The sequence below is a fragment of the Spermophilus citellus genome (assembly GCF_964194105.1).
Source record: "Spermophilus citellus genome assembly, chromosome: 16".
In the NCBI taxonomy this organism is placed as follows: Eukaryota; Metazoa; Chordata; class Mammalia; order Rodentia; family Sciuridae; genus Spermophilus; species Spermophilus citellus.
In genome coordinates, this window is record NC_138196.1 from 41,743,166 (window position 1) to 41,887,344 (window position 144,179).

General features: G+C 40.7%; 2 protein-coding genes across 2 annotated transcripts; one reads left to right on the top strand and one right to left on the bottom strand.

The window, feature by feature from the left end:
* Positions 1-31,542: 31,542 nt before the first annotated feature.
* LOC308635307 (prolow-density lipoprotein receptor-related protein 1-like) lies at positions 31,543-77,740 on the top strand (the record flags this gene model as incomplete). Its single annotated transcript, XM_081269659.1, has 33 exons — positions 31,543-31,572; positions 34,193-34,306; positions 36,980-37,096; positions 37,499-37,741; positions 38,561-38,674; positions 40,257-40,376; positions 42,497-42,622; positions 43,147-43,350; positions 44,596-44,764; positions 45,230-45,398; positions 46,746-46,971; positions 47,671-47,796; positions 49,278-49,502; positions 54,975-55,286; positions 56,252-56,464; positions 58,993-59,184; positions 59,682-59,897; positions 61,809-62,047; positions 63,286-63,415; positions 63,644-63,828; positions 64,619-64,805; positions 65,336-65,554; positions 65,937-66,120; positions 67,065-67,266; positions 67,357-67,521; positions 68,261-68,461; positions 69,443-69,992; positions 70,380-70,505; positions 71,988-72,102; positions 73,118-73,350; positions 74,885-75,362; positions 76,915-77,017; positions 77,711-77,740. Exons 1-33 carry the CDS (start codon positions 31,557-31,559, stop codon positions 77,738-77,740), a joined length of 6,249 nt encoding a protein of 2,082 aa, XP_081125785.1. The 5' UTR covers positions 31,543-31,556.
* A 6,172-nt stretch (positions 77,741-83,912) lies between these two features.
* Positions 83,913-86,202, bottom strand: CLDN23 (claudin 23). Its single transcript, XM_081269283.1, has one exon. The coding sequence runs from the start codon at positions 85,581-85,583 to the stop codon at positions 84,699-84,701; it is 885 nt and encodes a 294-aa protein (XP_081125409.1). The 5' UTR covers positions 85,584-86,202; the 3' UTR covers positions 83,913-84,698.
* Between the last annotated feature and the right edge of the window lie 57,977 nt (positions 86,203-144,179).

The window sequence follows — 144,179 nt, forward strand, 5'->3', positions numbered from 1 at the left end:
GGGGATATGGGTGAGTGGTTAAGCACCTTGGGGTTCTATCTCCAGTACAAAACAAACAAATGAACAAACAAAACAAAATAACAAGAGAACCAAAACAAAACAAAAAACCAAAAGCAAAGAAACCAACACATGGGTTGTGTTTACATCACTCTTTTTTGCTGCTTTGACCAAAAGATCTGAGAAGAACAGTTTTAAGGAGGAAGAGTTTATTTGGGGTTTATTATTTTAGAGGTCTCAGTTCATAGACAGCTGACTCCATTGTTCTGGGCCAAAGGTGAAACCGAGGCACCATGACATCAGGACAGAAGTGTGTGGGGGAGGGAGGCAGCTCAGGACATTGAACCAGGAAGCAGAGAGAGAGAGCTCCCCTCACCACAGACACAGAGAACACCCCAAAAGCCTGCCCCCAGGGACCCACCTCCTCCAGCCACATCCTCCCTGCTTGTAGCTACCACCAAGTTCATCCCTATCAGGGGATTAGTGCACTGATTAGATTAAACTTCTCATAGCTCAATCGTTTTACCTCTAAACATCTGTGCGTGGTCTCAGGCATGAGCTGTTGGAGAACACCTAGTACCTAAGCCATAGCCGGTTGCTTGATACATGATCAGTTTCCTAGGTTTCTCTCCCTAAAGATTCTAGTTCAGTTGGTCTAAGGCAGAACCTGGAAGGCCTCATAACAAGCACAGTAAGTAAACATGTGGGTAATAGTGGAAGCTCTGGAAGCCGGTGATCCAAGAAACCCATTTAGAGACCAAGGAAGGTGGATGGTTTCCAAGTTCTTTTGGCCTCTTGCCCCCAAAACAGTGCTTCCTCTAGCAGGCTGTGCTCCAAGCAGGAACCTGTTGTCCTGAAGTTCCAGATGAGTGGTTTCAGGCTGGGGTGTGCATCCTGGTGCAGGTGTCACTGAGCTGCGCAGAAGAAGGGGCTGGGTGCAGGTCAAAATGTTGACTTTCACTCACTCCCTATAATTTTTAATCTGACATCTCACTCGATCTGGTGGGGGATCCTAATATTCATCTCTAAAGAAACTAGGGGTGGTTCTTAATGTTTCTGAAGTCCTTAGAAGTCTCAGTTCATAGACAGCTGATTCCATTGATTGAAATATCAATCTCAGCTTGTTTGTATTGTTATCCCTTTTTTCTCCCATAATTCTGCTACTGTGAAAGTGGTCCCTTCACCTCCTGAATGTAGCCCTCATTGCCCTAAGGCTTATGTATTTATTTAATTTTTTTTAGATTTAATGAACCTTTATTTTATTCACTTATTTATATGCAAGGCCTCACACATGCTAGGCAGGTGCTCTATCACTGAGCCACCACCCCAGCCCTCTAAGGCTTATTTAAAAAAACAAACAAACAAAAATTTGTTTTCCTCTCTTCTCCCCTTTCCCCCTCTCCTAATAAGATTAGGGAGACAGTGTTATTTTTTCCCCCTAGTTAATTGCCCTTGAATATACACACTAGGGGAAGGAGATGCCTGCTGAGGATCTGGGGAGTGGATACCTCTCAAATTAACAAGTGAATCCTAAAGTGCCCTCAGGGTGCCCTGGTGCTCTCTACCAGAGCACACCTGGAATGTAACCCTTGAAGTTCTTTTAAAAGCCCCCTGTCCCTCCTGATCCAGAGAGTCACAGTCTTTGGGACAGGAGTCCCCTGTGTTTCTCCTTTGCTAGCAATACAATAAAACTTCTTTTCCCTTTGTTTTTTTTTTTCTCAAAACCATGTCCCCATTATTAAATCGGCATTGATCGGCATTGGGGACAAGGACCGAGCTTTCGGTTACACTACTTTTAGTTCATGTATGCATCAGAGATAGAACTCGATTCTCTGGTGGGGCACCAGGGAGGTAAACATGGGCTTACACAATAGGAGGCTGCCTAGTCCCACAATGGCTATTTGCAGGATGGAGAGCTCGGGAAACCAGTAGCTGCTCAGTCCAAGAAGCCGGAGTCTCAGAATGAGAGGGAACAGTGGTGCAGCCCCAGCCTGAGGCTGAAGGCCTGGAAGTTCCCAGGAGGGTTGCTGCGTCATGCCACAGCGCAGTTGTACCAGGGCAGCGTGACAGGTTGCCAAGGGACCAAAGAAAATGCCTGGATATGGAGAAATGCCTGGAGGGAGGGTCTAGTGGTGACAGGCCAAAGAGGTAGCACCTCTGTCCAGTGGTGGCCAGTTGAGTGGCATGTATCCCTTTCACAGTGCCCTCAGTTTTGCACCAGTTCCCATTCAGAGAGGAGCCTATATCTTAGGCTGCAGAAATAGTGACATCATGAGCATTAGCTTGCTTACATGGCCAGCATTCCCAGGTGCAAGTCTCCATGCAAAAGAGCAGTTTTCTACAGGTAACAGTAACTTGTCCTAATCTCCCATATGCATAAGAGAAAGCCAGTGTCCTTCAAGTTAATATGTATCTGGACTTTCTGGCCCAGGCCCGCTTTCAATTTTTCCTTAACTTCTAAGCCTTTAAGAATAGAAAGGGGGTATTCAAGGACCTGGTGTTTTACTGTCTCCTTGTTCTTTTTTTTTGGTACCAAGGATTGATCTCAGGGCACTCACTGAGCCACATCCCCAGCCCTATTTTGGATTTTATTCAAAATGCATTGCTTGCTTAGCGCCTTACTTTTGCTGAGGCTGGCTTTGAACTCTCAGTCCTCCTGCCTCAGCCTCCTGAGCCCTTGCCCCTGTTCTTTAAGGCTAATAGATGCAGGTGTGAGTCCACGTGAAGAGCTGAGAAAGCTGGAGTCTGATATTCACAAGCAAAAGCAGCAGCAAAAATGGTCCCTGCTCAAGAAGAAAGGCTTGCAGTGCTGCGATTCCTCCTTCCCCTGCTTTTGTTCCATCTGGGCCCCGAGCCTATTGGGTGCTGCTGCCGAAATTCAGGGAGGGCCTTACTCTCCTGCCAATCTTCTCTGGAGCACCCTTGCAGACACATCCGGGAATGTGCTTACCCACTACCTCCACATCTCTCAGTCTAGCCAAGATGCCAACCAAGATTAACCATCACACTGCTCCATTAATATTTATCCTCAGAGATACGTAAAATTCAGTCATGATATATAAGAAAAAAAAATCAATAAAATGAATATATTACAACTGCTTAAACACTTGTCAACAGCAATTATTTATAACCAATGAAACGGAAAGTCTCGTGTCAGAAGAAAGACAAATTGTTTAGAAATCATTTGCAGTGACACAATGTCAAGCATTGGCAAATAAAAGTGACTTGGCATCTTCTGATTATTGAAATTAGAATTGGAAGTGATTCAATCACTTGTGGTCTCGTGTGTGTGTGTGTGTGTGTGTGTGTGTGTGTGTCTGTGTGTGTTTCGTGGGGATTGAACATAGGGGCACTCTACCACTGAGCTACCTCCCCAGCCCTTTTTATTTTTTATTTTGAGAAAGGATTTCACTAAGTTGCCCAGGCTGGCCTTGAACTTACAATCCTCCTGCATCAGCGCCCTGTGGATTACAGGTGTGTACCAGCATACCTGGCTCTTCAATAACTCTTAAAATGATAGGTTAGGAGAGCTACAATGGGACGTTAGAATCTGTGTGATTTCCTTTCCTCTCGTTTGCAGAGAAGTAAGGTTCAGAGTGGTAAAAGTAAGTTGATTTTTCCTCACAGTTAAATCTTACATTCTTTTGACAACACAGGTGTTTTTAAGGGCATCTCTGCCGTAATCATACCCTGTCTTCTGTGTTTCTAGCCCTGGAGTGCATGGTGTGATATTAGGAAGGCAACAGCTAGCCTTGGGTACTTGCCAAAGCTTGCAATTCATTTGACAGAAGACAAGGCTCTGCCTTCCACAGTGGGGGATCAGGCTTCAAGAGCAAATTCCTGAGCTGCTATCATCACCTTCACTCCCTGTCACTCTTCTGACAAAAGCCCTTCCACGGGCTCCCACCGCCTGCTCCATGGAGCCTGGCCTCAATAATCTTCTGCAATTCGATCCCTACCTTGGGCGAACAGATCAGAGCCAATGTCCACACCTCTCAGCTCAGCCACCTGTAAGACCTTTTGTCCCCCTTTGGACTTCTCCACTAAAGCTGACTGGGTCCTTTTGGTCCCACAGGGACTGCCAGGTCGAGGACTCTTATAGAACCTGGTCCTCTGTGAAGATGATACCCATATGGGATTAGATGTGCAAGAGATTGATGGGGTCAGGGAGGATCCCTGTGAAGGATGAAGGAGATGGTCAGGAAATGCAGGCTGGCTGCTCTGGGGGAGAGCAGGAAGGAGTAAGGGCAGGGCAGAATTTGAACAGCAGTGCAGCAGGGGCATCCTGGCTGGGCTGGAGAGGCGTTCCTGAGCCAAGGGGCCCACAGAAGAATCCCAGACTGCAGGAATGGGTTGGCATCACTCTATAGGAAAGAGCTGCTGGGACCATCAGCCACCTAGTTCTCTGCAGCAGAGGCCAGGTCTGTGCATCGCTACGGCTGTCAGGCTTTGCAACCATTCACCACTTGTGACACCCTTACCTCACTGAATTGTATGTATTTAAGCTTGTTGGTTATTGATGATAATCATCAATGTTTATGGAAAATTTGCTATATATCAGGTGCTGTGCTAGGTTCCATGTGTAACAGATATCAATTTCTTAGGTCTCAAACACGAACTTTAGAGATTATTTTTTATACCTGAATTTATATTTTGGGCCCATGTTTTCCAGATAGTGGAAATGTAATCTTAGCCAATTCAGGTTTTCTCCAGTTAATAGGAGTTCTTATCTCTTTGGCATTGCAAAAAGGACAGAGTTAGTGTCAAAGCATGGAACACAGTATCTGGACTCAGTTCTTGCACCTCCTGCTGAGTCCTGGTTCCCAATGGCCCATCTGCATCTATGCCCATGAGTGCCTGGAAGATTCCCAAAGTTGATCTGCCTGCCCCTATTTGCACCTCGAGGCCTCTGGAACTGATGGCTTCTCAGCACCTCTGTGCCTGTCTTGATGCCCACCTGTGCCACTGGGTCTGGAGAACCTCGAGAGCTGTCCCAGGTACCCTCTTAGTGACTCTATGCTGCCATTTCTGCCTCACCCCTGTGGCATCTCCCTCCCCTAAACTGGGTCCTGCTGCTTTCCCAGGGGACCACCCAGGAGGTAAGGCATAGGCTACTCCTGTTTGTAGAAGCCTTGGTTTGTCTGAGTGTTCTATTCTACCAATATATTCAAACAGAATGGGCTGTGGGCTCGGAGTCCCAGGCTCTGGCTCACTCAGTCACATATAATGGTTGATTGTCTTTTGCCTTTTCTCTGTCCAGCCAAGATAATCATCTCTTCTGGAGTACAAAACTGGATCCACAGTATGTTCCTAAAATCTGTTATTTATGCCATATTTTGTTTTTTGCCAAGTGCTTTGCATGTATTATCTCAATTCTTACATTAAGAAGTTTATAATATAGATGGAGGTTCAGAGAGGTAACCAGCTTGCCCATCAATGCACAGCCTGCAGGCACAGTGCTGGGATTTGGATGCCCTTGATCAGAATTCAGTTTGCTCCTGGAATCTTCATAACCTTTACAGATTTTAGGAATATAAGATCTAACCAACATTTGCCCTGTAGAATTTGTTTAAATAGAAGCTAGAGACAGTTTTTAGATTTGAGAAAACATCTTTGGCTGGGTGTGGTGGCTCATGCCTGTAATCACAGCAGCTGGGGAGGCTGAGGCAGGAGAATTGCAAGTTCAAAGCCAGCCTCAGCCACTTAAAGAGACCCTAAGCAACTTAGCAAGAACCTGTCTCAAAATAAAAAGAGCTGGGGATATGGCTTAGTAGTAGAGCATCTCTGGGTTCAATCTCTGGTACAGAAAGGAAAAATGAACCAACACATGCACACACCACCACCACCACCACCACCACACATCTTTTATGCTACCCTTGAAGAGTGTAGTCTGACTTGGAGGCTTTGTCAGTTTCTTGCCATGAGGCAGAGGTTGAATCAAGTGAGCTCTGGGTCCTTCCAGCTAAGTCTGTGGATGCTAAGTGGCCAAGAGATAACAATCAAATGACAGTCTTGAAAACTGCATAGGTACACACAGAAAGAGGGTTTTCTTGTGGCTTTCCTCCCCAAATGTGTATATAGTTTATATGCTACAAGTCATTGCATAAGCAACATATAACACAAAATAAAATACTTGAAACATGTATCAAGAAGAAAACGGCACTGAAAATTCCCAGTTATGCATGCAATGATTAGATTAATGCAGTAAAGTAATATAATTTAAATGGAAAACAAGAAAACAAACTTTGACAATAAAAGCTTAGAAAGAGAAATAACAACTAAAAAAAGAAATAAAGAAAGAAAGAAAAGAAAACAAACTTTGAAACAAACACAAATAGCAATAAAAAGGTTTGTATCAACATGGGTATGTACTTTGTCATTTTGGTGAAAAGGGGTTTTGATGAAGAAGAAGAAGAAAAAAAACCAACTTCAGATTAGCAATGTAGGTGACAACATACATTGCTTGCTAGGTGCACTTCATACTCCACTGATGCAGCCACCACATTGCACTGTGGTTTGGTTTACGTGGTTAGTAGTTCCAAGAGCATGTTGGGAATAATGGATGAATGAACGAACAAATGGATGGATGGAAGTCCCCCAGAAAAAGGCTCACTGAAGCTAGTATGACTATCCTACTAAATTTTCTTCCCAAGAATTTAGCGGTTTCATATGGCCAGTGGCTCTAGAGTTTTTGAGATCGGACATTGACACCATCAGGAAAAACAATACCTGTAAGTATTGCCATGAAGTAACACATTTTATTCTTCTAGTGGGGAGGCTGTCAAAGTTGTTTTGCTGTCGAGTTGATTTTCCCATGTGCTAGTCAGTTGTTCATTTCCATGACCAAAATATTTGACAAGAACAACTAAGAGGGGCAGAAGTTTATTTTGGCTCACAGTTCCTGAAATTTAGTCCATGATCAATGGAATCCATTTCTCTGGGCCCAAGGCAGAACATCATGGTGGAAGGGCATGATGGAAGAAGGCTGCTCTACTCAAGGTAGCCAGGAAGTGGCTTGGGGACTGGGGGAAGGGGAGGAGCCACAAGGAAGATGCAACCTTCCAGGGCACACAACCCAGTGACCCACCTTCTCTAGCCATACCCCACCTGCCTACAGTTAGCATCCAGTTTATTCCAGCTAGAATGGACTGATGAGGTTACAGCTGTCACAACCCAGGAACACTCCTGAATTAACACAGGAGCTTCTGGGGGACACCTCATATCCAAACCATAACACATGGACTTAAAGTCAAGCATGCCATACTGCAAAGCACGGTCAACTTTGAACAGATTTAGGTGTAAGCCTAGAACCTACTACTGATTAGTTGCATTCTTTTTTGGAGAAGCTATTTGATTTCTCCGAACCTTAGTTTGTTTATTTGTAAGAAAGGGGATGAGAATCACTATCCCAGAATATTGTTGTGAAGAGTAAATGAGATAATGCATGGGTAAAAGATTCCTGGCCCATAGGAAGTGTGAAGTAGACACTGCATTTATTGTGATTATCACTATTATGTTTTCACATGGAAATAACATCTTATTCTCCAGTGTGAGCTGTAAGGGTGCATTTTTGGACCTTGAGAATTCAGGAGGGAGGAGCAGAGTTGACTGAGTTTATGTGCTGCACTTCCAGACTCGGAAGATTGTGTGATCCTGAGATTCAGGGCCTGGCCAGAGGTGCTCCTGGAGTGAATTAATCATTTCACTGCTCTCACATGTGTTGATGTGTGTCTACAGTTACTGTATGGAGATGCCTTCTGCCTTTTATGGACCCACATGCAGTCTCATTGCCTGGAGACTGGACCCTCACTTTGCTGCATGTGCAACACGCATTGCATACAATATTGAAGGGACCCTTTAGTATATGAGAGAAGTGCTGTGTCAAGAGTCAGCCTGTAGGTGGCAGCAAAAACTCAGTCATGGGAAAAGCAGCTAACAGGCTGGACAGGTGTTCTCTATCACTCCCCTTGGTGTCTCAACAGGAAAGACCTGGAAGTTTTAAGCAGCTGTGAATTAATTGGATTCAACACACCACTTAAGGCAATCCAATCCTTTCTTTGGTGTGATTGAAGATATCCTAAGTCATTAGTACTAACTTCAAATACCATGTATTCATTTTTTAATATATTAAAAAAACAACAACAACAACCAGGATTTGGCAATCAGTTATTATTAGGCTCAGTTAATGAGGGATAGCCTCCAGATGGCTTATGACAGCCATCATCAGTATTATTTATGCTGGAACAAATGCATCCTTTTTGACTGGGTTGGTAAGGAAGCAATCATATCCTTGGGTTTGGGGAAAAAAGACGGGGGTATCACATAGTATCTCACCACTTATAAACCCACCCTGGCTCACAACTGTTAAACAATGTCACGTTATTGCTTTTGAGTTTCAGTTTATTTAATATTACTTGATTTGCATATTTTTGATTTATCTTTCCCTATCCCTTAAATTCCAAATTTTCTATGAAAATAAGCCTGTTTTCTGTAGAAAGCATAGTCTGACATTTCCCTTAACCCAATCTGAGAGTCCTTGTTATTGGATACTGGTGTTCCGCCCATTCCTACTTCTCACAGTATCCGATAGATTTGATTTCATATCTTTCTCCTTTTTATTTTGCTACTTATTGTATCTGTTGTTGTCTGTGGTTTTCTTGTTTTCAAATTTGTTTTGGCTTAAACAGGGCATTCATTTTAAAGTTCCCTTGCCCTGTGTCCTATCAAACAATACAAATTTCAGGCTATATCTCAGGGATGTGTGTGTGTGTGTGTGGGTGTGTGTGTGTGTGCGCTCGCGTCACCAGGGATAAAACTCAAAGGTGCTTAACCACTGAGCCATATCCCTAGACCTTTTCATTTTTTATTTTGAGACAGGATCTTGCTAAGTTGTGTAAGCCCTTGTTGAGTGCTGAGGCTGGCTTTGAACTCATGATCCTCTTGCCTCAGCCTCCTGAGTTACTGGAATTACAGGCATAAGCAACCACAACTGTTCCTTCCATATTTTAAGTTGCACTTAAAGCTAGAATCCTCTATGTATATACTAAAATCTAACTGTCACTGTGATTCCCTAAGTCCTTAATAACATCACCCCTACCACCTTCACCAGCCGAGTCACTTAGAATGCTTTGGTCTTCCTATCTGTTTTCCCATTCCTAACCTCTAGATTGTGTTAATAAAATTAATAATTCATCATCATGGATAGTTTTTATAACTTTTTGAAAACAATTTTATAATTAGGGAAAATAAAATAGTTTAAAGAATATGCATAGTACTCTTAGATTTACCAATGATTAACATTTTCTTCCATTTGATATAGTCATTGCTTTCTTTCTTACACACACACACACACACATACACACAGTTGTATAATTGTTTTTGGAGCCATTTGGGAGTAAACTATATGTATGTGGCCCTTATCCCTAAATGTTTCAGTGTGTACTTCTAAAGAAGAATGATCTTATCTTACATATCCACAGCACAGTGATCTAGTTCATAAATTTATACTGATATAACTTATGATGGTCCCCATGTTTGGTCAAATGGCCTAATAATGTCTATCACAGCATTGGCCACCTCTCTCCAGTGCAGGATTGAGTGCTGGGGTAAGCATCCTAGTTATCCTCATCAGTTGTCATGTCTCTTTAACTCCTTTAATCTGGAGAGGACAGTCCTCCCCGGTATTTTAAAAAACAGAATGAGTTTCTTCTGTGCTTTTCTGATTCCTCCATTGTGATTAGATTCAGGTTCTGCATCCCCAGCTCATTCTCACTGAGAAACTTGTATCTTCTTCAAGATACCCCGTCTGTGGGCATGCAATATCTGCCATCCTTCATTGGAGATGTGACATTTGAGCACCTACGTAAGTTGTTATCTGATTTCTCCACTCTACAATCATGGTTTTATTTTTCTCCTTTGCAAGGAGTTAGCAGTCTGGAGTGATTTGCCTCATACGATGCAACTATCCTGTGTACTACTTAGTTTCTAGATATGGGCACATACTGTTTTCAGATATCCACCTGTTATAAGATTTGTTAATTTAATTTCTGTGTGATCAGAGAGAAAAGTTGGTATGACTTGAATTCTTTTAAATTTGTTATGATTTGGTTTATTGCCCAGCATAGACATTAGGGGTTTATTTTAGTCAGTGTTCCAAAGTACACCTGATAGAATATATATCCTGCTGCTGTTGAGTGGCATATTCTACAAATGTCAACTTTATAAAGGTGGTTTATAATGTGCTCAAGTTTTCTACACATTAACTGGTTATCTGGCTACCGGTTATAAATTGTTGAGAGAGGGGTGTTTGAATCTCCAACTAATTGTGGATTTTTCTTTCTAGTTCTTGCAGGTTTTGGCTCATATATTTAGAAGCTTTGTTAAGTGCATATACATTCAGAACTGTTCATAGGTTAAAATTAAAAGGATTGAAAAAGGTAATCATGTGAGTACTAATTAAAGCACAAATGGCTTTATGTTTATTAGATAAGAAAGGTATCAGAACAATGAAAATTATCAGGGATAAACAGAAAGGTTAGCATCAATTCCATTGTATTTAAAGTGGATTTTTTTATGGAGAATATATAACTGGGTATTTTAAAAATCAGATTTCATCAATCTCTGTCTTTTCATTAGTGTGATTAGATCACATCTTAGAGATGCTATGACAAAATACCATGATCTGGCTGGCTTATAAATAACACATTTACCCCCACAGTTCTGGAGGTTGGAAAGGCCAAGATCAAGGTGCCAGTAAGATTCAGTATGTCTGGCTTATATGACTGAAGGGACAAGGCAGCTCCTACGGGATTCTTTTAAAAGGGCACTAATCCCATTCAGGAAGCTGCACTTTCATGACTGAATCAGTTTCTAATGGCCCCACCTCCTAGAACTATATCATTAGTGATAAGGGTACAACCAATGAATTAGGTGGAGATGCAAACATTCAACCCAAAGCAGATCACTGCAATTGAATTTTTATTATTTATATGGCTCCGTCTAGATCTACCATTTCATTATTTGTTTTCTCTGAAAAAAAAGAAAAAAAACTCGTAGGGGTATGAGTTGATAATTCCTCCACTATACATGCCCCCTGTAATTGAACAGTTATGTAAATGCACAGCAGATGGTAGAAGCCGGTTTTCTCACTGTTGGAGTGGGAGGTTACAGATAAGCAAGGGAAGATGCTAGAATGATGCATATGGTAATAGACTGAAGTTGGAGATGTAACATCAGTATGAACTAATTTTAATTTCATTTAGATACAGAACGTTATCGACAGAAATATTTATAGCTATTGGTGTGCACATAGCTGGTATACACACATATATTTTCTTGCTGTATCGGCTGAGAGAGCCCAGAAGCAATAACCCCCAGTGGCGATGAGCACACTTAGCGTCCAGATCTTGACCTCTAATACCATTCTCTGGTAGGAACTAGGGCTCCTTGAGAGAGGGCTCATCTGGAGCTGCAAGTAGACTAGATGAGCCTAGGGCATCTTGCAGTGCCAGGAAGTGAGGAGGCCCTCAAAAACCATGACCTCAACACTGATGTGAATACGTCAAGAGATCACAGAAGACAGACATAAGAGCCCCCAAGGTCAGGGTGGAACAATTCGAGCAACATAAACTTCAAAAAGTAGTACTGGGTTATAACAAAAGCATCAAGTAAATAGCTATGAGTTTGCATTGATGTAAGTAAATGCTTCAATAAAACAAATAAACAGATTAGAATGGCTTGGTAGATACTCTGCCCTCAACAAGGTGAAGCATAAATCTAGTTTTGGATGTTTGCGGACCCACTTTAAACTCCCCTCTGACTCTTCCTCCTGTCCCACATCTAGGCAAGTTTAGAATAAAATCACTTTCTCTGGTGGCTGCAGGATGATTGAACCCTCAACCTGGCCCCTAGTCATCATAAATAATTTGCTTTTCAAAGTTCCCAGGTAATGGCTTTGTCATGTCTGGGGGTTTTTAGTTGTAATGTGTGGAAATGATAGGGTATTGTGGGTGTCCTTCATCTCATCAGGAACTGGAAACTTCCTTCCTGCTCTTACTGATTTTACGCTTGAACATGTCAACATGCTTTCAAAAGAAATACCTACAGAAAACAGTACACTTAGAAGCTGGGCATGCAGACCTATGATCCCAGTGATTCAGGAGGCTGAGGCTGGAGGATCTCATGTTCAAGGCCAGCCTGGGTAGTTTAGAGACTCTGTCTCAAAATAAAAATAAATAAGGGCTAGGGATGTGGCTCAGTGGTAGAGTGGCCCTAGGTTTAACTCCCAGTCAGTCTCTCTCTCTCTCTCTCTCTCTCTCTCTCTCTCTCTCTCACACACACACACACACACACACACACACACACACACACACTCACACACAATACCCTTAGAATAGTGCTATCTCCTCCCTGGTCCCTTCCCATTTCCCACTCCATCCACCCCTTGTAAAATATATGCTCTTTTTTTTAATAGTATTGGGATTGAACCAAGGTCCTTAAACTTGAACATGCTAGGCAAGTGCTGTACTACTGAGCTACATTCACATATGTACTCCCCCCCCTCAGTTATCACCTATTTCAGCTCATCTTAAGGTTTCTCTTGCAGTTTTTTTCCTCCTGATTCAAAAGCACTTATTAACACTTAGAATTTATAATTCTATTAGTTAGGACCCCAATAGGGTACAGATGGAAACTTCAAATTTGGTTAACCTGTCAGGTTTGGTGGCCCACACCTCTAATCCCAGGCATTTGGGAGGCTGAGGCAGGAAGATCTCAAGTTCAAGGCCAGCCTCAGCAACTTAGCAAGATCCTAAGCAACTGAATGAGAGCCTGTCTCAAAATAAAAAATAAAAAAGGGCCGGGATGTAATTCAGTGATTAAGCACCCCTGGGTTCAATCTGTTATCCAAAAAAGAAAAAAAAAATCAGATCATCCAAGCAGGGTTTCTTTTCAGAGACTATCAACAATAGGGTGGGAGGCAGGAGAGTTACAAAGAAGAGTGCAGAAGTTCAGGTGAGTTACACAGAGCACCCCTCACCCCCACCAGATGGATGGAAGGAGGCTGTCTTGCTGTGGGAGGGAGAATAGTGTGGAATAGTCTGCTTTGAAATAAGTCCCTTCCTTAGAGGGACAGCCAGCCCAGAGGACTGTGTCACATGTGGGATAAACACTCTGACCTCACTCTCTTCCCTTCCCCAAGTCTCCTGCCAGTTGAACCCAAATGGTAGTCAAAGGACAAAGGAGCCCATAAAAGAGACTATGTTTGATCAGTCTTCCAGAGCAGAGAGGACAGAAGGAGGCCTTTGCACTAATTTGCAGCATCTACTTAAATTAGACATTTTATAAGAATATATATTTCCAACATGATTTTTGGTTTGTATTCTTAACGTGTTTTTCACCTGTCATTAGGTCTTAGCTTTGAATTAATTTTTTACTTTTTTTCTTTAGGATATTCTATAATTTCCTTAGTAATGGTACAAACAATGGTGATGAGCTTCTCAGTTCTTGAGTTTCCAAAATTATCCTTCTTTTCCCTCACATTGGAATATTAGGCGCTCATATAGGATTCCCAGCTCAAAATTCTATCAAAAGTCTGCAAATGAGAAGTTTGGCACTAGCTTGGATTCTGTTCAAGTATTTTTTTTCCTCCATCCAAAGTGTTGTATCTTCTCCACCCATGGTATTCGGAAATTTTCATGAGGCCTGACCTGGTGTGTGTCTGTTCTCATTAATTTTGCCTGGGAAAAACAGATAATGTCTTTCTTCATCCCAGGCATGTTTTCTTTATATTTGTGTTAACATTAATTTTCCTTCAACAGATGCTTTTTCTCCCTCTAAAACCTCTGACTACTCACAAAATTCTGGGCTCAGGTCTCCTTTCCTGTCTTCTCACTCATGTTTTCTATTTTCTTGCATTAGTTGGTGTCGTCAGCTATTTCTTCCATTTCTTTTCAAATTCCAGTTTGCTTCTCAGCAGTGACTCCTGTATTGCTCGCATCCTCTATCGAATTTCTAAATGCAGAAGTCATGTTTGGAATCCCTGAATGTCCTTTTGCTCCATGGCATCTCCTAAAAGTTCTTCTGATGTTTTTGATGACAGTTCTCTCCTGTCCCATCAGGGGGTTCTGCTTGGGTAGAAACCCCTTTCCCTTGTCCTTTGGGCCAGGCTGCCCGTCCTTCCTCAGTGATTGCCTGTTCATGACAGTGAGGTCCCTCAGCCCCAGAAGTCGGGCACCAAATAACACAGCAAGGGACAAACTGTCAGGGAGTGGTGCATGAAGGGGCAAACCAGGTTTACGGTGGATGAGGGGAGGTTTTAATATTTTGAGGAAGGGAAGAGGAAAAAGTGGGGGGGGGTGCTCAAGAGGGAGGAGAAAAAGCTCTTATGATGATGAAGCTCAGGAGCAGTTCACTCCTCATGCAGTTCAGATGAGGTCCTTTAGTTTCCCAAAAGACCACAAATGCAGAGCACAAAATGAGATCCAACGGAGTTTGTTGATTGGGCTTCTTCTGACAGTCTCAGCATCTGCTGTCTGTACCCTGCAGCCTCCATACTGGAGAGGCAGTGGATCCACCAGCCTGGCCCTCTGCTGTCTGCACGGCATGCCAGCAACTTTCTGCATCTGTCCCATCCTCTGGAGAATTCAGTCTTCAGATGGGCTCAAGTACTCCTGAGAAACTTGTGATGCTCACAAAGGGATCCACATACCAGTAACCTCAGCCTTATGTTGGAGTTTTGTTAGAAATACACTCCGAATCTATTGAAGAGGAATGTACACAAAAATAAGATACCTGATAATTTACATGCATATTAAAGCATAAAAAAGCAAGCCCTGGTCACTGCCCTCAGCCATGAACACTTGTGGACATATCTTTCTTTTCTTGGTTTTTAGGTGGTATTACAAGGAGGTGTGCCTTAGTCTATTTTATGTTGCTATAAAAAATGCTTGATACTAGATAATGTATAAAGAAAAGAGGTTATTTGACTCCGAAATTTCAATGGCTGCTAGGATCAAACAGTATGGCATTGGTGTCCTAACACACACCTCTGGCCACATCATAAATGCACAAAAGCATAAAGGTAACTAGTGTAATGCAAAGGGGTGAAAAATGTGGAGTGACCTTGCTTTTTCATGCCAATAGGCCCATGAGAGATAGCACTCCTTCTGGACCACGTAATCCAGTCATAAGTGGGGGGTGTCCCCACGACCTAGTCACCTTCCACTGGGCCCCACCTCTTAAAGATTTCCCCACCTCAACCCTGTATGCTGGGACCAAGCTTCAAGCACAAGACACTTTTGGGAAACACACCACGTCTAAACCATAGCAAGGTGGGAAGATCAAAGGTCCGGAAATGTAGGCCGAACCTGATTTTTTCTCAGATTCTCTTCCATAGGTTTTCAAGAGTGTTACTAGATGTTTGTAACCACATAGTTTTAGATTTAAAGAATGTTAAAGTTTAAACATATCTGAAAGAGGACCAACTCCCTCCATTTGTTTTTATATACGAAGGCCAATAGGCTAAGAACCTTAATAAAAGCCAGATAGCCAATCAGCAGCACAGCAAAGGACAGAATTCAGCTCTCTCCAATTCTAGGCCATTCATTTCTTTTCCTATTTCACTTCTTGGATCTTGTTGGGCAGCGATTTTTGTTGTTATTTCATAAACAAATGTGTACTGATCTTCAGATATCAGCAGGATGGACCTAAACCAGGTCTACCTTGAAATGGCAACAAAAGCAAGACTCAAAACAAAACAAAAAAAAACAAATAAAAGGAAATTTAAGAGAGAGAGAGAGAAAGAGAGAGACAGAGAGAGAGACTCTGATAAATGTATCGAGTCACACATTCAAAACAGGACAATTCTTTCTCTTAGTCATGATCTTGTAGTATTTGATAAAAAGAAGCAGAAAAAAGGAAATTGCTACATAGAGGAAGAGCTCTCTTTAATCTTCAAGAGAATGTGAAACAGCTATGGCCCTGTCAGAGAGCAGCCTACTGAAGAGAAATAAATATCTCAGAAATACTGACACTGAGCACAGAAACTGGGCAAAACAGCTGAGAAGGGCATTTGAGAGGCATGGAGGGTTGGACTGGGGTTGATTCCCTAAGGATTGGGCAGATGTGAAAGAGGGAATTGGTGGCAATATAGGACCCAGTGCACACCAGGCTGACCGAACAATGCCAGGGTCAGTGCAGGACAAAACTCACTAGACACTGGGTTTTGTTGTTAGAAATTTATTATGGAAGTAAAACCCACTGCCTGAACACTGTCCCCAAACATCTGGATGCAGCTCTAGAGTCATTATCTGTACCTTTTTTTTCCCCGTACTTATGATAACTCCATACTGCTATGGTCTAAATATTTATGACCCCCCCAACCCCCCAAATTTCACAATACCTAATTATGAAGTGATTATAAGGAGGGGTGTCTTGGAAGGGAGAGAGGTCATGAATAACCCTCATGAATGAGAATAGAGGCCCAGTTTAGAAAAATCTTGTCCCTTCTGTCATGTAAGGACACAGTGACAAGGTGCCATCTGTGAGCCAGGAAGTGAACCCTCACTAGACCCTGAACTTCCAAAGCCTTGATCTTGGACTTTCCAATCTCAGAACTATGAGAAATAAATTTCCGTTCTTCCTAAGTATCCCAGTTTATGATATTTTGTTGTAACAGCCCAAAGGGACCAAGATGTGTGATAAAATTTGCCACTATTGTTTTTTAAAATTTTTTATTTGTTCTTTTTAGTTATACATGACAGTAGAGTTTATTTTGACATATTATACATACAAGGAGTACAACTTCCCATTCTTGTGGTTGTACATGATATGGAATTACACTGGTTATGTATTCATACAGGAACAGGGGAAAGTTATGTCTGATTCATTCTACTGTCTTTCCCATTCCCATCTCCCTCCCTTCCCTTCATTCCTCTTTGTCTAATCCAATGATCTGCTATTGTTTCCCCACCCCTTATTGTGTTTTAGTATCCACGTACCACAGAGAACATCCAGCCTTTTTCTGGGGGGACTGGCTTATTTCACTTAGCAAGATAATCTCCAGTTCCATCCATTTACCAACAAATGCCATAATTTCATTCTTCTTTATGACTGAATAATATTACCTCATGTATATACATCACATTTTCTTTATCCATTCATCTGTAGAAGGGCACCGAGGTTGGTTCCATAGCTAAGCTATTGTGAATTGAGCTGCTATAAATATTGATGTGGCTGCATCACTTTAGTATGCCAATTTTAAGTCCTTTGGGTATATTCTGAGGACTAGAATAACCGGGTCAAATGGTGGTTCCATTCCAAAATTTCTGAGGAATCTCCAAACTGCTTTCCAGAGTGGTTGCACCAATTTTCAGTCCCACCGGCTAGCAATAAATTTTGGCCGCTACTGTTCTAAACTAAAAAATAATGTGCTATAAATGAAATGCCAAGGAGGTGCTATTTTTTCCTGTCCTATAACTTCAAGATCTTTAACTCAGAAACACATGTTAAAACCCAGCTCATGTTCTTTGGAGAAGTATAGGAAAAGGAGTAAACAGGGAAAACAAAAGAAAAAGAAAGCAAACGAAGTTAAAAAGAGTGAGCTCATATATATATATATTTTAACCAGTGGTAACATTTTAATAACTTGTTAGAAATGGATAGGGCAGCATTTTACATTGAAATAATAAATGACACAATTTTAAGAAGGAAGTGAAAATCAAATGGACGGTGGCATGCACATCCCAAGTAAATGTGGCCAAAATCACTAGCAAAGAAACACATTGTCACTAAAATGGGAGCAAACAGCAGTTTCCGACTGCTATTATGTTAGCTACCCATTAATTACATGACACAAATGGACACCACCAGCAAGGGAGGCTCGGGGAAGACGATTCTCGGGTATTTATACTCAAACAGATGGGTTCTTTCAAAGTGACTTAGTTTGCCACATTGCTAAATACATGGCTGAAAAAAATTCACACAGATTTGACTTCATAAATGATCTTCTGTGGTATATTTTCTTTTTCCTTCCAATTGCTGCTAAAGTTTCATCTCTTTCATGAAATTTTTTTTCAGACTATTATTTCCTGGCACATCATCTTTCAACATTTATTCCCTTCAGTTGTGTGATGCACACACGGACACCCACACAGTCCTTAGTTTTGCAGCATGAAAGAAAAAAAATGTGTTTGTGAATCAAATTGTTGATAGAGATTTACTATGCTTATCATACACAAGTTACAAAATTTCAGTTAGAGGATGGAATTCATATAATGCCAAATAATTTTAGTAACTATCATTTGTGAAAAGTTTTGATAGCAATTTTCCCTATTTTATTCTTAGTTGTGACTTCGAAATTTCTGTCAGTACACTTTGAAGGGTCACATTGCATTTACAATGATCACAGATTCATTGTGATGTGTAGATATATGTACTATGCTAATGACATGCTCTCATTTTCATGAGTCAATATTGTTGTGTATTACTCCATGAACGACACTGAACTTCTTTAGTATAAATTTATGTTTATCATCTAGTGAGATGGATTCATTCCAGGAATGTAAGGTTGGTTTAATACCTGAAAGTAAATCAACATGACATAGCATATTAACAGAAAAGGGATACAAATTTCATGATTATCTTTATAGATGCAGAAAAAAATCATTTGACAAAATCTAATGTCCTTTTGTGATAAAAACACTGAACAAAGTAGAAATGGAAGGAACTTTCTCAATCTGGTAAATGGCATCTGTGAAAAAATAAATCATGCTAACATCTCACACGAGGGAAAATGCTTTCCCTCAAGACCAGAAATGTTACTGCTTCTGTTATTGCTAAACAGAAGTCCCAGGGGAGGCCCAAAAGCCAAACTTGAGTTACATGCCTGCTATTCACTATTTCTGAGAGGAGAAAGGCTCTAGCCATGCTCATTTGGCTGGAGGCAAGGACCAGTCACAACAGGGAGGATACAACCCTTCCAAAAGAAATTTGGGTGCTCTTAGATAGGGGCTAGGATCCCAAATGGCCAAAAAGTCAACCAAGAATTGCTTTACAGTAACATTTCAATCTTCTCTTTCCAAGTAGCTTGGCTTTTGCCATGTCAGAATATTTTAATTTATCTTTGATTGTTCAGATATATTTTTTTTAAGATCCTAATTCTTAGGGCTGGGGATGTGGCTCAAGCGGTAGCGTGCTCGCCTGGCATACTCAGGGTGCTGGGTTCGATCCTCAGCACTACATAAAAATAAAGATGTTGTGTCCACCGAAAAAACTAAAAAATAAATATTAAAAAAATTCTCTCTCTCTCTCTCTCTTTAAAAAAAAAAAAAGATCCTAATTCTGAACATGAATGTTATTAAAGACCTGTGGTTCATGGATTTGGATGTAAAGGTTGTAGCCTGTTCTTGCCCACAAACCATTCCTTTCCCAGCAGGTCTCATTTACGGTGGCTCTTCCCTTCTACTGCGGGAAGAGCCAGCTCTATGTGCCCATCTGATTTATCTTCATTTGGTAATCCGTGAACCCATTTAGTTAGAACTTCTAGAATAACTGTGCTCTACTTTCTACACCTTCTCACCATCTGGATCTTCTTTTTTCTTGTTAATGCTCAGGGTGGACATAGCTTGAATCTTTGTGTAAATTGGCTTCAGAAGGCCAGCTTGTCATCAACCAAGCTACCATCCTCACGATTCTCTCCTTCCTCCTCCTCCTTAGCCTTGATTAGCTTCTGTCCCCCAATATGCTATGGAGATAGATGGGCAAGAAATTATCTTCAAACTGTAGCTGGAAAATCTTGAGGAGGCATCAGAATAGTCATTTTGGAAGGCCATTAATTTATTTTAATGATGGTTCCATATCTTAAAACATTGGTGGAATTTTAAATTTTTCTGCAAAGCAAATTATGTCACAAAAGAAAAAAAAAGTCTTTATAATTATAACTTGAATATTGTCAAACCGATCCTTTGAAAATGTGAATTTAGCTGGATTTCTTTCCCACTAAAAATTTCTCAAAAATTTGCAGGACTTAGCTTAGCTCATCCAGTACTTCCTGCTCCAGGACCTCTATCTGTTCTGCCTCATATTCTACACCACCCCTGTGAAAATCTTTTGTTCCAGGGATTCTGCACTAACAGCAGGTTCTTAGGACACACCTGTGTTCCCTCATATTTTCTACTCTGTTTGTTGGAACGTTCTTCACAAGGGTGACTATCAAAAATCACCTCAGTGTCATGCCCTGGCTGAAGCTCTTCCCGATTGTGCCTCTCACAGATCCATTTCTGTCTTCTCATCTTTGCTTCCATGACATACCCTGAGAATTTTTTGACCAGGTCGATCACACTGTCCTGCAGAATCAGGACAATTATTGGTTTCCTTGGTTTCCACTGCCCTAAATTGTATGGTACTGTATTAGAGTTCTCCAGAGAAACAAAATGAAGATAAAGACACAGATATAGATATAGACTTAGATACAGATGAATAGAAGAGATTTATAATGAAGGATTGGCTTGTATGATTATGGAGGTTGAGGAGTCCCATGACCTGTTGTCTACATGTTGGAGGACCAAGGAATCTGGTGATGTGGTTCTAGATTAAACCCAAAGATCAAACCAAAAGGAAAACTGATGGTATAAGATCTGGGTCAAGTCTGAAGACCCCAAAACTGGGGCTGGTGGTGGTGGGGCTGGTAGTGTCAGTTCCAAACTGAGTCTAAAGATCTGAGAATCAGGAGCACCACGATATTTGAGAGCAGATGATGGATTTCTGAAGCAGAGTGACTTTGCTATTCTGCTATTTTTTCTTTTGTGACATAATTTGCCCTGCAGAAAAATTTAAAATTCCACAAATATTTTAAGATATGGAACCATCATTCAAATAAATTAATGGCCTTCCAAAATGACTATTCTGATGCCTCCTCAAGATTTTCCAGCTACATTTTGTTCTATGCAGATCCTCAATGGGTTGAATGATACCCACCAGCATGGATTTTCATTACTCATTCTACTGATTCAGGTGCTAAAGTTTTCCAGAAACATCCTCACAGACACACTTCCAAAACAACTGGGCATCCCATTACCCAGTCAAGTTCACACATCAGAGTAACTATCTCTAGTGCACTTCATAAAGTTACCTAAGTCCCTACTGCCTAGAGAGGAGAATAAATGTCTTAATATTGCTTTTTCTTTAAATCAACCAGAGCTGAAAGTGATTGCAGTTTTATTATTATTGAAGATGATGATAATAACAGTACTTTTTAAGATTTTTAAGATTAGCTTCAGATCAACCAAATCCATTAAGCATCTTTTAGATTTGACAATGAACCTTCTTCTCTAGAGCTTATCAAAGGCTGAGACATTAAATTAAAAAGAAGAAAAACAAACAGAAGAAGCTTTAAACGTAGTTCCACTTGATTTGCTATTTATTGTGTATTTCCTCTCTGCAAGACACTGGTTACCAACATACTGGGTGCCTTTCACAAAATATCAAATTTTTTTGAACATGGAAACATTTAGCAGGAAATTTTTTACTGTTCCATCTACCCCTGCATAAATGATTCTAATTGCAAGGGTATGGTTGTAAATGCCAAATATCCTAACTTTTAAGAAAGTATCACTCCTTCAATTTTGGTGTTAGCAATCTACGTTACTTTCCTAGGAACAACATAACAAAATACCTTAAATTGGGCGGTTTAGGGGCTTAGTGGTAGAGCACTTGCCTAGCATGTATGAGGCACTCAGTACTGCATATAAATAAATGAATAAAATAAATGTCATCAAAAAAGAGTCGGGGGGAACAGTTTAGAAGAACAGAAATTATTGTCTCACAATTCTGAAATCAAGGTGTCAGCAGGGCCAGGCTCCCTTTGAATCTCTAGGGAAGGATCCTCCTCTTCCAGCTCCTGGTAGCCTCAGACACTTGGTTCGTGACAGAATAATTCCTACCTTTGCCTCCATCTGTACCTGGCATTTTCCCTGTTCTCTTCACATTGTTCAGTCTCCCAACATATATGTCTTTGTTCAAACGTCCCGTTTTTGTAAGGGAATTGTATTGGCTTTGGGCCCACTCTAATGACCTCATCTGAACTTGTTTCAATCTGTAAATAATCTACTGCCAAATAAGGTCATATTCTGAGATGCCATAAATAGGGATTTCAATGTATTCTTTTGAGAAGACATAATCCAATCCATAATTATAACAAAGAAGAATAAGGATAATTCTCCAAAAAGGTAATACTTTTCTCATAGCCAACCATATATCTGTGCAAGGCCAGATTTTCTTCATATACTGAAACCAAAACAACATATCATAACAGATTGAAAGCAAAAGCACATATGAGAACTACAGCTGTCTTCTATTAATGTCATTAAAGAGATTTTGAAAATGTAAAACAGTGCTACTGTTCTCATAAAGTTTTTTTTAGAAAATATGATTGTTTTGTGAAAATATTATGCTTACACATAATAGGTTCATCATTGTTCTTTTAATGGAATTAATAAATATTCTTTAAAAATCTTTGTTTTAATTTGTGATATAGCAAATATTGATAGACAAAATCTTTTGAGGAGGAGGGATCCTTAGTAATTTTTAAGCCTTTACTTTAGGACTAGTCTTTTAGGCTATTAAATACTATGTATTGAATAACTGTTCAGAATTCTCTGCACTAAATTTGCACTAGTTTTTCTTTGTCTTCTTCCTGGAATCACACCCTATACATGTATAACTAAGAATTTAGCCAAGGTCTCAAATGAACTCCTACAGATTTGGACATTCCTTTTCCAAAAGAGCTCCCTGCTTTCCAGCACTCTGCCTCTCACATTGTAGCCCTCTCAGTCTCCCAGAACTCTGATCTCTGTCTCCAGTTCTGAGATCCTATTGTTCCCCATTTGCTGCTAGCCTTAGTAAAGGACCCAGGTGGAAAGTCCAGAGACTGCAAGACTCACTGTTTCCTTTATCTTAGGGATCAATTCCCTTTGCTGTCTTTTGCAGATTTCTGAAAACAAATGTTTCAAATAATTTGATCAATTTTCCAGTTGTATGCAGGTGTAGGGTTGATTTTCCACCAGTCATTGTGACTTATGCCTTTTATGAAGTTACAACTTACTTCATCTTTCCAACCTTCTGAATTTCTTAACTGGTCTCAGATTATACTTCTGATTAGAAGCAATTACTCTTAACAGCATCAAATAAAACTTACATTTCTTGTATCGATATGTCCAGTTCAATTTGCTTTTGAAACCAAATCACTTAACCACCTCTGTGCTATAAATAAGATGCCCCAAAGGCACCTCATTCTACAGCACGAAAGGAAGAACTGAGGACAGTTTCTTAGTATGTATTTCAGCGAAGCAGATAAATATTGTAGTGGAATAGTTTGATTTGGAATGAGATCCCAGACACTGGTAGGGAAGTAAAGAAATTGAACAGAGAAGAAAAAGAAGCCCCAATATAGTCTACCTACCACTGTGGCCAGCTAGAGAACTGAGACTCCAGGTAGAACATGCTCTTCAGAGTTATTCTACTATTGGATAAAGCAACTGTGGAATTGAGCTTCAGGTTTCTGTCAGTCACTGGTTGACAGTATTAACTCCCTGGTGTTTCTGATATTTTACCTGAGCAGGTCCGGTGAGTTACAGAGGCCACAAAACATGCTCAGGCAAAGGGAACCTGGCTTCTGGATTTAGCTGGTGTATATAGAAATGGTACTGGATGAGAATATATGAGTGAGGCAAAACCAGCTTCTACTACACACAACAGTTTAGTTGGAGAGTGGTGTGTGCAATTTGATGTAATGCACAACAGTAGATCCAAAGATGAAAGCAATCTCTGTTATGTTCTAAACGCTTAAGTTGAAAATACTTATGCCAAGTAGTGTGCTGTTACAACATTTTTGAAGTTTAAAACAATATTTATATTTTAATATCAAAATATTATTTTCCTAACTCACTATTGCTTATTTTGGATTTAGCCATAGTTTTTCTTTATTTTTGACATTTCAGATTAAATACGAAAACATGCTATTATTCCTTTTACCCTTGCCCCAAGCAGTCTGCCTTCAACACTGGAGCCAAAGAGTCCTGTTAAAATATAAAACCATGCTGTTCATCTCCTCTAAAACCTTCCAGTGATGACCAGTAGAACTTTCTGTGAGGATGGAAGTATTCTATGTCTGTACTATCCAATATGGTAGCCACTCACCACAGAGCTGCTGAGCACATGTGGCTGTGGGATGCATGTGGATACAGGCTAACTTATTAGGAGGGACAGTTCCAAAGGCTTCCCAGAGCAATCAGATTAAAAACAAATTCTGCAATGCAATGTCAGGCAAGGCCCCAGGCAATCTGTTGACCCCAACCCCTTCCACATCTCTGACCTCCTCTTCTCCACATTCCTCTGGCCCACTCTCCATTGCTGCCTGGTCTTCCTCCTGCACCATGAACATGAAGGTCTGCTCCTGAATAGGAGTCCTGTACTTGCTTCCTCTGTCGTTAATGTTCTTTCTTTAAATAGTATCATGGCTCAGTCCCTTAGTTCCTTTAATTTCAGTGCTCAGAACATTTACATTTCATGTGCTTATTTATTTAAATCTATGCATTTAAGCCTACCATCCTACTGTTTGTTTTATGTTTGTCCCATCTGTTCTTTGCTTCATTTTTTTTTCACTTTCTCTTTCTGTTTTGGAGTTTATTAAGTTTTTTTTTTTTTAATTTAATCTCTACTATTGGCTTATTGGTTTACTGGCTCATTGACCTTTTTTTTTTTTTTTTTTTTTGTATACCAGGGATTGAACTCAGTGGCATTCAAGCACTGAGCCACATCCCCAGCCCTATTTTGTACTTAATTTTTTTAAAAAAATTTAGAGACAGAGTTTCACTGAGTTGCTTAGTGCCTCACCTTTGCTGAGGCTGGCTTTGAACTTGTGATCCTTGTGATCCTTCTGCCTCAGTCTCCCAAGCTGCTAGGATTATAGGCATGCACCATTGCGCCCGGCTCATTGACCTCTTTGTTTTATATTTTTATTGGAGCTTTGGTATTTACAACATTCATCTTAAATTTATCACAGTCTAACCTCAAATCATATTATATCCCAATAGTAGTGTACATACAATCATTTACAACAGTATACTTCCATTTTTCCTTCCTGTCCTTTGAGTTACTATTGTCATATATTTTATGGCAATGAAATATATATTATGCATCCTAAAGTACATTCCAATTATTTTGTGCTTTCAACAGTCAACTATTTTAAAAAAGAAAATTAAAAATGATAATTAACATTTTTTATTTACCTTAATTTTTGACACTTCTAGTGAGAAAAGGAGCCTAAATATAGTCTATTTGCCACTTTGGCCAAATGGAAATCAACTAGAAAAATGGAGAATCCTTGTAGAATGTGCTCTTTGGAGTTATTCTATTACAGGGTGAAGGACCTGGGATATTTAGCTACTAGTCTCTGTTACTAACTAGTTGAAAGCTGCTTTGTTCTTTATGAAGATTCTAGGTTTCATCTGGTATCATTTTTTTTGTCCATCATAAAAATTTCTTTAACATTTCTCATAGTACAGGACTGCTGGTGTCAAATTCTCTCTTCAACTTTTGTTCATCTGATAAATTTTTCATTCTGCTTTCATTTTGCTTGTTCACTATTTCTACATTGACATTTGTTACTTTTTTTTTCTCTTAGCACTTTAAAAATGTTGTATTGGGACAAATGCTGGAGAGTGATATTGGCCAAATTTTATTGTTATATTACATGCATGTATAAATATGCAACAATAAATCCTGCCATGATGTACTATTATAATGCACCAACCAAAAATGTGGGAAGAAAACGAATGAAGCATAAACATCTCCCCTCCCACCAAAAGATGTTGTTTCACAGTCTCCTGGCTTGCATAGTTTCTCACAAAAGTCTGCCGTTATTCTTATCTTTGTTCTTTCCACTGCACATGCATCTCTTTGCTCAGCAGCTTTTTAGAATTTTTCTCTTCATCATTGGTTTTCTGTTATTTGTTTATGAAGAGGCATCATGCAGTATTTTTAATTTATTCTGATTGAGTTGTTGAACTTTTTGGATAATTAAGTTTATACTTTTTACCTAATTTAAAAATTTTTCAGCTATTATTTCTTCAAATATCCTGCACCCCCCTTTTCTGTGACTAATTGCAGATATGTTGCATAGCTTGATATTGTTCCACAGTCGCTGAGACTCTTCATTTCATTTTTCTTTTCCCTGGTGCTTCATTCTGAATACATTCTATTCTGTGTTCAGATTCAATAACTTTCACTTTTGTATGACCAATTATAAAGCCCATGCAATGAAGTCTGCCATATCTAGAAGTTCCATTTGGTTCTTTTCAACAATTTCTTTTTCTTTACTCATTAAACCAAAGTTTTCTTTTACATCTTTTAGCGTGTGGAACACATTCGTAATAACTACTCTAGAATTCTTCTGTTAATTTCATCTTCTGTGTCTTTCTCATTGATTGCTTATCTTATGCCTTTTTCTCCTGCTTTTTGATGTCTATCGATTTTTATCAACTATTAGATGATTTGAATTTTACATTGTTGAATTCTCAAATTATGTTTATTACTTTAAAAAGCACTGAACTTTTCTATGGCAGGCTGTCATTTACAGGTTCATTTCATTATTTTAAGAGTTATTTTAAGGAAGGTCTAGAGTATCATGTATTATAGGGCTATTTCTGCCCCATATGTAAGCCACTGACCTCTGGAGTTGCTACCGATTGATTTTACATTTACTGAAGTCTTTTTACTCTTGTTGGAGGGGACCTAAATGTTTACTAACCTTTTAAAAAATTTGTAGATTAGTTACAACTTCCTAATACCTTTTCTCCTTCCTGTCCTTGAATTTTCATGGAGTTTCACCTTATGCCCACACAAACAAGTTCAGCCTTCCTATGCAGATTTCTGAAGCTCTTTATATAGATTCCTTCACTTTGGAACCCTGACCTGAAAATTCTAGCCTCTTCAGCCTCCTTTAACTCTGATTTCTGCCTCCTTAACTTACTGAGACCCCCAGATCTGTCTGGAGTTCCTCTCCCTGGGATCTAGTCTGGATATTGCCTCCAGGTACTGATAGGGCTCCCCAGCTGCCATGCTGATCAGTTGGCCCACTGGTCCCTGCAGACAAGTGGCAGCAGAGCAGTGGTGGAGTGGTGGAGCAACAACTTGGGCGGGCTGGACAACAGGCAACAAGCTTGAGCCGAGGCTGCATGGACCCTGCCATGCCTGCTTGGGCATAAGAGGAACAGACCAACTACCAGCGAGCCGAGGCACGTTTACCTGCCATCCTAGCGCAGACACCAGCTCCACGTGGTCTTGCAGCTCCAGATCCAGCTCTTCCACCCAAGCATGCGCAATTCATGAACCTCAACCTTCAGCTTCCTGAGAAGTGTAGAGAAAACGGAAGCAAGGCAAATCCACTGGGATTCAAAGCTAACCAATAGCATTAGTACGTTTCCAAATGTTAATTAGCATGATTTTGGACCAATGGCATTAGTATTTTTCCAAAATCTAATTAGCATGATTTTGGACCAGTAGTGTCGGTACATTTTCAAGCCCTGATTAGCATAAGTTTGAACCAATAGCATTGGACCAAGTGCTATATAAACCCCTAGACTAACACACTGAAACTATAATCCCTTTAGGTTCACTTTCGTGCTGTTGGAGTTTGGTTTCTGGGCACATTTGAATTGCTCATCCTGGTCTTTCAGGACTTCATATTCTGAATTCAAGAGACAAGAACTCAGAAGAAATTGAGGTGCTGGGGTTTGTTGCAACATTGAAAGACCCAATCCATCATTGAGAGCTGCAGCGTGCTTTATGGCTACAGAGGCTTGCAACTTAGGCAGACCCATGTCATCTGCCTGCAGAAGAGGAGGATGAGTTTGCCTCAAAACTCCGTTTTCAGCAGGAAGCCTGGGCTGGGGTAAGACGTCTGTTTCTTTCAGTGATCACAGTTCTGAACTCCCTGTTGTTCAGTGTGTCTGAAAATAATTGTGTCTTATGTTTTATTTAATTTTCTAGAGGTTTGTGGTGGATGTGTATATCCAAAGTCTTTAGTTTCTCATGGTTGGAGTGAGAAGTTTATCTTGTTTACTTGTTCAAATGACACTTTCTCAGTGAGCGCTCTCATGGCAATGTTCTTTAGACTTCCAACATCCCTCCCTCCAATCAACACTCCATATTCCTTTTACCCAATTCATTTTCTCCATAAGAGTTTCTCACTCTATAACGAACTACAAAATATTTGAACTTACTGTTTTCCTCTCTCCTGCCAGCCACTTATATTAGAATGAAGGTAGATTTAAATATATATATATATATATATATATATATATATATATATATATATATATTGACTTTGCTCATTGGTGCATCCCCAGTATTCAGAATGATGTTTGGAATATACTAGGTGATTGGTAATGTTCAGTGAATTCAAAGATGTGAATTTCTATGCTTATCCACAGGGAACTTGCATTAAAACTTTTAAGGAAGAGAAATCAAGTAATGCAAACAAATTCAAATCAACAGTCACTGCAATCAAACAATTTCAGGAAAGAAATCAACAGATGAATTTCAAGATCCTCAAGGCCAAGTCTAGTTAAGTGCTGAGATGAATAACATATTGCCATTGATGAAGTCTCTGTTGGGGGGGGTGAGCTTGGAAGAGATAACAGGAGCCAGGTTGTTAAGCACTGTGAGGTTTAGTGGTCTGTGAAAAAGCAGGAGGATCATTCTGAACTGGCTCTTCTCTTCTTGCCTCTCCTAACCACCCACACTTGCTTAGGGAGTATCTTTTGGGTTAGAGGACAGAGACAATCGGGGCAATTAGTGGTGGATACAATGAAAGGACGGTAAAGTTAGGAAAAGAACAAGAACAAGGTCACTGGGGATCTGTATTAGTTTGTTGCTGCTATAACAGTCTTCTATAGACTTAGGGGCTTAATGCAACACAAATTTATTATCTTAATGTTATGGAAGTTAGAAGTCTGAATTGGGTATTAGAATCAAGGCTTCAGTCACCAGGGTGTTATGTGTCTTCTGAAGTCTTATAGAAGAGAATTCATTTCTTTGCCTTTTCTAGCTTCTAGAAATTTGCCACATTCTTTGCCTCATCACATCCAGCCAGCAATTACACCACTCCAATCTCTGCCTCCATTATCACCTTTCCTTCTCTGGCCCTCCTGTGTCCCCTTTCCCATATAAGAATTCTTCTGAATAGCTTGAGCTGTGGCCCCCTCCCCACAATAATCCAGTGTAATCTCCCCATTTTAAGATCCTTAATTTAAACATGTTTACAAAGTGTCATTCCCATGTAAAGCAACTTATTCACGGGTTCTGGGTATTAGAATGGACGGAAGTGGGGCAGGGGACATTCTGCTTACCACAGACAGACATCTGTTTAAAAGATGAAATGTGGAATGTGAAGAGAGACAAGAAGAGGAGAACACATGTGACTTAAATGAATGAGGTCCAAGAATATGGTAATTTAAAGACAAATATAAATATTATTTGTGTTACATCACTTGTCTGTCACGTTTTGAGCTGGTACAGCTATTAAGAGACAATGCTATTTATAATAATAACAAGGCTGCCATATAGATGGACATAGGTATAGACTGCATGTTCACCTCCTTCCCACACAATTCTGATGTTGAAACACTAACCCCTGATAGGATGGTATTAGGAAGTGGGGACTTTGTGATGTAATTATAACATAAGGGTGGAGACTTTACTATGGGACTAGTGCCCTTGGAGGCATGAGAGCAAGCTTGGTTACCTTCCTTCTGCTCCACTCCCATCACCTGCCATGTGAGAACATGGTAAGATGACAGCCATTTGAGAACCAAGAAGTAAACTCTCAGAACCTGAATCTACCTAAAACCTTAATCTTAGACTTTCCACTGTCCCAAACTGAGGAAGTAAACATTTGTTGGTTAAGTCATTTGTTATGGCAGCCCAAACTAACAAAGACAGTATATAATCTCATTTAGTTAAGATTTGATCCAGGTCTATGGGACTCAGCTAATTGCTTCACTAGTTTTATGCCTTCATATGAAGAGAACAGGTCTAACATTATTCTTGATGACTCTTATCATGTTACTGAATGCTGTTAGGCATCTACAATAATCTGGCTTCAAAGCATCAACATTTCAGTACAAATCATGCTAAAACCAGAAGGTCTTTTAAATTGGTGTATGCAATTAGAGCATACAATGAATTTAAAGGAAACTTCAGAGCATATGGCATTCTGAAGTCTTCAAGTGCAGTTTGATGGAGCCACAGTGCAAATGAAGAGGAGGTATGATTTTAAAGAAAGCTGTTGGGCTACAGTGTTGCAAATAAAATCTAAGGAGGCACTTTGCAATTCAGTTTTCTGTTTCTATTTTTTCCTAGTATTTTATTGCTGCCTCTCATTCCCCAAAAATATAAATGTTCCTTGCCAATTTAACATAATAAATTCTGATTCCATCAGGTTCTTTCCAAGAAACTGACATTCACCTCTCCTGGCATACTGGAAAGATGGAGTGTCACAGCTTAGCTTTGTGAGGGGGACAGGTTGGGCAGTGCCCATGAAAATTATCCCTCATCAGGTTCATAAATAGTAGTGTTTGAATAAGATGACCTCAGGGTCCTTCTAGCCCTACAGTCTATGTCCCTATGGGATTTTGCCTGACTCTGAGACTGATCAAATGTGATCTTCCAGTCCACCTTCAAGTGTGTGGAAGCATCCCAACTTCTCTCAGCCATACAGACTGAAAGCAGAATGGCGTTCTCCAGGGCTTTTGTGTTGTACTCTTGGTTGGCTGACCAATAACCAAACAGGGTTGCTGCCTCTGGCAGGTGTCATCACAAACACTGGGTCATGGAAGGTCTGATTCTCCCTAGATGCCCTGGGAAGGGGATTGGGGGAAGAGGGTATTATTTCCAAGAGAACAGCGCCAGAGACCTGCAACCACAGTGATGTCTCCGGTTTGGAGTGACTAAGCCCTTGCTTTTCCATGAAATGAGAGGACCAGCAACAAAGACAGCACTTGTGAGGGCGATGGGTTTAGAATCTAAAGTCCTGTTACAGATCTTGCGCACTTTAAGATTCCCAGGTAATTCATATGTACCTAAATATCGCTGACCCTCCCTTTCCTTGCCCCTAAGTCTGTCAGGAGCCAGGACCTGAATAGGCTTTCCTGTTGCAGGTGGGGGACACGGAGTTTCCAGCCGCTCCTCAGCGCTAAAGAGCTACAGAGACCAATGTGAGGGCGCAGCAGTTCTCCCGAGCAGCCCACGTCCTCCCCGGGCAGGTGTTCCCCGGCAGTGCCGCCGATTCCCAGCTCCATCCTTCCGCGGCTCCTCCCCAGTCGTTCCAATGAGCAGCGGGAGCGGGAACTGGAGCCCGCTCCAGGCGCAGCCGCGCGCCTCCCTCCACCTCCCTGCCCGTTCTTTTCACCCGTGAGCGCCGCTCCAGCCCGGAGGCGCCCCTCTCCTGCCCAGCCATGGGGAGCCCTACGCTTCTTTTTCTGCTTTCACTGGTGCTAATCGCGATGGACAGCGAGGCCGGTGAGTGAGGTTCTCGCGCGGGGCTGCCCTCAGAAGGGACCGTCCGCGCAGGGTACAGGTGTCCCGTGCTTTGGGGGATGGATGTTGAAGGAATTGGAAGCAGAGAACTTGGGGCACCTAGCGTAGGGTGCTGAGTGCCCCGTTGTGCGGTGGCGGCGAGTTATGGAGGAGGTCCTAGGTGGGCAAGGCTCAGCCTCAGGAGTTGTCTCCTGGATGAGTCGCAAGGCCCTTTACAAACCTGCAGGTGGGTGAGAGGGGAGGTGGGCTCAGCCAGCGAAGTCGGTGTCTTTTTCCAAAGGTGTCCCCTAGCAGGTGGGAAAAGGAGCTCTCTCCACCCTGGGGGTGCCGTGGGCACTTTTGCTTCTGGGTGGGATTCACTTTCTGGCCCTGATCTCCCGTTTACCTGCCGCCCTAGCGTGACAGGCAGCAAATACAGCTTTTTGGAGGTCAGGACCTCGTGAAGAGCTGCTTCACGCCAAAAAAAAAAAAAAAAAAAAAAAAAAAAACCCAGCCCAGGGAAAAGGGTGATGGGGCCTGAAGTGCCTTAGGAGTGCATTTCTTGCTGTACTTGTTGATGTCTCTTAGGTGTAGGCTGAGTGGAGGGTCCAGGGTGGCAGAGACATGTCGTTGTTCCCCAAGGGTCAAACTAGTGGCTGATGATGTGGTCAGCTGTAGGAGATGTTCAGCATTTATGAAACCATCTGCCCTATGGGATTGTTAATGCCATAGGACAGGTGTTCCTGATTGTCCACCATGAATGAAAGGCAGATTTAGTCATTTTAATTTACAGGGTCAAGGTACTGTTGACAGCTTGGAGGAGGTGTCACTTTACAACAGTTGTTTTTCTCCTAGGAAGGTTCAAACCCTCAGAATTTGTTGTTAAAATGGTCCAATATCTCTGCTGTGGCTTATCTGCTTGCACTCTTCTGAAACAGGATTTAAAGTTAATTTGTATTTAAAAAAAAAAAAACACACACAACAGTGATTTCCAACATAACCTACTATGAAGGCATCTTTATTATCTGTTTTAGAACAGCATGTAATCATAGTACTTAATATATTGACTGAGAAAGCTATGGCGAATTTAATGTATAAATAAATGTATTAAGTAAATTTCTTATGCAATCACAGCAAACCCCCATGTAGATAAAAGTAAGGTTTGAGACCAGTCTGCAGATAGTGGGTAGAATCCTTATGCACTTTTGTTTCCCAGATTGAGAATCACCAGGACAAAATACTGTTCAAGTTCTGACTCCTGTGATGGGTAGTCTTGGAGGGTTGATTGCAACCCTAATTGAGATCCTTCTGGAAAGATCTACTGGAAGAGGTAGCAAAACAATTAATGCTTTATGAGCACGCGGTATGTACTGGGTGCCAAGCAGCTTTGTGCTCATTTAATCCTTACATCTTCCTCTTAGGATTACTTATTTACTAGCCTTATTGTACTTATTGTATAGATATTAAAACTGAGGTCCAAAGAGAGGAATTAACTCTCCCACGGTCACATTAAATAGGTGATCTAACCAAAACTCTAACCCAGGTGACCTGGTGACTTAGCTGTGTCCCCTTGGCAGCAGTTGCTGACATCGACTGGTCTGAATTTCATAGTTTTGTTCTTGAGTTAAGCCAGATAGCTGGATGAAGTGTGAGTAGGTGGTGGAGAAGATGCTATCCACTGATAAGTGATATTTACTCAGCATTTTATTTTTAGTCTTTTTATACTCCAGACTTTAAAAATCAAATGTGGAATAACTATATGGAAATCACTACCTCAAAGGGACACCAGTCAGAACTGGGACGTTGTCCCTTCCCAAGAAGAGTAATCTCACAGGAGCCTTTTATGGTCCACTTCCATGGCATAGCTGTGTGCAGTTGTCACCAGAGTAGGACTGGCTGGGCCTTCTCCACATGGTGCAGACACTTCTAGTACAGGATTTGGATTATACTTTATAGGAATTGATTGATTTTCCTCTCTGAAACTTAGATCACTGTAGTAAATGAAGTACAGTTAGGTTTCCTATTGCTTCGCCTTGAGGACTCTCAGTATCTGGCTTATTTTTAACATTAATCATTTGAAAAGGTAAAAAAAAACCCACAGGTTCACGGCTTGAATAAAACAATATGAATCATTCTCTTGCAAATAACTGAAAACTATGAATATGTATATTCTGGCTATTAGAGGCATGCTAAAGATATTATGTAGGATCAAAAATTCTAATGTTATTTTAAGATGTGTCTGTATATCTCAAATACTTGGAGCCTAAACTAGTAAGTATTCTTTCTCCAAGGCTTTGGGATTCAACCAGAGCTGAAAGCACCATCCTCATGTCTCTGGGTGCACAAATGTGAGTCACCTCTTTCTAACAGGGAAATAAGGAGGCACACAGAAAGTCTCCAGCAACAACTCCATGACCCCCAAAAGAGCTGGTTTCCTGGAAGGTCACTGGTGAACCCACATGGGGCTTTGGGGTACTAAGTTCCCCTGGTGTTTTCCTGAAAATGAGTTGAAGGAAGACCTTCCCAAATGACCCCTTACTGCTTTTTATCATGACAAGGTGCACTTTTGTACCCAAGGGAGCCAGAAACTCTCGTGGCTCTTTTTCTTGATCATCTAATGCAGATGAAGCAGAGTGTAACAATACGCGGCAAGCTGCATGTGGTGGAAAGTGCATTCCTGTGGCCTGGCTCTGCAATGGTGAGCAAGAGTGCATGGATGGAACTGACGAACAGTGTGGTAAGTACTTCTTTCTCAAGACTCAATCGTGAACTTGACCCTGATTGCCAAGTGCAGGTTGTATATCCTTAATGTGAAAACCCCAAAATGCTCCAGAATCTAAAACTTCTTGAGCACAAACACAACACTGTAAGTGGAAAATTCTACACCTGACTTTGTATTGTGGCTCATAGTCAAAATGCAGAGGCCCTAAAAATAACTGTGTATAATAATCTTCAGATTATACGTATGAAGTGTATATGAAACATAAATGAATTTTGTGTTTAGATTTGGGTCCCACTTCCAAGATCTATTATTATGCATATTGTTATGCATATCTATTATTATGTAAATATTCTTAAGATTTTTTAAAAATCCAAAATCTGAAACACTTCTAGTTCAAAGCATTTCAGATAAAGGATACTCAATTTGTACTAGATTGACAAGTGTCCATTCTCATGGTTTCCAGCATCTCAAAGGGTAGGCAGACATGGTGAATTCTTTGGGTTGTTGTAGGCTCTCCAGGGAGAGCCTGGGGTGTGTCTTGAGATTGTCAGAACAAGGTTCACACCTTCAACTTAGACTTAACCATATATAAAAGTTAGAGTAATCCTGTGGTTTATCTTTAGGAAACCCTTGAAGACCCTGGGACATATAATTTATTTGGAATATAATCAATTAGTTCAACTTTCTAAGTTTAGAGACTTTGTTCAATGAAAAAGCCACTTTGCAAATTGACCATAAAGAAAACTACAAAACCAATAGTCACATCAGCCATTTTGCAAATATCATGCTGAAATGAAACTCAAGTATTCTGTGTTCAAAGTGCTCAAAGCTCCAGAAGGGTTACCTAAACAACAGTATATGTGGGAAACTTCTTAGTAGGTGACTTATATACATCCTTGTGTTGTGATTGTGGAAGGGAAAAAAGTCCTCAGGAAAAAAATAAAAACTCCAAGGTACTTGATGAGTACTACATCCCTTTTCTTTACCCTGCCTGCATATTCCTGGTCAGTTACTATAGCCAACTTAACATGCATATTTGATATTAGCAATCTAGCTCAGTAGTAGAGTGAGTTTAGCATGTGCAAAGCTCTGAGTTGTGCAAAGCTCTGAGTTCAATCCCTAATACCACATGCATAATAACACAACAACAAAAATATCTCTCCCAAAACAGAACAGCTAACAACCACATAATATTACCAATAGAAAGAAACTTTTTGGCTTACAGAAATGCCTTGTTCTATGCCCCACCATGCTTTTTAATTTTACCTTAACTCTCTAGGTTTACTTGCTGCCAGTAGGCATACTTAGATGGAAATATTTGAAGGAACCAACAGTTTCTAGATTTTCTTAGATCTTTAGCTGCGCTGGCCACTAGCCACCTATGGGGACTTAAATTTATTAAAATGTACAAAATTTAAATGAAACTCAATTGTATTATATTAGCCACTTTCTTTTCAGTATTGGGGAGGGAACCCAGGGCCTTGCACATTCTCTGCCACTAAGCCATACCCACAGCCCACTTGTGCATTTCAAGTGCCCAGTAGTCACATGTGACTAGTGACACAAAATGTTTCCATTGTCACAGAAAGATTTGCTGGGCAACTGTGTTCTAGCAGGATGGTGTGAAGGATAAACCTTATTAGTTTGCTGGGCAGTTGTTGGTAAGGGACAAGCATATCTTGGGGAAAAAAGGACAAGCAAATTCAGGGTTGACTCCAGTGGCAAATTGGTAATTATTCCTTCTCTAATTTAATAATGATATGAAACCCAAATTTGTTTATTTTTCTCAGTAGCAATGCATTTTTGTGGGGTGGTGCGGTACAGGCTATATGCAAAAAGTGAGTCCCTCACTGCGGGAGTGCTTCAGAGATAGAGGTATGGAGCCACAGCACAGAAAGAGGGGGAGGCAAGGGAGCTCCTGGGGAGAGGGAACCAGAGGGGGTTGAGTCTCTGGGTCTGAGAACCCAGAAGGGCAGAAGAGGGTTGGGGGTTTTGTTTGGTTGGTTTTTTGGGGACTGGGGATTGAACCCAGGGGCACTTTACCTCTGAGCTACATACCCAGCCCTTTTATTTTTTGAAACAGGGTCTTACTAAGTCCTTGCTAAGTTGCTGAGGCTGGCCTCGAACTTGAATCCTCTTGCCACAGCTTTCCAAGTCCACTGGGATTACAGGCATATACTACCACATCCCTTGAGGGTTGGGGATCCTTATATCACTGTAGGGGGGTTCTCAATGAATAGAGTCTTTGGTATACATGGCAGAAAAAGAATTTCAGCACACACCAGACAGACCGCAGACGGGTTTATTTAGGAAAGCAGAGGCACATTTAGGGGAGAATGCAGGCTATCTCAGAGTAAAGCAATGAGCACACCTTCAATGGAGAATGCTGGCTGTCCCCAGAGGGAAAGACAACAGCCCTGTGGTCTGGGTGTTAATATTTATAGAGGTATGGTAATGTGGGGCTGAACAAGAGGTGGAGTCAGGGTAGAATTATACAATTTCAGGCCAATCTTCCCTGTACTTCTATTTTGCTGATGTTATTTTTTTCTGGCAAGGACTCAAGCTAAGGATGTGGGCTAAGGACTTAGGCTGGGCTGCTCACCATGAAACCCCAATTTAAAAACTGCCAGTATCTTGACCAACTCATCTTCCTTTGCACCCCTTCTTGAACACCATCCCTGGTCGCAGAGGAAGCATGCCGTGGACATCCACAAGCCTGGCAGTGTGACGATGGGAGGTGCATTTCTGTCAGTTGGCTTTGTGATGGTGCTGGGGACTGCTTGGATGGCTCTGATGAGGTTGATTGTGGTAGGTAGAACACAGTTTTAATGTTCCCTCATCTTCTCTGTTCATTAGCAGTATTTATTGATATAGTATTAAATGAAATAAAGAAGTCGTTAAACATCTGTATGTCGTATGTGCTAAATATAGATATTGTCTCTGGTATTATAAGAGAATTTTTAACCTGAGTCTCTATTTTTTTTTTTTCAAAATGAAAGTGATTATGAGCTTCATTGATATTTTGAAAACTTCTTTGGGGTGAAACTTCAGTTGTACAAAATTGTGACTGTGTCTCCAATGGTTGGCGTCTCTTTTAGTTCTCAGAGTTCTATAGACCAAGTCCTATGAGCAGGCCATAGGTACTGATCGAGAAGCAGACCCATAGTACACTGGTTCGGCCTCACCAAGCCAACTCCTGCCTTTCAGACACGAAGGTGACAGCATGTCCAGACCATAAAGTCCAGTGTCCAGGAAAGTCTCAGTGCCTGGATGCTGGGGAACTCTGTGATCTCCATCAGGACTGTGCAGAAGGGCCCGACAGAGCACACTGCCCCCAGAGCCATTGTCTGGCTGGGCAGTGGCAGTGCCAGAACAAGGTGTGTGTGATGGACAGCTGGAGGTGCGATGGCATCGACCAGTGTGGCGACTCCTCAGATGAGCACGTCTGTGGTGAGCCTTGCTTCCCCACGTGTGTCTCAAGGACAGATGTACTATGTGGGTTGCTTTATGCAAATTGCATTTTAATCCCTACAACTGAGGCTGCATCCTATATCTAAAAACAGGATGCTTCTTCCTAGCAGTAACCAACATGTAGTTTTCTGCGGAAATGTAAAACAGCGCTTGAATAGAAACTTTTGTGAGGGATGCTCTGAGCATTGCCTAGAATATTCCCACTATTCAGTTATGGCCCAACCCATGGAAAGCTGACAGATGACTCTCAGCCTTGTGCAGCCAATGTAGAAGGGAAAAATTCCTCCTTAAGGGTGGTAAATCCCCAAAGACAAGTACTACATTTCTCTTTTGGACCTCACATACACATAGTAGTTTTTTCCTGACTTCTTGGTGAACCACAATCCCAGTTAATTTTTTTCTAGCATTGAACCTATAATATTTATATATCTAATATACTCTAGTATCTAATATATTCTAACATTTTTATGATAAAGTGTAAATCAATCTCATAAATAGAATACTTTTTTTAGGTCAAGTGTTGACCAACTCTAACACTACTTCATTTGTAACTATTTAAAACTAGGATAATCAGTTTAATGCTAATTCATCTACTGTCCAGGTGTCTTAACATCTTCATGATGAAATCTAAAGTTTTAATTCTATTTAAATAGAAAAAAATTCTATTTGCAAAGATAAAACTTTCTTATCTAGAATTGTCTTAGGTTATAGAAATGTTACCCCTTTACCCATGAAAGAATTGTCTGTTTCTACCATTCCCTATATCAATGAAAAAAATATGTTTCACTTCCTACACAGCTTCCTGTCCAGAAGGCCTGGTTGGATGTGATGAAGGGAGATGCATCCCAGAATCTCTGATGTGTGATGGGGAAGCAGACTGTGCAGATGGCACCGATGAACCCACCACATGTGGTAAGAAACCAGTTGCTTAGCTTAAGGTAGGAGGTGGGAAATAGGCTTAAACAGCGGACCTGCAATAGTTACCATGGAGGCCTACTCTTTGAGAGGCTGCTTGGACTAAATCTCACACATATCAAGGATGGATCCTTTTATCAGTCATAGCCCCTGGCTTTGGTCTTTCAAGTGTGAGCATATATTATCTAAGCTATCAAACTTTGAGGGCTAATTCTCATTTTGTAGCTTTAGCTAAACACTTCTAACTGTATTGCTTTTGAAATTCTGGTAGAAAGCCAAGATTATGTCTTTGAATGTCTGTAGCTTTGTTATGAGAACAAGGCCCACACATTCAATTTAGGCTTAAATATCTATAGCGGTGTTCTCAAACCAGACTGATGCAGAGTTTCTGCTACAAGGATCCCTCCCTGGAAGACCCCAGGGCACACAACTATTTGTATATAATCAACTAGTCCAGTTTTTTTATGCTTAGGGATTTTTTAAGACTCAAATCAACTTTGCAAATTGAGTACAAAGAAAATGACAAACCAGTAGAAGACAGGTTAACCATTTGACACATGTCATGCTGATTGAGAACCAGATCATTTTGTTTATGACAAAAACATAAAATTCTCTAAGGATTTAATGGAGACTGGACTCCTGTGGCTACTGAGAAGCAGCTTTGACTTGAGAACAAGTCCTGGTTCTCACCACAAGAATCACTGTGGTTCAGGTTCCCAGGGAAAGGAGAATGTGGGAGTCTCTCTCCAAGTCTTTTTGTCATCTGTCTCCTAGTTACTCCCCAAATATGGTCTTACATATATATGACAAAACCTCTTTAGTACTGTAAAATGCTGCCAAAGAAATTTTGTACTAAAGGAAAATGGTTTAGAGATGTTTCAGGCTGGGGAGAAGTTCAGTAGATTAGACAACGGATAACGGAGGGAAAGGAGGGAGAATAGGAACAGGAAAATGGAATGGATCTGACATGATTTTCCTATCACATATATGAAAACGTCACAGCGGATCCCACCAAAATGTACATCTACGAGAATGGGGTCCTAACTAGAATGAGATCTAATCCATGCTTGCATAATTGCATCAAAATGAGTTCTACTATCATGTATAACTAAAAAGAACCAATAAATTTTAAAAGGTGCTAAAAGCATAAACAATGGGACAAAGTATAGGCTTCTGGTTGTACATGGATGATAATTCAATAGGATCCATAAGCCAGTATATATCACTTCCTGAGGTAGGGGTCTCACGGACTCCTGAATTCCAAAAAAAAATCATAGGTAAGAGGTCTCTGGTTCCCTGAGCAAGAATAATAAATAACACCAGCACTTGAAATCATTCACACTGTTGGCCTGGAAAGAAATTCCTGCTCCCTGGCTCCTGGGATTCCTGTTTCGCTCTTCCACACTCCTCCCCGGAGGCTCCATGTTCCTAGGCCAGAGGGCAGGGTCAGAGGGCAGATCAAAGGTCAGTCACAACTGGTCATCACTGGCTCACCCAGGCCTACAAGGTATGTGCACAACACAGTTTATAAATATTGGCTCAGCATTCAACTGTTTGAACTACTTCCTGTCTCCACCAGGTAAAAACTGCTCTGTGGTGAATGGTGGCTGTGAAGGCCAGTGCAGTGACACACACTGGGGTGTCCGGTGTTCCTGCAGGGCAGGATGGAGGTTGCAGCCTGACGGGCAGAGCTGTGGAGGTCAGAACTGGTTTGACTCAACTTTTTAGAACATCTTTTAATGCAGTAAAATGCATTTAATGTAAATTTTGCCATTTTAACTATTCTTAAATGTACCATGTGATTTTCAAACATATGCCGTTGTATATGTGCACCATGTTGTGCAACCATTACCATCTCGGATTTCCGGAGCTACTTATCATCCCCAGTAGAAACCATCCCCGCTAAACAACAACTCCCCTCCCACTATTCCCTGGTAACTAACTTGTCCATTCTAGATACCTAATTTGTCCATTCTAGACACCTCTCGTAGGGAGAATCATAGTAATCGTGCTTTTGTGTTTGTCTTATCCCGTGGAGCATAATGACTTCAGGGTTCATTCATGTTATAACATATGTCAATAGCATGCATCAGGATATCTGTCCTTTTTAAGGCTGAATACACATATACTACATACGGTATCCATCTACTGGTGGATATTCACCAGTAGTTGTTTCTTCCTTTTGACTGTTGCAAAGAATAATGGTATGAATGTGATACACAAATATCTGTGTGATAATTCCATTTGCTGGGTATATACCAGAGAGTGGACTATAACTGGATCATGTATACTTGTTTGATTTTTTGAGGAGTCATCAAACTGTTTTTCCACAGTGGATGCACCACTTAACATTTGCACCAGTAGTGCACGGGGCTCCAGTTTCTCCACGGTCTTGCCAGTGCTTGTTAACATCCTCTTCTGTGGGAATTGCAGGGCAACTGTTGCCAAACAAGAAAGTGTTAAACTTAGTGTTCTTTCCCTGTGGAGCTTAGAGGATTTCTGTCACAGAATAAATATGCTTGTCATTTTACAGTCATGTTTAAGGTCCATATCATGAGTGGCAGGACAGAATCTGGAATTCGAGCCCATTGTATGTTTACCCTTGCTTGTTCCTGCTGGCTGACCTTCTCCAAGTCACTGGAGGAGACTCATTTCTCCTCTTTGTAAATGGGATTATGGTGTCACAATGGCTAAAATAAATTTCATATACCTTCATTATTCAGTAATAATTTAAAAGATTATGACTATTATCCTATAGCACTTGTCTACAAAAATAAAGATAACGCTTTAGGATAAAATGTGATTGGAATGGTAGAGGATCTATTGTTTTGGTGCTCTGGCCTGAGGGGTTAATCAACCCTTCCACCCTAAACCTGGTCAATGATCCCTACTCAATAGTGCCCTCTCTCCATGGCTGTACCTGCCTGTAGCTCTACCCACTTGGGAAGGCTACAAGAGAAAAGACTGGTTTATTAGTATCAAATAGTATTTTTTAGAGAGTACAAAGGCTTTTGTATTAGCGATTCATTCATGATTGTTATCAATCTATTAGATTTTCAATTTATTAATGTTAAAATTTAATCATTAAATTCAATTTACTAATTCAGGAGATAATTTAATGTATTGATTCATCATTAGAAATATGAAATCAGCATCTGGTCATGGCTCTTAGAAGTGTCTGGGTTTTGTGCCCCCATCCCCGACCCCTGGAGCACCCTTCTTGGGTTTCCAACCCACTATAGGACTTGGCTGGACCCCTGAGCCTGACTGTTGCTTATTCTTCTGGGCATGATGGGAAAGCATTATTCTACTTTGGGACCCTGTGGGTTTGGAGGAATAATGTTTTCCCATCAATTCTGCTAAGGAACCATTTTCCTTCTTGCTTACAAAATAAAGAAATGAATCTCTCCTGATTTTGTGACTTCAGCTCTAATGAGTCCCAGCCATTAGGTGTTGAGATACTATTGCACCATAACTAAATTTCGCCAGTTAGACCTGTGAGGCTTAAGCATTTCCCATGGTGCTAGCAGTGAACTCTAGGATGTAACACTTGTCATTCTCAAATGGTACCTCAGGAACATTGCTAGGATAACAGTATTCTGTAGTCAAACGTCTGCGGTCCCAATGTTGAAATTTCTCCTAAATTGTATTAATGTGAGTGGGAATTCATTGGTGGCCTGCTCGGACTATTCCAGAGCCTGGAACAATGATTTCCATAAAATGCCCATCCAGGTAGCATATGGAAACTGGCTCCAAAGGGCAAAAATACTGCAGAGCTTGTTCCTGGATTGCCTCTAACTTATGACCCTCTGTCATCAGATATAGATGAATGCTCTATGGTGTTCAGTCCTTGTGGCCAGCTATGTCACAATACACCAGGCTCTTACTCCTGTGACTGTATTCAAGGTTACCAACTCAACAATGGGACTGAATGTCGAGTTACAGGTGAGTTTCAATACCAGAAGCAAAGCCTAGCTCCTGTGCTATTCCTAGCAGTAATTGCAGAGGAAAGTGACATAGAGTCTAGTACTAGAGATGACTCCATTATTTCCATAAAGGAGCTACCATTATAACATTCATTCCCCAACCTGAGTGTCAATTGTATTAACTAACTTGGTTACTCCACAGTCTACTGTGGAGTATTCTACAGACCCAACACATAGTCTTGACTTGCCCAGTTCTTTAGAGATAAAACACTCAGTTACATTTGACTACTATATACCAGACTTGGACAGTTCTTCTAGGAGAAGAGAAGAGGAACTGAACCTGAAATCCAATAAGGCAGTGAAGTTCTCAAGGTTAGTTTCAATGTATTAGAGTTCAGAGGAGGGAGGGAGCACCCACTAGATCTCTAAATACTTAGTCCAGAGTTTAGGAATAGGTAGATTTGGGGCATGAGAGATGGGATAAATCTTTAAAGGGAAATGTGTGAGGCAAAAAGCTTCACCTCTATTGTCTTTTGTTCGCAGATGATGGTATTAAAATTCTTATAGCAAGAGATCAAGAGCTTGGTTTCCTGGATCGAAGAACAGGCAACTATGAGACTCTGATACCTGTAAAATCAAGGCCCATTTCTATTGCATATGACCTTGAGAGAAGCACATATTTCTGGGTAGATGAAGTCCTAAATGTGTTTGTCCTTGGGAAACCAAACTCTGTTCCCCTTTACCCAGGTATATATATATATTTAAAAAAAAAATTTTTTTGTAGTTGTAGATGGACAGAATGCCTTTATTTTATTTGTTTATTTTTTTATATGGTGCTAAGGATTGAACCCAGTGCCTCACACAAAGGAGGCAAGCTCTCTGCCACTGAGCTACAGATCCAGCCCCCAGGTATACTTTTTGGCATTAAGAGCCTTAACTTCTTAAAGCTACTTGTGTTAGTTAACTTTGCATTATTGTAACAAAATACCTGAGATAATTAGTTTAAAAAGAGGAAAGTTTTATTATGGTTTCCACTTTTGGAGATTTCAGTCTATGGTTAATTGGTCCCATTGCTTTTGGATCTGAGGTGACTCATTATATAGTGAGAGTACGTGGGTGGTGGGGGAAACTTTTACCTCATGGTACCAGGAAGTAAAGGGAGATGAGAAAAGACTAGCATCCCACTATCCCCTCAAGGTTATGCTCCATGACTTAAACCTCCCACTAGTGCCCACCTCTTACCTGTTTCCATTGCCTTCCAACAGTGCCACAGGCTGGGGACCAAGCCTTTAACACATGGGCCTTTGAGGGACATCCCAGATCTAAACTGTAGCCCTACCCCCTAGTGTAAGAAGTATGCGTATCCATCTGTACCACCACCTGCGAGACACCTGTTGTGAAGCATATAATATATAATAGTCTGGTTTCAGATAAGGCTGCTGTGGTTTAAGTCCATAGGAGCATCATAGAATGTAACTTGCAACATGAATTGGAATGTTGCCTCAGGCCACAGTTAGTCTCGGGGCCCCATCACTAGGTATGTCACCTTGGGCAAGTTCTTAACTCCTTTGATTGCTTTCCATAAGATGAGGGTGCTACTACTTGCCTCACTGGGTAAGTTTGGGAATTAAATTAGACAATGCATGTGAAGAGGGCTTGGTGTAATGCTAGGGATACAGAAATGGTCTGGGAGCAATTCAGAGGTAGCATTTGTAACAACTTGCCTGACACTTGTGCAAGAACTTTTGCCTAAACTGAGGTCACTTACAGGCTCTCGGATTTCTTAGTTAAGCTTCTGCTCTGGTCCTCCTCCTTCCCTGCCACCCCTGCATGTTGGAAGCACCTTGGCTCATCCCTGGCCCTTGATCCTTGCCATCTATTTGCCTCACTGTATAATTCAAAATCAGAAAACATAGTAACGTGTGTCCAAGTGTCTGCAAGGTAAGACAGGTGTAGAATGTAGGAACATAAAGCTGTCTCCTCTGTCCCCAGAGCTCACAGCGGTGAATAGCATCTCCTTGGACTGGTCCACAGGACAGTTGTATTGGGCTAGCAGCTTTGCAAGGGTCATCTGTGCTGGCTTAAGTGATGGCAGAGGCTACGTGAAAATTTTGGAAAAGGATCTTGTGCCAGAGCAGCTGGTTGTGTTTCCTGAAAAGAAGTAAGTAGTGTTTCTTTGGAAGTATATTCTAAATCAATGATGACTTGGGATATTTAAGTTAATAAGGGAACATGTCAGTCTTTTTCAACTTGGATTTCATTGGCTCCTCCCAATTCCTAATTTTGAATCCTAAATTGAATTTTATGGAGCCAAAGTTTTCAAAGTCCAGTGAGTTTGGGGCAGAAATCTCCAGCATCATCAGCAGTAGAATGATGAGAGACCAGTACAAGAAAGCTATGCGAGGGCTGGGGATGTGGCTCAAGTGGTAGCGTGCTCGCCTGGCATGCGTGCAGCCCGGGTTCGATCCTCAGCACCACATACCAACAAAGATGTTGTGTCCGCTGAGAACTAAAAAATAAATAAATAAATAAATATTAAAGAAAGCTATGCGAGCCAGGCTGTATAGAGTTAAGTACGCATGTGTGCAAGTGAAGGGGCCCTAACACCATGCACCCCTGTTCGCAGGTACTTGTACTGGGTGAATCTAGGTGGGACAGGCGTGAGGGCTGTTGAGTCTGCAGGCATGGATGGCTCTGACAGGAAGGTGCTCACTGTCCTAACCACAGAGGAGCCTTTAGGACTGACGCTGGACCATGTGACTGGCAGGCTCTACTGGATCAGTGAACACAAAAAGGTACCATACTTAGGTCCAGAGAGAAAGGTAAACTTTTGATGGGAACTTGGTTTGACTCCACAGGTAAGTACAAAATTCTCTTTAAGTCTTGCATCAACTCTATGAAGTACCTTCTAGCCACAAAAACTGAGAAGAGCCAGATGCACAGCACCTTTGGGTGGAAAAGACTATATCAACATGACTTGGGGGATAGAGGTAATTTTCTTCAACTCTATAGTCAAATGCTATTGGAATTTTCTGGAAGCACTGGTCCTGTTCTATGCTGTAGCCAGCACACAGGATCTTTTAGGATTGCTGACTACATCCTTGAAAGCATACAGTTCACTTGTGTTTCATACTTAGATTTCTAGTACTTTCTATATTGCAGTTCATAGTTTCCCAGTTTTAGAAATGCCAAACTAAAAGACCAGTCAAGTTTTTAGTCCTATTATTTCCTACCTGTGATTTTGGTTAATTATGGTGCCTCTTTGTGCTCCCATGGCTCCTGCCCACGTCCCACACAGGTGGTGGAAATGGGGTTCCCCTCAGTGGAATGGGCTGGCTGAGAAATAAAAGCTAGGAAAAAATAGAATGGCTAACCCCCCTCCCCCACCAGAACACAGAAAGTAGTTTCAAAAGCAGGGGCAGGATGGGCAAGCCAATTAGACGGATCGAGGTTCCGGCAAAATGCAGCCTGCGCCTGCTTTATTTATATCGGGAGACATCAAAGGCCTTCCATGGAATGTTCTCCAAAGAAGGTTAAAGGTGGGCTGTTCAGCTCCCAATGGGTTACACCCATCCCGGAGTTACTATTAGAAACCTTCCCAGCAGAGCGGAGGGAAGGTCATGTGCATTGGGCAACCTATTGCCATGAAAGAGCCACGGAAAGTTCCCAATGCCAGGCCTATCTGTCCCTGGCTACCACGCCAAGAGAAGGTCCTCATGTATTTCACGGATGGCTTCCCATGCATGGCCCTCGCTGAAAAGAGAGAGGATTCCTACTCAGAAGGCAGCACACAGTAGAGTTGAAAGAGTTTGGTACAGTGTCAGTTTGGACAATAAGCTCTGGCTTGGGGCAAAGTGGAACCCCCTCTCCAATGCCCCTGGGGAACTGGAAGTTCTCTGGAAACTGGGTTAAAAATTTCACTGGAGGCCGAAGTGTTTGTTACTGTGGCCCCAGTTTGTACAAGAAGAAGCAATCCAGTCTGCTGACTGGCATTATTCTCCATGAATCCTTCAACGATCTCTTCTCTGTCAAGCTGATGTTACCTAGGCATGTTTAATCAGTGTCCAAAAAACTGGTGACACTAACATTGTCAGCACTGGTAATGCTACCATGTTCTCATGAGATTCTAATGCTTCCTCTAGTCCATAGAGACAGTGAAAGTGGACGGAAGCGGGAGGTACACCTTTCCTGAGATCTTCCTGGAAGATGAAAACCCAGTAGGACTAGCTGTCTTTGAGAACTCTTTCTTCTGGGCAAATAAGACACGGCTGTTTCATACCTCACCCCGCAGCCCAAAGGAGAGAGAGGTGTTACTGGATGCCTCCGTATCTGCTTTCTTGGTCCTCCACAAGTCCCAGCAGCCTAAGGGTAAGTAAATGGCTTGCTGTAGAAATGCTGAGGAATCAGAATGCATAAGAGTGAAACCACCTAATAGTGCTAGATGGTGGTTGTTGGAACTCAGTATTTGGAGGCAGGGAAATGTTCTGGGTGTCCTTCCAGACTTCCTTACATAGGACTTCTCAGGAAGATGAACCAAACACCAGTTATCTATTGGGGAAGTCAGTCCAAGTATGTGTCCTGTGCCTGTCCAAAGCATTAGCTAGATTTTTAAAGACATGAAATGTAGAAAAAAAGGATAATAAGTTGTTCACAGAGGGCTGGGATGGCTTACTCACAGGTCTTTGAATAAAACAGAAAATTGTATAAATCCTGATAACCTGATAATAGGAAAAGTCAACTGAGAGAATGCTTCTTAAATGGATCTGAGAAGCTAGCCAAAGTAGAACCTAGGCCACTCAGGGAGTCTGGCAGTAAGCAAGGCAGACAGTCATGTTGCCTGGTGGAAGCCTCAGGTCCCAGCCTCAGATAGATAAGTGACTGTCACTATCTGAAAGACCATCAAGAGATCAGTGGAGTTCAAAGGTCAGCACACCCAATTCTAAGGTAACTAGTATATCTGAGTTCCTCTTAAGACAAAAGTGGCTTAACTGTTCTTCCTTATTAAGTTTTGATCTAGTGTGGATGAGGACATCTGAAACCATCTCTCGGGTTCCTGTTTTACAGCAGGCAGACACCCAGCTTGTGCTCCAGGCGCCTGCAGCCACTTATGCCTTCTGTCTCCTGTCCACCCCAAGGGCTATAAGTGTGTTTGTCCTGAAGGAATGTTTCTTTCACCTTCTGGCACATGCAGTGGTAAGTACATTGGGTAACTTGGGCTCAGCTTAAGGAGGCATCCTCCATGGTAGCCTGGAAATAAGGTAGCTTCCATTTCTCAATGGAATTGAGTATTTCTTCCAATACTCAACTGGGTATTCTGGACAAAAGCTAGAGATCTGGACACAGCGTACTGGTAAGTTGGGGAGGGCATCTTGTTTTCCTCTCTGCTTTTATTTTTTGCTTCTCAAATAACTAGGACCAAAAAAAAAAAAAAAGTCTTATCAAGTACTGATTTATCAGTTGCTTTTGTCCTTGACAACCTTCTTTGATGACTACTTTGTTATCAAAACAACTTGATTCATTTTTTTTCCTTTCGATTGTGCTAAAAAATATCCAGAATAGAGAACTTAGCATTTTAGCCATTTCTAAGTGGCATGAAGTACAACCATCACCACCGTCCACCTCCAGAACTACTTCATCTTCCTGAACTGAAAACCCTTAACCCACTAGATGTCCCCATTCTCCTCTCCCTAACAGTTCCTTTCAACTACCATTCTGTTTTCTGTCTGTATGAATTTGCCTATTTTAGGTATCACATTAAGTGAAATTACGGTATATTTATCTTTTGGGTCTGCCATCTTTCACTAGTTACTATAAGTGTTTCATTCACAGTGTAGCAAGTGTACATTCTTTCTAAAAGTTGGATGATATTCCAGTGTGTGTACGTACCATATTTCATTTATTTTTCCATCTGTTGTTGGACAATTAGATTTGATAAGCTTTAAATCAAGCTTTACATGAAAACTTGCAAAAGAGGTGATCTAAGAAATCCTTGATAATCTTATGACAATTCCATTTCTGACTCATGTTTATAAGTAGTCTCTACCGCATTATTGTTTTACTTAAACATTGTCAACATAAGTTCTCCAGGTTGCTGTTTCCTCTTCAAAATATTAAAGGTGACATAAAATCCATTGAACTTCTCTATCCAATTTACTCTGTTTTTTTCCCTAAAGAATATTGAAGTTTTAAGGATAAATTACATAAATTACATAAGTTTTATTTTATTTATTTATTCTAACTAAGTTTAAAAAATGCTGTTACAGGGACAGCTCTGAAAGACATCATGTGTAATAAGCTGTAGTGGCAAACTCATCAGCCTGAATTTCATTTGAAGCCTTATACATTATATACTGTTATACTCAATTACCTGAGTAACACAGTGTTTAAAATCCTTTAGTAGTGAGAGATCATTAAATGAAGCAGAGAAGTACTCCTGCCTTCATTCTCACAATTTTCCCAAGTTTTCCCACAGAAGACCCAGTGTCTTGGGCACACTGAGCAACACTGCCATTTGCCCAAATGACCTTCTTCTGTAGAAGCTACGGTACACATGTTGGATATGTGCTTCAGAAGCAGACATCGGTACCTCAGCTTGAGTTGGGGGCACTGCTGCAGAAGAGACCCTGGGCTCACCTGACAAATGGTCAAATAGCAAATCTCTTTTTCTTTCATAGAGTTAAAACTTGTGTTTTCTTCTGGCAAACGTCTGTACTTGTTGAAAGTTGGCTCTATGGGATCTGCCATAGAGAGAACTCTAGTTGAAGAACATTCTGGGAACATCTATTTATTGGATATTGACTGGAAAAGGAACCTCATCTATTGGACGAATGCTCAGGGACATCTAGTCTACTCAACTGGGTATTCTGGACAAAAGCTAGAGATCTGGACACAGCGTACTGGTAAGTTGGGGAGGGCATCTTGTTTTCCTCTCTGCTTTTATTTTTTGCTTCTCAAATAACTAGGACCAAAAAAAAAAATCTTATCAAGTACTGATTTAAATAAATCTTCATGCCAGTGGAAAATCTCCACTTCTTGAAAGTTTTATCACCTCTCAATAGCACCAGAAGGTGAAGACCAACTCTTTACTTATTGAAGTGTTAACTATATCTGATTTATTCTTGCTCTTAGGAGCTATGTGCAGATTGTCAGAAAGCTACTATGACTCAGGGAATCCTAGAGCTGTAGTAATAAGGTTTTTAAATTTTTACATTTCTGGCCTTAAATCAGGGGAGGATAGAAATGGACCTTTCATTCTTCAATTTTTGCATTGCAGATTTTTCTTATACTAATTTAGAAGTAATTTGCAATGCAGATCTCAGAGTGAACTAGCAAGATATTTTCTTAATATGGTATATATACTTTCTTCCCCCTCCCACACTCCTAAATGCCACAGCCCATCCCCAAGTTCCGTGTAAACATCTACTTTATAAGGGAGAACTGAGACTTGAGTTCTGTGATTAGAACTAGATTTCAGAATATCTGTCCCTTGGGTCTCTGCCAAGTGCTAAGGACAGGCTTTAATGCAAGAGGTGCTGTATTGAAATACATATCTCAGAGTCATCCTTTGGGGCAGTATACCTTATCAGAGAGCACTGTTGGGTGACCACAATTACTGGCAGCAGCTCCCCAGTGATGTTCAGGGTTTACAAGAGAGTAACAATTTCGTTTGAGGGGTTTCTAATGTCAAGTGCTGAGTCCTTGTGTCTGTAATAATCTTTTGTTACTGTAAACAACACCTGAGATAATCAACTTACAAAGAAAAAAAATTAAATAAAGAAAAGAGGAAGGATTTCTTTTGGATCATGGATTTAGAAGTCCCATTCAGGCAGATTCATTGCTTTTAGGCCTCTGGTGGGGATGATGGATGGCAATGGTAGGGAGTGCATGGTGGAGAAAAACTGTTCTCCTTGTGACCAAGCAACAAAAGAGAGCAAAAGAAAGAGGCTGGGGATCCATGATTCACATCCAGACACACCCTGACTGACCTAAAGTCCTCTTACTAGGCCCCACCTCTTAAAGGTTCCACCAACTCTCAATAGCACCACAAACTCAAGACCAAGCCTTTAATAAATGGGTCTTTGGGTGACATTCAAGATCCAAATTATATTAATAAGACCCTGTCTCAAAATTTAAAAATAAAAAATGGCTGGGGGCCTGGGGATGTGGCTCAGGGGCTGAAGCTCCCTTAGGTTTGATCCTTGGTTAAAAAAAAAAAAAAAGTTCAAAGATTCTGTTTTAGAAATACAGTACCTGTCTATAGGAGCCAGGGAATATAGCTTAGTGACAGATCACTTGCCTACCATTCACAGTGTGCTGGGTTCAATTCCCAGCAACACACACACACACACACACACACACACACACACACACACACACATACACGAAGTAGTGTAGCATGGCTCAAAAGAAATTCACTGACCCTGATAATTGGGCTCTCAACAGAATCTACAGAGGGCCAAGTTTGAGTCTATGATTCCAGAAGAGAAGTCAATATTCTCTGGATACAATAGAACCCAACAAAGGGAAGACAGCATTACATCTAGGATGGCCAGTCTGTTCTTACTGATTTGTCAACCTTAAGTCATTTCTCCTTTTGCAGGCAGAGTAACTTCGTGGTTATGGGGAGAACTCAGATGTGTAAGTTCCTCCCTATGACAATGTGAGGAATAGTCAAGAAATGCTCCCCCACTAAGGCCCAGTACTAGGAATGACCTACAGCCCATCGGCCCTTTGCGTTCTGGCTTCCCTCTTCTGCCCCGTAGCCCACCCTCATGCCTCGCCTGTTGGTCTTCTTCTCTGGTGGTTAACATTGGAGTTCTTCCTGTGATACCCAGGGGTGTGCTGAAAATGATAACCCCCAGCTCTTCAAGGACAAGTGCACATATATACTTACATATGTTTAAAATAAAACTTACTGATGTAAAGGATATCAACCTACAAATGTTAAAAAACACACGATTTCTTTATTGTAAACTTTTTTCGTGGTTATTTTGACTGATTTTCACAGAATGCTTTTTTTACGGTAAAGTCTTGGATCAAAAGCAATTCTGTTAGTTACAATTCAACTAAGTTTTAATAATCTTTGAATAAATGCTTGCTACTATCTGATTAGTCAATGATATTTTTGAAGGAGTGTAGTTTCAACTTGAACGGAGTTTGATGCTTCTGTTTCCATAGTGAAGTGATAAAGACATGGAATCAGTTCATCCGGTGACATAAATGACTTCTTTGCTGAATTGAATAATAAATTTCAAATACTAGAAAAAATGTTTCCTTAACTTTGGGGGGTATTTAAAGTTTAATGGCTATAGATATGACACATGCAAGATGAATCTTATAATCATTTACATTTTATTACTTTCTTAGATTTAGACTAGGATCTGGCAAACGTTTTGTGTAAGAAGGCCAGATTGTACACATTTTAGGTTTAATGGGCTCTCTCTTGTTATAGCACTGAAGTAGTCATAGACAGAGTGTGAATGATCAGCAACATTCCACTAAAACTTGTATCTACAAAACCAACCAAGGAGGCCGACTTGGCCCAAGGGCAATTGTTTTTATTTTTTAAAATTTTTAAATTTTGTTTTGTAGACCAGGGAATGGAAAACAGTCAAGCCCTGGTTTGTAGTATTTACAATTTTCACCATGTAAATACTCCCACGATGGCAGATTTCAAGCTACAATGTGACACATTATTAAATGTGGAGTTGGGAAGAGATGTGTGAGCAAACCTTTATTTAGTATCTCCACCATATGGGTACAATTGACATAAACATACAAGAGAATAGATACAAGTTGAGTGGCCCCAATCCAAAGATCTAAAATCCAGAATGTGATAAAATGTGAAAGTTGTTGAGTTCTCACAAAATGGAATAAATGGAAACTTCCATGGCTGGTCTGTCAGTTGAAAATAATTTTTAAATTTATTCTTTTTAAATATACATGACAGTAGAAGGTATTTTGACATATTATACATATATAATTTATTCTCATTAGGATCTCATTCTTGTGGTTGTGCATGATGTGGAGTTTCACTGGTTGTGTATTCATATATGAACATAGGAAAGTTATTTCTGATTCATTATGTTTTTCCTGTTCCCATCCTTTCTTCTTTCCCTTCATTCCCCTTTGTCTAATCCAATGATCTTTTATTCTTCCCTCCCCACCCCTTATTGTGTGTTAACATCCACCTACTAGAACATTTGGCCTTTGGTTTTTGGGGACTGGCTTTATTTCACTTAGCATGACAGTCTTCAGTTCCTTTCCATTCACTGGCAAGTGCCACAATTTCATTCTTCTTTCTGGTTAAGTAATGTTCCCTAGTGTATATGTATACATTTTCTTTATCCATTCACCTGTTGAAGGGCACCTAGGTTGGTTTCATAGCTAAGTCATCCTGAATTAGCTGCTATAAACATTGATGTGACTGTGTCACTGTATTATGCTGATTTTAAGTCCTTTGGGTTAAACTGAGGAGTGGGATAGCTGGGTCAAAATGATGGTTCCATTCCAAGTTTTCTGAGGAACTCCATACTACTTTCCAGCATGGTTGCACCAATTTGCAGCCCCACTGTCAGTGTATGAGTATACCTTTTCCCCCACATCCTCACCAACATTTATTGTTACTTGTATTCTTGATAGCTGCCATTATGATTGGAGTGAGATGAAATCTCAGTGTAGTTTTAATTTGCATTTTTGTTGACTGGTCGTATTTCTTCTTCTGTGAAGTGGCTGTTCATTTCCTTTGCCTGTTTATTGATTGGGTTATCTGTTTGTTTGGTGTTCTTTTTTGAGTCCTTTATATATCCTAGAGATTAATGCTCTGAGGTGCAGGTGGCAAAGATTTTCTCCTGTTCTGTAGGCTCTCTCTTCATATTCTTGTTTGCTTTGCTGTGAAGAAGTTTTTAGTTTGATATCATCCCATTGGTTGATTCTTGATTTTATTATGCCTGGCATTTGTGGTGAGTTGTCGTCAAAGTTCAGATGCACCAAAAATACTGTATAAGAATTACCTTTTAGGCTACATGTGTAAGGCGTACATGAAACATCAATGAATTCTGTGTTTGGAGACTAGGGTCCCATCCCCAAAGTACCTCATCATTGTAAGAAAGTATTCCAAAATCCAAAACATTTGGTCCTAAGCATTTTGGATAAAATTTGGATACTCAGCTTATAATAGTGAACTGTAGGAGAACAGTTAGAAAGTAATGAGTAGTTGTTGCTTTCAATAAATCAGTACAATTCATTTAATTGTTAATATTGAATAATCAGCTTAAAGGATTTTTAAACATTTAATAATTGGCTATTGTAAGCTTGTGCAAATCAGCTTTGTTACCTTCTGTAAAATGACAGACACTATCCTAACCTTTCGATTTGATTTGTTTTAACCCTAATTATCATAACACCCCTACCAAAAACACCCTATTACACATTTAAGGAAACCAAGGCATAGAAGTTAACTGACATCATGTGAAAGAACAGTATGTTTTTGGTTTTGGTACTAGGGATTGAACCCAGGAAAGCTTTGCCATTGAGCTTAGTAGTACTTTTATTTATGTTTTTATTTTAAGATAGGGCCTCACTAACTTATTGAGGCTGGCTTTAAATTTGGGAATCCTCCTGTCTCAGCCTCCTGAATCATTGGGATTACAGGTGCACACCACCAAAATGGAACAGGGTTTTGAATGAAGCGATCTGACTTGCTAGCCTGATATTGCTCTCACACTGTATGCTAGTGGCATCCTGGCATAGCTAAATACCTAGCTGAGTCCCGGTTGGATAACACTATGGTGGGTGTGGGAAGGAGTAGTGAGAGTGCTTTGCAGGCTAGTGCCTAACTCAGCTCTTCACATCTAAAAGCAGACATTTTGTGGCTTTTGTAGACTTGGTCCCTAGCATAACTGTGCCTTCTAGTTGTAAATTTCCTCATTGTCCATGCACTCCATCAGTGACCTTCCATACCACTGTAGGGGTGTCACAATCTCTGCTTTCCTCTAGCAGTTTCAGTTCTGTGGACTTGACATGCAGTGGACTGATTTTCATATTAACCTCTGAGGAGGAAAGAATGTGCATCTCAAGTCGCAGACCTGCATTTAAATGTAGGCTTTGCCGCTTGGACATCAAACCTACAAAAGTATAATGAATGCCTCCCTTGCCAGGTGGCTACAGGGATCAAAGGAACTCATGTGACAAGGTGCTGGAACCAGAGCATGTGTGATAAGGCTCATCATGGAAATCAGCGCTGTCAGTTTGTGAGGGACTCTCACATCCTTGCCCCAACTCTGTCTCCTTTCTTTCCTTGACCCAGAGTTTGAGTCAGCACATGAATGGGTTGAAAGCCCTGTATAATAGAGTTCCTATTCCTCCTGCAGTCTGCTCAGCAAATGTGGACATATCAACAGGGCACCTGTTCTGGCTGCCTTGCGACAGAGGTGCTATCCAGAAGACCAGCATTCCTGGAGCCGACACACATACCCTCTACAGCACCAGCAGCATCATACTGCAGCTGCTTCTTGACTGGCCCAGGAGGGTGCTCTATTGGGTGGAAAGCGGGAAACACTTGCAGAGTCTAACCCTGGATGGCAAAATCAGACAGGAGGTCTGGAGAGGCACCTGGACAGCAGACACCCAGATGGCCCTAGACCTGGGCTCTGCTAGCATTCTCTGGACTACCAAAGGGTCAGGTAAGCCCTTGTACTGCCAATGCATGTGAGGAAGCACCAGAGGACAGTGAGCTCTAGACAGTCCTATCTTTAGTATAATGCCTCTAGTCATTCTTTCACATTTGTTTTCAATTTTTTTTAATTAAAATTTGTTTTTGTCTGTGCTGGGGAAATTCTTTTTTGTTTTTAATTGACACACAATAATTGTAGACATATTTATGGAGTGCAGTGTGACGTTCTGACACATGTGTACAATATGCAGTGATCAAATCAGGGTGCATCTGTCACCTGGAACATTTATTGTTTCTTTGTGGGGAGAACACTTGAAGTCCTCTCTCCTAGCCATCCCAGTTATTTCAAGAACTAGGTAGACATAGGATTTGACTAGAAGTTTGACAGTTAAAGCATGGATAGTCACCTCAAATTTGCCTCTAATCTAAAAGTGTAGCTTGGGGATTTAGAAGATGGAAAACCTCAGAAATGACATACTTAATAACTTTTAAAATATACTTTGAATAGCTGTTTGTTGTGTCCAGGATTCACTTCTACTTCATTAAGTAGAAGTAATGAAACCAAAGTCCCATTGCCAATGAGGGCCAAGGGTTGCAGCTGTCACTTGGAAACAAGTACAGGTTATATCTCTGTAGCTGAATTTGCTCATTTTCTTCCCCCGGAGTCTGTCCGTGAGGTCAGCTATGTGCTGATGGCCAGGAGTATTTTAGTATACATGGAAGCAGCAAAGTCACATCTGACGTTCCCTCATGGCAGGACAAAGCCCCTCGCTTTCTGGGAGCTTAAAGCACCTCATTAGGCTATCTTTACATATAAAATTAAAATCTAGAAAATGTGATAGGAAGAGTATGTGCTTCTTTATATTTGGGGTTTTTGAACCTCAATCTGACAGCACTTGTGCACCCCACCCAAGCATTCTGTGGTGACAGGTCACTTGTTCAGCATCCGCTTCTAAGACCTTGGCTCTTCCTTAGGGTTGCAAAGTCTGAGTCTCCTAAAAAATAGAACGTACTCTTTGAACAAGTCCTGGAGTGATGGGCTCATCGTGGCCCATGAGCCCTACCTGGTGACGGTGGACCAGGCAGCTCTTGTGCTGTGGAACAGGAAGACGCTGGAGCCCTTCTCAGTGCTGAAAGAATCATACGTAAAGAAAATGATCATCTTGGCAGAGAACCAGGAGGTGCCGGGTGAGTCCTTCTTTGGTCTGGTTATTCTTTGACTCCGCTTCACTGGACCCTTCTCGTTGTTGTGCTTTTCTAGGATCCGATCCTGGGTGCCTGTACATTTGCACGGGCAGTTGTCTCCAGCCACAGTTCAGCAGGCTGTCTCCCTAAGGGCTCTCTGTGTTGGAAACACAAGAATCCACCCCATTTCTTCAAGTTCCTTAATGACATAAGTCTCTTAGCCATATTCAAAGAAGGGTGCAGGCCATCGTCCATTTTGGAAATCATCTTGCACATCAGCATAGTCAAGCCTTTTTGGCAGTTTAAAAAAAAATCCATTTAATTTGCTCTAAACCAGTTTCCCAAACTGATTTATCAAAGAAACCATTTTTCCCCCTCATGGAACTGAACCCAGGCACCCTTAATCACTGAGTCACATCCCCAGCCCTTTTTAATTGTTTTATTTTGACACAGTGTCTCTCACTAAGTTGCTGAGGCTGGCTTTAAACTGGTAATCCTCCTGCCTCAGCTTCCAGAGCTTCTGGGATTACAGGGGTGTGCCACCATGCCTGGCTAAGTAGTATCTTGAAGGGGACCCTCTGTGACACTCCTTTAAGGTTGTGGATGCAAGTTGAGTTTTCCTTGTCTGAAATACTTGAGACAGATTTGGAGTTTTTTTGGAGTTTTATAATGTTTGAGTCTACCTAATATTTTGGGAGGGTACCCAAGTCTAAACACAAAATCCACTTATGTTTTCTATACATCTTATGCACATAGCCTGAAGGTAATTTTATACAATATGTTTAGTGCTTGCTCCTGCATTATGACTATGGCCTGTCACATGAGGACTTGTGGCATTGTGTTGGCACTTACAGAGTTGTAGATTTTGAAACATTTTGGACTTCAGATTTTTGGATTTAGCATGTTCAACTTGTACCAGGAAAAACAGTGCTCTTGCTTTTATTGAAGTTGTGTCAGGGTTATTTGAATGAATCTGTTTAAGGCTGGCTTTCCTTTCTTTTTCTTTTCATATATGTTGTTGCCACAGAGCCTCCCCCATCCCCCGCCACAAAAAAAAAATCTGATCCTGAATCACAAGGCAGGAAAAGAGGGAATTCATATCACAGGCATCGTTGTCATTGTTAGCAGATATAGTTGGATGTCTTGAAGTGGAAACACAAAGGACAGAGGCATTCCTTCTGTATACCCGATCTCATTCTGTCCTCCCATTCCCCTCCTCTGTCCAAACTGCCTTACTTTTTTTTTTTTTAAGATGTCGATGGACCTTTATTTTATACATTTATTTATATGTGGTGCTCAGAATTGAACCCAGTACCTCACACATGCTAGGCAGGTGCTCTATCATTAAGCCACCACCCCAGCCACCGAACTGCCTTACTTTTTGACTCACTGGTTGGTTACGCCTGATCTTAAGAGTTAGAAGCATTAGGCATAGGGACAGATTTTTTTAGGTGGTGAAGTATGCCAGTAAAGTTGATTTTCTGTAACAAATCCAATCTTGATTATTCTAACAAATCTGTTCAGTTGCTACAATGGTTGCTGAAGAGCACTAATGATAACTTTTAGGACTGTAATTAATGCTTTTCAGCAAATGAGGACCCATTCTATGCTGGCCCTTATTCAAGACCACAGGATGCTATAGCAGGAAAGCATAAGGACAGTTATGCCTCACTTAATGATAGGGGTATCTTCTGAGAATGTGTAATGTTAGTGATGTCGTCACTGTATCAACATCATATAACGTACCTACGCAAGCCCACAAGCCCAGATGGAGTAGACCATATACACCTACTGTACATATTTGTATGTGCTAGACTTTGTTTTTTTTTAACCCAAGGCACTTAACCAATGAGCCCACATCCACAGCCCTTTTTTATTTAGAGACAGGGTGTCACTGAGTTGCTTAGGGTCTCACTAATTGCTGAGGCTGGCTTTGAACTTGCCATCCTCCTGCCTCAGCCTCCAGAGCCACTGGGATTATAGGCATGTACCCAATGCCCAGCTGTGCTAGACTTTTATATGACTGGCAGCATAGTCTTTTTTTTTTTTTTTTTTAACACCGGTATCGTTACAAACACATGAGTAATTCGTTGTGCTTGACATGAGAACAGCCTCAACTTTATATGATGTTAGTGACATCACGGAGTACTAGGAATTTTTCAGCTTCATTTTAATCTTATGAGATTATTGTCATAAGTGAGACTGTTGTTGACTGAAATGTCAATCATACTACACATAACTGTACTTTTTATTCCTCAGACTGGAATAGAGTAGCAGATAGTGAAAAAAATTAAGGTTAAAGTTTGTAGAGCGGCAAGAAGAAAACAATTTGCCCAAATTCAAAGCCAGTAGATAATGATCTAACGTACCACTCTTAATCTAAGGAGGCAGTTTCACTTTTTATTCTTATGAAGTAGAAAAATGTTGGTACTCAGCCATGACATGTCTTTCTGGAAGAGGGGGACAATAGGAGCAGGCCCCCAGTGCTGAGCCATACCAGCCTGACTTGCTGAAGCAGTGGTTTGCTCTAGATCCTGAGATTGAAGGAGCCACAATGGTCCCTCCTACTCTTCCTCCTCCACCACCTCTACTTTGCACCCGGTCCTCTGTCCTCTGTCGGGATGGGAAGGAATGCATTTCTCGGGAGTCCCTCTGTGACGGCCAGCGTGACTGTCAGGATGGCTCTGATGAAGAGAACTGTTCCCAGCTCTGCCACAAACCAGGTCTGTCACCCTCTCCTGTCCTCAGTGTTTTGTGCCAGGTACTCTGAGTTGGCTTTGAACGTGCCATGAGTTGTCAGAGTGTTGACTTGATCGGAGTCCTGCTGACTTTCCCTAGGCAGATTTGCATAGATGAAAGCCACAGCCTGTCAGGATTCTGATTCTGTGAGTGCCCATTTTACCACATTTAAGCCACGTACTAGACTATTACTTCCTTGCTGCTTCAAATTTGCTAGTTGTTCCAATCTGACCTAAATGGCCCACTTTTACCAGAGGTGGTCTTACAAGTCATCAGAGTAACCAAACACGAGGCTTTATTTAATGACCTAGCTTAGCTCCCTGGTTTAGTTGACCTGAGCACGTTATGAATCAATTAGATATTAGAACTCAGATTAAACAAGATGCAGTCTGTTTACACCTCAGATTCCAGAATGAGAGTGAGTTCGTCTCAGTTTGGACCTTCTGTCTGACTGTGCTAGCTCTGGCATTTTCCATTTAAGGAGTCTTCCAGTGTCTGGATGGAAGAAGGTGCATAGAGGAGAAATACCACTGCGATGGGGCTCAGCACTGCTTGGATGGGTCTGATGAGCTCAGCTGCTGGAAGCCTGTCGAAGAGTGTTCTCTGCGGTGTGACAACAAGACTCGCTGCATCCCTAAGAGCTGGCTATGTGATGGGAACCCAGACTGTTCTGACAAGAGAGATGAACAAGGATGTGGTAGGTTTCAAGGGGCTTCCTGAAAGTATTTTAAACAGTATTACAGTTGCTGCTGCTTTTTTATAGTAGGTAGGTTCTAAATGAGCAGATATGGAACCATCCTCACTCCTGGAAGTAATGCCAGGTTGGGTACCTATGGAGCCTCTGGTCACAATGTTTTTATCAACTGACTGATACTTAGCCTCGTTGCATATGTATTTCTGTTGAAAGGTGTCATGATATCTATTGTTGATTCATCAGCATTGAGCTCACAACACTGCCATTCAGCCCTTAGCGCAGCTTACCTAATACAGGTATTTCTCCTTAAGGCACGTCACAGCAGTCTTGTGCTCAGGAACATTAGACAGCATTTCAGTCCTGTGCTAGGAGGCCATTCAGTAGAAAAATCACCAAAATGAGACTAAATAGATTGCAAAAAGTACACTTATAGTTTAAGAGCCAACATGAGAATGCCCCAGTGCGTCTGTTTGACCTCTGCTGGGAACTTGCACATTGAGTGACTCAAATTTCTTGCCACTATGCATGTGTCTGCAGATGACATGAGAGTATGGAAGTACTGACCTGAGGTTACAAAGAAAGTAAGTAGTTGAATGTGTAAACACTGAATCCAAAAATGAGGATCATTGACTCTCTTTTCTGCAGATGTAACAGACTGAGATAAAAGGTCTTGAGGGAGAGGGATCTTGGAGATCAGCCCCAATGCTCCCCTCTATTACAAGACCATATAGTGGGAAATCCATCGATGCTCCAAAGTTCCTTTATGTTGAGTTAGACTCTACCTCCTTGAAGATTTAAATTTTTGTCTCAGCTTCCGCCTTGTGGGATCAGTGTAGCAGAGAAAATTGGGAGAATCTAAGTGGGAGGAGGGAAGCTGGGCAAGTTACTACGTTAGTCAGCCTTCTGTCCTTGTGACCCAGCTACTGGACAAAGAACAACTTAGAGAAGAAATGTTTATTTGGGGCTCATGATTTCAGAGATCTCAGTACATGGCTGGCTCCATGGCTCTGAGCATGAGGTAAGGCTTCTGCCAACATCATGGTAGAAGGATGTGGTGGAGAAGAGCTGCTCAGCTTGTGGCAGTCAGGAGGCAGAGAGAGAAAGAGGAAGGGGCCAGGTCACACCTCTAACCACATCCCACCCACCTTTAGTCATCACCCAGTAGTCCATTCAGCTGTCAGTGAATTATCTACAAATGGATTAATCCACTGAAGAGGTCAGAGACCTAATTATTTCTGAAAGCTCCATCTCTGCACCTTGCTATGCTTCCAATACGTGAACTTTTCAGACGAAGTTCCAGATCCCAGCCATAACAGGTACCATGATAGATTTGAATGTGGAGGAGACTGCATAGCCAGAGGCTATGACTGCATTTGGATCCATGACAATATCAGGAGGTAAGAGATACAGGAAGGAAGGTAAATCATACTCAAGGTATGATTTACTTTTTAACACCTATTATAGTTTTTCCTAGGCTTGATTCTTTCTCTTAGATGTTTATCAAGTAACATCTATGTATACGTATTGAGTTTAAGAATGTAAATTATAGAATATTTCGCATGTTGTGGAAGCGTTTTTTTTTTTTTTGGATAGATAAATAAAGGGCCCAGAGGGGTGTCCTTACTGTGCCTATCCCAGTGTCCTACACATCCTCCCACCCCTGTCCCTCAACCCTTGATTTCTAGGACAAATAGCAGATTGTCAGGGCTAGCTTCTGGTTGGGGCTTGAGCTCCTTATTAGGCCCTTTCTGACCCAACTTTGGACTAGAACCATCTTCCTGCTCTAACACTTGTTTGGGCTAGTTCCTAAAATGAAGTGATAGCACTAAACTGAGGGATCTTCTAACCATTTTATCTGTCATTGAATTGCTTCATATGTGGCTTAATTCTCACCTAAAGCTTGTATTTTTTCAGTTCATGAGAAATGCAGCCCATCTGAATTTAGATGTGAAAATGGCCAGTGCATCACTTTCTCTCTGCATTGTGATGGGAACCGAGACTGCCTGGACCACTCAGATGAAGAAGACTGCCCTGTTGCCTGGCCCCTGAGGTGCCCACCAGGGGAGGTGAAGTGCAGGAGGAGTGGAGAATGTGTGCTGGCAGAATGGATATGTGACCATGACCTGGACTGCAAAGATGGAAGTGATGAGAAGGTAGGACACTCTTGTTTCAGGAAAAGGGGAGTTTAGTCACCCATCAGAATCTGTGGGGGATTGGCTCCAGGACCGCCTCATGGAAATTCAAATATTCACAGAGGCTCAAGTTCCTTGTATAAAATGGTATAGTATTTGCTTATAACCTGAGCACATCCTGCAAGATTCTTTAGATCATTTCTAGATTAATTATAATACCTAATGCAAAGTTAAATGTTATATAAATAGTTGTTATAGTTTATTGTGTAAGGAATAATATCAAGGAAAAATGTATATATTTAGTACAAACACTATTTCTTTTGCAAATATTTGGGGTCTTGGTTAGTGGAATCCATGGACAAAGAACCCATAGATACGGAGGGCCAACTGTGGATTTCTAATCACAGCATAGTACATGATTTCTGTAGAAAATTTGGGAAAATGCAAGACCAGAGAAGTCACCATAATTACTCCCCAGAAAGCCACTCCTAGCTACATCAAAGTGTCCCAAATGTTAACAGGAAGCTGTTGAAATTCATACTTTCAAGAGACATATTTGTGTTGTAGGAGATTTGCAAGTGGTAGAATGTGATAACCATGACATAAATGTCCTACCTAGATATGTGGTATGAAGGACTGAACAACCCTGTCACTAGCTCTACTTAATTGACACTATGAATTTTACTAAAGCTCCAGCATGGTATAGATGCAGCTTGAACTCAAATTCTACTGCTTGCATGTGACCTCAAGCAAGGACTTATTCCTAAGTGTTCAATTTCCTCTTCAGAAACTGTGGATTTAGGATACATCTTGTCCTGCAGAGGGGCTGAGAATGAATTTAAAGGCTCCAGGGACTAGCAGGTGCATAGATGTCCCTCTCCCTTCGAGTACCCAAGTCAGAGTAGGTACAAAAATATGCTCAGTGTTAATTTGCTGGGGTATGTGTTAGCCAGGGCAGGCAGAATTCTACATCAGTGTTTCTAGAACAAATTCCTTTGCTTTTGTTTCCAAATTAAGTTAAGGCTTCCCAATCGGTCAGTGTGTCAAAAATAAGACGTTGTTTCCCACTACTTGATATCCTGAACTCCAGCTACAAAAAGACTTTTTCATAATTCATGTCACTTCTGAGATTTTGGACTCCATCTGGCCTCCTTAAAGTGCGGGCTTGAGAGCAGTCTCCTAACCCAGGCCTCCTTTCCCCAAGCTCCCTTTCTGGGCTCTGGATGCCAGAGCTGCTGACTACATCACTGTCTCCTCAGGACTGTGACCCTGAGGTGCTTCAGTGTGGCCCGACCCAGTGGAGCTGTGCCAGTAGAGACCAGTGTGTGCCTGACTCCTGGCACTGTGACGGGCATAGTGACTGCAGGGACAGCAGTGACGAGGCTGGATGTAAGTACAAGGAGCCCTCTATGTGGGCGGGACAGGGATGCAGAGGTCATTGGCTTTCAAGGGCCCCCTAACTGTGGGAGTGAGCAACCAGCTCACAAGCAAATGCTACAGAACCAGAAATCTGTTCTCAAAACAGAGACATCCTGATTATACACAGGGAGACCATGATGAGGGAGGGATCCCTGGGGGCCAGAAAACAACTCTTAAGTAAGAAGCCATCCCTTGCAGGCCCCCCTCAGAAGTGCCTGGGTTCTGAGTTCCGATGCGGCACCGATGCCTGCCTGAGCCTCAGCGAGGTGTGTGATGGGAAGGCAGACTGTTCTGACGGCTCTGATGAAGGTGGAGCGTGCTCGCTGGCAGCCTGCAGCCCAGGACAGTGCTCCCACACCTGCTACCCGTCCCCAGCCGGGCCCGTGAGTTGCTTCTGTTTTTGAGCAGCTATAAACCTGGTCTAGGGAAAGTAGACAGTGATCTCGTTCAGGTTGTCCCTGACTGCTCCTTGACCTCTTAAGTCTTACATAGCAGAGCTGTCTTACCATCCACTGATCTGCCTGAGCCTTCTGGCTCCTGGTGAGACCTTTTTTGGCTCCTTTCCTACCTTGAATCTCCTGGAACCTTGCCACTCAGCTTGTAGAAACTATGACCGTCTGAGCTCTAAATGACATGGAGGGCTAAGTGGGAACTGTTGTGGATTGTCCTAAGAGCCAAACAGTCCCCTCATGCTATAGGAAGTTGTCTACCTGCTTCTAAACAGTTGCATCCATGTGAGTATTTGGAATCTGACCTGCCCTTAAATGGTGAACTGTCTGGGCTCTAGTTAGTATAGTTGGTTGGCAGAACACAGTGAACTTGATTGTAATGGACAAGTCGGGGAAAACTGTTCTGGTATTGGATTGTACTGGCATCTTTGTTGGTAGACAGCCAGCTAGATAAGTCTGCATGCCTCTCCTTGCAGTGATCCTGCTTAGGCTCTGGGTGTCCTGGGCTGAACTTGGACCCATGATGGTAAAAAGGGTATAAGGGGTATGGCATGGTTGATAAGGCAAAGAGAATTGACTATATTAAATATAAAGTTGGTTCTGAGAACAGTTTGAGTTGTCAGAATTCAACACAGCCCCGTACACATTTCATACCAAGGTTGATGCCATTTTGTCAATGTTGTTCTTTCTTCAGGAATTTTTAATGTCTTCTCGTCTCTTTCAGATATGTGCTTGTGAGCAAGGCTTTCAGCTGGAGAGCCGTGGTCGGATCTGCCAGGATGTGAATGAGTGCCAGGAGTCGGGTAGTAGGCCTTGTAGTCAGACCTGTGTCAATACCCAGGGCTCCTACATCTGTATCTGTCGTCCTGGCTACTTGCTGGAGCCTGATGGCCACACCTGTAAAGCGACAGGTACACTGGAGCTGCAAATATCTTCAGAGCCCTGGATTGTGAGCTTTAAGTTTCTAAATCTTCCAGGAATCCCAATGTAAATCTGTCTTTCTTAGATCCTAAATGCTCCTTCTTGTTTTTCTTCAGAAAAATCCAAGTACCTCTCCACAGCTGTCCCTTCAAACCTTGCATTTCACACTGAATTAATCTGAAACTATCTGCTAATAAGATGTCACTGTAACAGAACCATAATTCTGGCATTTGTAACCATGGCTCAACCTTACCTGTACAGTCGAGCATATTTTTCTGGTCCACCTACTCCCAAATACTTAGTTAGAAGAGAATTAAAATGGAAAAAAAATGTCTAAGTATCTTTCACTATGGTTATTATTCTAACCATTACATACTGAAGAACTACTCATCTTGTTGGCATCTTAGCCCTGTCAGGGAGAAGGCAAGAGCCTACTTTGTCCTCTAATTCATTAGTCAGTGCTGGCTTTTACTGTTCAAATTCCTTTATGGCTATGTTGAAAGCAATTCTTATTTGACAGGTGCTGAACCAGTCCTGCTTGTTGCAATTCAGTTTAACCTATTCCTCTATGGATTGAGAAGCTTGAAAGAAGATATTCTAGCAACCACAGACAAGAACCTGATTATTTTCTCTGTTGACTATGATTTAGTGGATCAAAAGGTCTTCTGGGCAGACCTCAATGCAGAAAGTATAAAGTGGATAAGTATGGACACTAAAAAGAAAGGGACCGTGGTAAAAGGTATTGCACCCTTTAAGGCTTCCATTCCATGCTTATCAAATACACATTGCATAAAAAATAAAACGAGTGGCTGTTTACATTCTAAACATGAGTTTGATCATATTTCCTTTGCTACAAGAGGCCAAGGCTTGCTGGTTGGTAGGAAATGGAAAGGTGCATGGTGTTCTCCGTAGTCATGGAAGTCTGCCAAAATATCAGCTGGTGACCATCATCTCTAATGGTCATCTACTATAGGAGGGGGGAGAATTTTAAAGATTTGCTGCATTGGAGATGCATATAGGAGATGGAAAATTAATGAACAATTCCAGAACCCTTGAACTCAAACCTAGTAAAAATTACCATTCAACATGTGTTCTCATGTTAAATTATTTCTTCTCTTCAGGGATAAAGTCAAACTGTCTAACGGTTGACTGGATTGGGAGGAATCTCTACTGGACTGATGGGACAGCTGGTCAGATTTTGGCCATTCAGTTGACTGCCATTTGGAGAGGGAAATCTGAGTATACAGTTGTCCTGGATGATAACTTGACTCAGCCCCAATCTTTGGCATTGGATCCCCTAAATGGGTGAGTCCAGGTGTCAGAATGACTGGTCAAGACCTAGAGATTGGTTATTCCTCCTTAGTTCTAGGTTGTTTGTGTTCCCTATCACAGAATGAATAGAAAACTTACTAAACTTTAGATCTATAGTGATGTGGGTCAACTATACAAAAGTAATCTGAGAAACTCTGGAAAAAAGATCTAATTTCAGTAAAATGAGATGAAAGTATTGTTCACTCAGTGGCTCACCTGTAGTTTCTTCTGCTCAGATAAACATATATACCTCTGGACCTTTATGACTTTAAAATGATGAGTAAGCGTGGAACCTAGGACAAATGTGAAATTTACAATAATATGAGTTTTTGGCAAGCTTGGTTTATTCCATCTAGAGTCTTTTTTCCTTCTGCAAAAGCAAAGAATTTAAAGTTAACATTCCCATCTCCTCACTGGGATGGCCTTTGGATAGCAAATATAAGAAAAAGATACAAGAAATAAGATCCAAAGGTAACCCAGATTGGGTACCCTCTCTCTTCCTTCTTACCTTTTTAATACTTTTAACCAGGAATCTATCAACATGGTCCTCCAGAAATGGGCAGTAGTTTTCAATGCATCTAATAACCTATGGTTAAGAATGAAGTCTAAGGCATGCATATGCCCATGAAACTATCCTACTTTTTAGCCAAGGAAAGATTGGCAGGTTCCCTGGATATTTCCAGGCTAGGCACTAATGTACTCTCAGAATTCATGTACCACTGTTGTGATAGATACTTTACCCTCCAATGATGTCTAAACAATCACCATGAAATGTCAAGGAAAAGTGTACTTTAATATTTCACAAGTGCACTTAGACCCAATTAACGCTGAAGGAAAAAATAACTGAGCTGTAAAACAGTGTTTTAAGGAATGCATTGACATTATATTCTATAAGGCAAGGCAATACATTATCTTAAAGTTGACTTTTATTTGCACAGATTAATGTACTGGTCTGAAATTGGAGAAGAACCTCAAATAGAGCGAGCCGGAATGGATGGCAGCGACAGGAAAATACTCATCAGTCAAGGTCTTGGACGGCCAACTAGCATAGCCCTTGACCAGTTAAGTTGGAAGATATTCTGGTCTGATGACAAATTTCACTGCATTGGCTCTGCCAACCTAGATGGTACTGGCATTAGTGTAAGTGTCCTTTTGACATTAGGCTTGTTTGAAATGTCATGTGTCTCGTATGTAAAACTCACCCTAGAAAGGTCACCTTCACCATTTTAGATGTTGCAGCTAACACAAATCAAGAACCCCTTTTCAGTTGCTGTGTTTGAAGATGAAGTCTTCTGGTCGGAGTTGAAGACAAGAACAGTGCAGCGTGTGCAGAAGATGACAGGCAAGAACAGGGCTGTCCTCATCAAGCGTTCTGGACAGCCCTATGGACTCAAGGTATATAGTATGCTCTTTCAGTTATCCCCCTAGTTCTCCCCAGAAAGGCTGTATGTATGAATTACAAGAGCTGCCTAAATACCAAACTTAGTGACATACATCTATAATGATTAAAAAGCAAAATTTAGGGGCTGGGACTGTAGCTCAGTGGCAAAGTGCTTGCCTAGCATGTGTGAGGCACTGGGTTCAAGTCTCAGCACCACATAAAATAAATAAATAAAGGTATTGTGTCCATCTACAACTAAAAAAAAAAAAAAACTAGGGATTGGAGTGTACCTCGGTGGTAGAGTGTGTATTTAACATCCATGAAGCTCTGGGGATTGAACCCAGATTTATTTTCCCAGGCTAGGAAAAAAAATTATTTATTTAAAATAAGTAGATAAATATTTATTTATAAAAATAAATAAACGGGGCTGGGGATGTGGCTCAAGCAGTAGCGCGCTCGCCTGGCATGCGTGCGGCCCGGGTTCTATCCTCAGCACCACGTACAAACAAAAGATATTGTGTCCGCCAAAAAAAACCCTAAAAAATAAATATTAAAAAAAATAATATTTTAATTAATATTAAAAATAAATATTAAAAAATTCTCTCTCTCTCACTCTATCTTTAATAAATAAATAAACAAACAAACAAACAAATAAATAAATAAATAAATGAGTGAAAGAAGAATTTACTCACGTTGTTTTTCTGTTTTTAAGAATTCGGTAATACATAGCAGCAACTGGCTATTTTCTTCCAGATAATGCATGAGGTGCTACAGCCCAGGTCTTCTAATCCTTGTCTGGACACTGGATGTTCTCACTTGTGCCTTCTGAGCCCACGATCCAAGGGGAGCTGTCATTGTCCAGTGGGGCTCCTGCTTGCAGATGATGGAACCACCTGTGTCCCACTCAAGGAGTCTGCATTTGTGTTTCTTGTACTACCCACAGTTATCATGCAGGTACTGTTCCCAAGCTTTTCCTTACATATCTGAAACAGACTGTTTCAGACTGTGGGTGTTTGAATTCTCCACATACAGGTGTCAATGGGAGGGGCCCTTTCCCTTGGAATATTTTTCACCTACAACTTAAATTTCAGTACTCGGTATGTGCTGCTTGCCATGATGACCAAAATAAAGTATTCCAAAATACTTGAATGAAGACCGTGCCTACTTAAAATTCCCTGAAGAAGTTCTTAGTACATCAGAACACAGTGAAGGTAGAGATCCGAGAGTGGGCTTACCTTTGTTTAGTTGTCCAAGGACCTGGTTGATGATGTAGAGACACTCCACATATAAGCAGCTCAGCAGGTTCTAGCCTGGGGAGGAAGCTCATCTAATGAAGAAACTTGTTTTAAGTTACAGAAGGAGAGCCTGGCGGTGGTGCCTGACTGTAATCCCAGTGGCTCAAGAGGCTGAGACAGGAGGATCTGAGTTCAAAGCCATCCTCAGCAAAAGCGAGGCACTAAGCAATTCTTTGAGACAATGTCTCTAAACAAAATTCAAAATTGGCCTGGGGATGTGATTCAGAGTTGAATGCCCCTGAGTTCAATCCCTGATACAAAAAAAAAAATTACTATAGGAGTAGATAGTCATAACAAACAAGTCACCCCTAACCTCTTCCATTCAGAGGACTTGTCAACTTTGGTATTTTAAAATTATAAAAGAAATTTTGGGGTGGAAGATTGGTTTTGGAAATTCACTAGTAGAATCTCATTTAAAGAGGAAGACATTCAAGAGATGTACAAATCTTCAAAACACATAGATTCTAGGAAGTTTTAGTCCTTGAAGCTCCAGGAAGCGAGCCAAAGAACTTTTCTCTGCTTTCAGAAGGTAGAATATCTGAAAATCTGAAACTTAGGAACCCTAATGTTAATGCAAAATCAATGAAGAGTGAGACTAGACCGATTTGGTTCTACAGTCCTAATTTTTTTTCCCCCATAGGTCTATCTGAAAAATCTAAAAGCTTTCCCAGGACAAGGAACTTTACCAGAACATAGAATGCTTCCTTTTACCAATGTGGACCAGCTTGCATCAATGGATTATATCGTCCAGGAAAAAACTCTCTACCTCTCAGAGTTGAATCATGGTGATATCAGGCTGCTGAGGCTTAAAGATCCTGGCACATTTGCATGGAGGAAAATCACTTCTGTGAAGGGGACTGTGGTTGACCTTGCTGTGGACTGGCTGAGTGGAAACATATATTGGATTGACAGTGAACAGCCCCATATTAATGTAGGTTCCTTAAAATCCCAGTATCCCATTGTCTTGCTCAGTGAAAATCTTTACCGCCCAGTGTCTGTTGTGCTCCACCCACCTACTGCAGTCATGTGCTTCGTGGACCTGGGTTCCCTAGATGATAGGAAGCGTGGTTCCAGCATTGAATGTGCCTCCATGGATGGCAGCAGGAGGAAGATGCTATGGCGGAAATCCCAGGTGCCTGTGGGATTGGCCTTTTCTGATTCAGGGACCCGCCTGTACTGGGCTGATACTGGTAAGCAGTTGCTAATGGCACCCTAAACCTTGAAGCCAGAGTGAAATAATGCAATTCTGGCTCTCTTGTCTTCAGCCACAATTTCAATCAGCTTTTTTGTTCTGCATGAACATTTTCTACCAACATATCCTAAACAATCTTCTCCCGTCCTAAGTAGCATGGCATAGCCCACAGAGTCATGCAGTTCCTCTCATGGAATAAAATTGAGAACTTAAGAAATCTGCATGTGTAACTATTTGTCTCACTGTTAAAGAGGAATGAATGAGGCAGACCTGACTTTAGAGAAGTCATGGCAGACAGGAGGGGAGGCAAGACATAGCAGATGGAGCTACAGGATGTAGGACAGGTGTTTGGGCCAAATGAAATTAACTGAACCTCTCTTCCTAGGAAGAGGACTCATAGAAAGTATTCAACAAGATGGCTCTAGACACAGAGTAGACCGCCAAGGAATTCCGGGCCTTAACCTCTTTACGTTTGGTCAAGGCATGATGTTATGGACAACAACTGATGATGGTAGGTCTTGATTCTCCATCCAATTATCTTTGTGATCTGAATCTACTCCTGGATATCCAGAGAGTATCTGCTACTAGGGCTTAGCACCAGTCTTTGGCAGTATCTGTCCTTTGGAAGAAAAAACAATCTGGAAAAGGATACTGTAACAGTGATTCTGTGACTTGGGGAGAACGTCTACTTATTTGGTTATTGTTCCTATGAATAAGCTTAGTTCCTTTCTTCCTGAAATTCCTGACTTTCATATGAGGCTCTCTGCTTTTGATGATACCATGGTTATGGTAATTTTCTATCACTGAGACAAAATACCTTAGTTAATCAACTTAGAAGAGGAATTTATTTTGATTTATGGTCTCTTAGGTTTCTGTTTATGATTACTTGACCCTGTTGCCTTGGGGCCTGTGGTGAGTCAGAACATCAAGGTAGGAGCATATGGTAGAGAAGGTTTCTCACTCATGGAGGGGGAAACAGAGGAGCAGGAGGGCCCAGGGTCTCAATATCCCCTTCTCTAGGGCACACCCCTAATGATATAACTTCCTTCTACTAGGCTTCACCTCCTAGGGTTCTAACACCTCTCAACAGAGCTACAGGCTAAGGATCTCACCTCAACACGTGGACCTTTGGATAACATTTATCCAATCTATAGTCGTGATATAGTACACAGAGAACTGGGCCTGGAATTAGAACTAGATAGTATGCCTGCTATCAGTCGTTCTAATATCTTACCTATAAAATGAAGACAGTACTTCCCTTGGTTGATTAAGTACTCTTGAAAGTACTAATAAATTAACAAGCATTCTAACATGGAATTTCTCATATTTCAAAGGGATTATACTAAATCAGTGTTCTAGTGTATTGTTTTTATATATGCTAGATTTTGGTGTATAAATTTCTGACTCATGTCTAAAGAAACTGTAAAAATCTGTTTACGATAAATCTTTCTCTTTATATTTTCAAATGCTAGTCCATTGGCTAGTTGGACTAGTCACATCAGAAATGGAAGGGGAAAAAAAGTTTTCAGCTCCTACCTGAGAGTTGCTAATTTATTAGGTACATTGTGAGACCTTTGCTATATAATTAGGTACATCATGAAACCTTTGCCATCTTATTTTAAGATCCCATGGTAACTCTTGTTGCAGATAAGCCATTTCTGGAAATGTTGTTCTAGAATAGTATTCAAAATCATCACTCATTAATTGCATGGATCACATGGATCACATATCCTCACTTTCTCTTGGGACACATATGGATATTATGGTCATGCTTACAAACATTTATTAGGAGGAAAGTATGTAATGGTTTTTATTCTCTTCCAGAAATAAGGTTTAGAAAAATACGTGTCTGTTTTGTAAAATTATTGTTACTCAACTGAAATTTAGGCCAATGAATGAAAGTATTCATGCTGAACCATGTTCTTTGCCCAGGAAGTTGCCTTAAGATAAAATTTTGTTTTTGTTAATGATTATTCATTGGATTTTGTTTCAGCCCAAATCACTAAAGTTTGGTACAGCAAAACAGAACTTTCAGAAAATCGGTGGTTCCAAGTAGACCAGAAGATTGTGGACTTAAAAGTTTACAGTAAATTTAGTCAACAAGGTAGGTAAACTTGCAGTGACTATGACAGTGCTGTAATCTACTGAAATACTTTGAAATACTCCATCATCCCATATCTCTCGGAAATATCTTTGTGTTTCCCATTAAATGTTAATATGTTTCTATGGCAAATTCCTGTAGATCTGTGTAAATCTCTTATCTTTATGCACTTCTATACAAACTGGTTAAGGTACATAATTAGTCCCATTACTTATGTAGCATTCACAATCAAGTAGTAAACTCACTAGCCTGAGCACTGGTAGAATTAGTGTGTTAGTCAGCTTTTCATTGCTATAACAAATCCCTGAGATAATCAACTTATAAAGATAAAAGGTTTATTTTGGCTTATAGTTTTAGAAGTTTCAGTCCATGGTTGGTTTGGTCTCATTACTTCTGGGCCTGTGGCAAGGCAATACATCATGGCAGGAACATGTGGCAAGGCAACACTGTTCATTTTATGGCCTGGAGGCAACAGAGGAAGAGGAAGAAACCAGGGTCCCACAGTCTCCTTAAAAGGAATGTCTCCAGAAAGCTAAATAACTCCCCTGAAAATTTCCACCATCTCTTTCAATAGTGTCACACTGTGGATTTTGGCCTTTACTAGGCCTTTACCTTAGAAACATTTAGGGGACACTTGTGACCCAAATGATAGTACTTGGGTTCTATTTAATTTTATTATTGTGCACTGGGTTACAACAACAATAAGATAATTGAAATACCACTTTAACTCAAACATGGAGCTAGTCTTCATTCTATTCGTTGACACTAGTATCTATTTTTGATGTTAACTGAGACTTGAAATTTCAACAAGAGAATGCTCATGTGTTTTTCTCTACCTATCTCATAGACACAATTGGAATACCTAACTGAATACTTTGGGAGGGTGATCATGGGTTTAATAAAGTAAGAAGAGAAAATTAAGAGATTAATGTCAACAATGTGGGCTCAATTCATTAACCACAGATTCTTCTGAAACCTAATCTAACTCAATATGTTTGGGGGTGGGGTGGATCCTCAGGTAGTAACAGCTGCTCAAAGGACAATGGAGGATGTAGCCATATCTGTCTACCAAATCCTGAGGGACAGACTTGCAAGTGTCCCAGTGGGTACTACTTGGCTGATGCAAACAAATGCTTTGAGTCTGCCGGATGCTCGGAGTCATCAAAATCTTGTAAGGATGGTGAGAAATGCATTTCCACGGAGCAAGTTTGTGATGGTCATGCTGATTGTCTGGATGGATCCGATGAGATGGACTGTGAGTTAACTACAGACCAAGACTTATTATGCATCAGCCTACATGACTTTCAATTACATCTCATTGTATAGGACTCCTCAAGTTTTTATCCTCTACATTGTTACCTTCTTATCACCTGATTCTTGAAACTTGAACAATATGAAATTTCTACCTATGGGCAATTGCATATAGATTATTCTGTATTTCTTGCATAAATCTGATTTGACAACAGGACAGCAACATGATAGGGAACTTCAAAGGGCAAGTTATGTCGTCTAAAAGGGCCCTTATTTAACCTAGATTTGATTCAGTCGATTTAAATTGATGACATGGTAACCATAGCCTAGTGGAGGGAGGTTGAGAAAAAACTATTTGACCTGTCTTTGGTTTCCCTCTTTTAAAGTGGTAACAACTTTATTTTTAGCTCATAGGTTTATTAAGAAATGCAAGAGAACTTACATAAATCTGTCTTGGTGGTGCTCAGTACTGTCATGTTGGTACTTAAATACTAACTGTAGATGGATCTCAAATAGTGTCTTCATGGAAAGGCCATGGCCAGTTAGCTGAGTGACCATAATACGTATAATTCTGTAATCACCATCCTGACATTCCAGAGCTACTGTTTCAGTGGTATCCAAGCCCCATAATCTACAGAATTGAAGGGAAGTGAGTGATCTACTGAAACTGGTCATAACCACTAACGAAAAAGATTTGGAAATGGAATCAGGAATCTTACAGTGAAGAGTTCTCACTCACTTCTCAATCTAAATTCACTTCTTAAAACCTGACTATCTGGAAGAACAAATAGCTATTTTAAACCCTAGTCACTTTCTCTTAAATAGGAAGGAAAATGAATTTTGATTCCCCGAGTTGATTCTACCATTAGCTTTTTGTCAGCTTTCATCAAAATACCTGACAAGAATAACTTAGAGGAGGAAAATTTTATTTGAGGTCTGAGTCTACAGAGAGCTGACTTCATAGCTTTGGGCCCAAAGTAAGGAAGAACACCATGCTCAAAGGACGTGGTAGAGGAAACCTCTTTCCTCGTGACAGCTAGGAAGCAGAGGGAGAGGGAGGGGAAGGGGCTACAAGGAAGATGAACCCTTCCAGAGCATGTCCCCTTGTGGTCACTTCCTCTAGCCGTGCCCTACCCTGCCTATGATCACCACTCAGTTAGTCCATTCAAACTAGGATGGGCTGATCAGGTTAAAGTTCTCACCGTCAAATCATTTTACCTCCAAATATTTCTTCATTAACATAGGAGCTTTTGGGGGGACACCTCATAGCTCTATATCTGTATGACTTTACAGTGTTTTGTTTAATCAAAAGCAATGGTAGGCCCGATGCTATGGCACATATCTGTAATCCCAGTGGCTCAGGAGGCTGAGGCAGGAGCATAGCAAGTTCAAAGCCAGCCTCAACAACTTTGTGAGGCCCTAAGCAATGTAATGAGTCCCTGCCACAAGAAATAAAAGGGCACTTGTGTGTGTGTGTGTGTGTGTGTGTGTGTGTGTGTGTAAACTCTACCCATATCACATACCTCTTGTGTTTACAGGTACTGAGCCAGGTAAAGCTCATTCAACATCAATACCTACAAAGTCAGAAGCAGGCAAAAGGTTGACCCCAAAAGCTTCCCGACCTCCCCAGGCTACCAAGTCCAACACACCTGGATACCCAGGCCCAGAAAGAATGAGAGATCATGTCACAAACCCACTAACCACTCTGATGCCTGCCAGAGAGAGCAAGACCCCGGAAACTAAGGAAAGAGGGGCTTCTGTTCAGTCCGAGGACTCTCAGAAGGCAAAACATGTGCCCTGCAGCCGTGATTTCTGTAATGGGAGGGGAATCTGTACAACAGAAGGAAAGTTGAGAAAATGCAGCTGTCTGAGGGAATATGGTGGAGAGTTTTGCGAGGAGGCAGTTCACGGACCCACCCCTGGCTACATAGCATTCAGTGTAACCACTGCCTTATCAGTTGTTCTGGTAGCGCTGGGAGCTTTTCTACATTTCAGAAGAGAACACAAATTAAAACAGTAAGTATCAGCTCGTGTTTCCATGGGAGAGTTGTATTAGCTTCTGATATTAATGGAGTTGAAGACATAAGTCCACGCTAGAAATTTGTCTTTTGAGGAAGGACTTAGGGTGGTAAGGAAGCCTTACCTATAGATACCCTGGAGAAACAATAATTGGGACCATGTCTTTGAGACCTGAGGTAAGCACTACTGTATGAGGTCTGAGGTATTTATACAGTTAAAAATCTGTCTTAACCATGGTCAGTGGCAGAGTCTGAGAAATTAAGTGAGAAAATTCCCCTTCAGTGAGGCAGTAAGGTCAGTGCCAGTGATTGGAGGTAATATTTGTTAGGAGGTGTACTAGTTTGCTAGGGCTGCCATAACACAATACCGGAGACTGGGTATCTTAAACAGCAGAAATTTAATTTCTCATCGTTCTGGAGGCTGGAAGTCCCAAGATCAAGGTGTCAGCAGGATTGGTTTCTTCTGTGGCTTTTCTTCTGGCAGATGGATGACCAGTTCCTCCCTGTGTCTTCTCCTCTGTGTGTTTGTGTCCTAATCTCTTTTTCTTATAAAGACATCTGCCATACTGGATTAGGGTTCACCCTCGTGGTCTTATTTAACTTAATTACCTCCTTAAAGACCCCACAGTCATATTCTGGGTTACTTGGAGTTAGGACTTCAACATATGGATGCTGGGCACTTGGGGGATCACCATTTAGTCCATAACTAGAGGGGAAATAAACTCAGGAATTATTTAAAGCACAAGTGCTAAGTTTGGGCCCAAAGCAAGAAAGTCATTGAAGATACAGCAGGAATAAAAAAAATGAGGTTTCAGAAAAAGTAAGAGTAGAAAAGATGTGATGGAAGGCACTGACTAAACACATTGAGAAAGGGACACTGAAGAACATACAGAGGCTGGGGTTGTGGCTCAGCGGTAGAGTGCTCACCTAGCACGTGCGAGGCCCTGGGTTCGATTCTTAACACCACATAAAAAATAAATAAAATAAAGGTGTTGTGGCCAACTACAACTAAAAAATAAATATAAAAAAAAAGACCTACAGATGAAAAAATGTGAATATGATGGAAGCTTTAAAAGCTACCTCTCTGTCCTGCCTTCCTTGTGCAGACTGAGGAGAAGGCCATCGCCCAAAGCAACACTGGTTAATGACTAACTGGTTAACATCACCGTCCTGAGATGTAACCCTCGGGCTTCTTGATTGTCACCTCAGGTCTTTCTGCTGCGTTCACCTGCTTTCTCATTCACTGTTGTCACCTACCATGTGCCTGTCCTTGCATCCAGTTCTGGTTGACTTCAATCACGTGGCTTCTCTCAGTTGAGCAGAGATGCCATTTTTGAAGCTAAGGGCGTGCCTGTAACAAGGAAAAATTGAAGTATTGCGCACTCCTGATCATTTACTTTTAAGTGGGCATTCGATTAAAATGAGGCATAGTTTCTATAGCAACAATCTTTGATAGGGGATAAGCTGGCCTTTTCTAATCATACCCCGATCTCAGCTTCTATCTCAAGGAACAGCTCTTTCAACTTTGCTTCTTTGATTTCTAGAACTAGCACAGCATCATCAAGAAATTTGACCTACAATAAAGAAAATGACCAGGAAGAAGAAAATCTAATGAATAGTGAGATTTTTGTCAATGAAGCCTACGATGAACAGGTATCCTGAGGAAGGCTGGGAAGTCTCTTTCTAATGGATTGTGAAATGTGGTTAAAGAAATGTCCTTTTGAAAAAATTCCTTTTCAGTGAAAGTAGTTAATGTCCATTTAAAGGGATTCTTGGTTTTGGTGAATGTTGTTGTTATGTTTCAAGCTATTGTCTGTTGGCTCTATTGTCCTTAGACTCTGGTTTAAAGAACTACAGGTTGAGCTGGGCACAGTGACGAACACCTGTAATCCCAGCAGCTTGGGAGGTTGAGGCAGGAGGATCGAGAGTTCAAAGCCAGCTTCATCAAGTTATGAGGCCCTAAGCAACTCAGCAAGACCTTGCTCTAATAAAATACAAAAAAAAAAAAAAAAAAAAAAACCACTGGGAACATAGCTCAGTGTTTGAGTGCCCCCAGGTTCAACCCCTGATAATGAAAAAAAAATGTTTAATAAAATAAAAATATTTTTTAAAAAAAGAACTTACAGCTTGAACAAGGTGAAACATAAATGTAATAATAATAAAAAAATAGCTTTTAGTGGACTTCCACATGATGGGGCGGGGTAGGATGTTATGAGGGTTTGCATTACCCTTAAAACTTAGGTCCCCTTGTAATCTCTGCTGACTTCTGCCTAGTTTAACCTTCTTGATCTTTGCTTTGGGCTCTTGCAATGTATATTATCTAACTCCAACTCTCCTTTCCCCTAGGAATTGCTCACCTCTTTACAAACTGACTGACCTTATAAAAATGGAACTGAAACATTCCAGTGAAAATCGTTTATACATTTTGTTGTGTACTGTTTTAACCTCCTTAACAGCTTATGGTAAATCATAATGACTTATTAAAATAACTGCTTCTTAAATTAGAAAAAGGTGTCTGGTTTTGTTAATATGTTTTAGAAACACAGAGCCTTTTGAATCCCACAGCATCTGGCCCAGTACTAGTCAGAAGTTCTGCATTGGAATCTTGGCTCTAACACTGATTTAAAGGATTTTTCTAGTTAATCCTCTGGCTTGTTTCCCGTTTTACCAGAGATAGTGATCTCTTTGCCTTTTAGGATAAAGGCCAAGTTTCTGCAGAATAGCAAATGCTCAAATGATAGTTTACTACCACTTCTTCTTTCAGATAAATTTTTTGTTAAGTGATTACTCATTTTTGTTTAAGATTTATAAAAGTTGTTTTTATTGTGCTTTTATTCAATTCTGAAACTAATACTAGAACAGGTTAATATACTTACAGATGTAGTAGCTCAGACACATGATTTGTCCAAGGCTTATTTAAATTAAAGTGGATGGAGACTGTAGTCAGCAACAGAGTATAGCTGTGCCCCAGGATTCATCTCAACTAGCTCTTACCTGCTGGGGGAACATGCAGGTACTTGGACTGCTAACACCTCTGTTTGTCTTCTTGGGTTATTACTGACTTCACACCCATGTGAGGAATCCAATGGTACTGAATCCATGATGGGAGATGGGGTATTGTCTAAAATTGGATAGTAGCAGCCTTGGACAAATTACTTAGTCCTGAACCTGTTTCCAGTGCTGAAATTGGGATTATAAGAACCTGTATCAATAGGCTAATTGAACATGGAGTGAAAATGAAAAGGTCTGTACACAGCATAGCACTTTTACCCAATAACACGAGTCTAAATTGTAATAAACAGCTTTATCTGGCAAATTTTTCTTGCTTGGATCTAGATTTTTCATATTTAGTGTCTTGGTGAATAAATTCATGTAGATCCCCAAGTATAATTTTATATTATATATATATTACTCTGGGTAATATATAAACTGTGTTCTCAATGAAACATAAAAAATTTGAAGTAAAGATCAATTTGACTTGAACAACAAATGCCCAGGAACCCCCTTTCCTGCTGAGACTAGGCTGAGTCTCTGGCTGGTGCTCAGCTGTGCCTGAGAAAGACTTTCAGCACCACAGCACTCTCAGCCCTTCTCAGGAATGGAGAAAATTAGATTTTTCTTACTATCCCTGTTCCAAAAGTCAGTCTCGCCGTCAGTTTTGTGGTTGGCAAGTCTTTGCCTTTTCCCTGTACATAAAAATGACATGAAAGGATCAAACTCAAAAGCATGTACAACAGTATTACCTCTTTCTCTGCCCGGGTTTGAGTTGTTGCCTTGGTCTCCTTTGGACCTTAAGTCCTACATCAATTGGTGTGTGTTCCACCTGGCTCAGCCTGCTTCTGTAGGCTCTGAGCTGGAATGCTATTCTCAGCCCCACTCTGCAGGCTCCCTTACCAGTCTGGGACCCAGAAACACCTGCCATTTCCTCCTCTTGGGAAAAATGGAGCTGACTGCAGGCAGCCAAATCTTCCAAGTATAGCAGGTATCACCTTTCCTCCCTGCCCCACCCTGGTCTATTTATACCTATTCTTATCTTTGATCTCCTGTGAGTGTATTATCTCACCTGAATCTAGTTTGACATTCTGTTTCCCCATTCAAGAATTTACAGAACATTCTGAATAGTGCATGAAAAGATTTAATCTTATCAATGAATACTCCAGATTTTATACTTAATAATTCCTAGCCATTCCCATTCCCTGAACTGGTTTTAGCATGCCAATTTCATCACTTTATCTTCTATGTTTGTAGAAATGGCAGGCATGCTATCAACTACAAGAGCCTTCTCTTATGATGATCTCTCTTAATTTCTTAATTTATCTACACCTAATAGGTGGAGCAGTAAGCCTATGGCAGATGTAAAATCCAAATTTCCTTCTAGAAACTCAACTTGTCTAACACAGTGATAGGTTTGGGTTTTCTTCTGGAAAAAAATAAGAATTTTTTAGAATTATAAATGCTAATTGGTTCAAAGAGCCCTACACAAAACTTTTTATGTCTGCTGCTAGCAATTAAGAGTTAAACCAAGAACTTATACTAATTCTTCTTAGGACACAAGGGGGAAGAGGTCATGGTGGGAGGGTGTATATTAAGTCTCTACTATTTTTAACTCCTGGCGGGGGGCTTATGGAATTCAGACAAATCAAGAACTAGAATATGGAGTTTGTTGCTTTCAGACCGACAACAGAATTATGTAGGTCAATCAGCTTCCCCAGCCTCCACTGTTCAAATTTCATTTCTCTTCTGGCCTCATCTAATTTTTAATGGTCACCTTCAGAGTATTGAAGTTAGAGAAGCCCTCTGATGATATCTAATTCAGTCCAGTACTAGATACGAAGGGAAAATCCAGAAAGAGCAAGGTTTACATTAAAGGCATATGTCATTTAAACTCTGGGAACATCTAAGTAACCTCCTTTAGCCTCCTTCAGCCTAATGATGGATGCAGCCACTGGCATGAGTGATGCTCATGGTGGTTTAAGAAGGGAGGTGACAGGGACATTTGCCATAGGAATCACAAATATGCTTAGTGTGTGAAATGTACACACGTACCCTTGTAGGCTTTCTCTCCATCTTAGAGTCACTCTGGTTTCTAAGTGAGACTGCCTGCTGGCTCACCTCCTTGTCAGTCTGTGTAACTTGGGCAGACCAGTTGGACAAGAATTGTAAAGACGTAATTAAGTCTGAAGCCATTCTCTCCATGCGCCCCACTGAAGAATCAAGTCCCCTACTCATCACTAGCCCCATGCCGAGTCTTGTGTATGTTTTCCTTGATTTGAGCAAATTCAACCTTGTTTCCGTGTCTTCAGTCCTTAATGAAGAATGGCGGGAGGAGGTCATTCTACTGTGCCTGTGACCAGATAGAGGAATGTGGGTGGAGGTTGTTGGGACATCTGGGTGAGAATTTCAAACAAGGTTTTACAAGAAGTAATAATTGAGTCCCTTATTTTCCTTCTTTCCCACACGGGGAGACCGACCTCATCGGTAGTGACTCCACCCTTAGGTTTTGGGGCCAGTGGCCTTGGGCTATATATCACTTTGCACATGTGTGGCAAGGTGTGTATGAGAGGAGGAAGCTCTTGTGTACAGAAAACGCTTTAAGAGGTAACCCTCATACATTGCTTATAGACACTGAGATAAATGGGAACTATTCATGCTTTTACCTTCAATTTAGAGGTAAAACCCAAAAAAGCACCAAAGGTTAAGCCACATGTAAATGATATGTTCAAATATGACACCTCTGAGCTGATGGGGGAAGGGAGTCGTTTTGAATGTGAACTGATTCAGGAAGGTAACCAGGGTGAAAACTCAGGCCTCAGCCAAGTCAAGTAGTTTGAGCTAAGTGAATGACACTTAAGGGAGATCCTGAAGGCTTTAAAGAGATGAATGACAAAGACTTCACTTTAGGAAGGACAGACTGAAGATGAGTGTGTTTTTGAGAGAGACCCTGGTTGAAAAACTTTTCCAGCACCCCTGAGAATGTGATTGAGGCTCTCAGGTTCTAATTACTTACCTGTCGACTGGATTGTGGGGCTGTCTATACCCTGATGAACAGAGGGTTCCATCAGCTACTCTCACATCAATTGTTTATATTTGATTCTGGAGCATTTTCAGAAATCGTTCAGACTGTATTTACTTCTACAGAAACTAATCTGGTAAAGGGTAAATTTTTTATTTATTCAGTCTTACTCAATTGTTCCATTGGTTTTTTTTTTTTCTGTTTTTACCACACTATTATAGAATGAAGTATGAGTAAAGCATTGTGTTTTACTCGTACTTTATGTGGGAACTTGGGGTTTGCTGCACTTTCTGCCTAGAAGGCTCCCCATTCTCTTCTCAACAGTTTTCTGCTCCCATCTCCCATCTCACCTCCTCCCTCAACACTTTTCCTAACCTATCATCCTTTCTCCTCCATCTCTGGACCCTGCTTTTCCACTTTTCCTTTCACTTGTACAATACCTCTCATGCTAGAATACCACAGGACCTGAAATAGTTGTTTTCCATGGTGCCCACAAATGTGCTGGCAAAATGTCAGGTGTCCCCAAAACTTACTGGGTGAGTGATCTATGCAACGAAGAGGAGGGTGGTTGGGCTGGGGATGTGGCTCAAGCGGTAGCACGCTCGCCTGGCATGCGTGGGGCCCGGGTTCGATCCTCAGCACCACATACCAACAAAGATGTTGTGTCCGCCAAAAACTAAAAAATAAATATTAAAAAAAAATCTCTCTTTCTCACTCTCTCTTTTAAAAAAAAAAATCTCTCTCTCTTTAAAAAAAAAAAAAAGAAGAGGAGGGTGGTTGCTGAAGCACCCTGACAGCACCACCCACAGCCCTTCTTAATGAGGATGTGGGCATTCACAGTGGGCATTCACAGGAGAGCAGACTGGAGGACAGGAAGAACAGGAGCTGGTTTAAAGCAGTTTCTGCTCCACTTGCCCAGATCTCTTGGTCCTCTAGACATAATGTAAGTAATCCTGGAAAGCCTGTAGGCATTAAGTGGGGACACGTGCTTGGTATACTGATTGAGGGGGTTAAAAATGAGCTGTGATGGCACATCACAAACAGGTGTGAAGAGCTTGGGTGGGAGACAGTGCTGCTCTACACTAGTGGATCACTGCCATGCAGTTGCTAGGTCAGCCAGTACCAAGTTCAAGTTCTAGTCTCACCCACAGCAGGACTCCTGAGACTCCACCTCCTCCCACACCTTGTCTAAAGCCCCTGTCAAGTGTGTGCTGCTCTGGCAGAGAATGACCTTCAGTCCAAAAACAGATCCCAGCAGGATGCAGGAGCCTCTCTCCGTGCCATCCTGAACACTTTTATGACAATATCCAAAAGTTTGCATTTTTTAAAATGGAGTTTTGGACTTGTTTCTGTTGATAGGGCAAACATAGAATTTTAACTCTTCAGTAATCAAATCCTAATCATCAGAGAAAGGGTGTTTCACATATAAGCCAGTGGGGAATAATTGAGAGAGAAGGGAAAGTGAAACATACAAAGCACCAGTTTTGCTTTTACCAAGGTTTCCTTAGAAATGTTTGGAATTAGGATGCAGGTGAGATTCAGTACTTGCCAGAAATCCGGGCTCTCTATGTTGTATGCAAGGTCCTGATTTCCCAGAGGCAATAATGACTGCCTTTTGAAGTGTTAGCTGAAAAGAGCAGCTGCCTTTGCTCCATTTTGATTCAGCTCCCACAGCAAGTCCCCAAATGCACCTAGGCAGGTGCTCAAAGGTCTATGAACAGCCAGCAGTGACTGAAACTTAATTTGAGGCAAAGTCCTAACTAAAACCTTGCAACTCCAAGTGGGTCCGTGAACCATCAGCCTTGACATCTCCTAGAAGCCACTTGGGAAATCAGTTTCAGGGTCCCCAGACCTATAGTATCAGAATCTGAATTTGAAAAGGATCCCAAAGTGATAGGGCTACCCATCCTTCAAGCTGGGTTTCAAACAAACAAAAACCCAGGTGATTCCCCTACAGAATCACAAGGGCTGTCAAGGCATGTCTGTGTCCACTGCACAAGCAGCTATGTTTTTATTGGTTCCATCATAGCTCTCGGTATAGTCAGTGCTTACTGAACTGTTGGTTCCCGCTTTTAAACTGCATGTTTTAAAAAAGAGATTCAGTTCAGTGGAAGGTACCTTTAAATCAACCACTTGGAATGAAAGCCAGCCCTCCTGGAGATTTAGTCCCCTTAGTGGAACACAGAGCTTCCTACCTGTGACTTTAAGCACCACTTCAAGAAGAGGAAAAGATTTCTCTCACTTCAAGTGGAAACCTGTGCTTCTAGTTTTTTCAACAATAGCCTTGGCTTGGTACAGAATGCTGCACAAACCTGGAAACAAAAGCAATCAGGGATTGAGGAGGGTGGGGTGTTCTTTTTGTAATCTAATGCAGAGAGGTGCAAAGGTCTGACTGCTAGATTTCAGAAGCAGTGCCTAGGTAGCCAGGAAATGGTTAGTCAAGAATGCTGCAACTATCGAAAGTGGTACTGGAGATATAGAAAGCTTTCATGGCCTACTGAAACTGATGTTTAAATTTTTTATTTATAAATAAAAGATATATACATATCTGGCTATGAGGTTCCATTTTGTAAAAAATATTGAATCTAGAGTCTTCTGTGTCCAGGGTGAGGTATTCAAGGAAGAAAACAGTATTGTGTGCATGCCTTCATTTACCTTGCTTCTGGAAGAGAAGCTCTTGAATGACCTTTCACACCAAAACAAGTGATAAAAACGATAAATCCTATCTACACAAGAAGAGATGTACGCATGAGTTAACCAGATTATTTGTTCAATAAAAGCCACTAACGCTGCTGGTATTTTCATGACTCTTGAAGAGCCTGGGTTCATATACAACCAGAAATACACTGGCCTTTCCAGAGTTGGCATGACAAGAAGTTAAAAAGCAAAGGAAAAATAAAATGCAATGATTATACTGATCCAAGATTCATTAGTGTTAGAATACTATAGTGTCAAGTTACACTTAAACCAGTTTTGAGCCTCTTTTTTTGTTGATTTCAACTTTTTCTTGTTGTTTACTGTCCCTGGTTGTTAACACAAACAATACCTTTCTCTCCTTCAGCAAAGAAAAATGAAATTCTAAAAACAAACAAACAAACAAACAAACAAAAAACTGTCCTAACCTGAACTAAACGTCCAAAGAGCCAAAGAGCCTAGTTTGGTCACAGTAAAGGAAGATCGCCCTTCCAACCAGTTTCAGGAAGGTGAGGGGGTTCCAATCCCCAGTCAAACTGCTTCTCAGCTGGCAAGTTCAAGGTAGAACGGTGCAGGCATTCCCAAGCCCGGGGTCTTCGCCGTGCAGGTGGAAGGAGGAGGTGAGGTCTACAGATCAGAATCGCAGGGCAGCGAGCTGTGACAGGGCCGGGTGCTGCGCGAGGATGCCCCCTGGGAGGTGGCTGCCTTTCCCCCCTCCCCGTCGAGCACGTCCACCGGGTTGGTGTAAGCCTTGGGCGGCGGTTGCGGCATGGGAAAACCGACCTTGGGCTTGCGAGTGGCACCATATTCGGTGGGTGGCGGCCGGTGCTGGCCCTCGCTGTAGTACTTGATGGCCGGTGTAAGTGTGGGCTCTGGCCAGTCCACGTAGACTGTGCTGATGCTGCTGCGGCGCGGCCCGGCTGGGGGCGCCTTGCGACAGCTGTGACAATGCTCCTCGCACCAAGGCGCGAAGCTGAGCGCTAACGAGAAGCCTCCCAACAGCAACAGGCAGCTGGCCAGGTAGCCCAGCACCAGGCTATAGCTAACCTCTACAGTGACCGGTTGGGCCGGGGCGGGCAGGACTTCGCGGTCCCCCAAGAAGTGATTGTACCAGGAGACCGGGATGAGGCTGAAGAGGCCCGCGGCAAAGAGCACTACGCCCGAGAGGCCAGCCAGCAGGAACTGGGGCTCCTCCTGCCAGCAGCGCACGCCGAGCGACGCCAGCAGCAGCCCGACGGCGGTGGTGGCCAGCGACGTGATCATGAGTCCCCGCGCCACCAGCACCGGCTGGGCCTCGAAGTAGCTCCACTGGTCCGGCTGGCCACATTCGCGCTCACGGCTGCTCTGCTCACGGCATATGTCCCACAGGCCCTGGTACAGCACCACGTCCACCGGCTGGTCGAGGAAGCCCTTCACCAGTCGCCAGCCGGGGGCCAGTGTGCTGATCAGGTTGAGCAGCAGCCCGCAGGGCGTGAGCACCATGCCCAGCGTCATCACCACCGGCGTCCGCATCCCGGGGAGACCCGCCGCACGACGGCTCTCTGCTGCCTTCTGTATTGAAGCTCCTCCGGCTTCTGACCCCCGAAGTCAGCTCGGGCGCTCCTTGGGTCGCGGCGTTGCGCCCTGCTCTCTCCGGCCGCTCTTTGTCTCCCGCACGGGTCTGTCCCCACTCCGTGGCTCGCCCTAGTCCCCTCCTCGCATCCTGGCCGCTCCGCCCTCCCGTCCCGCTCCTGTCCCTAATCGAAACCAGTTCGCGGGCGGGTCTGACCGAAACCGCGGATCCAGGTGCGGGACTGGGTGGCCAAACCCAGTCTGGGTGGGAGGGGCAGGAGGTGAGCTCGAGAAGCTCCGGAGCCACCTGGCACTCTGAGACCTCGGACTCGGGAAGATTCGGACACCCCGCCCTCAGCTAGACCGCTTGACCCCGCCCGGCTGGGATGGCTCCTGGACTGAGCAAAGGTCGCCCCGCCCCTGGCTCCTGGCTGGGGCCTGGCAGGCCGTGGGCGGGGAAGGAAAGAGGCGGTGACGCCGCGGTAGCCCCACGGGTCTTGGTTGCTGCGCAATTTCCCGGGTTTTCAGCGGATCTCAGTTCTGAAAGTTTTCTTTGGTCACTGCTTGGCCCCTGCAGATTAGCTTCTCCCTGCACTCTCAGCTGCTATCCGATGATCCCCTAGTTCTGCGCAGTCGACTTGCGGCCACTAGCTGCAGAGTGTGCGGCACCGCACGCGCCCAGCTGCCTGGGATGCGCGGGACAGGTGTGCGCCAAAGAAGTCCTGGGCGAGAAGCGCGCCCCAAAATGTTGCAATCAAGTTGTTTAGTAAATGCTCCGCCTTCCCGACTAAGTTTAACTCAAAAGGATCAAAGCCAGGGTGTTTTAGCATCGTGGAAGACTTCGAGGTGGGAAAAAGCAGTGGGGCGGGGCGGGACGGATTATTGAGTGTCCTTTATGGCGCACTTTGCAGGTTTATCTAACCCCAGAGCGTCCTGTGGCCTTTCCTTGGCTTTGTCTATTTCCACCTCTGTAAATTGTAGAAAACCTGTAATAGTTCAAATTATTTTTGTCCATAGTATGCAAATGAGTTTGTCCAGATGGAATATCATTGATCATTGCCCAATGGATACTGACTAGTTAACATTGGTTTGTAAATTCATGTTAGCATTGCTGTTTGCCTTAGGTATGTGTTCTTTGCGTTGTCCTTTTGAACTGCTTTTAACATCATAGTATTTTTCCCCTTAAATATTGAATTAAAATATTTGACACATGCACAGTTTATGTTTGAGTGAAACTCATTATTTTTACTTTATAAATTATTCTCTAACAATTTTTTTTCTGTACGTCTCATATTATGGACCATGGAAATGTATTGTCCTTATAATTTGTTAGAATTATAAAACTGTTTCTAGGCGCTGGGATTGTGGCTCAGTGGTAGAGTGCTTGCCTACCATGCAGGAGGCACTGGGTTTGATCCTCAGCACCACATAAATGTAAAATAAAGATATTGTGTCCACTTAAAACTAAGAAATAATTATTTTAAAAAAACGTGGTGGAGTACCCCTGGATTCAATCCCAATATTATAAAAATAAACAAAACATACACACACAAGCAAAAAAAAAAAAAAAAGGAATATTGATGTCCACATAATGGTTCCCACCTCACACTGCACACTTCACTATCCAAGTCTCACAAGGGTGGGTCTAATAGGTGGAAACTAGTTTTTACACGCCTTCAACCTAGAAAGGAAGGAAGTGTGGGAATTGTATTTTGGTAAAGTGGCACTCTAAATGTAGGAAATTATATTAAAAGGTTTGGCAATCATGTATGGTATGTGTCTATTATAGAGGTCAAGTTCAAAGTTTAAAAATATTTGGAATTTTTGTTTCAAAAGTAATTGAAATAATTGATATTTTAAAAGTAAAAAAACCTATTTCTAAAAGTCAAAATTAATTCAGAGGTGCTTTGAAATAATTTTGGATATTCTGAAGGGAACAATCCCAGGGATGGGAATTACAAGCTTTGCGATTTCTTTTTTAACTTAAAAAAATTGTGGGCTGGGGATGTGGCTCAAGCAGTAGCGCGCTCGCCTGGCATGCGTGCGGCCCAGTTCGATCCTCAGCACCACATACCAACAAAGATGTTGTGTCCGCCGAGAACTAAAAAAAAAATAAATATTAAAAATTCTCTCTCTCTCTCTCTCTCTCTCTCTCTCTCTCCCTCCTCTCTCACTCTAAAAAAAAAGATAAAAAAATTGTGATAAGTACAGATATTATAAAATTTACCATCTTAACAATTTTAAAGTGTATTTAAGTTGGCGTGTAACCACCACTACCATCCATCTCCAGAATCTTTTCATCTTCCTTGTTATGATTTACATATGAGGTGTCCCTCAAAAGCTCATGTGTGAGACAATGCAAGAAAGTTTAGAGGTGAAATGATTGGGTTATGAGAGCCTTAACCTAATCAGGGTGTTAATCCCCTAATGGGAATTAGCTAGGTGGTAACTGTAGGCAGGTAGGGTGTGACTGGAGGAAGTGGTCATTTGGGGGTGTGCCTTTGGGGTTTATATTTTGTCCCTGCCCAGGGCAACAGTCTCTTTGCTTCCTGATGCTACTTCCTGATGTCATGTCCTGAGCTGCTTTCCTCCACCACACCCTTCTGCCATGATACTCTGTCTCAAACAATGAGGTCAACCTTCTATGGACTGAGATCTCTGAAACTGTGAACCCCAAAATAAACTTTTCCTCATCTAAAATTGTTCTTTTCAGGTATTTTGTTCACAGTGGCTAAAAAAAAATTGACTAAAACACTTCCAAATCTCAGTGATCAAAATTGAGTGTGACCAAAAAAGCACTACAGCTTGGAGTGTGAAAGGAATCCATAAGCAGACACTTGCCACGAGAACATTGTAAGGAAATGGAAGGTTATGACCAGACCAAGTAAAGTTGGTTGCAGCAGCAAAAAAAAAAAAAAAACGATTAAAACATTCCCAAATGGAAACTCTATCAATTAAATGTGAACTTTGCATTCTTCTCTAACCCTGTAGTCCTTCTCAACCATGATTCTTTATCTCCATGAATTTGACTACTCTAGGTACTTATCTAACTGGAATCATACAGTATTATTTCTGGCTTATTAACTTAGCATAATGTCCTCATCAGTGCTATAGCATGTCTCAGTGTTTCCTTGTTTCTTAACCATATAATATTTACACTATGTATATATTACTTGTGTTTCTTCAGTCACATCTCAAGGTTGGGTTGTTTCCAACTTTTGGCTCTTATGAATAATGCTGCTATAAACATGATTGCACTAAAATCTTTTTGATGCCGTACATTTAATCTTTTCTTTTTTTGGTATATGCCTAGAAGTGGAGTTGTTGGATTATGTGGTAATTCTATTTTAATTTTTTTTTGAGGGGCCAGTATACTTTCCATAGCAGCTGCATCATTTTTCATTCCCACAACAGTGCACAAATGTTCCAATTCCTCTGACTACCTTTGTTTTGAATGTATATTCACTGAATTCGTATTTCTTTTTTGTAAAGAACTTTTCAAAATGTCTTTTGATCTTTATTTTGATGCAAAGGATGAGGACTGGAATGGTGATGTTTTCCTTAGTTTTATCCAGACATTTTCAGAAAGAATGGAGAAAACAGAGGTATACTTTTACTGGTTGTTGAAGCATCTAATGGATAAAGGACATTTTTATCAGATTTACAGACTGAAGGACTGTATTTGTGTCTGCTTGCTACTAAATGAATAAATATGTTGTAAAATTTAGCCCCAACCTGCATTCAGCCTGGTCTCACCCTCCCCTCCCACCACCTCCTCACACTCTATACCTGAATGGGTTATGCCCTGCCTGCCACTCCCAGCCTCAAGGAACACTTCAGATCTCTGCTTGCATGCCATTTTCTCTGGAAGTTTTTCCTCATTCCTTAAGGTAACGTTTCCTGTTTTGTAGTTCTATAACCCCTCTTCCAGCAGACTACCTGCCACGATTCCTTAGTGCTTGATTCGTTTTGTGTTCTAGCCAGTCTGAGGGCAGGGATCAGGTTCATCCTATTCTGTTTTTCTTCCCAAAACGTGTTCTAGTGTCTGGGCCCCTCAAGATATCAATTTTATCCCTTTCTGTCCTGTGCTCCTGGTAGATTGTTACACACACCTCCATGAGCATGTTTGTTTTCTCAGCATACTAGATAATGAAGTATGGTTTAAGTTCAGAAATTCATGATAAAGAAGTGCAGGCTGTGCAGAGATCTCCTTCTATGGCATCTAAGAAAGGCCTCTAATTTTAGAACTGGCCTCTTCTTTCCAGGGCTCCAAGTTCATGGTAAGGCTGATTGAGAAACAGCATGAGATCTAATGGGGCAAAGACAAGTGATTGCTGAGATCCGTGCCTTTGTAAGCGGATCCTTAGATCCCAGAACAGCTTTCTTTTATGAAGAGGGAAGTGGAGGTAGTGCAAGAATCAGTTGGCCTTGCTCTAGTTGGATTCAGGGCCTCCAGCAACTAATTTTAAAGAGACAAATGGAGTCCTGTTAACCTGCCCACACTGGGCCCCAGGTACTGCTGTGCACAGAGCTGCAATCATTGGCAACCGTTTCATCTTAAAAAGTCACACTATAACCTTTGGCAAGTCAACAGGGGGGACCCACCAGGGTCCCTTTCCCAGGCCTTTGTGTTTTACTCTCTTCAGAGAATAAAGCCCTGAATACTACCACTATTCTTCCTATGAAAAATCTAGTTCAGTAAGTATTAAAAGTTAGACCATGAAAAAAATTAAACTATGGTTGTTGTGTATTTTTAAATCGCACTGAAGCAGCCTGAATTGAAGAGTGCTTCAAAATAGCTTTTACTTTCTTGTTGGCGTATGGCTAATCGGCTGTTTTCTCAGTCACACGTACCTAATACTGCAATAACCTTTGACACCCAATTAAAAGTTGCCTCCAATTAGCTCAGTGTTACATCCATTCTAATTTGTTTTTTTTTTTAAAGAGAGAGTGAGAGAGGAGAGAGTGAGAGAGAGAGAGAGAGAGAATTTTTAATATTTATTTTTCAGTTTTCGGCAGACACAACATCTTTGTTGGTATGTGGTGCTGAGGATCGAACCCGGGCTGCACGCATGCCAGGCGAGCGCGCTACCGCTTGAGCCACATCCCCAGCCCCCTAATTTGTTTTCTTCATAATACTTGTCATTACAAAATATTTATTTTGTTTCCTCCTGTGCACTGTATGTCCTAAGGACTAGATACCTTGCCACTTCTGTTTGTGGCCACATCTCAGCCCTTAGACTAGTAACTAGCTCTTAGCAGGTACTCAAGAAATAGTTGTCAAGTAAATGAAAGAAGTTCTGTAAAATTCCTACATAATAACACAAAAGGAGGAGCTAGCATACATTTTTTTTAAATGTACTAAAATACATGTAATTTAAAATGCATCATCTTAAGTCATTTTAAGCGTACAGTAATGCTAAGCTCATTCAGATTGTTATTCTAATGTCCAAAACTCTTGTTTTTCTTTTTTAAAAATTTGTTCTTCTTAGATATACATGACAATAGAGTGTATGTTGACATATTATATATACATAGAATGTAACTTATTTTGATTAGCATCCCATTCTTGCAGTTGTACATGATGTGGAGTTTCATTGGTCATGTATTTATACATGAATATAGGAAAGTTATGTCTGATTTATTCTACTGTCCAAAACTCTTTCTATCCTGCAAAACTGAAAGTCTATCTACACTTTATTTAACTCCCCTCTCCACCCTCCTCCAAACCCTGACAACCACCTCTTTACTTTCCATTGCTATGAAAGTGACTACTCTAGACACCTTATATAAGCAAAATTATGCAATATTGATCTCTTTGTGACTGGTTTACTTCACTTAAAATAATGTATTCAAGTATCATCTATGTTGCAGCATATTTCAGAATTTCTTTTCTTTTTAGGGATGAATAATTCCATTCTGTCTATGTACCACACTTGGTTTATCCAGTCTATCATCAATATTCAGTCTATCATCAATCTACCTTTTGGCTACTGTGAATAATGCTGCTATGATAGCATATGTCATTTTTTTTTTTGCCTTTTGTATTTCATTTTCTTGTGAGGTGGTTGGCTATCTAAAGCAAGAATCAATTTGCCATCCCTCTCATACATGCCACCTTAAAACATATGTTCAAGTTTTAATTTCTGGAGACTTCCACCTCTTCTCAGCTTTGACATCACAGTTGCCTCCTTGGCAAAGGTGGGGATATAAGGTGGGATGGGGCTGTTGTCAGGGGCCAGTTACTGTTACTGGCTCACCTTTCTGCTTATCTTCAACTCCATCAATCCTGTCTACTGAGGGACAAAAATATTTATCATGCCATAGATCAGTTCCTTTAAGTCTTTGAGATACTTTTCATCTATAATATGATATTTTTTAAAAAACACAAGCATTTCCGTTTGTCACAATCTATCTTTTTTAAAAAAGTTCATGGTTAAGCTGGATTATAGGCATATAATCCCAGACATTTGGGAGGCTGAGGCAGGAGGATTGTGAGTTCAAAGCCAGCCTCAGCAATCTAGTGAGACACTAAGCAACTCAGTGAAACTCTGTCACTAAATAAAATATAAAAAGGGCTGGGGATGTTGCTCAGTGGTTAAGCGCCCCTGGGTTCAATCCCTGGTATGAACTAAACAAACTACTCTGTCAACCACTGGGTAAAATCCTAATGGAAAAACTAATGCTTTCCAAATAAATGTATAGATTCAACTCCATAAAAATAAAAATTGAAACTAGGATTGCGGAGGTGATTTCAAAGTTCAGCAGGATAAATGAACGAGTGAAAATAAATCAAGAAACTGTTTTTTAAAAATACAGTCCTGGGAGGGTATGCATATTTTCGTTGCTATAATCATTTAAATGGCATGATATTAGCACTAGACTAGAAAGGTAAAGAAGTGAACTCTGCTTATGTACAAAGTTATGATAAGAATGGGATTTTGAATCATGGAGAAAAGCATGAAAATCCAGTATTGTTGTGGCAATTGTTAGCTTGGGGAGAAGCAGAAATGTCAGTCCATACATCATGAAATGTGTCAGCCCCAGGTCTAGGTGAATTGCTGCTCTAGTTTGGATCTTGGATGTCTCTCAAAGGTCCGTGTATTATATAGACTTGGCCCCAGAGTGGTGCTAATGGCAGATGGTGGAAACTTTAGGAGATAGGACCCTAACCCCTTTCTCATCTTCTCTTTGGCTTCCTGGACATTCGGTGGGTGGTTTATCGGTAGGTGGTTTATCTCTTTCACATGCTCCCACACTGTCGACTCTTATTTTCATGTGTGACCTCACCACAGGCCCAAAGCAACAGGATCGATAGTTCATGGAGTTGAACTTCCAAAGCCATAAGCTGAAATAAACCTTTTCTGAAATAAGTGAATTTTATAAGATATTTTGTTATAGCAACAGAAATCTGATTAACACAATGGTATAGTGACATAAGAAATAAATTACTGAAAGAATTGGAAGAGGAAATGAAGATAAATCAATAGAATATGGAACAGTTTTCTGAGCAAAATATCAAAGATGATAATTGTAGAGAAAAAAATAGTTGATTAACGTATAAATATATGTAAGTTTAAAATCTTTTGGTTTCAAAATGCCCTAAACAAAATTAGGGCAAATCTTCTTAGTTTATGTGTCAGAAAAGAGTTTAGTATTTCTTATTCACTCATTTGGCAAATAAACTAGAAAATTTAGCATCACAGTGAAAAACAAAGAATGTGCATAATCACAGAAGAAAATAAATATCTAATAAACATGCTTAAAGGCAATATGTTAGATGACTGTTTTATTCACCTAAGTATAAAATAAAACTGAGGATACTTTTTTATTCTTAAGTTGGAGTATTTAAAGGGGAAAAAATATACCTCTTTTGGGCAGACATGGTGGGGGACAAAGGGATAAAATTGTAATGTCCTTGCGTAGCATCTGGGCAGCCATCTTAAGTGACAGCCACCATTTTCCCGCCCAAGAACCTTCACCACTCCTTCATACCATTCCCACCCTTAAACCGCCCACATTAGGACCCACCTGGCTCTAATCCCTGAGCCACCCCCATAAAAGTCTCCAATCCCAAATCTGTATTGCCTCTCAGTCTATGGAGAGATGTGCCTTTATTTGTCAGCTCTGACAAATAAACTCTCTCATGTGTATCTCTGCCTGATCTCCGTCTTTCATTTCTTGCCGGCCCATTTCCCAGTTCCCCGCTTTCCTTTCATATATTACTGCTGGAAGTAGAATAAATAGTGCATTATTTCAGAGGTGATTATACAATTTAAAAAAAAGAACCTCTTAACTGTGACTTCCCTTTAATTTCTCAATTTACTTGTAAGATATTTTGTTTCAATAAACAGAATATATGGAAAGATTTATGAAGGTCTTGTTCACAATACCCTTTATTAAAAAAAAACAGTATTGTAGTATGAAGTGAATTAGGTTAAAAGAATATATATGTATAGAAAAATATTAAAAAGAAATATACCAAAATGTTAGCTCTGGTTCTTTTAGAGTGATAGGATTTATAGTCAATTTTTATTTGCATTATACACATTTTCTTTCTCTAAAACTTAAAAAAGGAAAAATATCATTTTTAAGTGAAGCTTCTCCACTTCTTTGGAGTAAAATCTCACATTCTTATGACACAAATTTTTCTTCCATAATTATGGATATTCAATTTTTATGTTCATAACTAGGCCAGATATTGTGAAAAATTATAAGTGCTAAATTCTATTTTGATGTAACATCAAGGCAGTCACAGAAATGCATGTACAACAAATGATATGCATATATTCTAGGAAAAAATAAGGTGGCATTTTCTATAATTCTAAATTTTGTCATGTGTATGGATGACATGGAAACGCAGCAATTGTGAGATTCAACATATAAATCAGTCATGAAACACAAAACTCAGATCTGGCATTTATTTTAAACTTTAAGAATGTATTTGGCAATTGTACTGTAGACTGGTAAGTAGAATAGCCACATGTTCTGATTTCTCATTTTTTATTATTTTTTGTTCTGCACGTTATTTTTTATATTATTATGTTTGTAATTCTGGTGAGGACAGTGTACTGAGAAATATTAGGAAACATATTTTCTCATTTTTCTTCCTAGAACTCTGGATACCCTTTCCTATGGTTGCTATGCAGATAAGACAATCCTATGAATGACCTAATGTTATGTTTACAATGTCATGCTATGTGAATTCTGAATATGTGTGAGAAAGAGATGCACTGAGCCTAGTAACACAGGCAAAAGAGGTATATGGCTAGTCCATAATCTTTAGTAAGCAGTTTAAAGTAGATTAAAGGTGCAAATTTTAGCCTAAAGGAATAGAGCTATAGTGGCTTTGAAAGGAACTATTGCTTCATCCTGTGAAATCTAGTTATTTTGGATGAAGTGAAAATTCATAAAATTAATAAGCACCTTTGATGGATAAATTCTTCATATTGGGAACGAAAAAGGAGTACAAAAGCAAGTGTCTATGTCCTTATTTTTAGGTCACGATAATACTCCCTTCCTGGACAATAGTACCCTTGTTGTACCCCTGAGTAGCAGGACAGGTTTATTCAGTATGGCCCATTGATAAGAGTGGGAAACAGTGTGGATCTGTGCTGGAAAGCTCTTTTCCTGTCTTGCTGCTATTCTCACTTAAGTTTCTCCCAGACAGAAATGGGGACGAATTGCCCTGAATAGAGAAGGTACCCATGATTAACACTTACATAGTGATTTTAAAACCACATCATACTGATATATGCAGAAATGTATATTGCTTACTTTATGGTTGGCAAGAGAATTGTTTAAAATGTAATAGGTGAAAAGCAAATCTTGTAAAATAGAGAAATTTCCAAGCAAAAGTTTCTGAGAAAACCCATTTTCTCATCAGTGCAGCCTTCTCTGCCCCCTCCACATTGCCAAAGCCATTTGAAAAGGAACCTGTTAAACTTGCACAGCTTGTCCCTTGTTTGTGAAACCTGATGCCATCGGCAAGGCATTTTATCAGTTTTTTGGTTCACTTGGAGCCATAGCAACCCACAGTGTGAACAATTGGCCAGGTATCCTCAGGTTCCTGACTGTTCCTCGTCAAAAAAACTAGGACAAACCCCAAATACCCAATAATAGAGAATGGGAATGTTCAGATAAACAAATGGTGGAGGTGGAAGAAGCTCAGAGAAGTTGTAAGCTCACCTTCTTATTTTCCTGATGTGAGTTCTGAGATATGGAGAGGGAAAGCAATTTTCAGACTGATGAAGTGGATGTGATTAGTGCCAGCTCTGGCATGGAGCAGACCTGGGCATGAACAGGGCTCTGCCACTTGCTGTTTACCTTTGGGCAAATCAAACTCTTGGAATCTTTTTTCTTCAAGCGTAAAATGGAGCAGTTTCTCTTCAGTAGGATTGCTATAGGGATAGGTGAGATAACTCTTATAAAATATGTAAAACAGAGTAAGCCCTTCCAATTGTACTTTTATTAATATTTTTAAAACTGAATTAATCTATATTTAAGCAATCTTGAATTTCAACCTCATTAAACTCTTCAGCTACTGTTTCTAAAACTTATAATAAAACAATTGTAGGTTAAATATGGCAGCCTATAATTCTCAAGAGTATAGTTGAGAATAATGTGTTCATATTGATGATGTGGTTAGTGATTTGCAATTATAGCCAGTATTCATATCTATCTAGTTTTGTGTTGCTGTAGGAGATAAGATAAAGAGCCAACATACGATTTGGCTTTAAAACCAGTGTTTCCAGTTCACTAACTAATATGGAACAGGGATTATTATCAATAACCTGGATTTTAGCTCTCGTTCCTTTTGTGTCTAGACCTGAGTTATTTATTCTTCAAAATCAAGTTCAAGTGTTGAAAGCCTGGGCACTTTTTAAATTGAGTTAGTTTTATAGAAGGATTTATATTAACCTTGGAAGTTGGTACTGGCCAACTTTGATATAGAAGTCTAAAACTAATTTAAATTTTTTTCTCAGTCATTCAAAATAGAATTCAAAATTCCTGAATTCTAGTATTTGTATTTAATTGAAAAACATGAATGCAAAATGTCAAATTGGGGTAATAAAATGATACTGTTAAGGGCATACAAAGTTCAGTGGGTAGAAGGAGGAAGACAGAAAATCATAAGTGAATATATTAGGATTTGGAATCTCTCCTAAAGGGTGGCCAGTAGACACTCTGTGCCAAATGTTACTTGTGTTTTGATTTAAATATTTAAAATCTCTTGGACAATTGCTTTTATTGGAATACAGTTCATGACCAATTGTGGTCACAGTGCTTCTTGACTGCAGACCTCCTAAATAACAGCTTTAAATAACTGGAAGATGTGGTTCCCTCTCTTGTGCAGAGAACATCTGCTGATCCCACAGGGAGGAGGTTGGCTGGATTTAGAGGGTTAGTTAGCTGGAAAACTCTCAGGAGAAGGAATGACGTTAGTCACATTACCTGTGAAAAGTTACTGATTGTACAGGCAATAAAACCTCCCTCACGGAGGCAAGAGTCCTTATCTATAAATGATTAGGGGAGGAGGAAGTTTCTTGAGAGAAACCTAGCATATGTGAATTTTGAACTGTATGATAAGCAGGTGAGAGTAAGGGTGACATGCAGGTGACAGTTGTAGCTAGTTAAATATCCTATTGCAAGGGACAGTAGAGAATACAGAATGGTTTTACTAATTAAACTGAGTTTAGCCAATCCTCATTTATATATATATATATATATATATATATATATATATATATATATGCCATAATTTCTATGAAAGGCAAAAAGTTGGGGCTGGGGTTGTGGCTCAGCAGTAGAGTGCTCACCTAGCACGTGTGAGGCCCTGGGTTCCATCCTCAGCACCACATAAAAATAAATAAATAAAAATATTGTGACCAACTAAAAAATAAATATTAAAAAAAAGGGCAAAAAGTATTCAATCCGTTGGCTTTTTTTCTACCAGTTTTCCAGGTAACCAACCCTCTAAATAAAAGTTATATCAAAATTTTATCACTTAAAATGATAATTATTACTTTTGATTTTGTGGCTTGGCTGGGTAGGGCTTCTGTGGGTCTTGCTTAGGCTTGGTCTTGCGGCTGAGACTAAGTGGCAATTGAGCTGCGATGTGTCAGATGGCACAGCCTCTCTTTCCTTGTGTCCTTTCATCCTCTAGGGGTCTGGCCTGGCAGTTTGCTTGTGTTTCAGGGTTCCAGCAGCAAGAGAGGGCTGTTGCATAGGCACTTTTAAATCTTCTGGACACATTTGCTAAATCCAGAATGAGTGGGGATTGGGGGACTATCCAGGGCATGGACAGAAAGAGATGAGAACAAATTTGGGCTATTATTGCTACTGTTCATCAAAAGGATGTTTAACTATCTTTGAATAGAAATACCAATATTTCTTAGGAATGTGTACAACCAAAGAGTAGAATTCATGTAGATGAGTGCTGCTGAATGGAGGTATGTGTCGTTACATATGTGCTGTGGTTTGGATGTGGTTTGAGTGAGTCCCCCTAATCTTCATGTGCTGGAAGCTTGGTCCCAGTGTGGTGGTGTTGAGATGGTAGACTCTTTAAGAGGTGGGGCCTAGTGCAAAATGATTAGATCTTTGAGAACATTGCCCTTTTTAGCTCTTTAAGAGGTGGGGCCTAGTGCAAAATGATTAGACCTTTGCGAACATTCTCAAAGAAGGGATTATTAATGCTGATCTCACAGAGTGGATTGTTCTCAGGAGAGTGAGTTGTTAGACTGGGGCAGATGAAGCTCAGTGGTAAGAGTTCTTGCCTAGTATGTATGAAGTCCTGGGTTCAAACCCTAGGCCTCCTTTCTCCAAAGACCATTTGAAAATATAAATATAAATATATATATAAAAGAAAAAATGAACCTAGTCAGGTATGGTGGGATGAGCTTGCAGTCCTAGCACTTGGGAAGCTGCAGCAGGAAGATTGATTGACTGACACCTTTGAGACAACCTGGGCCCTATCTACAAAGGAAGGGAAGGGAAGGGAGAGCCTGGCTCCTCCCTGATCTCTTGCTTCCTGACTCATCATATAATATTTGTTCTCTTCTGCTCCTGCTCATGCTCACCATGAGGCCAACTCCCATACTGTGATGTAGACAGGAGGTCCTCACCAGGGCTGAGCAGGTGCTGGTGTAAAGGCTGTGGACCACCAAATCTGGAAGCTAAAAAAAACCTTTCTGTATAAGTATCCAGCCTCAGGTATTTTGTTATAGAAACACAAGATGGACACAGTATATAGTATAGTATATAGTATAATAGTTTATAACTCTAATGTAAAATTTCTTTGTAGCCACATTTAAAAAGGTGAAAAGAAACATGTGAATTTAATTGTAGTACTATATTTTATTTAATCCAATATATCCCAAGGAGTATCTTCTCAACATATACTCAATATAAAAATTATTGATGAGAGATTTTGAATATTTTTTGTACTCAGTCTTTAAAAACTAATGTATTTTACACTTAGTACACACATCGATTCAGACTTGCCACACTCTGGACATTCCGTAGCTTCATGTGACTAGTCGCCAGTGTGTTGAGCAACACAGATCAAGATGCTAACAGGTGAGGAAGAAAGAGAAATGGAACTCATTGATGAACTATGCAGAACAGTCGCTCCCTCCCCCCTGGGACTATCCATCTGGCAGTAGAGAATGGGAGGTGGAGGAGGGTGCTTTGTATAAGAAATAGAATGAACACTCAGTAGTAGGAAATTGATAAATATAAACCACTATATTAATAAATCAAATGAAAACAAATACTCATTCTAAAATATCCCTTTTTTTTTTTTGTTAGCATTCAACATGAATTACTGATTGAAACAAACAACCACCACCACCCAAACCTGTAGTGAAATAAAATACAGTCATTCAACATTAACACTGGGGAGAAGATCTGAGGGATATATCATTAGGTAATTTCATCATTGTGTCAACTTCACAGAGTGTACTCACACCAAACAAAACACCTATGATGTCACTAGGCTACATAATCTAATGTGATCATTGTCATACATGTGGTTTGTCTCTGACACAAATGCCATTACGTGGCTCATGACTATTGAAGGATATTTCCTCAGTGGTAAAGAATATCTGCTTAAATCAATACTCAACATTTGAAGTGGTGAAACAGCAAAACCATTCCTAGTAAGTTCAGAACTATGTTTTAATATTCACCAAGAAGGGCCAAGCCATGCAGTTAGATGAGAACATATAATTAAGTGTAAACATATTGGCAGAAAGAGGCAAAACCAAAAATAATAATAATAAAAAAAGAAGTCCCATTCACAGGAGCAGCGGCAACAAAATTAAATTCTAGAGTGTATGTGAAGTTGTGGCAGATTAAAAACGACTACATGTTCTTTACTCCTTTGTTTGCAAGAGGTAGAGTCTAATTTCCTCCCTCATTAACTAACTGTGGCCAATGGGAATCTAGCACGTGTGACATAAGCAGAAACTTGATAGTTGCCTGTGTACAGGAGCTTGTCCAAGTAAGTAAGCTTGTCTTGTGTCCAGAGGAAGAGAGGACTCTTGGAAGAGAACCAAAGTACCCAGCTGACAACTTGTGCCAAGTCCTCTGGCAGGTGCCAAGTTCATCCTGAACCTTCCATCTCAGCCAACTGAGTATAATCACACCCAAGTGCCTGGACAAGACTAGCGGGGGCATGCTAGTCTTTTCTATGAAGAAAAAATATCCCATTCTTGGGAGTTGTCATGCAGCAATAATTAACTGATACACAAGTAAACTGCTTTAGAATCCTAGAGTTGTCGTCAATCTTTTAGAAATCATCCAATAGTGATTTCTTGTAACAGATACTGGAAACTAGGAGCAGAGAGGGGGTAATTGAGGGCTGACCAATCCAGGATGTCCAGAGTTGGCCTCCATCTGTGCAATGATGTATGAGTTCTTTCGCTGAGCATAACTTAAGCACTCACTGAGCTTAGGGCAGGTGACAGAAAGGAAACTGGCTCAGTTTAGAGGGGGAGACAGACATTTTAAATACAGTCACGATACCAAGAGATAAACACTACAATAAAAGTATGTGCAGGGTGCTATTTCCAGGGACACAGGACCAAAATGAGAAGGTCACAGAAGTGATATTTATACTGGGTCATAAAGGATTAGCAAGATGTTTTTTTGAGTCAGAGAAGGTTGAGAAGATTTATACTGGGTCATAAAGGATTAGCAAGATTTTTGAGGCAGAGACGAAGGGGCTCAGGAATGCTTGCATGTAAGTCAAGTCTGGGAAATTGTTGGAGCTCTGGAGCAGCCAGGCTATGGGAGGAATTGATTTGATTTGACTTTTGTCTTTTGTGGACTTTGTTCTGAAAATCCACTCAGGAATGCCTTCCTCTACAGAATCCTGATTTCAGCTACCTCTTCACACAACCTTTTTTTCCCCCAGAAATTCCAACTGGGAACTATTAAGTTGAAAATGACAAATTCAGGATTTTCCCTTGGTCTCCTTTCTGCTGTTCTCTCTGTAATATGTCCTTAGTGTCACTGCGGATTAGTTTTATCCAAATAGGTTCCCATAACTCTCCAGGTGACATCTGGGTGAAGGGGACTATACTAGTGACATGAACTGAAGGATCTCCCTTCCTGGTAGAAGATGCAATAAGAAAATCCTACTAGTTTATAACTGGTTTCCTTCACCACATACCCTTTGCCCTTAAAATAGACCATTTCACTTCCTTATGGCACATCGGAATATCATTTATTACAATTTGGCTCAGAATTGAGTGCTCTTCATTATCTGTCTATGTAACCAAAGAAAGGTGGGGGTTTTTTGTTTTTGTTTTGTTTTGTTTTTGAGAGTTTTAACATTCCAGTCCATCATCTGGCTATTTTTTTTTTATCCTTGGAGGTAAATAGAAAAAAAGGTATATTATTTTTATTAGCTCACATCCTCATTCAGAGGTTGCGCTGTTGACAATATTAAGAAAATCAAGTTCTTTTCAAAACACTTTGCTCTTGGTGAATGTGGATATAAATATCTCTTTTTTAAAAAAAGAATGGACTGTAGTGTTTTCGGTGCTCAAGGCAAAATCGAATGGAATGTCAGGTCAAGTCACTTGAAAGCAAAACAGGACCTAAAACAATCTTATCTCCTTGTTTTGTGACATGCTTCGTTCTTCTCAAGTCGATGATTGTTTTCATACTTCTTTTTAGTTCAGTTTCATTTGTATGCCTTTAAAATTATACCCCTGCTCTCTTTGATTTTTGAGTTGCATAACCCGCCCTCCCCTTCAGACACACATAGTTATGCTGCCCGGTATCTGCTGGACCCTTGGGAGGAATACGGCTAGCCACAGTGGGGAAGCCCTCTTCCTGGAAAGAAAGGAGTACAGGAGATGCCAGTTAATGAGCCTCTACCAAGTAGATAGAGAAGGGATCCAGGTGGAGGAGAGTAGGAGAAAAATCATGGAGGGTCAGTGGTTTAATCCTCAATGGACCCAAACCATTGGGGACCATCAAGTGTAGTCTTGAAGAAGAGCAAAGTGGACGTGGTGAGTGAAGGGGTGGATCAGCCTGGTGACTGGGTGAATGGCAGAAACCATAGCTCAGAGTGAGAGGGTGAGAAGAGGGGTGTTGGTGGATGGGAGTGGATGACCTTGACTTTGATGGTTTGGAGAGATCAGAGAGAAGCACTCCATGGATGGGATCTGGTAGATCTGATGTCTTTTGCTGGGTTGCTTCTTGGGTCTGCTCACATTCACAGACTCTCCTCCACCCACCTGGGTGCTCTTTCCTCCCCTTGATTCAGTGTCGCTTTCCACCTACAACAATGACAATTTCACATTGCTTTTTTTCCTCTTCTTCTTTTGGTTGGAATGTACTCATCCCATGTTTAAAGTGAAAGTGGACAGGATGTCAGGTCAACCCACTTGAAAATAAAACAGACCATCTGTCATAGAATATTTTTACCAAGAAAGTATGGCTGTCATTCCCCCTATTTGCCTATCTCTCTTGCTCTCTTTTTGTCTCTATAACTATATGTCATAGTTTATCCACTCCCATCTTCTGTTCCGATATCCTTTTCCCATTTAGAGTGAAGCAGTGACTATTCTGACCTTTTCCCTGGTCATCTTCAGAGCATTGGTTGTGTATTTAGCATGGTCAATTACCTACCATCTACCTAGGAGGCAGTGATGGAGGAAATTAACTCTGCCTCTCCCCAACAACTCCTTGAAACCCTTGGGCACTGCAATTAATGACAGTCCCACTCTCAGAGTTTGAACCAGAGAGATACATGAAAGTATCCCAGGAATACCTTAGTCAAAGATGTCAGAAAACACCTTCCGAGTAAAAAAAATTCTGCTTCCTATTGCAGCACTTACCTGTGGGTACATAATAGGTCTCCATGAATACGTGTTGAATGAATTATATCTAAATTATTAAAAAGTATTTCTCAATTCCATGACTCCTCCTTTTTATTACAAACCACTGTTGCAACAAAATAATCATGTCAGTCTTGATTTCCAAACTAATTTGTACCATGCTGAAAGTTCGTGATGACTCACAGATATTTTGAGTATCACAGCCAAAATTAAAGAAGTCCTCACAGAGAATACCTCAAGCCAGAAAACACATGCTCATTAAAATAGATTCCAATAATATGCCATCTACGTTCAGTGGATAGGACTGTTGGAGGTACTTTTTGTAATTAGTGTGTATTACTTGCATACAATACCCTTCCAGATATCAAAAAGGCCCAGATGGTCCAATATCACAATGCCAACATACTGGCCTTACGACATTCTTTCTTAGGTTCTTCCTGCCCTCAGCTAGGGGCCCAACAGTGTGGCTAGGCTACAGTGACATCTTGCTTCTCTATTTTTTTTTTCCTACTCCCATGTTTCTTTGGGACTCAAGAAAAGATGGGGAGAAGAGTTGAGGGGTTGAAAGGATTTATCCAACTGAGACATTTATAATTTACTGGCTTAAGCACAAGAGGTGGCTAATTCTTTGTCTTTTGGGGTCCTCTTGTGGGAATGGTGGAGACAGCCAAGAGGCATAGCCAATAGTGGCCCCTTCTGACTCCTACCCACTGGGACTCCCTGAGCTCAGGATTGCTGCAGCCACTGTCCTTTCCTCCCCAGGTGGTCTTCTTGGGTATAGTCTCATTCTTTCTTTCAGCTGAAACCAAGGTTGGTGCCCTTCCACTGGGTATCCTCTGGGCCTCGGGAGCCACCGCCCCCGTGATACCTTCCATGCAGTGCCCCCGGCTTCCACTGTAGGCCCTTCCTGTCCTCCCTCTGCCTTCAGGAAGTTCAACCACAGGCTCAGACTTTTAGTCCTTTGATAAAATAAGCAGGGGTGGGTGCCAGTCTTTGTGCTTCGGGTTTTCTAATAGTTTCTTGGTTCTCTCTCTCCCATTTGGTCTGAAGCTGGTGAGTTGTAGAGGAGGAAGCCCTTTTCCCCTTCCGGCTGAAGGGGATTGCATAGCACCCCATAACTCTCTACCAGGCTCTCTAGTGAACTTTTGACTTCCTCTTCTGAATTTTGAGGAGAGTGGTGGAGTAACAGGGTAACATTGGCAATTGGGTTTGGGAATAACTCTTCAGGTCTTGCAGAAATGGCCGACAGCCTGATTGGGAACGTGAGGTACTTGATACTTCTGGTTCTCAGTTTTGGGGTCCTTGGCTTCTCCTTAAGTTAACCGGTGGATTGAGGAGTTACTATTTTCTTTTTACAAATATTGAAACTGACCCTCAGGAAGATTCAATAGGCTGTCCAAGTTTGTAGGACCAACCCATAATGAAAGGGAATTCTGCCTAATTGCCTTTTCATCATTTCAGACTCCAGTGAGTTTACAAAGTATTGAGGGGGAGGGAAGGGAGATATGACTTGGGCTCAGTCAGCAGTTTTATTGCTGTAATGGGAAACCATGTTCCAGAACACAGCTTCACACCCGCTTCACACCTGGCCTGGCCTGTGATTCACGGTTAAGGCTGAAGTTCTATTTCTTATAAAACCCAAGGTTATATGGACCTTTCTGATTCCCAGAATTTGGAACAAAGATTCAGGATAACCCACACTCTCCAAAATCTATTTTCCCATCTGAATAGATAAATAGGGTTAGTGCAGAAAGTGGGGAATGACCCTACTATTAAAATCTTTGGAGAATAAGACATACAAAGGTAGTATGAAGCTTATAACATTTGTTACCTTTTCTTCTTGCATGGATCTTGTGTAATGTTGGCCTTTGGAGCTAGTTGATTTTTCGGTTGACACTCATATTAATTTACTAGGGCTGCTGTCCACCAGAGTGACATAAACTGGGTAGCTTAGTGCAACAGATATCGGTTCTCTAATGGTTGTGGAGGCCAGAAGTCAGAAACCCAGCTGTCATCAGAGCCTGCTTTCTCCACAGGCTCAAGGGAAGGATCCTTACTTGACTCTACAGCTCCTTGTGGGCTCAGGCATTCTCTGGCTTGTGGCAATTTCATTCCAATCTCTCTTTCCATGGTTATATCACCCTCTCTATCTGTCTTTGAATTCCTATTTTTAGAAGAACAGTGGTCATACTGGATTAAGAACCCACCCTACTCCATTATAACATTATCTTAACTTAGTTAATTATATCTGCAGGGAACCTATTTCCAAATGAGTTCACATTCTGAGGCCCTGGGAATTAGCATTTCAATATTTGTGTTTTTTGAAGGGGACATATTTCAACTCTTAACAACAATTGTATTTCCATCTACCTGGAAGCAGAAGCCCCACACCTCCAAAAAGCACTTTCATAAAGAAAGCTAAGATTATCTTTGAAGTCTGTCTTCTTTTTTCAATGGGATTTGGGACCATTTCCACCACTCAACAACCTGGTATTCTCAAATCTCTCCACTGGGACATGAGGAATTTCACACATCCATCCATACAAGATAGGTCAAATATTGCTAGCCCAGAGTTGTTTGACAGTTCCCTCTCCTAGAACCTTTACTTTTTAAATGTTGACAATTTCACTTTTGAGTGGAAAGAATTTCAGGATAGGGCACGTGGAGAAAGAGAGAAAGGAGCAGAAATGATCGAGAGGAAGTTGTCCCATGTTACTGCTGTGGGAATATGTTAGAAACATGTCATGGATCGCCTTGGCTCTCTCTGCATTGCTTCTTAGAGAAATAGCAAAGTGGTCCTGACCATTCTTTAAGTTCGAGCTGCATAAAAGTACTCCTGGCTGTCAACCCCTGAAGACTACTACTGAGATGCACACCAGAAAGCTAAACAAAGAAGTTAGAACTGTGTTGTCAATCCCAGTGGCTCAGGAGGCTGAGGCAGGAGGATCATGACTTCAAAGCCAACCTCAGCAATTTAGCGAGCCCCTAAGCAACTCAGTGAGACTCTGTCTCTAAATAAAATACAAAAAAGGGCTGGGGATGTGGCTCAGTGGTTAAGTGCCCCTGAGTTCAATTCCCAGTACCAAAAACAAAAAAAATGAAACTGTGTTCTCATCCAGAAACCAGCCAAGGGAAAACTGGCATCCACAACCAACTGCAATTCTAGCACCAAGAATTTGTGGCAGAGTGCATTCTCCAAGAATAACTGACTAGGTTCATTATCTAAAACTTAAACTAATGAACATGTTGTTTTTATATGTTGTATATTTACATATTATACATAATTTAACATATTTTATCTAAATTTAAAACTAATATAGCTATAGTATGTGATATGTACATTGTATTCTAAATGGTACATATAATAATACATGTAGTATTTAATATAAAATAGTTATAAAAACTTTCAATAAGTTTTTTTAAAAAAACTATAATTCTAGAATAATTCCAAATGAATGAGAATGCCATTATCCTCAGTGTATAAAATGAACTGATTGCTTTGTAAACAGATTCAAGAAGAGTCTTCTCAGTCCATGACAAGTAGGTTACAGTTGGTGCCACTGCTGCCTTGGCAGGGTTTCTCTGGGCTCATTCTCATAGGTTCTCCATGGGAACCACACAGCTAAAGCCTTGGGGACTTCGTGCCCACCATTCTGCCTCTATAAGAGTAATTCCTGGCACAGAGAGATCGCTTAATAAATATCTATCTTAATGGATCTGAGTATATCCCTTTCAAAGGGCAATCTGTCACAGTTAAAGACAAATTTTGACTTTTTATTAGACTGTGCCAGCCTTGCTAGGTCTTGAAATCTTGTGTAGCAGTAAGGTGAACAATTCTAAGAGTTAAAGCAGGGCAGAGCAGGGATATAGCTCGGTGATAGAGAGTATGGACAGCATGCGTGAGGCCCTGGGTTTGATGTACAGAACCACAAAAACAAAACAAAACTTAGAGCAGCAATAGCAACCTAAAATAGTCATTTTGTAAGATTTGAGAGGTACAGCTAGTAGGAGGTATGCTGGCTGAATAATGACTAAAAGTGACGAGAAGCTTCCTGTGTTTAATTAAAGATTCTAAGTCATCAAGTAACATGAAGATAAAAATAAGGCCATTATACAAATGTGTCATTTCCTTAAGCAGGAAAACAAAAGTACTTAGCCTCTGCTGTTGTGTTTTAGTTGAAAGAGGAAACAGAAGGAGTCTAGTGGAAATCATTCAGGTCTTGTATGATATTTGCATTTGCTGTTGGTTAATTTTTAAACATTTTGATGTGTGAGAAATGAACTCTTCTGTTTTTAATTTTCTCGCATGTTAAAGACAACCATAGCATTGCGTGATACTATAAGAACTGAAATTATCATCCTTGCCAAGCTCCCCCAGCCTTCATCCCACTCCACCTCTTGACCAATCTTCTTTTTCCTCCCTGGGCCCATCTTCCGTGAGTTGCCCAGACAAAAATCCAGAAATCATCCTTGACTCCTTTCTTTTCCTTTCCATAAACAATCCATCCGATTATTTCTGCGAAGCTTCCTAAATGTATCTTGAATCCAACCACTTTTACCATCTGCATGGCACTAATATTATTGGCAATCCACGCCACCACCATCATTCGCCAGGATTCCTATTGGTCTCTTGTACCCTAGTGGCCCGTTATCCAAAGAGAAGCTAGATTATCTTCCAAAAGCATAAATCAGATCATGCTTGAAAACCCTCAGAAACTCTTAATGCCTTTAGAATACAACTTCCTCAGCCCGGCTTCAATTCCATTGGGATCTGCCCCAACTTGCTCTCCAATAGTATGATTCTATCTTTCTTGTTGTCCGTCGTGGTCCATTCTCAGTGACCATTTTCCTGTCTCCAACATGTGCTCCTTCCATAACATCTTTGTGCTTGCTCCTCCCTCTTCCAGGTATTTGCTCCCTGAGATTGTTATACTCTGGTTCCTTCTCATTATTCAGGGCTCAGATACTAGCTTCCTGGAGACTTTCCTTGGTGGAGTGTTCCGCCCCACCCAACACTTTCCCATTGCCCCATAGAACCTAGCTCCACCTCACCCAGATATTATCTCTTCATGTGTCAGTGGTATGCCTCACATCTGTAGACAGAGACTTTGCCTTCTTCACTGATATAAGTTTCCAGTGCCTTACAGAGAGGACATGCTCATTAGCTATATGTAGATTGAGTGAAATTTTTAAAATGCTAACAGCAAAGCATCTAACAGATTTGGTTTCTGTGTGTGTGTGTGTGTGTGTGTGTGTGTGTGTGTGTGTATGTGTGTGTAGTTTAAAATCTACTATTTCTCTTTGTATGTTTTTGTTTGTTTGTTTTGGTACAGGGATTGAACCCAGGAAAACTTAACCACTGAGCCACATCCCAGACCTTTTTTGCATTTTTATTTTGAGACAGGGTCTCACTGAATTGCTTAAGGCCTTGCTGAGTTGCTGAGGGTGGCTTTGAACTTGCAATCCTCCTGTGAGCTTCTCAAGCCACAGGGATTATAGCACTGTGCCTGGCTCTTTGTATGTTCTTAATATGAAACCCTTTATCATGGTGTGTTAGGTTCTGTACTTAAAGTTGAGAATACCAAAATGAACAAGATCTGGTCCTTTGGAAGTTGTAATCTAGTGACTAAAATAGACAAATAGATTTTTAAAAAAATAGTGATCAAATATATATATATATATATATATATATATATATATATATATATATATTCTTTATCATTTTAGCCATTTGTAAGTGTACAATTCAGTGGCATTAAGTACATTAAGAATGTTGCACAATCATCACTATTTTCTTCACACAAAAATTTCTTCAACATCAACATAAACTCTGTCTTTCCTCTTCCCATAGTCCATGATGACCTCTATTCTACTTTCTGTCTCTATGAATTTGCCTCATATAAGTGGAATCATATAATATTTGTTCTGCATCTGGCTTATTTCACTAAGTATAATATTTTTAAGGTTCAACTGTGTTGTAGCATATTCCAAAATTTCATTCATTTTTATGGCTGAGTAATAAATACATTACATGTATATATCACATTTATCTGTTCACCTTTTGATGGACACATGGATTGTTTCCATCTTTTGGCTCTTGTGAATAATGGTGCTGTAAACATGGGTATGCAGTTATCTATCAAAGACCCTGCTTTCAACTCTCTTGGATATGTGAAAAGGAGTAGAATTTCTGGGTAGTTTAATGATTAACTTTTTGAGGAGCCAACTGTTTTCTTCAATAGAGGAGACACTATTTTATAGTCCAACCAGCAATGAACAATAATTCCAGTTTCTCCACGTCCTAACCAACACTGGCTTCTTTTCGTATTTGTTGCAATAGCCATTCTAGTAGTTGTGGAGGGGACAAGAAAAGGCTGATATTCATATTGTGCTGTGGATGAAATAAAAGAGAATCGAACTGGCTGCTATGGAATGTCTAAGAACTAGAATGTGAAGAGATTCTATTGATCCATCACAATGGGGTACACATTTTCAGCTATTTGGTAATGACAGATATTATTTATTCTACTCTATATATGCTTATGTAATTCTCTTGGTAACTAATGGAACCCTTTCTGAGATAGCTGGTTGAGTAACTATAGGTATAAACTGCTCCAAGAACTAATGACATTGACTGGTTTACATGAGACCAAGTCCCTGTGGCACCACATTTAATCTTATTCTGTTTATTGCCCAAAGTGCCATCTACCTATACACATATCCATCACCCATCCATCCATCCATCCATCCATCCGTATATCTATCTACCCATTCATCCATCTACCCATCCATCCATTTAAGTTTTTTTTTTTTTTGTACTGTGGGGGATTGAACCCAGGGCCTTGCTTGCAAGGCAAGCAATCTACCAACTGAGCTATTATCACCAGCCCTCATTTAAGTTCTAAGGAAAATAATTGCAAACTCTGTTCTCATACTTGTAGCATTATGTGGTCTATAATTTGGCAATCTAAAAAGTTAAAAGAATTTTACACAAAGCTCAACAATATTTTTCTATTAAAGTAGTATTATAGATGAAGATTAGTTTCCGGTATAGTTGAGAAATACTATTTAACCTATAGAGTAATTGAATAATGTTATCAGCAGGATTATAGCCTCCAACAAACAAAAAATGAACAAAGAAAAAAACCCGTTGCCATGGGAACAGCTTTAAGCTGTAGACCAGGGACCCCTGAACATTTCCGCCCTAATAGGGGAAGGAGTTACAATCTTCTTCCCTCTCTCTTTCCCTTTACCACCAACTTCCCTCACACCTATATTCCCAGAAAATTGATTCTTAGTGTCTTACTTTTGTGGTTCCAGAAGCTGATACCCTGGTACAGGTGAGAGACTGGATAGGAGCACAGGTGAGATGGAGGGGCTTATGAAATGTAAGGGAATCCTGATGTGCCTTCCAGGTGGGATTTTTTAAAAATATTTTTATTAGTTGTTTATTTATTTTCATGTGGTGCTGAGACTCAAACCCAGTGCCTTCTACATGCTAGTCAAGCGCTCTACCACCAAGTCACATCCCAGTCAGCTGGACTCTCTTGTGCTTATTAACCTCTCTGAATTTCAGATTCCAAAGTGATGAAGTAGGAATAAAGACATAATTTCACAGTTAATTTTTAAATAAATAAGTGCATTTTAATTACACAGAATATTGGGTTTCATTATGGTGCATTTGAACATGCATATAATATAATTTGAACATATCTGCCCTTCCATTACCCTTGCTTTCCCTTCTTCTTCTCTAATAGCCCCCCATACAGTGATCTTAGGAATTAAATGAGTACTCAGTCTAGCACTTGACCTATGTAATTGCTCAACAAACAGTAACAATATTATTACCACTGTAACTAGAATCAAGTGACATGCAAAAATGCCTCAAATATATCAGGTAGTCAATAGATGTTAGTTTCTTTCCCTTTTTGTTAGCTGGCTCTGTGAGGTGGAGCATTTTTGGCATTTTGATGCCCACTTATAGGCCTGAGATTGGAGAGAGATTAGAGACAGGCGGTTGCCTGGTTAGGAAGCAGAGGAAGTGTTGGAAGTCAGAGTGTCATCTACACACAACACGGTGATTGTGGCGGAAGGATGCCTTGGCAATAGAGGATGGAAAATGTGTGGGGCATAGAAAGAGGCCCTACTACCTTGCACGCTAATCCCAGCCAATTTAAAGTTTAAGGACGACCAGCAGGGGCGGGGGCGGGTGGAGGGGTTCTGCAGAAAGACTGGCAGCCCCCGCCCCCAGCCTGGCGGAGCAGCACTATGATCCAGGCCTGATCCTTTGGCGCCACCTAATGGACCCAGGTGGTAGGTACTGCATCCTTTTAAATTCCCCCGAAATCTCGATTGCCTTTCTAAATCCAATTGTTTTCAGTAAAAGGGATTATGGATTTTTATGTTTATTTTTATTAACTTAAACATACGTTGCATTAATAAGAATATGTCCCAGATGAATACTACAAGGAAGTTGAAGCAGGAGGATTACCGACTGATAATTTTATTGTTTGCATTGTTAGGTGCAAATTAATCACCCATTACAGGCTTGCTGCGCAGAACACAGGTTGTCGAAGGTCTTGCTCAGGCCATAGAGGTCTGTGTGGCATAACCCGGAGTCCCGAGCATCTAGCTGCGTGGTCTCAGGCCGCGATGTGCTCAGATCTGCTCTAACGCTCCCTGTCTTCCTCTTCATCCTCATCCTTAGCGAAGTTCCGATTGGCTACTGAGAGCTGCCACTGCCCAGGAGCAGCACAAAAGCCTTTTATGGAACCGGCTTCCGTGAGTGCTGTCCTTACATGTGTCAGCAGGTGTCAGCACGTGCCAGAGAGTAAAATACACCCCCACGAGATGCAGGCTTCTGTCACTACGTTGGGGCTGGGGTGAGCAGGAGAACGACCAAGAAAATCTACAGTGATTTACAAATGATGCCCACATCAGAGTTTTCTTGGGCTTCCTTAAAAGAGGCAGTGTCACCCTGAGAAACCCCTTGAACTCCGGTCTGAATACCAATGTCCGTCTTTCGGGTACTTTGTCACTTTTGCTACTGAAATGGCTTACACTCTGAACCACAGATGATTCACCTGCAAAAACAAGAACAACACTGTACCAACTTCTCAGGATGAAGTATGAGAGAATATGTTACCTTTCCTTATGAACTTCTCTGGTGCTCTTTGGAAGTATAGAGCATTAGTGAATAATTTTTGACGAGAGACATCACTGGATACTGCCTCTTCTTGCTTCTTCAGTTGACACCAGCCCAATTTATATTAAAAAGTTGATGGACAGCCTATGTGCAAATAGATCCAAATAATTTCGGGTAAATAAGGTACATAACATTCTTGGTTTTCAGGAAGGTTCTTGGTGCTTCTAAGTATATGGTCTTTTGGAGCATCCTCGGACAGTCTCTTTGGTGCAGTGACCTAAGATACAGCTCACCCCCTAGAAACTCTCTTCTCAGGTGGTAAAAGCAGGGGAACTGAGCAAAGATTTGTTCCTTCCAATTTGAGTCTTGTCTTGCCTTGGGTAGTTCTTTTTTTTTTCCTGAGGCTAATTTTTTTTTAAATTTTTTTATTAGTTGCTCAAAACATTACAATGATCTTGACATATCATACATTTGATTCAGATGGGGTACGTAATCTTATTTTTCCACGTGTACAGATTGCAGGATCACATTGGTTATACAGCCACATTTCTACATAGGGCCATACTAGTGTCTATTGTATTCTGCTGCCCTTCCTATCCCCCACTCCCCTCCCCTCCCCTCCCATCACCTGTTGCCCTGGGTAGTTCTTGAGAAGGTGTCTGACCCTATCGGAGTTGGAATGAAAAGAAGGGCTGTTAGTTTTCTATATTTTACTGAAAATTCAGTGGCTAAAAAACAACAGAAATGTATTCTCTCACAGTTGTGGAGGCTGGAAGTCTGAAATCTGTAGAACTGTTCTCTCTTTGAGGCTCTGGTGAACCTCTGTTGACTGGTTCTTCCAACTACTGGAGCCTGCTGGCGTTCCTTGGCTGGTGGCTCTCTTATCTCCGTCCTGTGGCCTCTCCCCTTCTGTGTTGGAGCTCTTATGTGGTATGTTGATGACACTCAGGGCACATCTAGGGAACCCAGGATCATCTCCACATCTCAAGACCCTTAACTTAATCACACCTGTGAAAGGTGTCATCATGTAAAGGAACACAGATCTCACAGATTAGGACCTGATATCTTTGGGGGACTATTTTTCACCTACTAAAAAGGAAATCAGAGAATTTGTCATTTGTTGCCAGACATGTGGGGGGAAGTCAGGTTACTTGAGCAGAGGTTCTGACATCATCTCTCCTAGACCTCCAAACAGGTAGAGGATGTGTTCAGAGTTTTGAGGACCTGCCTGGATCAGCAGATGCAGGTGGCAGAAGTGTAGGGTGTGGGATATTGCTGTAATGAAACAGAAAGGAATCCAGAGAGACCACCAAGATCTGCAACTCAGGAAGGAGTATGCAATGGAAGAGGGTTTGACAGACATTTCTTCCGACTACTCAACTCTGCCACATAGAAGTGAAGCCACTTCGGATGACAGGAAAGAGATGGGCATGGCTGCACTCCAATAACTTTCCTGTGATTATATGTGAAACAGATTTATTGGAGGAAAGAGATGGGGAGGAGAAACGTGGGGGAAGCAGGAAGGGCAGAGAACTTCAGAGCCTAGGGCAGGTCTAACAACCAGGGGAGGAGAGAAGGAAAGTGGGGTGGGGAGTACGATTCACTCTGTGCTGTAGCTCTGAGAAAGTCTTGGCCAGGTTGTTGGGGAGCCCCAGAGTAAAGACCAATCATCAGAGGATTTGCACTTTAGCCTAACTCCACACCGACTGGGAGCGATGCATTTTTGTCGTCGTTGTTGTTGTAGGTGGACACAATACCTTTATTTTATTTATTTATATATGGTGCTCACACATGCTAGGCGAGCGCTCTACCCCAGCGCCCCCTGGCAATGCAGTTTTGACATGAAATCTGCTTTGGAGCCAAGCTGTGACAGGGGTACACTGTCTGCTGGCTACACTCCTCACTTGGAGTCTTATGAGGAGCCCCGTGGGTGGTTCACCTCCCTGGTCACCCTCATTATTTTCACATAATCTGTATGCTCTTTAATAAAGTAAACATAATCATTAAATCATTTATTTGAAAGCTGTACCAGCTTAAAGCTCTTCAAAACATTAATAGCTCTGTAAATTTTTACCAAGGAGTTGGGAGTCAAAGAAAGAACAGTGAATTCATGCCAGAATAACTGCCTTATAGTATAACCCCAATTCGGACACTTTTGAGTTTTCTGAGCCTCTATTTTGGCTTGCATAGAATGCTGCCAATGATACCTGCTTGCCTACTTAGAACTTCAGCATACAGCCAGAAGCCTGGGGTTCCAATCCTGATTCTGCCGTCTACTGCCGATACTTGTGGGCACATTTTCCTCATCTCTATAGAAGAAATAACATCACCCAAACTTCAGCCATCAGTTCATGCTGCTTCTCCCTGGGGTTTGTTGTGAGTCTCAATGGTACGGGGCTAAAACCTAATAGTTATTAAGGAAAAGAATACAAAGTAATGGCTGTGAAAATTATTGGAGGGCTGGGAGTATCGCTCAGTGGTGGAATGCTTGCATGGCATGTGTGAGGTCATGGGTTCATTCCCCAGCAATGCAAAAAAAATTGAGAAAAATTAGAAATTATGTTATTATTATTTGGGGGCTCCTATGTAACCGTACAACCCTCAGCTATAGCAGTATCCAGCCACGATGGCCCACAACCAGTAACACCTCTGGAACCTCCGGCCCTCTCTGTCCCCCCCTTGCCCTGGCCACTTCTTTTTGTCCTTGTTTTTCCCATTTATACTGCAGCGACCTCATCTCTGTTCTGCTGTTTTGCTACCCTTCAGCCCCCCTCACTGAAGGAGATGCTTTATTTTTATTTCTTATGATACCCCATATTTAATTGAATCTAAAATGTCCCTCATTTTAAAGTCTCATCATTAGTTTATAGACACAAAGATAGGAAGAGCCTCTGCCAGTGAGACTGTGGCACAGTGTCTTAATGACAGCCCTGCCTGATGCGTGGATTGGTCACACCGACCTCTCATTGCCATGCGATTTCTTTCATCTGCTGCGAAGGTCTTCACAACCCACCCTCCCTTCACCTGCACTGTTGGTGTGATGAGCGTTTCCTTCAGATACCTCAATCATTTGACATGACTTGCCTCCACTATATATTCTCTAAGGTCCTGCTCACCACCTTTAACCTACGTAGGAATCACCTGGGGATTTTGCCCCAAATGCAAATCTTGAATCCTTAGGCTCAGGGCCTTGTCTGAGATTCTGCATTACTAACAATCTTCCAGGTGACATTATGTCTCCTGGACCACGTACCCTTCAAGTAGCAAGGCTGTAAAGCAGTTGATTTGTTTTGAAAGAAAATACGGAATTATAATCACTTCTCATCCAATGAATATTCACTATACCAATAACAAATGTGGGCCCCCCTGCTTTGTCTCCTCGCCTCTCCCTGGGAGTGTGCTGTGAGTTTTCCTTTCAGTGCTGAATCGCCGCATAATCTTTCTGAAGACATTTTACATGGCAATTAAGCCCAGCACACGGAGTACTAACGACGCACATAATTTTGTTGAAGTGATGACAACAGCAACAGCTGTGAGCTTCGCACATGCAAGCAATGACAAGGATGTCACGTGGATGCCCGAAGGACGGCAGTTGCAAGACGCTTTGATCACAAGATATATTGCAGTTTTAGAGAGTTCAGAGATGTTGAGGTGGGGAAAAAAATGTGCATCTTAGAATTGATGCAAAATGAAAAATAATTTATTCTTTCAGTTCCTTATATTTCTCCCTTTCCTACTTTTGGCTTTGTTCTCAGCGTGAAGAGATTTCCTGCAGGGACTGATTAAACTGAATAGCTGCTGCAATTTGGATGGGTGTTTTTGGAGGATGAATTCTCTGCCCATCGGGTCCCACCCAGATCCTGGGACTCTGAGAAATCAGGGCAGCTCTTATTCCCAGGGATCTTGTTGTTTAAGGGTCTCTCTCCTGGAGCTGCCTGTCCCCCCTCTAGGCCTGGGCACTCATCTTTCTCAGAAGCTCACAAGTTATAATTCTTCCTGGATTCCTCTATGGCATGACTACACTTCTGGGAGCTTGTAAAACCATCCTGGCTGGGATGCCTGCTAGTTAGTAATGAATTGAGCCTAGCACAAGATAGAAGCATTAAAAATATCTGTTGAACATTTTGGAGAGATAAGCCACAACTGATCAGTAAGGCCTGAAATGACTGAGTTACTGAGAATGCATTTTATCTGAAGTGGCTGTGTGAGGCATTAGTGCCTCACATCAGCTGGGGTAAGGTTGGGGTGGCAATTTCCATTAGTTATGCTGGGAATTTTTCTTACCGCTGGACATATTGTCAACTCTTGACCTAGAGTGCAATAGCATCAGAAAGAAGGGACAAGATAAATAAACATGTAGGAATTTAAATCACTAGCGCCACATTTCCTAAAATATTTTCCATGTAGAGGTTTTTTTCCCATTGTTTTAAGGGCTGAGGCTGGGGCTCAGCAGTAGCACACTTGCCTGGCATGTGTGAGGCACTGGGTTCAATTCTCAGCACTACATATAAATAAGTAAATAAATAAAGTAAAAGTCTATCAGTAACTAAAAAAATATTTTAAGAAATATATATATATATATATATATATATATATATATATATATATACATAAAATTTACCATTGTAGCCATTTTTAAGTACACTGTTCAGTAGTATTAAATAAATTCATAATATAATGCAACCATCAACTCCATCCACCTCCATAAATTTTCTCCTCTCCTAAAACTGAAATTATACTCACTAAACAACAGCTCTTTGTTTGCCCTTCCCTCCAGTCCCTGGCAACCATTTTACTTTCAGATATAACTTTTTCTTTTCCAAAACGAAAACAGTTTGATTAAAAAGAGTAGTATCCTTTCACATTTTTGTTTATTGTATTAGTCAACTTTTCATCACTATGACAAAACACCCAGAAAAATCAACTTAGTGGAGGAAAGATTTATTTCAGCTCATGGTTGCAGAGGTTTCAGGACATGATCCGCTGACTCCATTGTTTCTGGGCCTGTGGTGAGGCAGAACATCATGGCAGAATGGTGTAGAGGAGCAAAGCTGCTCAGATAAAAATCTTCCAGGTGAGGGGCTGGGGATACAGCTCAGCTGGTAGAGTGCTTGCCAGGCATGCACAAGGCCCTGGGTTCAATCCCCAGCACCACCAACAAAACAAAACAAACAAACAAAAAAACCCACCACCAAAAATCTTCCAGGTGATATTACTGGCCAAGAAGCAGAGAGAGAAAAAGCAAGAAAGGGGCTGGGTACAAGATGTACCCTTCGAGGTCATGTCCCATGACCCGCTTTCTCCAATAGGCCCCACATCCTGCAGTTTCTAGCACCTCCCGATAATGTCATTAAATTATGAATTTGTCAATGGATTAATCCACTGATGAGGTCAAAGCCCTCATGATCTAACTACTTTCCAGAAGCTCCGCCCCTAGCATTGGGGATCCAGTCTTCGACAATGAGACTTTGGGGACCTTCCAGAAATAAATCATAACATATGTCTTCTAAAATTTTTATTAACATGTAATAATTGTACATATTAGTGGGGTGCAGTATTGAGAGCATGCACTAATCAAATCAGGGCAATTGGGTGTTTCTCTCTCCTTATTATTTATCTATTTATTTATTTGAGTCTGAGCTCTATTCTTCCAAGAATTTTATCAGGTGTATCCCCAAAGTGATTCTACCTATCATGTAAAGTAAGTAAACAGACACCTTCTTTTACCACACTGAACTCAACTATAAAATTTGGACAGAATACACACCAAATAAATTTCAGAAACTCTGAGATGAACTAAGTTAAATTCTTTTTTTTTTTTAATTGCACAAACTTGGGTCACATTCAAGCACTATGAATCTCTAAGAGAGGTCCATTTATATTTAATATTGTTCAAACAGTCTGATTACAGCTAGTTTTTCCCTTAAGGATTATCTCCAGAGATATGCTGCTTTGTTTCAATGTGTCCTGTGTCCCTACATGTGGATTAGATGGATATGATACCTTGTATGTCTCACATGGAGATCACACTTTCTTTTGACAACTGTCAAATTTGGGGGGAAAACAACCTGTCATTTCATGGTGACTTTAATTTGGCCTCTCTGATGGGTGGCTATAAATGAATACTTCTTCTAGTTTACTAATTAGACCAGGCTTGCTTTTCGTTCCTGTTGAGTGATTCACTTGGTGATAACTAATGCAATAACATAGCAAGATTAACCCTTCCTCCATAAAAAGGTTGAGCTTGATGAACCAAGAGGGATAAAGGACAAAGAAGTGATCGAGTAGCTTATAATTGCAGAGATGAGTCATGGGATTCAATACTGCTGGGGAGTTGATGCTAACCAATTTGAAACTTTGAGATTTTTTTCCCAATACTATATTGAGAATTCAGAGGGAAAAAAAATTAACGAAGTTCCATGTTAGATGACACTGGATTTGTTTCATTCTCTCTTTATAGTTCTTTATGTTTTTATTTCCTGTGGTTTATGCCATTCTGCTATTAATATTGCCACTGCAGTATTCTTTTGATTAGAATTAGATTGAGGTTAATTTAAAACCTCAGGGAGGAAAAAAAAATCTTGTCACTTTTGGGACCACATTTACTAAAAAATAGAGTGTTTAGGCTTGTTTGCTTTCCCTCTCTCCCTCCCTCCCTCCTTCCCTCCCTTCCTTCCTTCCTTCCTTCCTTCCTTCCTTCCTTCCTTCCTTCCTTCCTTCCTTCCTTCCTTCCTTCCTTCCTTCCTTCCACAGGCTCCAGGTAAGATAAAGGATAGTAGATTTTTGCAGTACAACAAATTACTGCTAACATACAAACTTACACAACATCATTGAATGGGCCAGTTGCTGTAAGTCGGAAGTCCAGGCAGGGCCCAGCAACCTCTTCTGCTCAGATTCTCACAAGACTTCCGTCAAGGGATCAGCTCAGGTTGGGATCTCACATGAGACTCAGTGTTCTTCCTCAATCACGAGGCCATCGGCAGAATCCCTTCCCATGCACTGCAGACCTCATGGAGACTGCATCTTCAAGGATGCAGTCTATCTGGCTTTGAATTTCTCAGACTTCTTTTAAGCACTCATCAGATTAGATTAGTTCTATCTCGGATAACTCTTTTTATTATTATTAATTTAAAGTCAACTGATTAGGGTTCTTAATTATATCTGCAAGATCTCTTCTGCCTTATAAAGTAACAAGATCATGGGAGTGACATTCTAGCAGAATTTACAAATCCTGCAGAGGATTATAAAGGGCACTTAAACAAGAGGGCAGGAATCTTGGGACACATCTTAAAATTCTGTCTACCATATGAAGTAAACCCACACTTCTGTTCGGCACCCACTAAACTCAACTATGAATCTGGGACAGGGCTGGGGATGTAGCTTGTGGTGGAGCAAATTACTTTCCCAGTGCAAGTGAATTCAATCCCCACCCAGCACCACAAAAAGCAAAGCAAAACAAAATGGACAAATATAAAAAAAAAAATCTAGACAGAACATAAGGATGCCTCTTTGAGATCTCTGCAAAAGAAACATCAGCATGTAAGTCAAGGAAGAGCACCAAAATTCAAGTACTGTAAACCAGCAATCTAAAGAAGACCCAGTATCACGGCACACTATTCAAATTGTCCAAGATACAAAACTAAGATTACTTGTTACACGAAGAGACAAGCACCTCTACTTACATGGGAAAAGACAATCAATAGACAACAATAATTAGATGATACACATACTAGAATGCTCCATAAAGAGTTAAAGCAGCTATTTAAAAAGTACTTAAATGAGCAGGCTCAAAAACTCTTGTAGCTTTGGATTTAATTTGGTCTTTTTTTCCCCCTACCATTTTAGGGTGCAAGTTGAGGAAACTGATTTAAGAACTTTCCTTTTTCCAGTTTAGGCATTTAGTGCTATAAATTTCTTCTAAGTTCTGCTTTAACAGCATCCTGCAGATTTGATATGCTCATTTTCATTCATTTGAAAATGTTTCTAATTTTTCATTAATCTGTTTGGTATTTACAAGCATATTATTTAGTTTCCATCACTCAGACATTAGGATTTCCCAGGGATGTTTTCATAGTTGAGTTTTAGTTAAATGGCACTTTAGTTAGATTATATACTTTGAATGACTTGAATGCTTTTAGATTTATTGTATACCTTATTTTATAGTTCAGAATATGATCTATTTTGGTAAATGCTTCGGGTGCATTTGACCATAATGTTTGCTTTACTATAAGGGAGTATTTTATAAATGTCAATCATATCAGTTGGATAGCACTGATTTTCAAATCTTTGACAAACTTGCTGATTTTCTTTTCACAGGTTCAAGCACTTATTAGAGACAATTATGAAAACAGCAAAGTGTGATTTTGGATTTGTTGATGCTCTTTGTTGTTCTATAGATTTTTGCTTCCTGTGGTTGGAGGTTCTATTAGGTGCCCCTTTGTGGTTACTATTGCCACTGAAGCTTTCTTTTGATCAGTTGTATTAGTATTATCTATTACTTTTATCCCTTTAATTTTGAAATATTTGTTTTAATTTTTTTTTTTTTTTGGTACTGGGACTTTTACCCAGGGGTGCTTAACCACTGAGACACATCCCCAGCCCTTTTTAATATTTTATTTAGACATAGGGTCCCATTGAGTTGCAAGTGCCTCACTACATTGCTGAGGCAGGCTTTGAATTCTCGATCCTCCTGAGTCCTGAGATTACGGGCGTGCCCCACCACACCTGGCTTCTTTTGTTTTAAAATTTTAAAGAGCATTTCTAATAGTGTACATTTGGGTCTTGATTTTTTTAATCCACTCTTCTAATCTCTGCTTGTTAGTCAAGAGTATTTAGATTATTTACAGCTAATGTGATAATTGATTTGAGCTTATTATCTTGCTACAACAGTACCCTCTTATGTGGGGTTTCACTTGCTGAGTTTACAGTTGCCTGCAGTCAACAGCAATCCAAAAATGTCATATGGAAAATTCTAGAAGTAAACAATTTTTAAATTTTAAAGTTTACACTGTTCTACATAGCTTGAGGAATCCTCATGCCACACTGTATCTGCTATCTGCCTTTTCGTTTCTTAGTAGCCATCCAGGTTATCAGATCAAGATGGTCATGGTATCGCAGTGTGTGGGTTCAGGTAACCCCTTTTTTTTAAGAGAGAGAGAGAGAGAGAGAGAGAGAGAGAGAGAGAGAGAGAGAGAGAGAATTTTAATATTTATTTTTTAGTTCTCGGCGGACAAACATCTTTGTTGGTATGTGGTGCTGAGGATCGAACCCGGGCCGCACGCATGCCAGGCAATCGCACCACCACTTGAGCCACATCCCCAGCCCTCAGGTAACCCTTAATTGACTTAATCATGGCCCTAGAAGGAAAGACTGGCGATGTTGGCAGTGTTATCACAGCAAATTGTCATAATTGTTTTTTTTTTTTTGTTTGTTTCTTTTTTTTATTGTTGGTCGTTCAAAACATTACATAGTTCTTAATATATTATATTTCACAGTTTGATTCAAGTGGGTTATGAACTCCCATTTTTACCCCGTATACAGATTGCTTTATCACATCAGTTACACTTCCATTGATTTATTTTATTATTAGTTATTATTTACCTCTTACTTTGCTTATCTTACAAATTAAACTTTATCATAAGTAGAGAAGTATAGGAAAAAACAGATTTTTTTGGTTCTCTCTGCAGTTTCGGGCATCCTCTGGGGATGTACCTGCCATGGATAAGGGGGAATTATTGTATTTGATTTTTAAACGCTGTTCTTTTTTCATTTTTTTTCTATTCTTTTTCATCATGTTTTGGATTAAATGACTTTAAAAATTATTTCATTTATTCTCTATTGTTTGTTGACTTATTACCTATACATCTTCATTTTGATATTTTAGTGGAAAGCTGTAGTGTATATTGTGTATAACATGTAGGATATAACTTAAATTTGTCATTGTCCTCTTTAAGTGATAATCTATTACCTTATAGATAGTACAAAAATCTTAAAATATTTCCTTAATTATGCTGGTTGTTTGTGCTATTCTCATATACTTTACTTAGACATGTATTATAAATTCCACAATATTGTTATTACTTTTGTTTAAATAGATTATCTTATAAAAATATCTAGTAAGGAAAAAAACCACATGTATTCACTATTTTTTTGTGTTCTTTATTCATTTGCATGGATTTGGATTTCCATCTGGTTTTATTTTTATTTCTGCTTTAAAACATCTTCTAATAGGGTTTACTGGTGAATCAATTCAGTTTCTGTATGTTTGGAAACATCTGCATTTTATCTTTGTTTTTGAAAGATAGTCTTGTTTCATATAAACTTCTGTTTGACAGTTTTTGCCTTTAAGTATTTTAAAGATGTCTTCTCAGTTCCTTTGTTTCCTAAAAAAATTCCATTCTCCTCTTTGTCTTTGTTTTTCTTTATGTAACATCTTTTTCTTCCCCCTCTAGCTATTGTAAGATTTTGTGTTGGTTTCTTCAGCAATTTGATTATGATAAGCCTGGTGTCATTTGCTTCATGATTCTTTTGCTTAGAGGCTTACTGAGCTTTTTGGATTGTGGGTTTACAGATTTAATGAAGTTTGAAGTATTTTCAACCATTATTTCTAAAATATTCATCCTGTCATCTCTGTCCTCTTCTTTGGCAAAACCATTGTACATATGTTAGGCCACTTGAAGTTATCTCGAAATTCGTTGATACTTTTTAAATTAAAAAAAAAATTGTGTTTTAGGAGATTTGCAGATCTATTTAAATTTACAGATCTATTCTTATTCAGTGTTTAATCTACTATTAATCCCATTCATTTAGTTTTTCATTTCAGATGTTGTTTTTCATCTGTAGAAGTTCAATTTGGGTGTTTTATAAAATTTTTTTTTTTAAATTTCTGTACTTAGCCTTTTAAATATTTGAATACAGTTATAACAACTATGTTAATGTGCCTGTTATTAATTCTAACATCTGTGTCAATATCAATTCTGAGTAAATTTTGATTAGTTGATTATTCTCCCCATGTGGATTTTATATATAACATATATATAAAATACTATATATATATTTCTTTTTTTTTGTATTTTGATTGACTGGTGATCTTGATTGGACTCAAGCCATGGTGATTGTTGTCCTCTTTGAATGTTGGGTACTTTGTTTTTCTATAGACATTCTTGAGCTTTGTTCTAGAATGCAATTAAGTTACTTAAAATTAGTTTGAGCCCTTCAAGTTGAGATTTTCTGACTTGTGAGGTAAATCAGAAGCAGTGACTGGTCTGGGGTTAATTATTTCCCACTGACTTTCATCAATATTCCCCCCAGTGTCCCCCAAATTTTGACTTTTTTCAGGCAGGCTACTGAGAGGGGACAAGCTATCTTCATGGCCCTCGTGAACAATGGGGTATTATCTAAAATATTTTTTTGAGATATCCTCCCCCACCTCTGGCACTGAGTAGCATCTTCACAGACGGGTAATAGCAGCCCTCTGATGAAGAGTTGAGGAAACCCTTCCTGACCCCAGGGTTCTCTTTGTGCAGTGGTCTCTGTTCTGTAAACTCTAGCTGCCTTGTTGTTCTGGGACTTGTATTTCCATTTTTGCCTCAGGGATTCTCCTGCTCTCTGTCTGGGTACTCCCTTCCTGGATAAGAGTAAGGCTCCCCTAATTTGTTTCTCACCTACCAAACATTTGCTGTCTTCCATGGTCTGGAAAATGTCTGGAAAATTGTTGTTTCATACACTTTTTTTTTTTGGCACCAGGGATTGAACTCAGGGGCACTCAACCACTGAGCCACATCCCCAGCCCTATTTTGTATTTTATTTAGAGACAGGGTCTCACTGAGTTGCTTAGTGCTTCTCTTTTGCTGAGGCTGGCTTTGAACTCATGATCCTCCTGTCTCAGCCTCCTGAGCTGTTGGGATTACAGGTGTGAGCCACCACACCCGGCTTGTTTCATACACATTGCTGGGTGCATGAGTGTGTATGTTTCAGACAAAAGGAAAAAACCTGTCCCTGTTACCCCACCTTTTCCAATAGGAAAGTGAGACACTGAGACACTGAGGGGCCTCTCCTCAGTCCCAGTCCAGCTTCTGCTTTTAATGATATCTCCTAGTGGAAAGATACACACCTCTCATGTTCTCAAGAGAGAAATTTCAGTAGTCTTTCCAGCATGACATTACTTGAATATAATTACGTTATAAGTGCTAATAGCAGTTATGATCATAATTATGCTCATCTCTGTGCTTTGTGCTCAATATTGCAAGCAATTATGGTCAAAGACCTCAATTTGTAAGTTAGAATTTATTAAATGTGGCCACTTAAATATACATCTCCCTCTGTTTTAGGAAGACTGCCTCTAACACCTATGACTAAAGCTATTTACTTTAAAATTTTTCCTAATAAGGCATAAGTACTTATAAAAGGCTTTTCGTCTTTATTTTCCTTTGATAGAACAACAACAACAAAAAAGGAATATGCCTGCATTCTGCTTTGGCATATCTATCAGATAAAGACTCTGTGAAGCTCTTGAAAGTCTTTCAGAGAATATTCTCTGAAGAAATTGCCCCATCTGGCTCAGAGCTCTGATAGGAATTGTTTATATCCCAATGGCAGCAAATAAGTTAGCAGCATTGGGTACGTAGTGGAGAGCAATCGGTACAGGAAATTAAACTTAAACAAGGTCCCATGATTTATATTTCATGCATTGATTTGGGCAACCATCAAAAGAAAATAAGTTCTGTGGATGTAGAGCTAGACATAGACAAGATTCTAAAGTGGAAATTATTCTCACTGGTAAAATGAGAGCTATAACTGAGATGGGCATGAAGGCACTTGCTTTTCCTAAGAGTTCATACTTCTCTGATCCCAGCCTCTAGGACCTTGAAGTTCCAGGGCCTCTTGCTGGTCTGAGCTTCCCAGGACCCACCTCATGGTGCTCAATACGACCCACCATATTGGATGATGGCTTCTCCTTCAGTTGTCCACGTTGATCCTTTATGTAGCTCCTTTCCTTCAGATCTCATGTCTCTGGTCCCTCTGATCAATGAATATAAGGAAATTATCACTTGTAGTGTGGGTGTACTGTGGTGGAGCAAGCAGAAGGCATACCAAATATGCATTGGGGTGAGAGAAGAATATTCTAGAGCTTTTATTAGTATCTCTTTTTATGCATCCTTTCCTTATGTATATTTTAATGCTTGAACTATGCAAAATACATTAGTCATAATAGTATACACATACAATTAACATATAGACACACACAATCACATGGTGTCTCATAATCATGCTCCTCATAATGATGTTTTGGTCAGTGATGGACCATACAAATGATGGTATATACCACAGAGCCCAGGAGTGTCACAGGCTGTTCCTGCTAGGTTTGTGTGAATCACTCTATAAGTTTCATACAATGACAAAATCACCTCATATTGCACTTCTCACCATGTATCCCCATTTTTAAGTCATGCATGACTGTGAATAATATCCAATCCTAAATGTGCCCCAATGGTATAAATCTGCTGTCTATCAGTTCATATTCTTGAAGTCTTCCCCTCAGAGCCTTCCAACCTGTGCCAATCTGGGTTTCCAACCCTCTAGTTTTTCCACCTACCTGTCACCTCTCTCTTGGCCATCATGTTGGGCTTGTCATTGCTTCTCTCTTCTCTTGGTTCCTCTAAGGCTTGGGCCTCATGTCTACCCTTTTCTGGGTATATTTCTGTTGTATCTACCTTTCAAGAGCTCTCAGTAGCTTCCCAAGAAAGATAAAAGGAGGGTAAACCCTTAATGATCTTGTGTGTCTGAGAATATTTTGAATGCACTTTCACAATTAATAATTTGGCTGGATATGGAAATCACTTTCCCTCAGAAATTTGAAGGCTTTGCTCCATTATCTTCTGGCTCCCAGTTGTTGAGAGATTTTGTGCCAATCCAATTCTTAATCTCTCCAGAGGGTGACCACCTCCCTTGTTGACTTCTTTCTAGCACATGGCTTTGTTAACATATGTAGGAGTAGCATATTCAGTTATTTGAAATTATTCCAAGGTACAAATATTATTTACTGAATTATTTTGGGGGGTCCTTAGGAGTCTTTTGTGGTTGGGGCAAAGGTGGCAGAATATTTTTAATGCTTAAGAGAACTTCACTTAACATATTGGATTGAACTACAGAAAGGAACTGAAACCTCCCCTCTAAGGGGAAGTTAAGGAATTTATAAGCTAAGTAGTCGTTATTGCTTTTATTTAAGAGTGTTGCTTTGGACCCAGAAAAGCATGGCACCAAATCTGCTACTTCTTAACAGTGACCTTACCATTAGGTATATATTTGTTTTGTTTTTTAACTTTTAGAGATGCCTTCCTTATTGGTAAAATGAGAGTAGTAATAATACCTAACTGGCAAGATGGATTAAACACATTAAACAATAATGATACATTCTAGTAAATTTAAGAGAGCCTAGCTTTTGGCAAATAGCAAGTGTCGCAGGCTAGCCATGGACTGTGCGTGGAAGCTGTGTGCATTTGAGCATATGAGAGGACTGGCTTGGGGTTGTGTGCTGTTTGGGCCATGCAACACATGTGTGTACTTTCCTCTCCCTCTGCCTGTGTTCCCACACAACACCTGAGATGGGTGTGACTTGCCAAGATGTCAATCAATCTACTACCACAAGGCATGACAAAGCTAGACTCATCCCCCTGAAACTTGACACCTTCCTTGCCTTCTTTGGAAAGAACATTCCATCGAACCTGCCTTTGTGTGGACCCCCCTAAAAATAAAGAATCCAGATGCAAGCTCTCGATTTCCAACAGACTCATAAGGTTGAGAGCCATCCTGGATTTTGAAAAGGTATTTCTGTGTGCTTGCGTGCTTTCTTCTTCGTTTTCTCAGTTATTGATGTAGCCAGATTTTGTGAACCCAGCCTAGGTCACCAGCCCCGTTAGTTGGCAGTAAGCAAGTGGTCAAATAATGGATTATTTTTTATGTGAGGAGAATGACCATGAAGGACCTAATAAAAGAGGACTCACATAGAATTCAGCAAATGTGCCCTCACCAGGCTATTAAACCTACTAGAACCTTGATCATGGACTTCTCAGTCACTGGAACTATGAGAAAATGTCCGTCCACTATAAAGCATCCAGGCTCAAGTATTCTTTACAGCAGCAGAAGATGGGCTATGATGCTGTGTTAGTTAGCTTGGCATCATGGTGACAAAATACCGGGAAAAAACAACTTGGAGAAGGAAAGATTTATTTTGGCTTACAGCTTCACAGCTTTCAGTCCATGATCAGCTGACTCCACCACTAGGGGTCTGTGGTGAGGTGGAGCATTGTGGTGGAGAGGATGTAGTGGAGCAGAGCTGCTCACCTCATGGTGGCCAGGAAGGGACAAGATATAATCCCTGGGGGCACATCCCCAAGAGCTCATTCCTTCAGCTGGGCCCCACTGCCTACACTTTCCATCACCTCTGAATGATGCTATCAAATTATTAATTTACTGATGAGGCCAGAGCCCTCATGGTCCATCTACTTCCTCAAAGCCCCACCTCTGAACATGGCTGCATTGGGGACCAAGCCTTCAACATGTGAGCCTTTGGAGGATGTGTCATATCTAAACCACATGGATTTCCTTAAGAAAGGGTCACCTGCATGGCCCAGAGAGGCAGAACTGTGGCACTGCCATCCAGGAGCTGTGAGCCTGCTCAAGGAGAGGAGAGGAGAGGATGACTTCAGGCTCTCAGCAGATTCTGACCCAGACACACCAGGATCAGAAAGCTTCATTAAACACACCCATATATATGGGCTCACTGAGCATAGTGTGAAGAGTTCTTCCATAAGGTCCATATGGTGTTTTCAATACCAAAACAAAGACGGTAAGGTAAAGATGAACTATTGGAAAGTAAAATAAATTCTAAAGAATCCAGAGGGGAGCAATTCTCCCAGCAGGCAGTCCTCATCTCCCACTTCACCTTTCTCTTCTGTGCCTCTTGGAGTACCATTTCTGGTAATGTCCCAAACACCCAGGAAGTCTCTTTCTTGAGTCTTTTACCTCTGTTCTCTATAATCCTCAAACTCTTATGAACATAGATTCCAAAGGAGCACTGGCTGCCAAGCAAGCGCCTTTTGCATATTTAACACAAATGTTTACAAATTATGATCATTTCGGAGCTGATAGTAGAAAAATGCATGGGACAAATGATTTCTTTGAGAGATACCTTAAAAAGATAAAAAATAGTGTGATAACAGATAATTTTCTCTTTTTCAAAGATAAAGTTATGCTGCTACAGGGCCACATGATCTGTTTCCTCCCCTGCCACCTTTTTAAACTTTCTTGTTTGGCCATGTTGTCATTAATTTCTATCTGCAGAGTTCAGATTTGACCACTTCCCCTGACACCACCAAAAGTGAGGTGACAGCATTTTCTTGGTTGTTGCTACGATCTCATTAGCTGTTCTAGAGTTTAGAACCAATTAATACCCTAAAAGTAATTTCTAATGTTGGAACTTGCAAGATAAAATTTTCCTTAATTCTATATCATGTTTAGAAAACATACACACACACACACACACACACACACACACACACACACACACACAGAGAGAGAGAGAGAGAGAGAGAGAGAGAGAGAGAAGGTGGGCTTCTGGGTGTTAAATCTCTACAGTCCTTTAATGTGGAGAACAGTAAATGGAATGAATTGATTTTCCTCCCATTTTGATTTAGATGTGACGTTTCCCTCAAAAGCTCACAAAGCAAGATAGTTTAGACGACGTGAAATGATTGGGTTATGAGAGACTTATGCTAACCAGCACACTAATTCCCTGGACAGGGATTAACTGGGTGGTGCCTGTGGCTGGAGGAGGTAGGATTTGGGGGTGTGTCTTTGGGGTTTATATTTTTGTCCTTGTTAAATAGAGCGCTCACCCTCTCTCTCTCTCTCTCTCTCTCTCTCTCTCTCTCCCCCCCCCCCTTCCTGGTATGACGTCCTGAGCGGCTTTCTTCCCCCACCCTTTTCTGCCATGATGTCCTGCCTCACCTGGAGCCCCAAGGAAGGAAGTCAGCTGCCTATGGACTGAGACCTCTGAAACCGTGAGCCCCCAATAAACTTATCCTTCCCTAAAATTGTTTTTGTCAGGTCTTTTGGTCACAGTGGTGGAAAGAGCTGACTAAAACACCACCGGATCTCAGTGGCCAAAATTGAGTGTGACGGAAAAACCACTATATCTGGGAGCATGAAAGGAATTCAGACACTTGCCATGAGAACATCGTAAGGAAATGGAAGGTTATGATCCTAGCAGGTAAAGCTGGAAACATCTGGATAACCTGAGATGGATTTAGCAAATGTAGCGGATCAGAATTTCTGCAAAGGCTGGGAACCGACCACTTGTGCCAGCAATGCTGTCACTTCAGGTGTGTTATATGTTGCTCGTTTCTACAGATGAAAGCAGGATTTCAAAATCTGAACGTTTCTGACACCTTTGTGGGTCAACTGGGCACTCCTGGCTAAGGAACATTCCAGAAGATTGAAGTCAAGCTGTCCTTTTGCCTGAACACACAACCGAGAGAACAATTCCTGGCAACCAACAGCATCGTGAATGTGACCCTACTCTCCTTGTGTTAGAAAAGAAAAAAGAGAGAGAGAGAGAGAGAGAAGAATTGAACATGGGCCAGTTAATAATGCAGTCCACTGGTTTGTGCCCAAGACATTGAATCTTGTATCCATTTCCAAAAGATGATCTATGCTTGAAAGAAGCACATAACCTTTCTCCTAGTTTGTCTTCTAAGGCTCAGTTACCTTGAAGTCACCTCTTTATACCAGCAGTAACACCCCAAATTAGTCTCCATTCACAAATTATCTCAGATGCCGCCTTCCTGGGAAAACTTAAAAGCCTGTTTAACTAGAGAGGAGTCGTTGCCAAGAAGTTAGCCTGGGAGAATGGCAGTAATTAAATGATGATAATATTTAGGATCTTGCAGGTATAACAAAGCCTCCTTTCTTTGTCTCAGGTGGGGACATGTTGCCTCTGTCTGGGAAAGGAGGTAGGCAAGGGAGGAAAGGAAACCTGTGGGGGTGTGGGAAGGAAAGAGGGGAGCAGCCAGGCGGGGGAGGGGAGACTGGCTTCTGAGGATTGAAAGGAGAGATTGCTTCTGGGAGGGAGAGATGCTTCATGTTAGTATTCAGCGGAGACAGCCCTGTGGCATTTCGGCCCCAGACATATTAGAATAGGTGAGGAGTGGAACAGAGCCGTGTTCTCTGTTTAATGGTTTATTGTCTGTAGGAGGAGGCTAAGAAGTGATGCTGGGCTTTGCAAGAAAAATAAGAAACAAAGAATAAAAAGAAGTGCCCTAGATAGGTGCACTTGAGTCTCACCCTGTGCACTTGAGTCTCACACCGTACACTTGGCTAGAGATTCGAGGTTGCTAGAACCTTTGGCAGCAGCCTTAACTCCCTGTCTAGCGGTAGTGGGAAGAAAGGCCTGGGAAGGTGGAAATTTGAGTCATAAAAGCCAGCTTTCCTTCTTTTTAGCTGTATGATCTCACCTACGTCTTTAAACAATTAACCATACATCTAGGAAGGGGAGATGCTCTGCACCAATCTGGCACTGACCGTGGCCGCTGCTGCCCACCCTGCTGGCTAGAAGCACACGCACATCTGTCTGCACTGTTGTCTGCCCTGGTGTGCATTTGTCTCACGGGTTGGGTTGATCCAGAGGTCGGAGTGATGGATGCATCCTGCGAATCTAATAAATAAGTAAATTCGTGCCACTTCCTTCAGCTAAAGCAATTTCATCTGTTCAGCCCACAAAAAGGATAATGGAATGCACAGTTCAGGGCTCGGGGCCAGGCTTCCAAACACGTGGGAAGGGCCCTTATTTCTTGGTCCTTACTGCCTGAATTGAAGGGACTCCATCCAGGAGGCCTGAGTCCCAGATGGAATTCTCTACCCCTCTCTGTTGAAATTAAACTCTGGCTAAGATAGTCTGGACCTTCGAGGGCCCTGGTGTAGGGAAGGATGGAGTTGCTGCGTGCAGAGGCTCTGTGTTGAAATTAGGAGCATGGGGGCAACAGGAGAAAGAGGAGAGGAGTTTGACCACAGAATCTACTTTTTCTCTCTCCCTCTGTTCTTCTCTCTTTTGGCAGGGCCTGATGCACACTAGGCAAGTGTTCTACCACTAAGATACATCTCCAGCCCTTTTAATTTTTAAATTTTGATATAGATTCTCTCTGAATTTGCTTAAGTTGGTCTTAAACTTGCAATCCTTCTGCCTCAGTCTCTTGAATAGCTGAGATTACATGTGAGTTGATGGTGCCTGGTATCAATCTCTTATTGAAGAAGTTTGACCTGTGCTGGCTTTGGGATCCAGCACTGTTTAATTTGGAGTAGGCAGAGGAAAAAGAAATTGGGATGTCCTATTGCAGGAGGACCAAGATAGAAGTGTGACGGTGTAGGAAGGAAAGAGCCATGGGCCCCTCCTGTGCATCTATTATTTTTGTTTTTTCCTCATTTCAAATGTAACATATGTTCATCATGGACATCTTAGAAAAATGCAGAAAAGTCTAACAAAGTAATTTAAAACACTCAATACCACCATTAAAGGGTATGCACTATTAGCCTTTTAGAGAAGTTCATCATCTGATTATAGTTTTATATCCTGCTTTATTTTCCCTCTTAACAATCATTTTGTGAGCATTTTCCAAGGACATTGTAATATATGCAAAATCATATCTTTTTAATAAATCAGCCAATTCATATTTCACGGTGTGGATAAGATTTAAATTATTTAAGCATTTTCTAATGCTAGGTACTTAGATCATTTTTAACTTTTCCTATTGTAAAAAAAAAGTTCCACCGGGTACAGTGGTGTCACCTGGAATCCCAATGACTGAGGGAGGAGGATCACAAGTTCCAGGCCAGCCTCAGCAACTTAGCAACCCCCTATCTCAAAATAAAAAATAAAAAGGGCTGTCAACATAGCTCAGTGGTAAAGCACCCCTTGGTTCACTCCCCAGTAAAATGATGATGATGATGATAATAATAATAATAAATAATAGAAAAGTTCTAATGCCCACCTTTGTATGCTTGTTGTGTATGTATGTGAATATGCAATTATATTCTAAAAGTATGATCTCAGAAGTAGAATCATTAAATTAATTTTTTGTGTTCTTCCAAATCTTAGCAGGTCGAAACTTTCTGGAAAATGATCTTGATGTCAGACTGAGGGGGCTCCAAAACCTTAGCTTGGAAGCAGAGGACAACCCATGTATGTCTCTGTCTCATTTGAATGCAGGTGTTTTGTTTATTGTATGTGATTGAGTGTGTGCATTTGATGTGTGTGTGTGGTGTATTTGTGTGTGTGTGTGTGTGTGTGTTTGGTGTGTCTGTGTGTAGTGTGTATAGTATTTGTGGTTTTTGTGTGTGGTGTGTTTTTGTGATGTCTATGTTTCTGTGTGGTAGTAGTGTGTGTGTGTGTGTGTGTGTGTGCGTGCTTAGCTGGGAAGGGAGAAGGTGTTGTAGTCTTATCTCAGGTGGTCCCTTGAATTTCCCTGATATTGGACCAGCAGCTGTGGTCATTCTTAGGGTGAGCAAAGGATCCCCTGAGGTGGGTTTGCTAACAGGATCTGGGACTACTGGGAGATGGTCCTAGGATTTCTTCATTTCTTCAAACACATAGGAGAGACCCTTCCCTAGTTCTATTAAGATTAGAGGGCTGGGGATGTGGCTCAAGTGGTAGCGCGCTTGCCTGGCATGCGTGCGGCCCGGGTTCGATCCTTAGCACCACATACCAACAAAGATGTTGTGTCCGCCGAGAACTAAAAAATAAATATTAAAAATTCTCTCTCTCTCTCTCTCTCTCTCTCTCTCTCTCTCTCTCTCTCTCTCTCTCTCTCCTCTCTCTCTCTCTCTTTAAAAAAAAAAAAAAAAAGATTAGAAATGACCACCATTCCCCCTCTTTCCCTGACTCCCTCTGGGCCATGCAGGTGAAATCTCATGAGATTTCCTTATGGCCTTTGTGGAGAAAAGAGTGTGGTCAGCCGGGGCCCAGCCAAGGCAAGATAGAGGCAAAGGTTGACAGTTTCAGGTGGCATGTCCACAGGAGAAAGGCACCCTGCCTGGTCACCTCCAGGACAGGCCTTGATTATTGTGGGCCAGATGAGAAGAATGCATGGGGCCTCAGCTGGCTTCCTGCATGTTCATGACACATCCTAGATGTGTCCCAAGCCTTTGAAGGCATTTTTATCAAGGGAAGAAATAATCCCTCAGTAGAAATGAACCAGTTGGAGCTTGGATTTGAATACTTGGGTGTTAGTTGGGTCAGCCTCTCCTAGCTGAGAACCTTAGGGCTGGGGAGGAAGCCTCTGAACATGGACAGTTGCTGAGGGCCACTGGTGATCACCCTTAGTCACCTCTCAAGCCCTCTCAGGGTGCCTCTGTAAACCTCAGCTTGTGCTGCCCTGGTTCTGGTCAGCAGCCAACAGAATCAAGAGTCTGGTAAAGCTGCACACGGGTATGTGCCTTGAAACTGGCATGACATGTTCTCTGATGCCTACTCTAATGTCAACAGGTCCACAAACACACACATAGTCTACATGACAATTTTCGTTTTTTCACCTAATATGGAATCTGAGTTAGTATAAGCCCATACAGTTGATTCTGTTTTCAGATATGTACAGATACAGGACCACCTCTGTGGACAACCACAGTGTTGCTCACTGTTGAACTACATCCCTTTAAATTTCATGTTGAAGTCCTAACCCTGAGTACTAAAGAATGGGATTACATTTGGAAATAGTAAAATAGTTAAATAAGCTCAGATGCAATTAGTTAACATAAGGTTACACTGTGATAGGATGGACCCCAATTCAATATGGCTTATTTCAAATAGCTATTTGAAGAGACAGACATGCACACAGGGAGAACTCTACTTAAAGATTGGAGTTAGGCTGCCTCAAACCAAGAAATGACCAGAGGCTGGGTGAGAACCCTGGGGTAGGTCAGTCCTTCCATGGTGTATACAGAGGGAGCAGAACTTTGATCCTGGATTTCTAGCCTCCAGAACCATGAAAGAGTAAGTTTCTCTTATTTAAGCCATTTGGGTTGTGCCATTTTGTTACAGCAGCCCTGAGGCCCTGATACACACTCCATCACCCAGGAGCTCAGAAATTTTGTACACCTTTGAAGAACTCTATCATCCCCACACCTCTTCTTTAGTCATGCTCATTATACACATGGAGAAAACATTCTAGAGAGATGAAGTGATTTATTTGAAGTTGCTTTCTTACAAATATTGTAAAAAGAACACACCAGAGATTTAACTTTGCAACTTGCTAGTTAACTTCCAATTGCTAACATGGTACCCAGTGTTCCTGCCTGCCTGAAGTTTAGGCCTTTGGGACATCCTGTTTCTAGAGGCAGAATGACCACAGGTGAGCAGCAATTCAGGGGATGTTGAAGGGTACACTAAGCCACCTCCTATTGGAATGTCAAAGTTCACATTTTTCTAAAACCTGCCTACAGAGAAGGGTGTGTACTCTGAAAGTATTTATTGTTATGCTGTGAAATGCCAAAGAATGCTTTGAATTATTTTTTAAAGTGATTTTCACCCTGAAGGTGAAACTCCCTGGGCTCTCAAATTCTTGTACAAAAAACTAGATTATAATCACATTTTAAGTGCCCAGCCCTGCGGGATTAAATTTAGGAGAATTTAAAAATCAGCTTCAGGTACAGAGAATGGAACAGGGCTCTGGAATCAAGAGTTGCCATTAAGAGTTCCAGCTGGGTTCTCACTCAGGGCGTAGGAGAGATGAATCAGGTCTCCTCTCAGAGGGGAATGACCAACCAAACCAAGTGTCAGAGGCTGCCAATGGAATAGTGGATGTGGAAGTGCTTTATAAAGCAGCCCAGGTGGTTGGGTTTTAGTGTAGAACAAGGACAGGTCAGAATTCTGGGGCATCACCACACCTGAGATAGCAGTGTTGACCCCTGAATTCACATGGAGAAGGGGCTGGATGGTACCTTGGTCAGAAGAGGGGGAGTTCTCATTTGGAGAAGAGGATCTTGGAAAACTGATTGCTTTTTTCTTTTTTCAAAACATGTTGCATGTGTGTTTATTTTCTAGGGAAAGAATCCATGACTATAAACATCTATAACCAAAGTTAAGTCCCCTTCTTTAGAAAGCTTGTAGAGGGGGATTGGATAGAATAATAAGGGTGGCAGGGAGACCTGGGGCACTTTAAAAGAGGTGCAAACAGTAAATCTTGAGGGCTGTATTCATCCAATCAAGTCCACTACTCCCTCTTCCCACTTTCTGCACCTCACTCAACGCCACACCATGCCTCTCTCCCAACAGAATGACTTTCTTTGGCTCCTGATTTCCCTCAAGGCTTGAAGGAGTCACAGGGGCTGCCACGTCCACCCCATTCCATTCCCCTAGGAAGAGGTGAGAGACAGATCCAGAACACAAAGGGTTGTGTACTTGTCTGAGCCTTGGATGCCCTGAAGGTGGAGTGGGGAGGTTGAGGGGAAGGAAGGTGAAAGGACAGTGACTCATTCTGAAAGAACTGGGTTGTTTGACCTCATAAATCCTCAGGGTCTGGGAAAACAAACACCAGCGACCTCAAATTTAGCTAATTGAGAACATTGATTTCCTCTATGCAGCGCAGCCAAATGCATTTAACTTCTATCTTAATAATACAATCTTTTTTTTTTTAAGGTCACCTTTAAATTTTCCCAACTAGCCCTTTGAAGAGCCATCCTCAGTGAGAATGTCTTAATTCAGCAAGACATCTGATGGCTAATTATATTATATTGCCAATATGCATTTCTTCCTTCCTCTTTCAGAGAAATAAAGAGAAAAAGATCCTCATTCTTCTGGAGCTAGTTCATGGGCCTGTGTTTGTAGCACTACTGAATATACATGATCCCCTCTCTGGCAGTCTGACCCTAGCTCACCTGGCCATCAACCATTCAGCCCAGCTCAATGATAGCAGCAGGATAGACCACGGCTTTGTAACAGTTACAAGAAGAACAAGAGAGGTTGCTTTTCTTTGTTAGCTTCTCCAGCTGCACTACGTCATAATTATGGTTTCATACAGCCTCTGTATTCCTCTAATCTGACTGTAGGTGACAGTACAGAAAACAACCATGCTTTTATTCTCACGTGCATTAATGTTAAAATGTATATAGAGCTTGTGAACTGACAATTATTAGGAACTAAAGAAGAGTTTATTTTCTAAACTGGTTATCAGTGTCATATTCAGTCTCACAATAGGAAAGTTTCAATATCCCTCTTCCCTGGAAGCTGTCTAGGAAACACATCTCAAGGGCTGGAGAAATTCTCTTGCGATGGGTGTTCCTAGCTTCCTGCTGTTTTCTCACTCCTGCTCCTCTCCACCCCCATCCTAATGAATATTCAGGCTACATCCTTTAACCAGGATTTTGAATAAGATGCTTCCTGTTTTTCTTATTAAAGATTGACTGTGGTCCTGGGTAAAAGGGATTGTTTAATAAGAATTTGCAGCTGGGAATTCCTGTTTATTTTTTATCCTGACCCTGGTTCTGAGGACAACATATATCTCATAGTTTCAAATAATTCCTTGTATATTCCAATGGATCTGTTACCTCTGGCTCTATATTGCTTTTTTTTTTTTTTTTTAAATCTGTCTACCTCTCCCCTCGCTATAAGCAATTCAAATGTAGGGACTAAGCCTAAGCTATTTCACTAATTTCTCTTTTATGGTGTTCATCATAATGCTCAGAACAAAGTAGAAACTCGATAAAATCTGGATTTTATTGATGAAATGGCATAACAATGGATGAAATGGCATAATAATGATATGTTCTAGAAAGAGGGAATCTTAATCATCCATTTTTTCCTTAGGCTAAAAAAAAATATGAAGAGATGAAAATTCATTTATGCCAATTGTATGTATTTTTAGCAAAATATTATCCATGGAGCTACTGGAATCAGGTAAAGCTGTAGCAGGTACTAAGTGCTTGAGTATAATGGAAAAATTCACTGCTGGGGAGAAACAGAATAAAACCCAATCCCTGGACCAATAGGTCATGCTGCAACATCCCTAGGTAATCACTATTTTGCACCTGGGAAGTCAATAGTTGAAACTGTTTTGTGCTCCCTGGTTAATTGCTGCCTGGGTAGACTGGGAATGGTGCAGAGGAACTAATTCAGTCAGGTGACGGCTTTGTCACTTTGCAGGGACTCATGAGCCAAAGCATATCCGAAAGTATGATTCCACTAAAGCTGCTTATAAACATGTAGACACTGGACATTCCAAGCGTGTAGCCTTTGACCTGTGGTTTCGGTTTCGTGGGATTAGCCATGAGGCAATGTCTGGGAGCCCTTCACAACTGAAACATGATCCTTGAGTTTCTTTTCTAAAGACAGTATGGAGGGTGCCTTGCATTTGTCAGCAGGGAGAAGAGATATAAACACCTTGGTATTTCCTTAGTACTCATTTTTAAAGGCTGCAAATGTACTTTACAAACATTATTTCATGAATGTTTAAACCAAGCCTAGAAAATAGTAGATACACTTAACATTTACTGAAACACTTCCATAGCTTCCTGTTGCCCTAGGGATAAATTCCCCCACTGCCCATCTCTGCCTCATCTCTTCTTGCCCTTTCTCAAACACTAACTGCAGTTACACTAAACTATTGTTTTGGGAGAGCTCTGCAGCACACTTTCACCTTCAGTTCTTTGAGTTTAACTGCACCTTCTTCCAAGAAATAACACCTGCCACCCTCTTGCTGATCCTTTTCCACAGTTCAGAAACTTTCAATGTCACCTCTTGGAGACAGCTTTCTGACTCCTACACCAGACTGGGTCCCTTGCTATTTGCTTTAGAGAGAAACTAAGAGTCCACAGTGCAAAGGATTTCAGAGGCATCACAACTATGGGGTGGGGTGGGGGGCGGTTATCTTAGACATGCATGGGAAATATTTGAGTTCAGGGCTGTCCTCTTTGTGATAATCCATGTCCTTCTATTTATGTGTGTGATGGATGTCCTGTGAAAATTGACGGCCAATTGCATTTTAGAGGAGCCAGGAAGAGCTTGTCAAACATCTTGACTTGTGGTTTGGAATAGCTCAGTTCTGTCAGACTACCTTGACTGTCCAGGAAAAAAAGCAAATCACACCTCGGTCCTTGACTTCTTCCTCTGGATACTTTAAAGTATTATTAGTAATTTGATCATAATTCAAATTCCATTATTAGGAATGTCAGAAGAGCATATGACTTTTCTGATTATATTAGAACATTTTTTTATTTAATATTACTTAACATAGTTAATAGGCAGAGGCTACATAAGCTGCTTTATGATGGTATTAGCTTAATCACATTAGGTACTTGTTACACTTAATATTCTGAGCTGAAGAAGAATCAAGAGAGCAAATTCAGGAGACCATGTCACATTAGATGTGGAAATCAATGTTTCTGGGGCTTGTTAGTCTCCTCTATAGGATGGAAATGATACAGTACCTATCTTATGGGATTACTGAGAAGGGGATTTAAATTCAAAATTTACATGGTCAAAATTATAAATGGCTTAAACTCTCAATAAGTGTTATCTATCTTTTTCACTTCCTGCAAGGAGTTTAGCCATTTCTTTGCTCAAATCAAACTCTTGTAGGTGCTCCAGAATTTATAGTGGTAACCGGACAATGAGTTCAATCCAGTTGTCCAGTCCTGTGTGACTAGGAAGCTGACTCAAACTCTCTCAAGCCATGTAAGTCTCATAAACTCCTTGATGGTAGAAATATCATTTCTGAAGTGCACACAGCTCAATGTGCTACCAGACTTCCCTCAGCTAATTTCCTGCATTATGGGGCTGTCATTCTGTTCTCTTGTCATGAGACGATGGGTGGCCGTCTCTCTCCTCCACAGGTCATGCATGAACTGATTGATCTATTTTTCATTTACCTATAGGAAGAACTGGAGGAGGGCTCAACAGTTTATAATGAACAGTTTATAATAAATAGTTTATAAGGGTAAAATAATCCTATTCCTTAAAATTCCATTCTGCCAAGACTATTAAGATCCATCTGAGAGAAATACATCATTTAGATAACATTATCTGTGGAAGCGGTAAAGCTGTGGGTACCCTGATTGACCATATGATAGCTGCTTACTGAGCCAAACTCAAGAGTTTGTTTATTAATCCTGGAAACCATTGTAATCAAGTTAATAGGAAGAAAGTCACCCCTGACCTTAGGTACTTGGAATTTCCTGAAAAGAGCCCAGAGTTAGTAACTGCCCGCCCTGAAGGTAGAATCTAAGCAAATCCAAGTGATGAGAACTTCTCTGCAAGTCTCCTATTTCACTAAGTTATATTCCTTTTAAAATGGATCATTCCAAGAACATTTTTATTACAGCAAATTTGGAGGCAGAATATTTAATTTTACAAATATATAAAAAATGCAATCAATTTGTCCCTACCCTAAGGTAAGTTATATTTGCTATGTGATCGTACTATAGACTTAGTGGATTCTGATAATTCAGGAGATTCCATAATGTCTAACAGGAGACCTGAGCCAACTCGCAAATAAGTCATCTCTCAGGAATTACTTCACCCGTTACAGAATGTCTGATTTTTGTTTGCTGGAGGTATCAAATGACTAGTAAAAAGAGTTTATATGAATAGAGTTTTCACAATTAGCCATTGGTAAAATGAAGATTAGAAGGTTTTCCTGCCTGGCAGCATTGGTTTAATGGTTAATGAAAGGGGTCTGTGGAAGAACTTTCAAGAATGCCTGTCATATGGATAGTTCTCAAAAAAATTTTAGGTAGTATTATTCTCATCAGTAATGAACAAGTTTAAATGTGTGATCAGTGCTAGGTATATTTGGTAGTCTTGGGTCTCAAAAAGTTATAGCAATCTACTTTCTTCCAAGGATATGACATTATCTAAAGAAACTCCCATCATTGTTTTTTTCTCCCAGTGCCTTAACTTAAATAAACTATAAAGATCAAATATCTAACAGGGATCTTAGCAAGATCTAACATCAAAGTTTCTATCATTATGGAAGCAGGTTTCCATAGCCATTTTCATTCTTTAAAGAAAAAAAAGTGTTTTTAATCACTTATGAATAACTTTAAATTTAGAAGATTACTATGACTGAAGAAAAATTTGTAAAAAAACTTTTTTTTTTTTGTAGAATGGGCATGTGAAAATACAAAAACATACATGTTAGAAAATGGAAAGTGTCTAGAGTGTCTACATCCGGAGGCTTCCAGAAATCTGGGTGACCCATTTCCTGAGCAGTGGTTTCTGGAGGGGAGACAGGCTCTCCGCTGGTCACCTTGGCCTGGGTCCCAGACCTGCCTTTCTCCTCTCCATTCTGTTGGCTCAGGCTCAGGGGCCTGATTTTGTCCTACAGTTTCAGCTGAATTATCAACCCTGGCCCTGACCTGGACATGATTACCCATCCCTCCTTTGTGCCCCCACAGGTAGTATACCTATAGTTACCACAACATTACTGTCCTTGCTATGGTATGAATATGGTTTGTCCCTCCAGCATTCCTGCTGAAATTCAATTCTCAATATGCAATAGTAAGAGGTGGCACCGGCTGGAATGTTTAAGAGGTATCTGCCTCATGATTCATGCAATTAATAGATTAATGAATTACCTCTAGTGTGGGTCTGCTGTAAAAGCCGGTTCGTCCCTTGCCATGTCATGCCCTGTGCTACCTCAGGATTCTGCCAGCAAGAAAGCCATCACCAGATACAACCCTGGACCTTGGACACAGAATCATGAACAAAAATAAACCTCTTTCGTTTATCATTTACCCAGCCTTTGGTATTATGTTATTAGCAACAGAAAATGGACTAATTAATCAACAATAATTATTTGATTAAAGTCAAGTTTTCTTATTGTTTCTTTTGTAGTAAAAACTCTTTATGACTTTTCTTATATTTCTGTGCTTAAAACAATGTTTTATACTTACTTTGGTACCTGATGTAAATTAGCTACTCAAAACAGGATAAATATGATAATGATGGTATGTAATTTCATAACTAGGTTACAAAGTTTACTTTTGCCAAGCATGATGTTTCTCAATTAGTATCTGAGATACTGCTTTTGATGGAAAACTTAAATCTTTTAGTCCATATTTATGAAAAGTTATCAAGCATTGAAAGCCTAGCTATATCATAGAATTTCTCTTGTATGTTAAACTCTCCAGAATATGCTTCTGAACTTATCTCTTTTTCAGAATAAAGTAATTTTGTTTTCCCTGTTATTAAATGTTATGATTTTAAAACACAGACAAAATCATGCTTGGCTTCATTATCCAGAGATAACTATATCAATACATAAATTTTGTTTTAGCCTTTTTTTTCTACACAGTTTTCTTTTTTTAAACATTTTTCTTTATTTTTAGATAGGAGAAACTCCATTCATTTATGCATTTAACCAATATTTATGTAATGCTTATTATGTGCCAGCACTGTGTTCACACTGTATATACTGTGATTATTATAGATAATATAACTTTGCAACCAATATTTTAGTTAATAAAATAGCAAACATTTACCAATATTATTCAAAACCATGTAACTGTAATCAGGTTTGTTTGAAAGTAAACAACCTCTGATTAAACATTTCAGTCCTCGTCATAAATATATAATGCTGCAATAATGTTTTGGATGTTTAAGACTCTTTGATTAGAAAAGATTCCCAGTTATCAATTTACTGGGAGAAATATCTATGAATAATTTAAGTCTTTAGACACATTTACCCACTTGCTTTCCAAAATTAAATATAAATTAACTGAATTGAGAGTCCATTAATATATGGAAATACAAAAAAATAAGTAGAAACATAAATAAGTTTCTATATATAGAATACAGGAAATTACAGTAAAATAAGGCATAGCTCAATATTAAGGCTTCAGTGGCAAAACAGTGGGTGAGGAAGTGGTGCATAACCCAAATTAGTCTCTCAAATACTTGAAATTCATTAGGAGTTGCCAGCTTGTCTGGAGCTTTTGACCAGGGAGAGAAGGAAGGGTCTGCTGGAGGCGCCTGAACCCTAATCCAGCGTCTCCTGAAAGCTCAGAACCTTGGTAATTTAAGCAAGATGTCTCTTTGGTATGCCTAGAAGCACCTAAAACCATGACAAAGTGAGGACAAATATAGCATTGTGTACACACACCAGAGTTTCATGTGACAAGTAAAACGAAGGATTCTTTAAAGGCTTAGGATTTCTTTCATGTGAAATATGCTTTTTTTTCTTTTTCTTTTTAGATAGGAGAAACTCTATTCTGGAGCAAGCTGTGTAATATAATCTTGTATTGTCTTGTCTTGGAGGAAATTAGCCAGGGAATTGATTCGTGTTCGGTCAGGACATTCCACGAATCCTTTAAGCTGACTACAGGGAATTAATACTTCCTGAAATTAATTTTGGCCAAAAGAGACACAGACTTCTGAGAAAAAGATGCAGACATCGCGTGCATGCTTAATTTCAGTGACATTCTTCTCTCTTTCTGACTACTGTCTCGTATATACATTTAGGAAACTTGGGTGACTTCAGTGATAACTCAAGATTTTCGTTACAAATGACAACTGAGTATAAATCTCAGAAATTGGGTTGTGAATAAAGAATATTTCCCTGTTAAGCTACCGAAGCCCTTTCCTAAGGCATGCTCATAAAAGGCTTAATATCTAACTCACTGTTATAAATGCAAAGGTTTATCACCCTTTCACTGAATGAGTATGGTGTCATGCACATGAGCTCATGATTTCAGTTACCACATGACCTGGTTAATTGCACTTTATTTCATAACCAAACTATTCAGTCCTTCATTGAATTAGTTGTGTGCATAAGAAAAGAGCAATGAGGTAGGTAAGCCCTGGAAAAGAAGAAACTTTGAAGTAGAAGTTTATTTTCTTGATTGACTAGCATGTGTCATTCATTTTAAAAGAAAGGCAGTTAAGAGGGTAACTTTAAATCACAAACTATAAATTCATTACCAGTGTGGAAGGAAAGAACTGTATTATTGGTAAAGTATATTTAGGTGTACAAAGTTCATTTCAGATTATAACGTATAAAAATAAAAGTATATTATCATTAACCCTCTGCAGTTTAGGCCCCTTAGTTTTTTTTTTCTTAAACATTTATTTCTTAGTTGTAGGTGGACACAATACCTGAGGATCGAACCCAGTGCCTCACGCATGCTAGGCAAGTGCTCTACCTTTGAGCCATAACCCAGCCCCCAACCCATTATTTCTTATCTAGTGTATTCACTCATTCATTAAATAAATATTTGTGAAGGTCAAAGTTTATGCATGAAAAGTTAATTTCCTTTATCTAGATATTGTTATATGACACAATCTTCAGCAAATCATAAAACCAGATGTCATAGGGGCTGCTATAACGGAATACTATAAATTATATGGTTTATAAACAACAGAAATTCCTCACAGCTCTGGAGGCTGGGAAGACCAAGATCAAGGTTCTGGCAGATTTGTATCTGGTGAGGACTGTCTTGCTGCAACCTCATATGGTAGAAGGGGTACTTGTCACTTCCCCGAAGGCTCCACCAACTAACGCCATCACGTTGGAGATTAGGTTTGAATGTATAAAGTTTGAGCAGTTAATAAGCATTCAGACCATAGCACCAACCCAAACCTTGATAGATCATTGGAACTGGTGACTAGTATCTCAATAGATGAATCTCTTGTTCAGGGGAACGACTACATTACTATGTTAACAATCTATATCAAGTAACAGATTCCTTGGATAACAGATTCCATGGTCTTATGAACAAGGATGAGAAATGAGACTTATAAAACCTAGCATTCCAAGACATCAGAGCAGAAGTCATTGAAGATGATTTAAAATAAAGGAAAGGTAACCATTCTTGCTCTTCAAATCAACTGAAGGTTTTGCCAGACTAGAAACGGAGGGTGGAGCGTCTCCTTGATCAAATCAGAAATTTGACTGTTCCTGGGGATTCTGTTTCTACAGATTAATGTCTCTTTTCTGCCATAGTAGGGAGACATTTTTCTCCTGCTGCATTCTGATTGAAATGAGGACATCTGTCAGGTTAGTTCCCTGTAGTATGACT

What these genes read in the sequence shown, in the direction of transcription:
- CLDN23 (XM_081269283.1), bottom strand. Translation starts at nt 85,583, where the DNA reads ATGCGGACGCCGGTGGTGATGACGCTGGGCATGGTGCTCACGCCCTGC.